This window comes from Sprattus sprattus (assembly GCF_963457725.1).
Source record: "Sprattus sprattus genome assembly, chromosome: 2".
In the NCBI taxonomy this organism is placed as follows: Eukaryota; Metazoa; Chordata; class Actinopteri; order Clupeiformes; family Clupeidae; genus Sprattus; species Sprattus sprattus.
In genome coordinates, this window is record NC_137921.1 from 37,831,397 (window position 1) to 37,968,153 (window position 136,757).

General features: G+C 44.4%; 6 protein-coding genes across 7 annotated transcripts; 3 read left to right on the top strand and 3 right to left on the bottom strand.

The window, feature by feature from the left end:
• Nucleotides 1-23,235: 23,235 nt before the first annotated feature.
• On the bottom strand, nt 23,236-29,216 carry npl (N-acetylneuraminate pyruvate lyase (dihydrodipicolinate synthase); the record flags this gene model as incomplete). The annotated part of the gene is made up of 12 exons (XM_080832743.1): nt 29,095-29,216; nt 28,889-28,966; nt 28,716-28,789; nt 28,543-28,630; nt 28,386-28,443; nt 28,216-28,291; nt 27,877-27,969; nt 27,496-27,641; nt 27,128-27,174; nt 23,866-23,950; nt 23,621-23,660; nt 23,236-23,381 (listed from the first exon to the last, which is right to left on the bottom strand). Exons 2-12 carry the CDS (start codon nt 28,954-28,956, stop codon nt 23,236-23,238), a joined length of 921 nt encoding a protein of 306 aa, XP_080688869.1. The 5' UTR covers nt 28,957-28,966; nt 29,095-29,216.
• Nucleotides 29,217-29,650: 434 nt separating this feature from the next.
• Nucleotides 29,651-40,644, top strand: edem3 (ER degradation enhancer, mannosidase alpha-like 3). Of its 2 annotated transcripts, XM_080860579.1 has the most exons (21): nt 29,651-30,988; nt 31,117-31,162; nt 31,760-31,860; nt 32,082-32,121; nt 32,327-32,439; nt 32,744-32,897; nt 33,373-33,507; nt 33,724-33,829; nt 33,948-34,045; nt 34,208-34,333; nt 34,477-34,560; nt 34,795-34,878; nt 35,140-35,264; nt 35,624-35,798; nt 35,918-36,063; nt 36,626-36,770; nt 37,106-37,297; nt 37,739-37,904; nt 38,329-38,514; nt 38,930-38,977; nt 39,417-40,644. In XM_080860579.1, exons 1-21 carry the CDS (start codon nt 30,864-30,866, stop codon nt 39,779-39,781), a joined length of 2,760 nt encoding a protein of 919 aa, XP_080716705.1. In that variant the 5' UTR covers nt 29,651-30,863; the 3' UTR covers nt 39,782-40,644. The 2 variants fall into 2 exon arrangements, with proteins under 2 accessions (XP_080716705.1, XP_080716706.1); XM_080860580.1 differs by lacking the exon at nt 38,930-38,977.
• Nucleotides 40,645-41,575: 931 nt separating this feature from the next.
• ipo13b (importin 13b) lies at nt 41,576-86,606 on the bottom strand. The gene is made up of 21 exons (XM_080831769.1): nt 86,093-86,606; nt 73,332-73,457; nt 71,671-72,281; nt 62,817-62,957; nt 61,633-61,774; nt 56,901-57,067; nt 56,270-56,390; nt 55,885-56,032; nt 55,105-55,286; nt 54,702-54,728; nt 54,150-54,284; nt 51,115-51,264; nt 50,641-50,721; nt 49,759-49,896; nt 49,243-49,339; nt 47,863-47,915; nt 45,931-45,997; nt 45,705-45,763; nt 45,393-45,482; nt 44,927-45,108; nt 41,576-43,547 (listed from the first exon to the last, which is right to left on the bottom strand). Exons 1-21 carry the CDS (start codon nt 86,159-86,161, stop codon nt 43,451-43,453), a joined length of 2,883 nt encoding a protein of 960 aa, XP_080687895.1. The 5' UTR covers nt 86,162-86,606; the 3' UTR covers nt 41,576-43,450.
• Nucleotides 86,607-88,021: 1,415 nt separating this feature from the next.
• On the top strand, nt 88,022-109,611 carry LOC308361154 (uncharacterized protein). The gene is made up of 5 exons (XM_080833417.1): nt 88,022-88,446; nt 99,917-100,258; nt 105,045-105,524; nt 106,586-106,731; nt 107,365-109,611. The coding sequence occupies exons 1-5, from the start codon at nt 88,380-88,382 to the stop codon at nt 107,407-107,409; spliced, it is 1,080 nt and encodes a 359-aa protein (XP_080689543.1). The 5' UTR covers nt 88,022-88,379; the 3' UTR covers nt 107,410-109,611.
• Nucleotides 109,612-118,970: 9,359 nt separating this feature from the next.
• mmachc (metabolism of cobalamin associated C) lies at nt 118,971-120,924 on the top strand (the record flags this gene model as incomplete). Its single annotated transcript, XM_080860841.1, has 4 exons — nt 118,971-119,060; nt 119,670-119,867; nt 120,080-120,232; nt 120,435-120,924. The coding sequence occupies 4 exons, from the start codon at nt 118,971-118,973 to the stop codon at nt 120,777-120,779; spliced, it is 786 nt and encodes a 261-aa protein (XP_080716967.1). The 3' UTR covers nt 120,780-120,924.
• Nucleotides 120,925-127,354: 6,430 nt separating this feature from the next.
• Nucleotides 127,355-129,971, bottom strand: mgst3a (microsomal glutathione S-transferase 3a). The gene is made up of 6 exons (XM_080832089.1): nt 129,955-129,971; nt 128,902-129,036; nt 128,596-128,669; nt 128,445-128,502; nt 128,270-128,342; nt 127,355-127,859 (listed from the first exon to the last, which is right to left on the bottom strand). The coding sequence occupies exons 2-6, from the start codon at nt 129,016-129,018 to the stop codon at nt 127,753-127,755; spliced, it is 429 nt and encodes a 142-aa protein (XP_080688215.1). The 5' UTR covers nt 129,019-129,036; nt 129,955-129,971; the 3' UTR covers nt 127,355-127,752.
• Between the last annotated feature and the right edge of the window lie 6,786 nt (nt 129,972-136,757).

A 136,757-nucleotide genomic window follows, 5' to 3' on the forward strand; every position in this document is an offset into this window, starting at 1 on the left:
ATGTAATAACCACTGGACACTGGCATTTTGATTCCAATTCATATTTGTTAAAATTAAAATTATTGAATCTAAATGAATTGGTCAAACACTTATTTTGTATTATTGGTACTTTTCACTAATTCAGCATGAATTCCACTTGAAGACGATTAGCATTACTCCCAATGTGTCCAGTTTACAAGGTCAGCATGTAGGATCACACCCACTTGCTTACACAATCGCAAAAAAAACCCCACAATACAGCAACATTCACTAACAGTAAGTTAGTAAGTACGTAAGACTTTATTTATATAGCACATTTCGTACAAGAATTGCAGTTCAAAGTGCTTTACATAAATCAATAAAAGCAAGCAGTAAGAGCAATACATAAGAGTTAAATAATGATCAACATCGTATCAAAACCTGATGTTGAGATAGGCTTCTTGGATTACTAAAATCATGATAAAAGGTTTAAAAGTAATAAAACCCTTCTAAAATAGTAAAAATAGTGAAAGTTACACTTAGAATCAACCCCACAGAAAATTAATAAAATGCTTTGGTAAAAAGAGAAGTATTAGCATTGTATTTTTCTAAAAGTTTGCTCAACCCTTATGCAAATCAAATGTTCGGTTGCAGTCACTGGTGCTACAGTGTACTTCTGCCAATTACATTTTCCAAAAACAACTGGTGTTAAAACAATACAGAAATCAATGCATAAAAAACAAGTACAATTTTACAATTTAAAAAAGACATTTTTGGACCGGCCCAGACTCTGTAGAGCATGGCTACATTAGTAACAAAATCAGTTGCCATCATAGTCCACTTTATGATATGTAAAAGGTCTTGATTGACATCACTGACCAGAGAAAATGGTTAAATTCCACCCAACTTATCGAAACAACCTAAAATCACTAGTCACCCATAAAATCACTTGCAAAATGTCAAAGAGCCACTCTTCACCACAAGACAGAAAGGTTGTTGTTCTCAAACATGAGACCCTCAGCTGTTCAACTTCTTTGATGTTGAAAAAAAAGAAAGCTAGTATTGAGCTCTACCACCACAACGCAGAATACATAATGAGAGTACATTTTATTTCTGGGTGCATGATCTATTTAGTATGAAACCATTTCATCTAACTTTTATTATTGTCATTGAGGAGACACTTCTGTCAATGGGTCTCCATTACCACATTCATCACATTCATCTGTGCAGCAAACACATCTGTTCCAGGTTGTGACGGAGCTAATTATGCGCCGTCACATTAAATAGCGAGAGACGTTGGGGATATTGTCGGGGCGAAATGAATGGGCAGTGGGTTGAAGGTAAATGCGTGATTAACTGTAAGACCAACATGAACTCAATTTGCGGGTGAACCGGCATGGCGCCGTGCTGGGTGAGCCTGTGAGGAGGATCACACATGGACTATGAAAGGAAAGGACATTTAAATCGCGGAGCTCACCTGCAGCATATCCGGTGGAGAACCGAAGCAGAGCGCATCTGAAATGACATCTATATTCACGCACTCGCGCCAAACAATGGACTGGTCCAACTAAGACGGGTGATTTCTCCCGTCTGGAAATAGAGCCTACTAACATTTTATCTGGCTGCCAAAAGTCTATTTAGTATAGTTGTGCATGGGAAGATGACAACTATTAAATATTGTCTGCATAATACATGTTTAAAACCGAAATAATGTGTCTGTTTAGATAATTGTTTAAAATATAATGGTTAACTCCTGGGAGGAGGAGTAAGGGTGCATATAACCTGGATCCAAATAATGGCAGGCAGTCTAGCTTTGGCCTCTGAGGTGAGAGGATGCCTGTACTCAACTACTAAGCTGTTTATTGCGAGTCAGTAGAATTGCTATTTGTTTTGTTTGTTTAACTGTTTGTCCTGGAAAATCAGTTCTGTTAAGTGTTACATGTGTGTCCAGTCTGTCACCTGCCGGCAGCTAATAAATCTGCACCTTTTGGATCATTAAACTACCATCTCTGGGTTACTGCCTCTGCCGCTCAACACACTATTTCACATTTGGTGGCAGCGGAAAACTACCAGTGGCTAGGGGGCAGTACACCGTGGATTGTGATTTAAGATGTCTTCAAAGAGGGGCAAACCACAGACGAGGGCGGAAAGGAGAACGCCTCCAGTGGTGACAGAGAGGCCGCCATCTACTGGTGAAGACGGATATGACGGCGAAGCAATTACAGAGCTAAGGAGTATGTTCAAGGATTTTATGGGACATCAGAAATGGCAGGATGAGCGTCATGAGCAGGAACGGGCTCGACAGGAACAAAAATGGAAAAACCTGCAACATCAATTTGCACTGTTGCAGGGGGAGGTGACTCGGGATCGGCAGGAAAGAGCCATGGCAGGTAGAGGGTTGTCTGCATCGGCTCCAGTTTCTGCTGTGGCCAGTCCGTCGGCAGGACGTGCAGGCCAGGATCAGGTGACTGGCCTGAGCATTCCCCAGGACCAGATAACCGGGCAGAGGGCACAGCTTGCAGCAGGAGGTGCGGCAGCAGCACACACAGATCCAGCTCCAGGACAGGCCACAGCCACCCATGGAAAGGCTCCAGTAAGGGGGACTGCAGCAGCAGCAGAGACCAACACAGCACCAATGGGCCTAGGAGGGTCTCAAGGGTTGCCTGCAACTGCCAGTACACCAGGAAGGAGCCTGGGAGGTGGAATAGCTATTCCAGTGACTCAGTGGGGGGCAGGTATGCATATGTCGGGTTCTTTTCAGCATGACAGGGCGAGCCTTGTGGAAGAGGGTTACCCGCAACTTCCTTTTGTTGCCGGTTGGAGGGGTCCAAGAATGCAAAGATATGTAGAAGGGGAAGACATCGAACATTTTTTGATTGGCTTTGAGCGTATAGCCAGTGCAAGTGGTTGCCCTAGAGCAGAGTGGGCAATGCACTTAGTCCCGTTGCTTACGGGGAAGGCTAAAGCCGCTTATATAGCCATGGACTTTGAGGAGACAATGGACTATGAGAAAGTAAAAATAGCAATATTGGATACATTTGAAATTAATCCAGAAACATATAGGCAGCGCTTTCGTTCATGGGATATACAGCCAGATGAAACACCCAAAGAACTATATGTCAGGCTCAAGGAGCTTTATGAAAAGTGGGTGTGCCCAAGAGCTCATTCCAAAGAGGAGATTGGGGAGCTGCTTATTCTTGAGCAGTTTTTACAAATGGTGAACCATGAAGTGCGTCTGTGGATAAGAAAGCACAACCCCAGAACTGCCAAAGAAGCGGTCAGTCTGGCAGACGCCTTCATGTTAGCCCAGAGAGGCTCAAGACCATACACGTTGGGCCCAAGCCGTCCATATAATGCACCAACGCCAGGACCAAGCCGTCCATACAGTGCACCAACGCCAAGCAGGCCAGAGGCTAGACAGACGGGGCGGGAGCAGAGGGGGCGTGAGCAGAAGTGGGAGCGGCCCATAAAGACCAACCAGGAGGAGCTGGTGTGTTATCACTGTGGTCAGGCAGGCCACTTCAAGCCCAATTGCCCCCTACGAAAGCCTAAGGATGGCCAGGTATGTTGCAGGCCAGACGATGGCGTCACTGACTGTCTTGGGGAACAGTGGGACTCGGTGGTGGGGGTGACCATTCAGGGGGAGCAGCTTAAAGCTCTAGTTGACACGGGTAGCAGCCAAACCTTAGTGGGGGCTAAGTGGGTCCAAAAAGAGGCTATCCATAAAGAGCACCCTGTAAAGATACGCTGTGTGCATGGAGATGTTGTGTCTTACCCTACAGCTGACATTTATATGAAAATTGGAGAGCAGGAGTATCTGGTGTCGGTGGGGGTGGTCGAGCACTTACCATATCCAGTGGTGTTGGGGAGAGACCTCCCAGGGCTGTTGGAGCTGGTGGAGCCAGTGAAGTCCTGTAATGTGGCTGTGACGAGGTCCAAAGCCAAGGAGATGGAGATAGATGGGGTATGGGATGCATTGCCATTTTGTGAACCTCCATCTAAGGTGCCAAAGACCAGGAGCCAGCGGAGACAGGACCGGTTCAGAGGGACGAAAGTCGATGAGACGCTCCCAGCGTCAGACCCAGGTGAGCAGAACGCCTTTACCATGCCATCTAACGTCAGAGAGCTACAGAAGTCAGATGAGACACTCAAGGCCTGCTATAAAGACTTAAGGGCAGACTCGGAGGAAAATGGAGAATCAGCCAAGTTCCGACTGAAGCAAGGGATCTTGTATCGCCATGCAGATGGAGGAGAGCAGCTGGTTGTACCGAAATCACTCCGGACCACCGTGTTAGGGCTGGGACACTCTGTGCCGTGGTCAGGTCACCTTGGGCAAAACAAGACATGGGAGAGGGTGGCCAGAAGATTTTATTGGCCCAATATGTATAAGGACCTCATTGAGTTTTGCAAGACCTGTCCAGAGTGCCAACTGGTAGCGCCAGGACGCAAAGGTAACAGAGTGCCACTAATCCCTATGCCTGTTATTGAAGTTCCTTTTAGTAGGATTGCTATGGATATCGTGGGTCCCCTGGAGCGCAGCAGGAGAGGCAACCGCTACATCCTGGTCATTGTGGATTACGCCACAAAGTACCCAGAAGCGTTCCCCCTCCGACACATCAAATCAAGGCAGGTAGCCAATGCATTGCTGCAACTGGTCACCAGGGTGGGGATTCCACAGGAGGTACTGACGGACCAGGGCACCAACTTTACATCTAAGTTGCTCAAGCAGGTCTATCAGTACCTGGGCATCAAAGCAATCAAAACCACACCATATCATCCTCAAACTGATGGGCTGGTAGAAAGATTCAACCAGACATTGAAGAATATGTTGCGCAAGTTTGTAGCAGAGTCAGGTGCTGACTGGGATGAATGGCTGCCATACCTTCTGTTTGCCTATCGTGAAGTCCCACAGGCATCAACAGGCTTCTCCCCATTTGAGCTGTTGTATGGCCGGCAGGTGAGAGGTCCACTGGACATCCTCAAGGAGGCGTGGGAAGGCCAGCAACCCCAGCAAGGTATGAACATCCTGTCTTATGTGGTGAAAATGCGCAATAAGATGGAATCTCTTGCAGAACAGGTTCAAGAGAACATGAGGACGGCCCAGGCAGTGCAGAAGCACTGGTATGACAAGACGTCAAGGGAACGCACGTTCAAGCCGGGACAACAAGTGTTGCTGTTGCTACCAACCACGGAGAGCAGTCTCCTGGCGAAGTGGCAGGGACCCTTCACAGTGGAGCGGAAGGTAGGCACGGTGACATATGAAATCCTGATGCCAGGAAGAAAGAAGGGGAAGCAAATTTTCCATATCAACATGCTGAAGGAGTGGCGTCCTAGGGAGGCAGAAGTGGCTCATCATCTCTTGGCCCGGAGAGTGGCCGAGGGGGAGGAGCAGGACGAGCAGTTCTTCCCGGTGGAGCAAGGACAGGAGGTGAGCTTAGATCTGTCCCATCTTTCCCCAGTGTGCCAACAGGAAATGGAGGCGTGTATCCCAGAGGGGCTTTTCACGGAGACTCCAGGGCGGACCCCGCTGGTTGAACACCACGTCCGGCTCAAGGCACCAGGACCAGTGAGGTTACCAGGATACCGCATCCCTGCTCAGCTACTCCCCAAAATCAGGCAAGAAGTGGAGACTATGTTGGAGATGGGCATCATTGAGCCATCCCACAGTGAATGGTCATGTCCAGTGGTGCTTGTTCCCAAGAAAGATGGAAGCATGAGATTTTGTATGGATTTTAGGAAATTAAATTCAATTTCTGCTTTTGACCCCTACCCTATGCCCAGGGTCGATGAGCTGATCGATCGGCTGGGTAGTGCCAAGTACTTAACTACCTTGGATCTCAGCAAAGGATATTGGCAGGTACCTCTGGCTGCAGATACTAAAGAACTGACGGCGTTCAGAACTCCCTTTGGGTTCTATCAGTACACCATGATGCCTTTTGGCCTGCAGGGGGCGCCAGCCACATTTCAGCGCCTGATGGACAAGGTGCTGGAAGGGGCTCGGTAGTACTCGTCAGCGTATCTGGACGATGTGGTGGTCTTCAGTCACACCTGGGAGGACCTCTGACCCATGTCCAGGAGGTGCTGAGGAGGATCCAGGCCGCAGGACTGACTGTGAACCCCAAGAAATGTGCACTGGCTCAAGCAGAGGTGCAGTACCTGGGGTATGTCATCGGTGGAGGAGCCATAAAGCCTCAGCTCAGTAAGGTTAGTGCCATTCTGGATACCCCCAGACCACACACGAAGAAGCAAGTGCGTTCTTTTCTGGGTGTGGTGGGCTGGTACAGAAGATTTGTGCAGAACTTTGCCAATAGGGCAGCCCCTTTAATTGAATTGACCCGCAAGTCCAGTCCGAATCAAGTCTTGTGGGCGGAAGACTGTGACAAAGCTTTTAATGATTTGAGAAGTTGTCTGTGCAGTGACCCTATTTTGCAGAACCCTGACTTCAGACAGCCATTCACAGTGCAGACGGACGCCTCTGGAGTGGGCCTTGGTGCTGTGCTGCTGCAGGGGGAGGCAGGAGAACAGAAGCCGGTGGTGTACCTCAGCAGAAAGCTCTTCCCAAGGGAGCTGCGGTATTCCACGGTGGAGAAGGAGTGCTTGGCGCTCAAGTGGGCCGTGGACTCCCTGAAATACTACTTGATGGGAAAAGACTTCATCCTGGAGACGGACCACCGGGCTCTGAAATGGCTACACCAGATGAAGGATGCCAACTCCAGGGTTACTAGGTGGTACCTAGCACTGCAGCCCTTCAACTTTGAGGTCCGGTACAGAGCTGGACCGGAGAATGTCACAGCGGATTACCTTTCCCGGGTTTTCGAGGACGAAAATCCTTGAGGAGGGGGTAATGTGACGGAGCTAATTATGCGCCGTCACTTTAAATAGCGAGAGACGTTGGGGATATTGTCGGGGCGAAATGAATGGGCAGTGGGTTGAAGGTAAATGCGTGATTAACTGTAAGACCAACATGAACTCAATTTGCGGGTGAACCGGCATGGCGCCGTGCTGGGTGAGCCTGTGAGGAGGATCACACATGGACTACGAAAGGAAAGGACATTTAAATCGCGGAGCTCACCTGCAGCATATCCGGTGGAGAACCGAAGCAGAGCGCATCTGAAATGACATCTATATTCACGCACTTGCGCCAAACAATGGACTGGTCCAACTAAGACGGGTGATTTCTCCCGTCTGGAAATACTAACATTTTATCTGGCTGCCAAAAGTCTATTTAGTATAGTTGTGCATGGGAAGATGACAACTATTAAATATTGTCTGCATAATACATGTTTAAAACCGAAATAATGTGTCTGTTTAGATAATTGTTTAAAATATAATGGTTAACTCCTGGGAGGAGGAGTTAGGGTGCATATAACCTGGATCCAAATAATGGCAGGCAGTCTAGCTTTGGCCTCTGAGGTGAGAGGATGCCTGTACTCAACTACTAAGCTGTTTATTGCGAGTCAGTAGAATTGCTATTTGTTTTGTTTGTTTAACTGTTTGTCCTGGAAAATCAGTTCTGTTAAGTGTTACATGTGTGTCCAGTTTGTCACCTGCCGGCAGCTAATAAATCTGCACCTTTTGGATCATTAAACTACCATCTCCGGGTTACTGCCTCTGCCGCTCAACACACTATTTCACACAGGTACACCTGGATCTAGTCAAAGGTCAACTTTCAGATATTTTTTCTATTTGATCTAACAGTGGAGACATAGCTGCTAGGAATCACAGCAAGTCAGCTGAAGCTTCTGGGATAAACATTGGTGTACAAAATTCTGAGAAAAAAAACTTTCAAATATTCTCTGAGATTAAAAAGTCATCAATTTGCGAGAGAAAAAACTCAGAAAAAGTGTTCACATCACACCACAACAGGAAATGCAACACGTATAAGGTCAGACCGTACATTGTAAGGCAAGAGAAACAAACTCAAACTTAAGGCGAAAAAAGAAAATGTAGAAACATCCCCTATTTTATATTCTGACATATATGTCAAACAATTACATAATGCATTAAATAATCTGCACTTGAGGCTGTGAAGTGATTTTCATACTGACCACGCAGGTCATTAAAACACTACAAGCTCTGGTTATAGAATGTTGATAATGAGTATACTTGACCTTGTGAATGGAGCCAGTTCTCATTGGCCTGGACTTTCTATCCCAGGGTCACGAGGGGGCTGCATCGGTGACACACACATACAGAAGCTCTGCTCTCCTGTCCTTTACACACACCCATCAGGTCTTGATACAGGAATCTGCTGCTAGCTAAGAATTAAGGACTCCTGACCATTTTGAGCTAGTGAATAAATACAAAGAAACATAGATGGTTAGTCACCAAGTGTAACAGGTTAGAAAAGCAGTTTTAATAATAATCTGATATTCTGTTATGTGTATTTCAGTTTCTTTTTGATCTTTTATTTTGAAATCATAAGCACACTGGTATTGGGGGTCTTTGGTAGCCCCCCCTGTCTCCCCCTGTTTTGCTCCTCTCTCCCCGCTTCCTCTTTCCTGATTGATATATGCTGGGATTGAGGTAGGTGGTTGAATTTCAGTGGGATAAACAATCTAATAAATATTGCATTTAGTCATCTACTGTATGCTATTATCTATCCTCTTACAACTTATTATTATGTGTATAATATATCTGAACTATTTTTGTGAGACATCCCATTCCTTTAGCTACATGTGGGGGAAAGCATTAAGAGTGGAGCTAGGAAACAGGAGACTTACCAAACTGTGTTTCTTTCCGTTGGTGTATTTTTACAAGCCCCCAAGAAAGAAAGGAAGCCAAGCAGGGACAATATCTGAGGACAGACTCAAGCACAGTTAGTGAATCTGCTCTTCTCCCTGCCACTCATCAGAACCTCAACACAAAAGAATGTCAGCCAGTGTCATCTGAATGTAAACCTACCGCCGCTAATCATCCAAGGAACGTCATAACCTGAATTGAAAGAGAGGAACACACACAGGTTAATTATGCAAGTGAAGGACCCCCCCCCCCCCCCCCCAAAACAGAACCAATGATATCTTCACACCTCAGCATAGACAGACAAGCTGATGTTTCTGACCTTCACACGTGGGAGGTTTGGACGACCACCACTTTCCATCAGATCCACATTTCTACTGAGGACTGCCAACCAGTGGGTGCCAAAACCAATAATAACATTCGTACTTAATGATAGCAGCAGGCACATAGGGACCATATTCCCTCTCATAGATGGTGGTATTGGTGGTACCTGGCTGTGGTAATCCCACCACTACAGGAAGAGTGTGCTCGCAGACCAGACACGTTACAATTGCAGTCCCTGATGCAGGCGCATACCCTACTGAGCTTTTCAGAAGACACAACTGAGCTTTTCAGAAGAACCTTCTTCAAACGTGGTGCGGCGCCAACCAATACAAAGTTATCACTGAGGACTGGCTTTGAGCATTGTTCTGTTGCAAGAGGAGAGAAGTGAAAACAGAATGTTGAATATTTTTTTTTTTTACATATTTTCATTACACCTCAAATTTCTGTTAAAACAGCAAACAGTCCGGCTGTCATTAATAGATATTCAAATAGATCAATGAATAAAATACAATTAACATTTTAGAAGACTCAGACCCTGTAGAGCATGGCTACATAGTCCACTTTATGACATTAATAGATAGTTGTTAAAGCACAAACTACAAGTGGGAAAAGATTTCATAGAAAGTTCAGACCACTGTGGTCTTTCAAAGCTGCTAGATCAGTAATGTAAGCCTTAATTGTCACTATAGACAGTCAGGGATCATTTGCTGCGTAGGGATTTTAGTGTTTTTAGTGTAAAAGATGGCTAGTAAAATTTGACACATTATCAACCTGTAGCCTACATTCAGTCATATACTGTATGTAAGCTGGGTTTCTTGAGTTAAAATAAAAGGTTTACATTTGTATAGTTTTTGAGGGTTAAGTGCGAGTCATTTCAACATACAGTAGCGTTACGATCTTTAGAAGTCCAAGAGAAACTACTAAATAGGCTAATACAAAAATATAAATGTTATTCCAACACCGATCATAAAGATAATACTACATCTTACATCCATTACAGAACTTCTACATGTTTTTCACAAGTCACATTCAACAATAGCGTCCTACACAATGAACGTCAAGAGCATCTTACCGTGTATTTCTGGGGACAAAAGGCACAAAATCCACACAACCCAAGATCTTGGGCAGCAGCTTTATACTGATGTCCTGACTTCTCCAAAGATGCCTGTCAAAATTAAAAACTGGTCATGTGCAGTTCTTTCACAAATGGACGGTCCACAGCCTGTCCTGTGCTCTCTTGGGTCTGAAGAGACATGTGATGTTCAGCACCTTTAGTTTTCGTAAGTGACGTTTTCTAGAGAGGCGTGAGTAACAAAACATAGTCTGATCAAGATGGCGAGGACTTAAGGTTTCATGTAGCATGAAAAAGTTGACAAGATTAAAAAATGTCTGGGCGACCATCATTAGTGACCTACATTAACACGGATTGTTGTTTAATTTAACTAAATCAGAGCAAATAGACCACTTTAGATGTTAGTTTAAGTACTCAAGCTTTTGAGCTACATTTCAGACACCACACCTAGTACACTGATGAAAACATACATTAATAAAATTGAATGATGTAATTAGTTAGTATATCTGTACATACGATTTATACACTGTTTCATTGACAATGTCACAGACTGTGAAAAGAAAGATACATCAATCATTCCATGCTGCAGCTTCAGTGTTTCTTACCTGAGCCAACTGGAACCAGATCATTGGCCAGTTCTTGTATCCTCCATGACTGGAAAAAGCCGATGCCTCTGGTGCCCTTGGGTCGAGCCCTCCATCGGCTGTGATTAGACAGCTGGACTGGCACTGAGCATTTTTCAGTTGATCTGCGCCAACTTATACCCAAGATCCCTCTGTGCTTCGGGCATATCGCCATCTCACTGACGTCAGGAGGAGCAAATATTCCAGCTCTGGCCAAAATTAGCTGGTGTTCAGTCTCAGTTGTACTCGGAACACTTAGGGTTCTCAGATGATTTGAAATATCTTTTTTGCATTGAATAATGGGTATGATCTTTTCCCCCTCCCCTTGAGCTTTTGGATTTGCTCCGCACCTTCCGTCAACAAATTCAGCAAAGGTACACAACATGATTCAGAAGGCCTAGAAGACGAAAATGATGATTAATCTCACTATCTATATCAATGTTGTACAAGGCGTAAACCTCAACTAAGCTTTAATCTGATTCAGCCTACCAGTTAGCTTGCAAACATAACCTACACACAATATCCAAGGTGAAATGATGAAATGAAGATGATGAAATAAATACAAACATGAATAATTATACAAGAAAGATGAAACAGTATATACAAATGATGACATTAATATATACATATGATGACTATATGGCTCTGCCATGAATGAGACTCTGCCCCTTTAAGCCGTGCTGCGTTACCGTGAACATTCCATTCCCTCTGTTACAATGGTAAGACTTTGATATGAACTGAGTGACAAAACAGGGATATAGGAATGCTACAGTTGATGATGACTGATAATATAATCTAACAGATATTAGCTAAACTGGAATTGACAATACTAAACACCACAAACTGTATTATGGAAACAGTACAGTATATATATACAGTACATGACAACGACAGTGAATGATGACACAGAGATTACATGATTAACATCTACGATCTACTATTAACATAAAATAGAGTCGATATATTACTCATATAACAATGACACACTCACCTTGTAAGTGACGCACGGGATGAATGATGATAGCGAATCTCTCTGGCTGATAATGAATACTCCAACACACAAAATGACGATGATAATAGTGCTTTCCTCCAGCTTCTCTGTTGACCCACAACTGGCCAGAGGTGGGTCAGGCTTATATAGGAGGAGAGGGGGGATGAAGGGAGCCACAAAAACCGGGCCAATGGCTGTCAGGGCATGAGCTGTGCATGTGCACCCCACGGAACCCTGGGATCAACCGATTGGCTGACCTCTCTATGGTCCCTAGGTCCTGTAAGTGGCCTGCTCCATGGGGGGGGCACAGCCAGAATGTCACACCTAGGTGTGAACTACTTTCCTAAGCCTTAAACAGCCCAAAATGTAATTTCTACCAAAATGTCCAAAATGTGGCCTACTTTTAGGGACAAGTACACAGCAACGAAACAAGACACCAACCTTTACAAACATTAATTTGATAGACAATACATTGGGCTGCCTCTGACATAAAATTGAATCAGATCACTGTTCTACTTTTGCCATATATTGAACCTTAAACATGGCTCAAAATCATATTTTTCGTCAAACGTAAAAACTGACCTACTTCGAAGGACAATCATGTGACAACCAAAGAAGAAGCCAAAGTTTGCAAACATGCATTTGATAGCACTTATAATCATACATGTGTGGTCCAAATTTGAAGGGAAAAAAATCACCATCTTCGTACTTACAGTGCTTCAAAGTTGGGCAAAAAATGTGTTTTTTGACAAGCCTAAAACACTCTGTTGTTTTGAGGTTGTCCTAGCACTTAAAAATTATTTTTTGAAAATATCAAAGGTATCCTTGAAAAGCAGACAAGTTGGTATTTTTAGCCCAGTGTTAGATATAGGCATTTTCATAACTTCACATAATATGATTACATCTCAACAACCCCGTGCAATATAGTTTGCATTACATTAGGCCACAGCTATCAAGAAGGCACCTGGCCTTTTGTCTATGTTGGTGGGCCATCAGACCTGGTCCCTAGCTTTTGTGTGTCTCCGAGCCAGAGACATTAGTTGGTTTTTGTCTTCAGCCACGACAAGATTAGCTGAAGCAAAAACATTAGCATCCATATGGCCCTACCTGTAGCTGTAAGCTAGACATCCCCTTTTGACCTCAAGACACACCCATTCCCTCCCCTAAACCCATACATTAATTCTACAGTATAAATGTTTGTACAATGTTTGTAATGTTTGAGAAGAACAAGAAGCAAGGAGACCGACTCCTCAGCATGCAGACGTGCCTTGTGCATGCTTGTGTTGTATGGAGCTGACCGTGGCATGTGATTGAATAAACACATTCTTTCGCTAAGCCGTCTTCTACAAGTCTGTTATTCTGAACAAGCTAACTTGAACCAAGCGTGGGCATCCGACGAGTTTGCCGGAGGACAGCACAATCTTTCACCAGTTTTCCATTTTCCATAATGTTCAAGCATTTGTTCGTAATCTTGTCCTAAAAAATGCAGATTTTCATGTTTTTGACACAGGAAAATGGCCCCTAAACTTGTTTGGCCTGTTAACAGGACAACGAACGTGGTTGAGCCGAAAGAAAGTTATTTTGAGGGGTTGTGGGTCAAGTACTATCACTGTGTTAAATATGAGCCAAATCTATTTTTGACCCCTGCCAACATTGCTTGATCCTTACAGACACTTGCTCTTAATTTTTAACTAGGTGGCGCTATACATGTAATGACTGGTTATGGTATGGGTTGACATGGCCCCTTGACACAAACATACAAGAACAATTTGGCCCTCCAAGGCCCTACGGTTCTCGGGATATTCGAAGAAAACTGTGTCGCGCCACCTACAGGCCAGTTGGTGTACAATCATATAAATCAATTTATTGCATGCCCCCCCCCCCCCCCCCCCCCCCCCCGAACGGAATTCCACGAAACTTAACGTGCAGTCAGAAGGTGTCATAATGATCCCACTTCATTTTCATTTGTAACTAGGTGGACCTATACATGAAATAAGTGGTAGTGGAATGGTTGACGTGGCCTCTTAAGACCAACATACAAAAAAAATTTGGTCCTCCTAGGCCCTACGGTTTTCGACGTTTTTTTTTCCTTTTGTACTCAACTGGTTGCTGCTGTTCTAAACTTAACTAGGCTGCATGGTAGGGGGGCCAGGTTATAACGGATTTTGAACATTAAACAGCAGTTCTTAAATGTGATCAGGTTGTCCCAACTTAAAAGTCTGTACTTATGGAGGTCTGATCAGTGATGGTGTGATTTAGGTTTTTTGTCAAGAATTTTGAGCATTTACAGCACACTGAAGTGCAAAATTGAAAACACAATCATACAAATGGAACACACCATATGAATGACAATGACTCTTGAGAATGAGCCATCTCTCCTTTTGTAAAATGCCTCAGTGTATGCCTACTTTTTTCATAGTCAAACATGCTCAAGCTGAAAAGAACTCCTCAATGGGATTCATGAAAGGAGAATAAGGTGGAACGTATAGATCGGAAAAATGTGGGTGGTCCGACCGTCCTATAACCACTCACGCAGCCTGGTGGAAGCTCAGCTCACATTGTCCCAGATTACGACGTGATCAATCCGCTGTGGGTCATCTTTCTGGCATGCTGGTTCATAGCAGCACACATAGTGATATTCTAACCACGCTGGACCGGAGACCTTAACAATGACTCGCTGGCCAATGACATTTCTGCCCCGGCGCCTCCTCTTCACCAGGTTGAATCCAACTTCATCAATGAAGATGGACTCATACAACTCATTAGCTGGGTCATGCTCCTGGATCCGCTGACACAGACAGCATGATAATGCGAGTTACAGTACGGACACAAAGAGGTCAACACAGTGGGCTCAAGGCACGGGGTTATCACGCTCCAAAAACAAAACAAAATAAAAATACTACTAATAAAATCAAAAACCTCAAACCCCCTAAGGGTTTGTTATTTGGTAGATGCCACTATTGAGTGTGGTACATTTACTGTAGTAACATTCGTGGGTTCTTTTTCTGTCATTGACAGACCATGACTTACCTATACAGCAATAATAGTTGAAAAATATCTGTAAAGGTAACAAGGTATCAAACAAAAAACTGAATATGTTTTTGTCTTATTTTAAGTGTATTTTTTATTCAAAATACAGCATATTTATATTTACAGTGATAACATAAGTTAACTATTTAAAAAAAGAGTATCTAAATGTCTGGAACATTTGCCGTTGTTGTTTTTTTTGGTTGTGCTGGTGGGGAACATTGACTGAGAAAGATACTCATGAATTTCAGAGGAATTGGTTATTGAATACATTTGGTATCAAGGCAATGCAAAAGTATACACATTTAAGTTCAGATAGGCTACTGATATGGTGAATGTGTTAAGTGTTGTGAAAAAGTGAACTCTGATCTGATGCAACTGTTTAACTGATTGCACATTCTTTTTGTGCACCAGGAAAAAGCTCACAACCTTTGTGTATCAGTTAGTGTTCATAAAAATGATTGTTTATTCATAGTTGTACATTATTTACAAGTGAAAACTATTTTGTTCTTAAAATCTTCAAAACAGAGAAAACATTTCATGAGGGTCAAAATCACATGGGACAGATAAAAAAAAAAGTAAAATGCATCTAATAAATACCTTGTAGCATAAAGTGTAGCATCATCATTACATGTATTATCATTAACTTTCCCTCAATGGCATTTTAAATGTTTTAATGGGCTATTTAACTTAGCATAGAGCAAAATACACATGTTAATTTCTGAAATCAATCTTTTCTTGCTAGGAGTCATAACCAACCTAATGCAAGCTCCTCATGAGTCGTGTGGTTCTTCTTCAGAACCTGCGCATAAATATATGTCACAGCAAGAACCGGGAAGCCCATTTGCCTGGATAGTGTGCTCAATTTGCTGACCATGGGGGCAAGGGGGAAAGGTTGATGTGCATTTCTCAAAGTGGCAAGTGCACATAGAGGGCACAAGGGGGCAGCAGCTGCCAGGCAGAGTGAAGGGCTCTGTTAATATAGAATCTTCCGGGCAGGAGGGAACTGGAACTTCAGGGCAAGTGACATTGCTGCAGTTAGTTTGCACTGAGGAGGAAATGGAAGATGCAAAACAAGTTAAGATATGAAGGAACGTTATCAGTTTCATGTTAATCAATTACCACCAATTACCAAACCATATCAATAGGTTGTGGCCAATTTGATCATGTTAAAGCAGATATAGCTAACAACACTGGGCCTCATTCTCGATAATTTTCTGTAATTCTTCAGAAATGTTTCTTACACGACTTCGTAAAAACAACGTAAGGGAAACGCTTCCGCTGCACTCCCGCACGCTTGAAAATGCGTTCATAAGCAACCGAAGTCTTCTCAGCTGTGTTGCTTCCGATTCGTTTCTTAAATTGATGCGCGTTCTCGTGAAAGTAGATTTAAGTCCATTAACTTTGTAGAACTGCACAGCTCGGAGGCCGTTATCCCGCTTATCTCCCGTTTACAACATCCAAAAATGTTTTTATTATTATTTAGAATTTCCTTTATCTTTAGGAAACTTAATATGCATAATAACCTGATGAATTCTTAATTTGAAGCCTAGGGCTCCCGTTAGAGAAAGTAGTGCGTGGAACTGGTCTTATCATATGACCTTTAGTTTCCCCGGGCATTGCTGCAAAGTGATACTCATGAGCTCACCTCTGTAAACGGACACACGGACACAGGTATTGTTCATAAGGTTTTACTATTTACAGTTGAACTCCACGTTTCCGTTGATGGTGAAGTTGGACAGAGCAACAGGGAGGTCAAGTTTAGTAATTTTGGTTGAAGGCTCACAATCGAGCCGGCTAGTTAGCCGTGTGAGCTACCATCTGTTTCAATGTTTTTTTTTTCTAAGCGCTAACAGCCGCCTACAAATAATATTCGAGACTTTCAGTTAAGACTTACAATACTCTGCAACATTCGTGTGGCACATAAACAACTAACCGAGTCAATTTAGACATATAAAAAGTTGTGTAGATAGCTTAATTCACATAAAACATTTCCCACTAACTTGTCCCAACACGCCGCCATCTTTGTTCGAATTATCCTAGCTGTCAAAAAAAACCCGTTACGTTGGTTGTCAATGGTAATCATTCAAGAGCATTGATATGGAACGGCGATTTAACGTTTCTACTGGGACTACGTCCAAGGTGTCCGGTTATACGAACTTAATGTACACCCCATTAGCCAATCAGAAAACAGTATTTCGTTCCAGAGGGAGATAAGCATACATAAACGCCACGCCAGCTGGAATGTCGGAAATTCCGACAGCAGCCACCTTAACGGTGGGTGTCCACGATAGATATGTCTTGCGTTTAGTCGCCATGCGACTAGTTGCCTGGGGGGCGTGGTCAGAAAATTCAGTTTGGCTGTAGCAAATGTTCTAGTTTAAGAAACTTATTAGCAACTCGCTAGCTAGCCACAATTTGCTCCAATGGGTTTTCGGTTAAAGTTTTCACGACAAGCTAACAGTAATAGTTCAGAGTTCAGTTAAGATGTTGCGCTGATTACTTTAATTTGTAATTTGTGAATGTATTCTATCCAAACCATATATATCAGCCAGTTCAATCACGAAAACATGGTATTGTAACATATTTAGCAGCTAGCTAGCTTCAATGGCTTTTCAATGGGTTTTTTAGCGGCAAGCTAACTAATAGTTGAGAGCTTAATCAGAGCTTAATTTAAGACCTACAATATTCTGTTTGACCTCACAGCATTCGTGTAGCATATAAACAACAAACCGAGTCAATTAGACAATAAAAAGTTGTGTAGATAACCTTTATTCACATAAAATATGTCCCGGTAACTGAGTGCCGTGAGTCCGCCATCTTTGTTCGATATTTTTGGTTACTCCCGCCCCTATGAGCTACGCTGACTTCCAAATCACCCACACGCCGAACTGATTGGCTCTCAGCAGGCAGCAAGTCGCCTTCTTTTGCATAGAGTTAAAAAATCCCCAACTTTCAGCAGCCAGGAGAGCCGACTTTTTCCTCAGCCGTTGTCGGCAGGCAACAAGACGCTTCCATTCTATCCCAATGAGAGCGACACGATGTGTCGTCCCATGGACACCCACCGTAACGGTGGGTGTCCACGATAGATATGTCTTGCGTTTAGTCGCCATGCGACTAGTTGCCTGGGGGGCGTGGTCAGAAAATTCAGTTTGGCTGTAGCAAATGTTCAAGTATATGAAACTTATTAGCAACTCGCTAGCTAGCCACTATTTGCTCCAATGGGTTTTCGGTTAAAGTTTTCGCGACAAGCTAACAGTAATAGTTCAGAGTTCAGTTAAGATGTTGCGCTGATTACTTTAATTTGTAATTTGTGAATGTATTCTATCCAAACCATATATATCAGCCAGTTCAATCACGAAAACATGGTATTGTAACATATTTAGCAGCTAGCTAGCTTCAATGGCTTTTCAATGGGTTTTTAGCGGCAAGCTAACTAATAGTTGAGAGCTTAATTAGAGCTTAATTTAAGACCTACAATATTCTGTTTGACCTCACAGAATTTGTGTAGCATATAAACAACAAATCGAGTCAATTAGACAATACAAAGTCGTGTAGATAACCTTTATTCACATCAAATATGTCCCGGTAACTGAGTGCCGTGAGTCCGCCATCTTTGTTCGATATTTTTGGTTACTCCCGCCCCTATGAGCGACGCTGACTTCCAAATCACCCACACGCCGAACTGATTGGCTCTCAGCAGGCAGCAAGTCGCCTTCATTTGCATAGAGTTAAAAAATCCCCAACTTTCAGCAGCCAGGAGAGCCGACTTTTTCCTCAGCCGTTGTCGGCAGGCAACAAGACGCTTCCGTTCTATCCCAATGAGAGCGACACGATGTGTCGTCCCGTGGACACCCACCGTAAGGCAAGTCATGCGGAAAGCGAGCAATTACGCAGTGCAGACATGGAGGTAGCCTACTGCAGGATATATATGTGTCCATTCTATTTCACTATGGCTATTTAAACGCGATTGGGTGTAGTGTTCATTTATTTATGCACTTACATTTGCAGTGTTCGTGTACATTTACATTCACATTCAGTCATTTAGCAGACGCCTTTGTCCAAAGTGACGTATAAGGGAGAGAACAGTCAAGCTACGAGCAATAGAGACCTAGTGTAACAATAAATACTACCTCGTAGAGTCATGACTATAAATGTGAACGTAATTGTTAATGATACAAATGTTCTCGTATTTATTATTATTATAATTATTTCAATCCGAGGATGTCTGTAGAGTTGACGTGAACGCAATCACCAACGGGTTCTCACAAATTCAACCGTTAACCCTTTTAACACGGACAGTATTTTCAAATATCATTCCTCAATGCGATTCCTCAAATAACCACAAGACGGCCGACGGGGCCATCATGTAGTTATTTGAGGAATCGCATTTGAGAAGATTCCGGTAGAGTTCCAACTGCTATTTCGCGTTCTGAAAGTCTTCTGAAATTCAGAAGAAATCCCAGATGAGAAAACTATGGAGAATGGCAAATGTTTTCCTAAATCCACCGAAGTGGAGTTCAGAAGAAAGTCTTTCTGAAAGTCTTCTCAACTGCTGTCGAGAATGAGGCCCACTGTCTCTATCCTACATTTCAATATAGCGCATATTTTGTTCATTTTACAAATGTATTGCTGATAAACAACTTGTCAATAATAAAACTTTCAATATGGCTTTTTAAAATTTGAAGTCGTTTTACTAAATGCCTTAGCTGCGATGGGTGAAAAGTAAACCAAATCCTACACACCCAGAAGATCCTGACATGTATCTTCAGAGAGCGGATGACTTTGAGGATCACAGCTCCTCTCTCCACAAACACACAGGCCCTCCTGTACCTCACAGCTCCATTCCGTACAGTCTTCATCCTCCTCCTCATCATCATCATCTTCATCTTCATCCTCCATCTCCTCACCCTCCTCTTCATCCACATCACTCCAGTAGTACTCATCTCCTTTAGATAAATAGAAATGTATGGTTATTTTTCATCTTTAGATTGAACCAATCATCATCTTTGAATCAAATAAATTGACTTTTGTTATGCAGATTTATTGCAGCAAATCTTAATTCAAATACGCTGACGTATCTAAATCTCTGAGGTCCAAGACTTTGGAATGAGCCTTAAACGATCTTCAAATCAGGATGAACTTGTGGCTTATAGTCATTTTAGAGCACCTTGATATAGAAATCAGGTCTGTGACGATAATCTTTCTACAGATAAACTGGTTTTACCTCAAAATCCATGCAATTTTCTGGCAAATTACAAACACATTAAAATTTCAAGCACTTACTTGTGTGATATAGGTCTATAGCATTTGCCAACTGAAACTGCCATTTCCCTTTACAAGCGGGATTCTAATCCCATACACTTTGTCAAATTCAGCAAATACCCTCTCTTACAGTCCTCTAGCAATCCGTTTAGTGTTTGCTCTAAAAAAAAAAACTCCAATTTTCATACACAGTCCTGGCTCTGAAAATCAGAAAACAAACATGGTGGTTTGGACCATGAGCTCAAATATCAACAATCTTTCACGAAAAAAAACCGATACTGAATTATGGATTCTCCCTTTAGCACAGAGGTGTCCATCGAATGTAGGTATATACTGAGCATGCCAGACTAATTTCCCTGAATAAAGAGCAGCCATTTTAGTACTTAGGCTTCATTGGATGACATCAGATGTTACCTTCCATGACCTTGAGGCAGTCCTCCAGGCTTTGATAGGAAAAAGCCAAGTGGCAGGTCTGGATGGAGTAGCAGTCACAGGCCCCGGCCCTCACATTGCAGCCTGTCACCCACTGGCACAACGGGTCCGCAAGGTAGTCAGTCTGATACCCTGGAAGCACTGGGTCATGGCAGAGGAGACATGTTTAATTTCAACTTTGCATTTTCTACCACAGATAGACATTTCTGTAAATGTGCAGATTGTGTCTTGCATTATCAAAAGTAACTTTACAGTTTGAAGTGAATATACTCATGTTAATGCAGTTGGACCCTGAATACACATTGTATTGACAGGCACCTATGTCTCATGTACATTGTGATCATTTGTTAATTAATCATTTAAATAGTACATAGTACTAGTGCTTGTAGTACATAGTTTTGTGGAACATACATAGTACCAAAGTACATGATACCAAAACTAGTAAAGTGTAAGGTATAAGCTCTGTTAAGTCTGTGTGGGGGAGGACTAGACCCAGATGGAGAAGGATAAAACCATGAGAAGTCATGACGAGCAGGTTTACTTACACTTTAAACTAGCTCTGTACAGTATATTTTAAAGCAGCTATTACTATGGCAGCACATTGTCAAAGTAAGTACTGTATTACAAATTATGCGAATTGCAAGTGTTATAAATACACACTGCCTGTGAGAGAATTCATCCGATTCTCACAGGCTGCTTGCTGTACACTCTGTGTGTTTCTGATCCTTCTGCAGAAGACTAATAAGCTTCTTACATACAGTATATCTAATTATAAGACTGATCTCGCATTAGACTGGTTATTATCAGATTTCCACCGCAGTACCATTGGTGCTTTTGTGCTCTACTGTTGAGGACCTTAGCTGACCTCGTACCTTTGCAGACTCCAGTCTGTGGGGGTGTGGTAGGCAGGAAGCCAGCGAGCTGGGAGCAGGTGAGGTCTCGGTCGCAGTAGCCTCTGCTCCAGTGTGGGCCGCCACACAACTGTCCCTGCTGGCGGGCACACTGTGGGCAGCAGCCACACGGCTCTGTCACATGCCCACCGGGGCAGACACGTGTGGTGGGAGGACACTCCACATTAGCACAGGGGACACAGTCCGTGTCCAGTGGCACTATGAGAAGATGGCATCAATGTGAAGCTATACATACAGAATGGACAAAATTACCAGAACAAATTAGTCCTGGATGTGATTTTAATCCAGTCCGCCATTAATCCTCTCATTGCACCCATTTGACATTGTAAACTATAAATAAAAATTACATTTGCAATAAATATATTGTAAACACACCCGTATGAAAATGGCAAAATACATAACAAATCTGATGTGTCAGACAGTTCATATATCTATGTAACAGTTCAAGCCACAAGATTATAAAGGAAGACTTACTTCTACATACTCCAATGTCAGAAGCGTGTTCCTCATCAGAGGGCTTCAGAGCCACACATGTGAGATTAGCTCCACACACTCCCTCTATGTCCCCTCCACATGGCTGGCCTTGACCCAGCATAACCAGACCCGTTTCTTCTGTTAGACAAGAGCCCCTAAGCCAGGCCCACCACAACCACACTGACAGGCAGATCATGCTTCTGCAGTTGCCCCAAGAGCAGCCGTGTAGACGAACTTGTGAGAGCCCAAAGCTTCAGCTTTTCTCTCAGCTCTCTTCATTCCAGTGTTCCTCCATCCCCCCCAACCCCAACCCTGTACGTTTGCAGCCAAATTCTTGAGCGACGGCTGCCAAAACCACAAACCCTTTCCTCTCTCTTTCATGTGTGCTTGGTTCTTCTAAATCACCTCCTGGACACACATCCGGCTATCTTAGCACCCTGCCGATAGGCATAATGCAGCCGCCTACTTTTCTGTTGTTTACGTTGCTCTGAAGCATTAGTTGTGCCGTGGTCTCCACCTGTCAATCAATAATCAGGATAGCGGTGTCAACCTGCATAGAGGATTTCAAGTGCGCCTGACTATGTAGCCGACTGGGAATGCGGGCTCTGAGATTTGTGGGGTGGGTTAGCCAAAGAAAACTGGACGAGACTGCCCAATTTGCTACTGCACAAAGCGGCTCTGTGTAACTCAAAGACACACACATACACACACACTCACACAGAAGCAAACACCAATGCGATGGCAAGACTGGATGAGGTCATTTGAATCTCAGGTCAATGTGAATCCAGATCACATGAGCATACTCTTTATTCCTCTGACTCCAAACACATCAAAACATTAGCTTTACGATTCTACAGTTAAGGTGATGACAGAAAAGGGACAAATATAACAGGTAAGTAAGAGCACACTTAAAATAAAAAATAAAAAACTCTAATGAAAAACAAACAATATGATTTTTGAGAAGGCACCGTATGCTATTTTTGGAATGTTTATTTTATGAAGTAAAAACTTTTTATAAGTGACTACAAATGTTTAAAAGTGTTTCAGGTAGAAAACTTTCAGATATTGTCAAAATATCAAGATCAAAACGTATTATTAACTTTAATGCTCTATCTCCCAAATACTGAGTTAAAAAAAATACATTAGATGTTTCACATGACCCATATTTTCCCTTGTAAAATTTCTTGTGCAATGTCAGCAGTGGATCCCTTTCATAAACAGCTATTGACTTTACCGTTACCATTACCACTAGCTTCTTTTTTGACAATAACAAAACATAATAATCTGTAAGATCTGCGCGTAAAGTAGTACAGTAAAGTACAAAACAAAGTACAAAACAAAACAGTACAAACACAAATTCTACTTTCAATCAACAAAACAGATCAAGCGAGTTGACTGGCCTTCTGGATCATCAAGCAGTTATTGTTCTCCCAGGACGGAGCGTAGTTTCTGGGCAACAGCGCAGGCTTTTGACACATCACAGGGGAGGAGAGGGAGACGTGGGGGCCCCAGAGGTATTCCAGAGAGCTCACACATTATCTGCTTGTTCATTGCTAGATTGAACCCTGCAGTCATAAGCAACATACTGTACATATTATATAGATCAATACAAATACACACCCCAAGCTGTGAGACCGTATATGCCACAATGGACACAAGAAAAACGAGCATATAGATATATGCAGATGACCTGCATATACATTAAATCACATTTAAACGCGCTGTATATATAGAACATACAGTATATTGTTTTTTTTTTGTGATGCATGAAGATATTCAATACAACATCTGCAACACTACTCACCTTCCTTTATTGCAAACAGAATTATCCCCTGCATCTGAAACTTAAGCAAAGAAATTACTCTGGATTAAAATACAAATACAAATGTCATTCAATGTATATTTCATATTTTCAGAGACCCATCAGTAATGCCATGCCAATAATATGAGTATATCATACACAGTGTAGTACACATACACACATTGCACATATGCTGTGTAAATAAAAATCAAACTGAGTTTGAAGGGTAAACTGGACAGCAGATTTACCTGTAAATCCCTGGCCTGTTTCAGGTCTCCTTTGTCAAAGGCAGAAAGAAGTCTGTTGGCAGTACTTCCCATATAGTTGTATGTGCTGATTGATGAGATAAGACAAGTGCTGTTAGGCCATTTTGTAAAAGGATATACTGTATGATGCACATCATCTTCAACAGGTATTGGGACAAAAGAAAAACACTGAGTATATACTTTCAAATGCCTCATTTAATGTGAATATATTAGCTCAGCTCTTCCTATTTTCATGTTTGAAGTAACTACACCTTGAACTTAAACTTACTAAACCTCTTGGCTTTTATACAGTGGGGAAAATAAGTATTTGAACCCCTACCGATTTCGCAAGTTTGGCCACTTGCAAAGAAATGTGTGATCTAGAATTGTATTGGTAGGTGTATTTTAGCAGTGAGAAACAGAATATCAACAAAAAAAATTCAGAAAACTGCATTTTATAACATTTATGACTTTGCATTTGATGCAAAAAATATGTATTTGAACCCCCAAACAAACAGCAAGAATTCTGGCTCACAATGACCAGTTATGTGCCCAAGAAGCACACAGATTAGTCCTCATTAGGTCTAACAAGGTACACCTGATCTCAACTGGTGACGTTTATAAAAGAAACCTGTCCAAAGAATCATACTTCACACCTTCAACCTCACCACCATGGGCAAGACCAAAGAGTTGTCCAAGGATGTCATAGATAAGATTGTAGACCTGCACAAGGCTGGAATGGGCTACAAAACCATTGGCAAGCAGCTTGGAGAGAAGCAGACAACTATTGGTGCGATTATTCGTAAATAGAAGCAACACCAAACAAATGTTAATCGCTCTTGGTCTGGGGCTCCATGCAAGATATCCCCTTGTGCGGTAGGGGTGCAACGGATCAAAAAACTCACGGTTCGGATCGTTCCTCGGATCAGAGTCACGGATCGGATCATTTTTCGGATCAGCAAAAAATAAATAAATAAATAGACAAGACAAATAAACATGTGGAGGAAGGGGCTGCTTAAATGCCGCAGTGATGAGCGGTTGTTGAGCCGCTTTCGGTTTCACTCCTGTCAGTGAAACACCGGGGTGATGTCGCTGTAAATGCGTGGCCATGCTCGATGTGTTTCCACTGTTGTATGGCTTTCTTGTGCCACAGTCAGTGGCGGTTCTAGACCATTTTTACTAGGGGGGCCAAGGAGGGGCCAGGGTTTAACCAGGGGGGCACATAAAAAACCAGCAACAAATTATATGACATGACATGTATAACTTAACATTATAAGAATAAGTGCAAGAGAGGTAGGGCAAGAGAGGTAGGGCCATACAAAATGAACAACAAGTCTTTTACAGTCATTTAACCCACCATGGGCAATGCTGAAATCACTGTTACAGATAGTACAGTGTGCAAGACTGTAATTGTGGTTTACTTTTATAAGACAGGGGTACGTACACCTTTGTATAGTCTGTTGTAAAATGTCTTAAATTTTCTTTTTGGGGGGCACTCTCCCTGTGCCCTGTTCCTAGATACACTGAACTGATTAATTTCATTATTGATTAATTCGGTCGGGAGAAGAGATAAAAGCCCGCCCACACTGAAAATTAATTTGTTGACTTACCGAAACAGGTAAATCAGGATGCTCCTGAGGCACACACGCACACTGCCTCACACATGCACAGTCTCTAGGTCCCTCTCCCTCTCTGTCGTGAGCGCGCTACACAGATGCTAACGCAGTTTGGATCACGTCTGTCTCGTGTGCGCGGTCTGGCTCGCTCGCTCTAGATTCCGGGAGATTTTAAGTAATTTGCGGGCATCAAGGAGTCGTTATCAATATGCGGGAGACTCCCGGAACTTCAGGGAGACTTGAGATGTCTGTGTTTTCACATAACATCTGGGAAAGTCAACAGGCATAGGATATTTCCATCTTTTGGTTCTTGAAAAAAATCTTCTCTGCCTTCATGTGGCAGAAAAATCACCAGCTCAGCCGGTAGACAGTTGTATATCATCACTATGGTTACCACTACAGGCACAGGCAGACTACCAGCTTAAGTTTAAAACCCAGCGATCTATTAATGATAGGGAGCGAGCTAAACATTTAAATCGTAGCTCCTCTCTCCAACAAGCACCACACAGTATGGCAAACTACAGTGCTGTTTTAATTTACCCGTGTGGAACGTTGCGTCGCATTAGTACCGCTTTTAGCGCTTGGTGTAAAATCATATTAAATTCATATTTTGTTTTATTTGGTCAGCATGGTCATTTATTTTTTTCATAAATCAATCCGCGGATCATGCGTGTGCCGAACCGAAATAGATGATCCGAACGGATCACGGATCAATGATGATCCGTTGCACCCCTATTGTGCGGTATCAGTGATCATTCGAAAGGTGCAGAATAACCCCAGAACTACACAGGGGGAGCTTGTGAATGATCTCAAGGCAGCTGAGACCACAGTCACCAAGAAAACCATTGGCAACACACCACGCCGTAATTTTTTGAAGTACTGCAGCACTCGCAAGGTCCCCCTGCTCAAGCAAGCGCATGTACAGGGCCATATGAAGTTTGCCATTGCACACTTGAATGATTCTAAGGAGGATTGGGAGACAGAATGTGGTCAGATGATACCAAAATCAAGCTCTTTGGCATCAACTCGACTTGCCGTGTTTGACAGGGGGGGGGGGGGGGGGGGGGGGGGGGGATGCTGAATATGACCCCAAGAGTACATCATACCCACCATCAAGCATGGAAGTGGAAACATTATGCTTTGGGGCTGTTTCTCTGCCAAGGGTACAGGACGACTCCACCACATCAAGGGGACTATGGATGGGGCCATGTAACGTGGAATATTGGGCTTGAACCTCTTTCCCTCATTCCCTCCCATTGAAAACGCAACCTTAAAGATTTGGACAGAATCTGCAAAGAGGAGTGGACCAAAATCCCTCCTGAGATGTGTGTAAACCTGGTGACCAACTACAAGAAACGTCTGACGTCTGTGCTTGCCAACAAGGGTTATTCCACCAAGTACTAAGTCATTTTTGTCAGTCAGTTTTGCTAGGGGTTCAAATACTTATTTTTTGCATCAAATGCAAATAAAGTCATAAATGTTATAAAATGCATTTTTCTGGATTTTTTTGTTGATATTCTGTTTCTCACTGTTAAAATACACCTACCAATACAATTATAGATCACACATTTCTTTGCAAGTTGCCAAACTTGTGAAATCGCCAGGGGTTCAAATACTTATTTTCCCCACAGTCAGAGCTATTGCCTTACCTGCCTACTGCACCATCCGCTCCCATGGCAAGAGCTGCTAGCAGTTGCTACAATGGAAAGATGTAAGCAAGCCAAGATTACGCATAGAACTGGTCATAGAACTGTATGTTTTAATGTCAACAGAAGCAGAGTAGAAGGTTATAGCATGGGCCTTTAATACCAGAGGCATTATGCTCATTGTGTACCATTTAAAATCACAGACTACACCTTATACGGTATAGAGCTAGACTCAATTCAGCTGTTATTTATCACAAATTGACTTAACTAAAGTCAAGGCAAACAGGAGAAATGATCATGACAAGTTAAGAGAGGAAAGCAACTCAGGAAGCAGTGGACTGAAGACATTCAGCTGCTCTTCGGGAACATACCTCATCCACTCCATACAAGTGTGTCCAATGACCAGGATTGCAACTAACACATTGGCCAAAGTCTAAGAGGTCATTGCCACTGAATTTCAGACCTCTGAATGATGGGATCATTTCCTCAATTCCCTCCACCACATCTGATGCAAGCACTGAGATGGGAAAACAGAAAAAGACAGGTTAGCTCTACTTACCTACTCATAACTTCACATTCTCTTTGAACACTATAGCTCACCTCTGACAGAAAAGTGGTGGATTAGGTAAGTAATTTGTTTTGGATAAGGTAAGGAATTTAACGGCAATTACTAAATGTACAGTGCTACATAAAACAAAGAAGTTTTGCTATGGATTGGTATCGTGTACAGGTCAGGAGGGTAGCGTTCTCACAGTGAACCCCTGTCAAGTTGGGGATGTGATAGTAGTAGAATGGGAGGGCAGGGGCAGCAGCAGCCACTTCCTGAAGAAACATCCTCAGAGCAGCTAGGGGAAAAGGAGGACATAAAAATGTGTCGACCACACAAAAAACACTGAGTATGTACCTGCAAATGCCTCATTTAATGTGAATATATTAGCTCAGCTCTTCTTATTTTCATGTTTGAAGTAACTACACCTTGATCTTGAAAGACCTCTTGGCTTTTATAGCTTTATATCCCCACATTCAGAGCCTTACCAAAGAAGACAATAACAAATATGTCAGTGAGAAAATTAAGGTAGGGAGGCTCATACCAGCGTTGGGTGGTTTTAAGAAGGACGGAGAGATGACTGCAATTCCATCAGCCCCTGCTTCAACAGCATGGCTTGCCTGCGTGAAAAAGTTAGTTTAGACTAGGATATTAATCCTTGACATTTGTCAACAGTTTTCCAAACAGCTGACTAAAGGCACAGTCTGTTCTCACCAATTCCTGACAGTCCTTGAGACTTGAACAGCCGACGTGTACAATCACCTCATCGAGTCTGTAAAAACACCATGGACGGTGATGGACAGCTCACATTCAGTGCATTGGTAACTGGTATAAGAGAAGCATGCTATGAATTTGATCTCATTTGACTTACTTTCCCCTGCCTCTCTGACACCACTCATCAGTCAGCAGTTTCCTCTCTTTTACTGAGAAGGACATACTCTCACCTGTGGTTCCATTCACTAATAAAGAGATAAAAAATGCTGCATGTGGCTTTACATCACTTTTTCACACATAATAATATCAATCAGAGATGGGTATATTTACCAAAGATTTTTCGCACCCCCTGCCGTTCCACTAGGTAGTCAATGTATTGCCCAATCACTGAAAGATTAACCTCACTTGACAATTGAGAGAGGAAAAGAGAAGGATGAGATATTCTTTAAGACTTTCAAAATACCTGCTTATTCAGTACAATCATTCAATATGAGGCAACTTACCCATGGGGTGTGAGGGGTGTGAATGTTGCAGCTACAAGCCCTGTAAGCTTTTTGCCAACAGGAGCCATTTTAAAGGAACTAGGAAAAAAGGAAAATCTTTTTAGGGTACGGCTATGCATCCAGTTAGAAGCGCAGTCCTAAACGGATTCCCATAAAACGGGTAGACTGCTAGGTCTGCCCACTTCAAATAAAGCACAAATACCTACTTTGTGCAAATTCCGATCTCACTTGTCCTGTTCAGTGCAGGATATCCCTCAGACTGCAAGAGACAAACTCTGAATTCCAACGTTGCTCATTCTGATCCTTTCTTCTTACTCCTATGTTGACATCACAGCATGTGCAGGTCATAAGACCAGTCATGTGAGCAGACTTCCTTGGTTGGAAGTGTAGAATAACTCATCACGTTTATGATTATTGACGTCGGTCTGTCTGGTACAGCAAGTTATTAGCTAGATAATAAGCAACACTATTATCTTAAATCAGTGATTTAGATATTGCTGTTGTTTAGATACCTTTTTATAACAGTACATGTGGTGTACTAATTCGCATCTAATTGGCTAACCAGTGACTCGTGTAGTTGAGTATAAGGAAGTGCCGGTTTCTTCGTCAGAAGACTGAAATGATTGGTCTCCCACGTCGATGAATGATAGGAGTTGCCCGGATGCGGATGTTGACGCTACACTATGTCGGACACATTCGTTATTGTGTCGGCTGTTTGAGTAGGCTGCTGGGCTAATGTAATGTGCTTGTGGTTAAATTGGCTGCCCAGCAGCTAAGGATGCCGAATGAAACCCAAACCTTTCATCTGGAAGCTATATGATGATTTGTAGACTAGCTTTGAACCATATTTCGCTTTGGGAGTTCGTATCGAAAGGGAGATAAACGGTTCTCTGCTTCTTCGAACAGCTGGTTGCCTGGAAGCTGTCAGCGAATGGAGGAAATAACACGATAAACTGGCAGTAAACATACATCGGTGAAACTAAACGGTCGTCTGGAATATATACCTGACAACATTGAAAATTCGCCTTCCAGCGGATAGGACCGAAACCCATCTCTTTCATTGGTTTTGGATACAAATATTGCCAGTCTACGCTGCTAGCTGGGTTAATGGCCAAGCAGAGATAGCTTGGAGCTAGCTGGCTATTTACTTTCTTATACCTTATAACGTGTGGTGTCTCAGTGGCTAACTGGCTAGGAAAATTATAATTAGCTAATGCTCTGGTCTGTTGTGGGGAACCCTTTGCTGTTAACCTAATTAGATAACTAGATTATAAGCATTTGTTTCGCCATCCTGTTCATGTCATTGTCATTTCGCGTGGTATTGAGGCACACGACAGGTAACATGCTCTGTTGAGCTGGAAGCAAGTCAGAAAGAACAATAGCGGCAATTAACGCTGCTAAATTAGCTAGCTAGTTATTTGTTATAGCAGTGTTTTCATTCTCATGCTAATGCAATTTTCATTACATTAACAGATATAGTGCTTTTGGTAGCGTGTAGCGTTAGTCTGCCGACGTGTCATGTTTACAAAAGGTATACCGCTGCATCTGGCAAACTGTCAGTGACTGGGTGTGACAAGTGAAACCTGTGAGGTAATTTAGTTCCTTACGAACGTCAGCGCACCTGGACAAACAAAGCCCTTGCCTATTGTGATTACCTCCAAGCTGATTCAGTCAGTCAGTTTATAGATTGATAGAGAGACGAAAGCTGGCTGCCACACTTTGACAAACACGTTTAGACATTCAGTACACCCAGTATGCCCAAGCTATTGCTCAGAGGTTAGTTCTGCTGCTGGATCTGGGAGTTTTTATTCTTTATGATGGACCACATGAGGAGAATAGTGATGCAGTGGAGGAATAATTGCTGAAATACGTCCGAGTGGACTTGGCTTGGTTTTGCTTCAGTAAGAGTTGGCGCATTCACTAGGACGATGGAAGGTTGCAGTCTCCCCAGATAAGTTTTGTGGTCACTGTAACCATGCGGACATTGGAGCAATCATGCACTTCAGTCATGCAGACATCATGGCTGCTGCTGCTGCTGCTACTGGCTGCCTTTCTCAGGCCAGTCCACTGCATGTCTCGGGAGGAGAGACATAAGCTAAGGTGAGACAGGGTTCATGTTGAAGTGTGGGTGTTGAAGTGTAATGAATGTCATAGTCTACTGTTGATCTGACATTTTCTCCTCTCTCCCTCTCCCTCTCTCTCTCTCGCTCTCTCTCTCTCTTTCTCAGGGATCAGGTGGTTGAAATGTTTGACCACGCTTATAGTAATTACATGGTATGTACAAATTTTGCCCTTTCCAATTTGAATCAGATAATCTCTTCCAGGAATGAGATTTGGCTCCTTGATGTGCTGAAATAGTGGCACTGTTGTTATTAGTGTGATTTAGTATAGTGGATCATGTGCAGGTTATGTGCTTGCTTACCCCACTTTGGGTCCTTTCCAAATTCGAATTGGTGTACCAAGTTGTTTTTTCAATAGTCTGTTTGCTTTGCAGTTAACAGGTGCTTAGTTTCCCGTACATAGGACTAGCAGAATGTAGTTTCCATAGATAGAGCTTAAATATTGACATATTGAAATACCTGAATACCATTTAAATTTAAATTATCACCACCACCCTTTGTAAAGTACAAGAACGGTTTGATATATATAACACAGGGTTGTTTAAGGGTGTTTTTTTTTGCATGTGGATTTTGGTGTAATGTGTGTGTGTGTGTGTGTGTGTGTGTGTGTGTGTGTGTGTGTGTGTGTGTGTGTGTGTGTGTGTGTGTGTGTGTGTGTGTGTGTGTGTGTGTGTGTGTGTGTGTGTGTGTGTGTGTGTGTGTGTGTGTGTGTGTGTGTGTGTGTGTGTGTGTGTGTGTGTGCATTCTCCAGGACCATGCGTACCCAGCCGATGAGCTGATGCCGCTGACATGCAGGGGGAGGGTGCGTGGGCTGGAGCCCAGCAGAGGAGATGTGGACGATGCGCTGGGGAAGTAAGTGGCCTCAGGCTGTGGAATCTTACACAGGATGAGAGAGAGGAGTTCCAAACAGTGGGAGAGCGATGACTCCGATGTTGTTAAAGATGCAAGAGTGTAGTGTGTACATTGTGAATGGTTGGCCACATCAATACAAATTAACATTAAAAACATATGAATACAAATACAAAATGGAGATGGAATCGGTCAACCTTATATGGTTTCTTGTTCTGCTCTAGGTTCTCCCTCACGCTCATTGATGCGCTGGATACTCTTGTGGTAAGTGTTAGGCCCTTTGGTTGCCCCGCCAGCTGATTCTCTTCAATTAAACTTTAACAGCCTTGCCCTAGATTAGATATTCCAAACACAGTGCACTGTAGGCCCAATAGTTGAGTTTTTTTCAGGGTGGGCCCTTCTGTTTGTGTTTGAGCACAGCAAGGCCTGAATGCAGCATCTGGTCAATTTCTCTCATACCTCTTGACAGCTTTTGAACAAAACTGAGGAATTTGAAGCAGCTGTGAGAAGAGTCTTGTCTGACGTGAGGCTGGACAATGACATTGTGGTGTCTGTCTTTGAGACCAACATCCGAGTGCTGGGGTGAGTTGTGGTATTATGATAGTCTCTGAAGTACTCTGCAACCACACATTTTCCCAGCCTTTCCTGTAAGGTTTCTCATAGACATTCAGTAATATGTGAATTCATAGGAACATATCTATAACATTAACCCAGTCTTGACTAAGGAATATAATTCCTCTAAAAGTAATTTAGCCTCATGGTGTCTACTGAAAGCAGAGATGAAAGAGTATATAGGCCCACTGCTCTTTTGATCCCACGACTCCAGTTGGATCTGTGTTGTTAACATGTGCAAGTAACTGGTGTTGTGGTCCATGTGCACCTCCAGGGGGCTGTTAGGGGGCCACTCCATGGCTGTGATGCTGAGAGATGGGGGTCGTCACATGATGTGGTACCAGGACGAGCTCCTCCACATGGCCAAGGACCTGGGGCTCAGGCTCCTGCCTGCTTTCAACACGAGCAGTGGGCTTCCTTACCCCAGGGTAAATACAGTCGCATGCACACATGCACACACACACACACATCCACACACATCCACACAGACACATCCACACACACACATTGGAATTTGTGACTCTGAGGCCTTCCCTGAAATGCTGTTAGAAATAAGCTTTTCTCCTCCAGTCTTTTTTTTGCCTTTCTCTCTTTCTGTCTGTCTCTCTGTCTACCCCTTTATGAGGTTGTACTGTTAGCAACTGGTTCAGTGAGTTTGGGGAAGGAAGGCCAACCACTGAATTCCCTAAGGTTGCATAATGGCACCACCTGCTGCAGTGTTTCCTCATTGCTTTCATAGCAGGATCAGCATGTATTTAGCTCTGACATCCAATCATACTGACAATGAGATGCTTATTTATTTGTTTCATAGATGCTGTTGTTGTAATAAATAGATATTGGACGTAACAACCCTAAAAAGAAAGGCAAAAATGCACAGGTGTCCATGTCAAACCCATCCCATAGGTGAACCTGCGGCATGGTGTAAGAGGTCCGGCGACTCGCACCGGGACTGAAACGGACACCTGCACCGCATGTGCTGGTACCATCATCCTGGAATTTGCCGCCCTTAGTCGTTTCACCGGTGACCCCATATTTGAGGTAAATGGAGGAAAAATCTAAAAAAACAAATATCGGTTCCCCTCAGACAGAGAGAAATGAGAACTTGTGGGTCCTAGCTCCTCTGGGGATTTTAACTGCTTTTGACGTTTCAGTTCATGTGCTACTGTTGAAAGACATGTGAACTTTAAGACAGCTGTTGAGTGCAAGATGCTGAAGTTGCCCTCAGTGAAAAGGGTGGCTGTTGCTTGTGTACAGGATCACGCCAGAAGGGCCCTGGACTTCCTGTGGGAGAAGAGGCAGAGGAACAGCAACCTGGTGGGCACCACCATCAACATCCACTCAGGGGAGTGGGTGCGCCGAGGTACGGAGAAACAGGCCGGGGGGGGGACCAGGCTGACTGGAGCTGATCATAAACTGTGATGTACACTTCTTAGTGAGGCTTATGTCATTTTAATGTGTGTATGTGTTTTATTGAATAGATAGTGGCGTAGGGGCAGGGATTGACTCATACTATGAGTACCTTCTGAAAGCCTACATCCTTCTGGGAGATGACCTCTTTCTGCAGCGCTTCAACATAGTGAGTCCATCTCCCGTTTATGCATCATACTGCTCTTCCCTGTTAAACTGAATAGCTGCAATCTTAAGCATCATCACGACAAAGCCTATACAGCACCACCACCCCCCCCCCCCCCCCCCCCCCCCCTCTCACTCCCACTGATGCCATTGTGTTTCCCTTCAGCACTACGCCTCCATTATGAAGTACATCAGCCAGCCGCCACTCCTTCTGGACGTGCACATACACAAGCCCCTGCTCCCAGCACGCACCTGGATGGACTCCTTGCTGGCTTTTTTCCCAGGGCTGCAGGTAAGACAGGAAAAACGGAGAAGGGTGCACCCCCGGTGGATCTGTTGAAACGGTGGCATGTCTGAACAGCTTCAAAGCAGGTGTTGTGGAGGAGTTAAAGTTTCATTTCTCTGCCCCCACCACTACCACCCTTCATTTTTCAGGTGTTGAAGGGAGATATCCGGCCTGCCATCGAGACGCACGAGATGCTTTATCAAGTTACAAGGAAACACAATTTTCTGCCAGAGGCAAGTCTGTTCCTTGTTCTCTCCACTCTTCCATGTTATTCGAGCATATCTCTTCCTCAGAAGTATGTTCTATTAGTAGATAGATAGATAGATAGATAGATGAATGGATACTTTATACATTTTGAGGGAATTTTAGAAAAGTGTGACCGTGTGTATTTGGTGTGAGCTACTAATGACATGTTGTGCACACGCTCTAATGTTTGACTCCTCTGTGTCTGTCCTCTGTGTCTGCAGGCCTTCACCACGGACTTCAGGGTGCACTGGGCCCAGCATCCCTTGCGGCCTGAGTTTGCAGAGAGCACCTACTTCCTCTATAAGGTTAGCATTGCAGATCAGCAAGATGTGACTGCTGCCATCATACACTTTGGAGCATTTTCATAAACATAAACCGTACCATAAACTACTTTCTGCTTTCCATGTGGGTCACATTTACATCTGCACTCCTTATTTCATAGTTTCACAACTGATTGGGTCTTAAGAGTGTAATATTTCAAATAACACACTTACAACATTTGGCAGAGTGGGGTAATAATGATTTAGTCACAGGATATAATTCTACCCCTAACCTATTGTCACCAGGCAACCGGAGACCCATACTATCTGGAGGTTGGGCGCACAGTTCTGGAGAACCTGAACCGTTTCGCCCGTGTGCCCTGCGGCTTCGCTGCCATGAAGGACGTCCGCACTGGCAGCCATGAGGACCGGTGAGACACACACACACACACACACACACACACACACACACACACACACACACACACTCTCTACTCAACCTCTGAAGTCTGTTCAGCCCACAGCCTGTGTAGGCATGCAATGTCCCCAGTGTATTGGGAGGGCTCGGAGTTGTCCCCTTATTTTTTTTCAGCCTTTCTTTATCACAGTCTTATCTGCCATCACAGTGGAGGCTGGAATTCCAGTGTGTAAACTGAAATAAAGTTGGAATAAAGTTGTTTAGTGTCTCACCCTCAGTCACTTTATTTATCGTTTAGACGTTTTTGTGTGATAAATTCCTTGAGGCTGGCGCTGAGTGCTTGATGATGCCCTCTTCCCTCCCTCCCCTCAGCATGGACTCCTTCTTCCTTGCCGAAATGTTCAAATACCTCTTCCTGCTTTTTGCCGACGCGGACGACATGCCCTTTGACGTGGAGGACTACATCTTCACCACCGAGGCTCACCTCCTGCCGCTCTCGCTGTCTACTGCGCAACGGACCCGGTCGCCAACTGCTGCCAACTCCACGGTACTGCACCCTCCTGATCGCCTCCTGCTTCTCCGCTGTACCTCCCCTCACTCTCATTATCATCAGAGAGAAAGAGAAACTGTTTCATGCCCTCACTACCCTCCTTGTATGTCTTTCAGGCTGTTAAGGAGTTAGATGACTCTAATTTTGACTGGACGTGCCCCAACACCCGCCTCCTCTTCCCCGACCCTGCCTTTCCAGGGAATCTCAGGGCCCCAATCAAGATCGCAGTGGACAAGAGTTGCCCACGCCCATTGCCCCCCCGGTGAGAAGAACGAGTGAGAGAGGGCGCGAGCGAGATAAAGGCTTTAAAAAAAGCTATAGTAGTATTTGGTCTTGGCCACAATTGCTCAAGCGCGTAAAGCAAATCAACAGACCCCCCTCTGAACTGTTCTCAGGAGTTCACTGGGCATTGAGCGTTGGGTGTTTTAGAGAGCATGAGGTATATGTGAGGTTGTGTTTTTGCTTGATGGCCGTATGAAACATATTTGTACCAGCATAGAGACAAGTGCTGTCAGTGCTGTCAGTGCTGTCCATGTGATTCTCATTGTACCAGCATAGACCAGTGCTGCCACTGCTGTCTGTGCTGTTAGTGCTGCCCATGGCATTCTCATTTGTGGCTGCGCCTCATCCTCATCTCCCTGCAGAGTAGATGCATAGCAGCTGAGCGTTGGGTGTCTTAGAGCAGTGTTTTTGCACAGACATCCTATTTGAGTATATTTGCACCATTCTAAAAGCTGTGTGTCTCTGCTCTGCTCTGCTCTGCCTCTCCCCTCTCTCCTCTCCCCTCTCCCCTCCTGGGTCGGTCTCCTGCTCTGGTCCCGTAGAGAGCCTGGTATGGGCCGCCTGCCCCTGAGGGCTCAGGACTTCATGGCCAACAACCCCGAGCACCTGGAGCTCCTGCGGCGCATGGGCGTCAGCCTCATCCACCTGAAGGACGGACGTGTGCAGCTGGTGCAGCACGCTTCACAGGTCTGGCACACACACACACACACACACACACACACTCATTCATTCCCTCACACACAATCTCACTCAAGCAAACTCTCTTCCTTGCATATGTACATACAAACAAGCACGTGCATAAGTTACGTAAACCACAACATGTGTGAACTACATTATGTTGGCAAAGGAGGCCATTGTGTCAACAGAAAGTAAAGCGGGGTTTGTTGGAGTCTTAACCTAATCCTGCATAACTCTGAGGGTCTGTTGTAGTATGCATCAGGTTCTTAGTGTAAAATGCCATGCTTTGACCTTAACTGTAATGTGCTGTATGTTGTGGTATTTCCCTTATTGTCCACCTGCAGGCGGTGAGTGCGATAGCAGCGGAAGACGGGATGCGCTTCATGCAGGAGATGATGGAGCTCTCTAGCCAGCAGCAGAGGGAGCAGCTTCCTCCTCGTGCCGTGCAGATAGTCTCACACCCCTTCTTTGGCAGGGTGGTACTAACCGCTGGCCCTGCACAGTTTGGCACGGACCTTTCCAAGAGCATCACAGGGGTGAGTTTGGACTAGTCCTGTTGTACAGGTGTCTGTGTTGCTTTATTACGTCCCTCCATTTGAACTCTCTCACCCGCTCTTGATGACTTTCTCTCTTAGCATTAATTATAGTCTGTTCATTCTCTGTCATTCATCCACTGTCAATTATGGCCACTGCCTTACCTTCTCACTTAAGTTCTGTCTGTTCCTCATTCTCCTTTGCACTTGTTCTCTGCTTCCTTCTCTGTTTATCTCATGTTTTCAAATCTACATCAGTCCAATTTTCAATTTAGTGAGCTTTGTGGCTTGACGACATTTTTGTATTGCCAAAACAAAACATTGCTACACAAGGTTTAAATACAGAATAGAAACCTAACATCTCTCTTCACCTCTCTCCCTCTCTCTCTCTCTCTCTCTCTCTCTTACCCTCTCACTCTCCTCTCCCTCTCTCCCTCTGTGCAGGTGCGAGGCTTCGTGATGGCCGCCGAGCCCTATAGTGGCTGCGCTGAGCTGACTAACCCAGAGTCTGTTGCGGGGCGTATCGCCCTGCTGCAGCGCGGGCAGTGCATGTTTGCAGAGAAGGCCCGCCACATCCAGAAGGCCGGAGCCATCGGGGGCATCGTCATTGGTGAGGAGCCAAGAGCCATTGGCTGACCTACTGCAGTCTCCCTAAACACTGGATGGAGGAAAATACATAGAAGCTATTCAAAGACTTCAAATAACTGCCATAATAGAAATATGGGGAACAACATTGCTCAACTGACTGGCTAAAGTACCGCAGTCTTGAGTACAGCAGACAGAATATGATTAAATGTAAAATTGAGTTGGCCCATAATCATTCACCAAATGTTTGTCTCCTGGGATGACCTGAATCTTGTGTGTTGTGTGTGTGTGTGTGTGTGTGTGTGTGTGTGTGTGTGTGTGTGTGTGTGTGTGTGTGTGTGTGTGTGTGTGTGTGTGTGGTGTGTGGTGTGTGGTGTGTGGTGTGTGGTGTGTGGTGTGTGGTGTGTGGTGTGTGGTGTGTGGTGTGTGTGTGTCTCGTCCCCCCCCAGATGACAACGAGGGCAGTAGCAGTGACACGGCACCCCTCTTCCAGATGGCAGGGGACGGGCGCAGCACGGATGATGTAACGCTGCCCCTCCTCTTCCTGTTCCACAAGGAGGGCAACATCCTGCTGGAGGCCCAGAAGGAGTACCGCGAGGTGGAGGTGCTGCTTAGCGACAAGGCCCGCGATCGAGGTGAGTCTGCCCAGAGACGGGACAAGCCTGAGTAGAGCTCGGCCCGGGAGAGAGAACTGACACTAAGCACCGGTGTGGAAACTGCCTGAAGTATTACACGTGCGCAGTGTCTAACGCATGAGGAAGTTTAGAGCAATTTCTAAAGAATGAAGTCTTTGTTTCCAAATGCTACTCTGAGGGGATAAATATTGTTGGAATCCATGATTAATTCATCTAGTTGCGTTTACTGATTAAGCCAGCTAACATTTTGGTCTAAACCTTTTCAAAGGTGTCAGGATTTAAACTGCACCTTTTCTGGTCTCCTCTCTCTCTCTCTCTTTCCTTCTCCATCCTACTTTCTCTCTCCCCCTTTTCCCTCGTGATGTAACTGTGCTCCTATCCTCTGGTTCTTTTCTGCCCCCCTGTGGACCTGCAGCCTCTCTTTTTAAAGGGAAAGCTCTCCCGGGCGCCGTGTTGGACGGCAGTAAGTACCTTCCTCTTCCTCTTCCTACTCCTCCTCTTCTTCTTCCGCCTCTTCTCTCATGTCTCCCTCTCTCTGCTGAGTCAGTAGGAGCTTTAGGCTAACATTTGTGTTTAGCTTGGACGATTCGCTCTGCATGTCACGTAGTAGGCAGATGTGGATGTGAAGTGGAGTTTTGGAAAGCAGAGGTGTGCTAGAATTTTACCCCCAACTGTAGTAACATGCTAGCTGCATAGCTGTTCAGTGTGGAGGTAGCTTGTGAAATGTGGTAGTGCTTCTATGTTCTAGACCATTTTTTCCACCTCTGCTTTCGTAAAAGCCTGTGTGTGTGTACACGTGTGTGTGTGTGTTGAGTGTGGGTGTGATGTACATTCAGTGCTGTTTGTTATACAGGTGTGGTTACAAACTGAGCTAACACACGCCCTGATCTATTTCTCCACAGGTGGCGCTGCGGAGGAAGAAGACTGCGCCACTGAGGACAAGGACAATGGAGAACCGGAAGCCTCCTCCCCCTCCGTCTCCCTTTCCCTCTCCCCCTCCTCCTCCCTCTCTTCCTCAACACCTCCAGACCAGCCCAGCACGCAGGAGCTTGACCAATCAGAAGCCGAGGAGGAAGAAGAGGAGGAGGTAGATGAGGAGGAGGTGGTCCCTCCAAAAGAGGGCAGTGAACCGGACGCACAGAAAGAGCCTAAGGAGGAGGCGGCATCTGATAAGGACCCCAACAAGTTACTGGACGCCCTGATGGCCGACTGGCAGGAGGACCTGGAGGCCTTTCGTCAGATGGAGATGGAGAAGGACGAGCTCTGACCTCTCTCTCCTTCCTCTTCAGACATGGGCAGCACTGTACATGACAGCCATAGAGCGAGACAGGAGAGTCTTCAGTCGACTGCGCCCCCGTACACCATGGAAGGACACATTTAAAACGGGCAGAGGGCGTACGACTTCCAGACTCCAGTGGTAACCCACAGCGACTGCTTCCCCTTTCCCCCTCCCCCTGTAACTCCTATCCCTACCTGTCTCCAGTACCTCAGGTACCCCTGCATTCGTTCACCTCCTCGAACTCCGACTGCAGTGAACGGAATAGGACAGTGACTGCACCCCCGGGCGGAGCTGTCTGCGCAGCTCGCTTCTCAGACGCCTTGTTGTCTTAACGTCTTCCCTAAAAATGGATCTCTCGGGTGAAGCGGTCACAGTGTAAATCAGCAGACTGATTACATTTTTAAATTCAACTGTGACTTTTTTTTTGTTTTCTCCCCTTTGTCTTTTTGTAATGCCATTTGTACTAATTTAATTTGTGTAGGCTCATTTACTGGGGGCATTAGTGAGCTACTATACTGTGAGTGGAGCAGTGACCATGAAGTCAGAAAATTAAATTAAAGACTGAAATTAGGAAACCTAATTATCACCTCTCCGATCCTCATATGGAATGATGAAGTGTACAACCATGTATATGGTACCATATATATGGGAACTTGTGACCATATATGTATATATATATATGGCATATATGTATTAAAATGTACATTGCTATTTTCTGAATGCTTCTTATTGCAGCCCTTGCACCCAGTAGCTTCTCATCATGTGAAATGCACCGGAGTCTCTGTAAAGAAGGATATCCAGGTGGCATCCAGTGTTGTGGGTGTCTCTCATGGGGCATGTTTAGGATGAAACAGATGGAAGTAGCAACATAAGAGGGCACAGCTGTGTGTAGTGCTTCCCCCGGTGCCGTCCTGAACATGCCCCAGGCTCTCTCTCTCTCACACGCACACAAACAATTTTCTCAGTGAATAACAAAAAAAAAGAAAAACAAGAATCTGAGATGGTGAGAGATGCCTTGTCCTGAAGTTTGATCAAACCCTTCAAGCTGTCGGGTTGGGTCTGTTCTCAGGTTTAACTGAGACTTAAACATGAGCATAGGTGTTGTGACTTGAATTGCAGAGACACTTTCCACATGATCTGGTGTGGAAGGTTAATGGGAACTGAAGAAGCCAATCTTACAGAACTCAACAGATTCCCCAGTTGAGGCCAGCGCCGTTTCATATAAAGACTGTTGGGAGCTGGCAGTTAAATGGGACATTCAGCTGCGAGGAAAGAAAGCTGCAGATAACAAAAATAAAGTGGAATAAAACCAATGATGAAAATCAACCATTTTGTCTCGGGTTTTGTTGCATTAAACCAAGATGGCCATTTCATCTTTAAATTACTTATCACTTTATCGCTCACATCATGTTCTACACACTGCAGAAAGTGTGATGGGTTACATGAATCTTTTTGGTTGGGATAACTGAAAAGGGAATGATTTTGCAGGTAGGACCGGTAGACAACAGCCAGTGTGATAGTGGAACCAAAGAAATTGAGTGTTAAAGTAAAAAAAGTTTAAAACAAGGTATTACCACATGAAGTGTATTAAGTGTATTAAATGGCTAAACACTTCTGGTATTCCCCTTAATTTGAGGTCTAGATCTTCATTTGAGCCCCATCTCCAAATTAACACCAGGAAAGAATACATTCATTCAGAAAGAGACAAACACTAACATTGGTTATGGTCTTCTTTGATATATTTAATAAATTAAAACAAGGTACAAAAAAATGAATGTACAGATCAACCAATCGCCGCCCCCCATCTCTTAATTGTCTTTCCATTTGTCACTGATTGATGCAAGTGGCTTAACCTTACCGTCCGCATCAAAAAGTACCAGAACTTCCTCATCGTACTGAAGCATTGCACTACCTCCCGTGTGCCACCCCCTACCCCAACTACCACCAGAAAAAAACACACATGCTACATGTCTGCAGGCACCGGCTGGGCATGGACTGGCATAGACAGTGGTCAACACTCTGGGCATGCTGTGTAAATGTGTGTGCGTGTGTGGAGAAGGAAGAGGGCAGGTTAGGACTTAGCCAACATGGAGGTACAAGGAGGTGCCATTAGGATTGCTGTTAGATTCTTGCGTTTTTTTGCCATAAAAGGAAAACCATCTGTAGTTTCCAAAACAATAAGTGCACTGAAGAGTCAAACTACAAGTGAAACGTGTATTTTTCACGCACGCCACATGACACACGTATGTCAACTAGCATGGCTAAACACGATCGTCAAGGCTGCGTGCTCTACGGTGCTGTATAGCGGGGGGTTCACTTTGAGAGTCGTTTCAAGTAGGCCCACTGTTGGTCATCGAAACCTGATCGAAACATCCACTGACCAATAGGTAACCAGGGCCTGCTCTCTGGTGTCCAATCACATTAGTCCAGGAGGTCCAGAGAGGAGGCGAAACAGAGTCCCCTCTCATCACCGGACCCATTGCCGTATTCTAGGGAGTCCAACTCATCCCTTCAGCTGGAAGGGCATTCAAGTACGTCCACATTCGCTGTGTGGACCAGCGGTAGGCAGACATTCTTCTCCTGTCTCGTCAGTTTCTCTCAATTATCATTGGGCCTACCAGCCCCCATATATGCTAAAGATATATATATATGTATAAAAAAAATTGTAACAATAAAAAAATCCTAAATCACATGACCAAAGTTCACAACAATTTGGCAGAATAAGGGCATAAGAGGGTGACAGCTTGGAACTGTTAGATATTTATATGTATATAGATAATAGGTTTCAATGAATAAAGCCACAGGAGTTTTCAGTCTTCATTGGTCCCTCTGTCTGTTAGCAGCAGTGGCAGCAGGACTATCGCACCCTGTATTAATAATATAGATTTATATGATATATATGTTGGTGTATGTGTACATACATAATATAGCTCTTTTCATTTATCTATAAAAAAAGAAGTCAATCTAACACTATTTCTTTGTTCGTACGGATGCAAAAGTCACAAGGAAACAGCCTAGGAGCCACGGAAGATCGAAACACAAGTAAAAAGAAGGGATGAAACTTTACAGAGTGCATGCTGCAGGAGAGGCGGAGGTAAGGATAGAAAGAAGGGAAATAGACAGACAGATGGAGAGGTGAAATGAATATAGAGGTAGAGATAAATGAAAAATGGTGTTGGATGCCACCTGGAGACATGACAGCCTTAGAAAGTGATTGCGAAAGCGAGAGAGGACATCTGAATGAGAGACAGAAAGAGAAACACAGAGGGGGAGAAAGATGTGGAAAGCATGACCTCTTCCTGGTCAGACTGACTGCACAGTCTCAGTTAGTATTTGCCTCGTCTAAGGCTACACTGGGGTGGAGGACTACATCATGTCTGCGCTTTAGAGCTGTGGTGTGTGTCTGTGTGAACGTGTGCGTGTATGTGTGTGTGTGTGTGTGTGTGGGGGGGGGGGTGGGGGGGGGGGGTGGGGTCCACAGGGCCTGGGGTGGTTCCAGTGCTTGGCCTCCTGGTGCAGGAGGGGCCTGGCTTGGTTGCTTTGGGACTGAAGAAGGAGCAGGTGCAGGTGCAGGAGCAGGAGCAGGAGCAGGAGCAGGAGCAGGAGCAGGAGCAGGAGCAGGAGCAGGAGCAGGAGCAGGAGCTGGTTGATGGTCAGTCAGTAGTCGGCAGCGTACTCTGTGCCATGGAGGCCTCGACACACAAGGGTAAACTCCTTCACAATGTCCTTCACTCTTCTCTTGTTTACACGCTCCCTAAAATGAAAAGAAAGAAACATTTGCATAAATAACAGTAATTTCTTTATTAAACATAGAGTTTGACACTGATTCAAAATCTTTCAAATATACAGTGATTGTAACCAGCTTTATATTATGGAACAGCAAAGGTATTTGGTTAGGATTCTAATTAAGGTCGTTAGGAACGGACTGTCATGTCATGTTTTTTTCTTCTGCTTGTACTGTGTGTGTATGTGTGTGTGTGTGTGTGTGTGTGTGTGTGTGTGTGTGTGTGTGTGTGTGTGTGTGTGTGTGTGTGTGTGTGTGTGTGTGTGTATATCTTCACACAGTTCAAGATGCACAAGTCGCATTACAGCACATGGATGTCATTGGGAAGGTAAAGATTGGAAGGGCCGGGTTTGGGTAAGTTGACGGTTGGAGAGCATGGGGTAAGGCTACATTGGTGGAGAGGAGGCAGATGGTAACTAGCTTTGTTTGCGAGCAAGAAGAGGAAACTAGATTAACAGCAAAGGCTTCTCAAACAAAGGAAGGACAATGGATGAACCCGTATGGCGTTGAGTTGAGAAAGATCAGCTGGAGAAAACTTTGCGCTGTGGACGCTCACCGCATTACATTTATTGTTGGAGCCACATATGATGTCACCCCCAACGCCACGGAACCCCAGTCGGTGGGCAGGCAAAGTCAAAAGTTGCAAGTTGTGTTTGGCTCAATAAAACATATTTAGTTTGGATGTAAAACTAAACTAAAACGTTCTGGTTAATGACAGGAACAGTAGGATCTCTTTTGTTTAGAGGGGCAGAAAAGTGGACACCGGGCACGTACAAACAAGACAGAGGCAAAGTGCAGGATTGGAGATTTCTGGCTGATGTTGGTAGACAACTTCAAGTATTTCTGTGACTGCTATGAGACCAGACATGGTGTTGAGCGTATTGCTTGCTTTATTGAGTTAACAATTCCCTTTGAAGATGCGACTGAGGAAGCATTCGAAAGGAAGAAGCGAGGCAATAAGGTTGGCATGCTCACACAAGAAAACCCCAGTAAAATGCTCAAGAAGGCAGCTTTGTTGTTGTTGTATCCTGTTGCTCAGGTTCTATGGTTGGGTAGTCATGTGGCTTTGTTTGCGACTGTGGCTGCCCATTTTGTACTGTGAAGAAGGGCCTTAACGGAACCCGGGTACAACCAGGAGCAGCCCTTTATGCGGCTGTCACCAGCAGCTGCTGTTGTAACCTGCTGCTCAGGATCTAAGGTTGGCCACTTCTTATATTGGTTTCGGTAAGTTTGTTGCATAAGAGTACTTGCATGTAACAGTGAGAGGATTGGCCGCTGTGGGAGGTCCCTAACCATAGCACAAAGAATTTAACATCTTTCCCTGTGTATAATTAAAATGACCATCCTACCTAAGGACCTGCGAGCTGAAGGTGTTCTTCTGCTCGACGGAGACACGTGAGGATGGGTAGCCGGGCGACTGCAGCGCCTCCTTCAGCCACACGGTGAGCAGGCCGAAGCAGTTCTTGTTGAGAGAGAACAGCACCTCCGCAAACTGGTCCATCAGACTCCGCGACGACTGTCCACCAATGGCCTACAGCAGAAAGGGGATGTATTAGGGGATTATGTGGAGGTTGAAACACAGTATGGATGAGCTGAATCAGTAGGTGGCCAAGTTAAGAGTTCCAACTAAGGAATTTTGTGCATGGTTATTTGATGGGATTAGGCATTTGGTTAATTTTTTTGTTTTGTCAGTTGATTGTCTTATGTGTGTTTTTTTTGTTGTATCTGCTTGTTGTGTATGAAGATTCTATTTCCTGTCTTGTGCCTCTTGGCATGGTGAGTGAGAGGTGAAAGGGTAAAAGGTGAGCTGCTGACCTCCAGCACGGCCTGTAGGAGGAGTTTCCCATCCTGCTGGACCACCTGACCCACAGGAGGGATGTCTGCACAGTGAGGCAGCAGCTCCGTCTGCCGACAGACAACACAATGAATTCACTACACGTCAATACATCAGACATATCAGATGGTTATAATGACAGAAAAACGAAACATTAAAACATGTCCTAACCTGAGCAACAAACTGGTACATGTATTCAGAGTAATAAGACACCTTTAGCCAATATATTATAAATGACCTTGATCTTAGCTACATAGGTATAGGTAGCCAAAGCCACAAATCGCTTCACTTACAAAGAACAGACAAGTGGACTTGACCGTTGGAGCCTCGGGGAATTTAAGTGACAGCACTCCTGTAAACAAGAAGAGACATGTCATACTAGCTTCACAGTTCAATCCTGCCTTATACCACCCAAATAAATCCAGCTTCACTCTCTCTGATGCACACACGCCAACACATGGACACACACACATTCAAACGCAATTGTCTCCGCTGGAACTGTAAGAAGCCGCTACTCACCACAGTGGAAGACCGCTTTCACGTCAAGATTCTCAGACAAGTACAAATCGGGTTTCCGTTTGAGAGCCTATGAAGCAGACAGAACCATTGAACAGGAAGGACACCCTCCAATCCCCTGCCCTCGGAACCTTCTCCCCCACCCCACCCCACCATGTCCTGTTAAACTTCTTCCTCTCTCTACCCTGTCACCCCCCCCTCCCTTTCTTTCTTTCTTTCCTCGCACTAACCTTTTCACCAAAACCAACACAAACACATACACAAACTCATCCAATGCAACAAACTCATCAGATACTGTATGTAAGAAACTGCAAGGAGAGAAATCAAACTTTGAAATATAACTGAGGTCAAACTAAAGGCATGATGGTTTTGGTCTTTTTTTTATTTTTTATTTATTTAACACCTTCCCCCCCCCCCCCCCCGCTCCCGTTTCATCTTTAAACTCCCAGTCACTTATGTCTTTTGCTCAGTTGAAATATGCAACAGAAATCTGTAACATGTACGGATAAAGACAACTAATGCAGTAAGGAACTGATAGAGAGGATGAGAGGAGAGAGAGGAAAGGGGCGAAGAAGAACAGAGCTTTCCAAAGGCATAAATCAAAGAAAGAGGTAATGGAAACCCAGGACGTTGAACTTAAAAGTCAAACAGAGGGCTCCAATTTGTTAAGAATTAATTAATTAATCAAGTTATTAATTAATTTTGGGTTTGGAGGGCTGGAATGACATGTAGAAGTGGGGGCGGCTCAGGGATTCTAACGGAGCAGTCATCACTGCTTCACTTCACAACCCGTTCTCACTCTTACCCTTACCGTCTATTCCTTGTAGACAGCACCGTCAGCAATCACTTAATAATGTAATTTCTGTGACTGATTTCTCTGGCTGATCTGTGAATTGATGTTGCGCTCTCTCCTTCATGGGGACACAAAGAACAAACGTATATAACAATCTTCCTCCCCAATCTTTGGGGACCAAAGGAAGAGGTTTAAACTTCTGCTCAGAATCTCATCAGTCGGGGACTCATCAGCCACCTCATCAGCCGGTAAATTCTGATTTGAAATGCCATAGCCATTACCACAATCCACTGTATCCTGTTTGGCAACCTGGATCCTAACTTGTTAAGGCACGTTTCTGAATGACTGGAAAGTCACAAATATTGCCCCAATTTGCAAACCGCAGTGCGTGATTTTAATAATGTTACACTCTACGACCTTTGGAGAACCACTAGGGTGGAGCTCCCATGTTCCTACTTCACCGGTTCTTTGTACGTCTGGAACACCGCCTACTATTAACCAAGCGCTTAAATGGGACCAAAAAAGGGACTAAAAAAGGGACCAAAAGTTCACTAGTTTATGCAACAGCCCAGGCATGCTTTTATACATCTATTAATGTAAACATTTTAGTTGTACTTGACACTAAGAACACAGAGCTGCCCACACACCATGCCCAGTGTTTACTCCACCGCTACTCTGAATATCTATCCGGTACACTGTCTGGTTGGCAAAGCCAGACCAGCTACTTGGCCCCAATCCTGGTGCTCACAGATTGCCTGGCTCTGCCTACCCTCCTGCATGTGGTTCTGGGCATCGGAGGGTGCCAGCACGTGCCACTTGCAAATGCCACGTGAGGTAGGTTTGGCAGTGCGGAGCCGGTGGTGGAGCCGCCGGTTAGAACCCTGAGTATTGGAGGAGAGGAGATATACTCCCATCTGTCCTTCAATATCACCCCCCCCCTTCTGTCTATTCCATTGTCCAGTTACGATGGGGGGTCTCCAGGACCCGTCAAACAGGACGGAAAAAGGGAGACAGTGTGAACGAGTGAAAGAAAGAGAAAGAGAGCGAGAGACAGAGACAGAGAGAGGGAGAAAGAGTGAGATAGAAAGGAGGCAGAGAGGAGAGAAACCGAAAGTGAATGAAATAAGAAACCAAAAACACACCTGAGCTTGGAGTTGCATAAATGAATCAACAATATCAGGATGATCCCTGGGCCCTAAAATATAATAAAGATGAAACTTAAGAAATAATAATAATAAGAATAATAATAAGAAGAATTTACACAAACAGCAACAGAACAGATCCAACAGTCATGTGAAAAAAAAAGTCAACCGAAACAATATCACTGAAATAATTGCCACACGTGAGAAAAGGATTCTGGGAAAAAAACAGTAGGTGGGGTGGGGGTGGGAGGGCATGAGAAGCATTTTGGAAGCAGTCTTGGAAGAAACTCAAACAGAAAGAGACAAAAAGACATGAGTCAGTTTGGAGGAAGAAGAACGTAAAAAGAAGTAACCAGAGAAAAGAAAGAAACCTAAATAAAAAACCAAAGTGGGTTTGGAGTGGGAACCCAGGAGGCACCTGTTACTGTGACGTTAAATTTGCAGTTTTTTCCACATTGTTCTTTTTACTTATTTTAGTTTACTCTTTTGCACTTCAAATTTTTTATTTTCATCCACATATTCGAATCAAACCTTGGCCCCACAACTCCCAGTCCATCCCGCCTCAGCCAACCCCAGACTAGCAAGTGCTCGGTTCCCACGGCAACCCCTCAGAAGCAGGCTGCTGATTGGCCCCCGGTTTTGACCCCACCCCTAGCTGCTCCCACACTCCAAATGGGACCCTGTTCACCCCTCGTCTGAGAGCTGCTGATCATTGATAGTCACAAAAAAACGAACAAACAAAAAAAGCACAAACAGTAACGCAAAGTCATAACAGCAGCTTGTACTTTCTTCTGCAAATGCATTGTGCTGGCGGAGAGACCTGCTCGGAGAAGAGAGGGTTACATAGCCAAGAGTGATGAGTCATGCCACCATCAAACAAGTCTCTTTTACAATTTGGAGAGGCAACGTAAAAAAGCGCAGCAGGAAGAGGAGGACAGGGAGGAAGAAGCGAAAAAAGCACACAAAAAAGCAGCGTGTGATGGCTTGGTAGAGCGTCACAACAGATCAACGTGCAAAGGTGTATGTGGGTATATACGCAAGTGTAAGTGTGTGTGTGGTGTGTTTATACGCAAGTGTGTGGTGTGTGTGTGTGTGTGTGTGTGTGTGTGTGTGTGTGTGTATATATACATACACACTAGTGTGTGTGTGTGTGAGTTTGCATAGTTTCTGAGGAAATCCCAGGTGCCCTGTAATTGGTGTCTGTGTCTAAAACTGAGTGTGCAGGTTGAGCTGAGAATGGAGCGTGCATACACACACACACACAAACACACACACATAAACAAACACCGACACTGAAGAGTGTGAGTGTTTGGGTGTGCGTGAGGAGGAAGGACTGACGTGTCACATTCCACCGATTCCCCCAGGCCCGGACAGGCATACCTTGCTGGAAGATGGACAGGGTGACTGAGGTGACCAGCTCGAACAGCGCTTTGATTGGGGGGAAGTGGGCTGTCTCGCTGGCAAATATGTGCACCATCTAGTGGGAACAGACATTCAATTACTCCAAGTCACTGAACTTACACAACACTGGGACATATTGCCCACGTCTTCATGGAAGAGAGCAGACAGCTAATTGGAACTATTATCCCATTGCAGTTTTAGATTTAAATTGGAGTTCTCTCACGTCAACAGTGATTCAGTTTCATATGACAGGTTGTAGTTGTGTATGAATCTTTAACGTGGTAATGCAGAGCGTAGTGTATTTGAGTGTGTGTGTGTGTATTTGAGTGTGTGTGTGTGTTTATTTGAGTGTGTTTGTATTTGAGTGTGTGTGTGTTTGTATTTGAGTGTGTGTGTAAGTATTTGAGTGTGTGTGTGTGTGTGTGTGTATTTGAGATCGGTGTGTGTGTGTGTGTGTGTGTGTGTGTGTGTGTGTGTGTGTGTGTGTGTGTGTACCTGTCGGGTCAAGTCGAGTGCGGAGGCTTGGGGAATGGTGCTGTACATCTGTCCCAGCATCTCACTCAGCTGAGACACCATGGGAGCAAAGTCATGCAGGAGAGTTTTCACAGACTTCTCAAAGATGGCACACACCGCCTGACCAGAGAGGGAGGAAGAGAGGGGTTCACCTCACCGTTGTCGTATTTTCTCACACAGTAACATCATTATAACACAACACAAAAGAGAGAGGGAGAGAGAGAGAGAGAGAGAAATAAGGAGTGAGGGGGTAAAGAGGGAGAAAGAGAAACAGGTGTAGAAACAGAGAAAAAGACATGCAAAAGGAGAGAAAGACAAAGCGAGTGAGAGAAAGATATAGGGTGAGAGAAAGAGAGAGATGGAGAGAAGGGCAAAGAGAGTGAGAGAAAGGCAGAGAGTGAGATAAAGGCTGAGAGAAAGACAAAGAGAGTGAGAGTAAAGCAGAGAGTGGAGAGAAAGACAGAAAGATGGAGAGAAAGACAGAGAGAATGAGAGAAAGGCAAAGAGTGAGAGAAAGACAAAGAGAATGAGAGAAAGGCAGATAAAGTGAGAGAAAGGCAGATAAAGTGAGAGAAAGGCAGATAAAGTGAGAGAAAGGCAGATAAAGTGAGAGAAAGGCAGATAAAGTGAGAGAAAGGCAGATAAAGTGAGAGAAAGGCAGATAAAGTGAGAGAAAGGCAGATAAAGTGAGAGAAAGGCAGATAAAGTGAGAGAAAGGCAGATAAAGTGAGAGAAAGGCAGATAAAGTGAGAGAAAGGCAGATAAAGTGAGAGAAAGGCAGATAAAGTGAGAGAAAGGCAGTGTGAGAGAGAGTGAGTGAGTGTCCGGTGTGCTTCTGAGAGCTCTGTTAGATGTGGGCCTCACCTCCACCACCTGGGAGTCGTTGAGCCACTTGCTGAGGACGGTCTGAATCAGAGCGAACACCTGCTGGAGCACCACCACCACCTACAGAACACAGATCTACACATCAGCTGGAGCACCACCACCACCTACAGAACACAGATCTACACATCAGCTGGAGCACCACCACCACCTACAGAACACAGATCTACACATCAGCTGGAGCACCACCACCACCTACAGAACACAGATCTACACATCAGCTGGATGGGTGGGGTGGGAGATATGAACTAGACTGTGACAACATTTGCAGACGACACAGGGGCCGTAGATGCGCTCATCTCTCTTACCTGCTGCCTGTTCCATTTGTAATTCTGGGTTCCCCGATGTCCCAGATTATACGGCTATTTATCACATTAGATATTTACCACTCCGTATAATCACAGCTAAGCGTTAGCGTCAGGCGGTATGTTAACGTTAGACTCTAAAGCCACTCACAGGGTTGGGGCCTGGCGGCGGCGGTGTTGATTTGATGGGCGGCTGTCTGTCTCCTGACTCGTCGTCCTGCTTGGTGATGTCCAGCGTGGTGAAGAGGTTGGAGAGCAGGCCCAGGATATGGATGATGGCCAGCTTGTTGGAGGGGTTCGGCTACGGGGCAGAAACAAAGAGAAGGGGATTTAGATGCTAGCTGATTATGTTGTCTTGTAAAAACTATATAATTTTACTTACCAACACGTTTATGATAACTGATATTCAAAGAACACAAGGGAGGAGTAATCACAGATTGAATGATACATATGAAAGAAAGGTGGTGAAAACCGACTCTTGAAGAGAGTGTAACAAGAGAGCTGAAGAGAGGAGAGAGAGGGTGAAGTGTGTTTGGGGCAGAGTTGTGTGTGTGTGTGTGTGTGTGTGTGTGTGTGTGTGTGTGTGTGTGTGTGTGTGTGTGTGTTGGGGCGGAGTGTGAGTGTGTGTGTGTGTGTGTGTGTGTTTGGGGCGGAGTGTGAGTGTGTGTGTGTGTGTGTGTTTGGGGAGGAGTGTGAGTGTGTGTGTGTGTGTGTGTGTGTGTGTGTGTGTGTGTGTGTTGCAGAGTTTGAGTGTGTGTGTGTGTGTGTGTGTGTGTGTGTGTGTGTGTGTGTGTGTGTGTGTGTGTGTGTGTGTGTGTGTGTGTGTGTTTCGGGAGGAGTGTGAAGGCGAGGGAAAGAGAGGGCGGAGTGTGAGGGCGAGGGAAAGGGGCTGGCTGTGCATTAGCACTCTCCTCCCTGGGGGGTTGGCGGTAATTAGGTGCTCATTAACGTGCAGCGCGGCTAATTACTCGTCTCCCTGACGACGGCACAGCGGCGCTCTTCCCTCGACCTAATGAAGCCCTCCGCTGTGGCTCTGTCCCTGTGCCCACGCCCATACACACTCACCATACACACCTTACATAGAGGGACCACACCCATACATGCTCACCATACACACCTTACATAGTGTGACCACGCCCAAACACAATCACCATACACACCTTACATAGTGGGACCGCGCCCATACACGATCACCATACACACCTTACATAGTGTAACCGCGTGCACACACCCTCCCTCTCTCGCTCTCCTCTCTCTCATATATAAATATAAAATTAGATATCTATATCCATCCATATACTGTATATTTTTATACACACACGTACAAACATACTTACCAACACACTCAACTACATGAATTATGATATCTTTCTGGATGCCTCAATTCATGGTTTTCATGACAGCAAATAACCGTGACAAATGATGCCCAGTACCAACAGTAGCAATAACAACGCAAGTCTTAATGGCTAGAAACACTCTCTCAAAGTCAAACAGCTGGGAAAAACAGAACACCGCTCAGAGACAGAGACAGAGACAGAGACAGAGAGATGGAGACGGAGAGAGAGAAGAAAATCAACAGATGTAGTAACAGAGAAGGGTGGGAACCAGAAATGTTGCGTCAGTGCTAGCGGCCTCCACTAGGTGTCACTGTTTCCATTGGTACAAAAGAGGAGAGCGTGGCAGGCTGCTTAGTGAGTCTGATGTCATGATGCTTTTGTCTGAGGGCCAGACAGGAGCGATGTGGATGAGAAAACAAACACACCAGCGCAGACTCCTTTTACTGCTAGTGAATCATACACCACCCACTATCAAAAATGCAAAAAGAAAGGGAAAAAAGACATTTGTGATGAATAAAAGACTTGCATAAAAATGAATAAAAAAAGTGGGATGATATTATTGGGGATGATATTAATAGGGGATGTTATTAATAGCAGCCGTCACTTGTGGCCCATCTTGAGTCAGATGGTCTCTGGCATTAGTCAGGCTTTCAGAGTGGACGGAAGGTCTGCTTTATGAGGCTGTGTGTTCTGCAGCCTGTGGCACAGGCTTTCCGGTGCCCAGTGCAATGCCAATCTGGCCCTGCTGAGAAATGTTCAACGGCAGCGCTGCCCTGTGGATCTGAGGGTCTGTTGGCCTGGAGGAGGGCCAAGAAGGAGGCAGGGAGGTGGAGCTGCGCTCCTGTTAGCTTCAGACCATGAGGCGAAAGGACCAGGCAACACATACACTAATGACATACACACGTAACGTACACTTTAAACAAGCAGTATACAGCTATTGCCACTATTTGAGCTATGCATTTTGCCACCATTTGAGCTATGCTTTTATAGACAACTAGTCTTGCTGACATTTGCAATCAAATTCACTTTCATGGTGTTTCGCCATGTGAAGGACATGCTATCACACCAGTTGTTCTCAATAGCCATCCAGGCTATCCAGTATGTAGTTCTGTGGTCTGGGACGGAGCACCCAGAGAAAGGTAAGAGAAGCCTTCGAAGCATAACACTGCCAAATCTCACTACATCGTCAAAAGAAACCAGTTCATATTAGCAAGGCTTCTGCATGGCTTTTAGGTAGTTAGCTCGCTAGTTTTAGACCAAAACTCCTTACAGCTTCTGTAAGCCTCTGGCTGATAAATGTACAGAAGTATTGTAGAAACTGAAACCTCCAGGAGATGGATGATCTCTGTGAATTAGACATGTCTCAGTTGGCGATTGAAATAACTTCAGCTGCAGTGTTTTGATGCCGGGTCAGTTCGTCATCTAAATGTAAACGAAGCTGTCAAGGATGCCGAGTAATTCAAGGCTCCTGACTTGGAGGAGTTTTTAATAATAAGTGTGACGAACATGATATGCTGAGGAAAATTAGATTGTGTGTGTGTGTAGGTTCGTGTGTGTGTGTGTGTGTGTGTGTGTGTGTGTGTCGAAAGGCCCTGCCCCCTCATCCATACAGCCATGGGAAATAACCAGCAGGAACAGATGCTTGATTTTCCAGCTACTATTCATAGCCCTGTGATATCAGCTTCCGTGGTGACAGCTAGCCAGGCACGAGCCCTTCTTGGCCAGACGAGTGGGACGAGGCGGGTGGTTGGGGCGGAGACAGAGAGAGGCAGGCATGGGTTGGGGGGGTGGTGGTGGTGGTTAGGGGGCGAGAGTGACAGCATCAGGGTGGGTTGGTTGCGGGCCTTACCGTCTCGTCGGCCAGCTTTTCCAGCTGCTGGATGTAGGGCGTGATGAGGGAGTGCAGGTTGCTCAGGATCTCCCCCACCGGGAGCGCAGACAGCAGGAAGCCAAGAGCCTGCATCAGCCACATACACTGACTCGTCTGCAGAGAGAGAGAGAGAGAGAGAGAGAGAGAGAGAGAGAGAGAGAAAAAAGAGAGAGTGGGGTAGATGAGAGAGCAAGAGAGAGAGATGGAGAGAGAGAGAGAGAGAGAGAGAAAAAAAAAGAGAGTGGGGTAGAAGAAAGAGCAAGAGAGAACGAGAGAGAGAGAGAGAGAGAGAGAGACAGAGACAGAGACAGAGACAGAGACAGAGAGACAGAGAGACAGAGAGACAGAGAGACAGAGAGACAGAGAGACAGAGAGACAGAGAGACAGAGAGACAAAGAGACAGAGAGACAGAGAGGATGGTTAAGAATGGTTAAGAAATTACCCTTTGGAAGATTTGGATGAAAATCGATCGCCATCATTCCATAGATATTAAATAAACTTGCCCAAGGCTAGTGTGGACTGTGAACTAACCTTGTGGATCTGTTTAATAAGCACTTCCTGTAGGCAGGGCATTCAGGACATGGAGAGAGAGAGAGAAAGAGAGAGAAAGAAAGAGAGAGAAAGGGAGAGAGAGAGAGGGGGAGAGCAACATTTAGGACGAATTCAAGCTCTTCAGCATTGACACATTAATAACAAAAAGGAGTCTAATTTGTATCCGTCACCCAAAGGTTTATAGTGTCTCAATGTCGTTCATGTTATTTGCCTTTTAAATGTCGAGCTTTACACCCCGAAGCGTGTTGCCAGCAGTCCAGCGTTCTTACACTACTGTGACTCACACACACATCCCCAACTCCAACAGTGTTGGGCTTCAATAAGACATAAAATGACAAGAAGCTGTGATTGGTCAGCCTGGGTGGGTGGGGTGGGAGCGTACTTGTGAGACTGCCACGATGTTGGTGGCGTAGGGGGGGAGGTCGTATTTGCACTCGCGGCAGATCTTCTTGAGCGTGGACACACTGGACACGGACAGGTCAGGGTTGCCCAGGGCCTGCAGCACCAGGGGGAGCACGCTGCTCAGCATCACAGGGTGATCAGCCAGCCACTCCGCCAGGGCACCTGCAGCAGGAGGACAGGAGAGACAGAGAGAGAGAGATGGAGAGAGACAGAGAGACAGAAGGAGAGAGAGATAGGGAGAGAGAGAGAGAGACAGACAGAGAGACAGAGACAGAAACAGAGAGCAAGAGGGAGAGAGGGACATGGAAAAAGAGAGAAAAGAGAGAGAGAGAGACATAGAGCGAGAGAGAGAGAAAGAGAGAGAGAGAAAGAGCGAGAAAGAGATAGACAAAGGGAGGGAGCGGAAAAGGTTGTTCACAAAAGACAGGAGAGAGAGGGGAAAAAAAGAGTAGAAAGGAGGAATGAAGTGGGTGATCAGAAGGAGAGAACAACAAACGAAGGTGCAAGTAATGAACTGTCAAAATGTGCAGCCAACAATGTGTCAGCCCCGTCTCCCAAACGAAGATGACTTAGCTTAATGGCGGTACACAGATGTGAAACGAAAAACAAACATCTGGGATGGTGCTCAGTCACAGTGAGGCATGGAGCTTCAAACAGGTGGCTCGTACAGCACACCGCACACACAGAGAGAGAGGACACTAAGTGTGCAGCCGATTCAGCTCGTACCTATAGTGAAAATGACTGCCGATTCAGCTCGTACCTATAGTGAACATGACCGTGTCCGCCAGCTGGACGTTGTTGATGCTGATGCGGGGGATGAGGCCAATGAGGCCTGGAATGACGTCAGAGTAATTCACGTCTATCGTCTCTGCAATAGACTGGAACCCATACAGTAGAGCCTCGGTGTGCTGCAGGATAAAAAAACAACAAAGTTCTTAATCCGTTATATTACTACAGAAATGCTATTACTACAAAATGATTACGAGTCATATTACCAGTCGTATTAATACAAAATAAAACAAATATCTATCAGTCAGTATGAGTACGTTTGACATTTCTATTAAGCTTTATTACTCATATCATTATTGCTGCACAAACACATCAGTAGTAAATGTGTCATGAAAACGGTGTCATTGCCGACTGACCTGCCAGGATGTTGGCTGTTCTGGATTAGTCAGCAGCCTGCCCAGCTTATCATAAAGGTTACTGAGCAACTCCGCTCCCAGCATCTCGTACACGTACATCAGGGTGTCAGAGATATCCACCCTATCAGTCAGCCAGAGAGAGGGGGACAGCTTAGCACACGCCCGGGAGAAATACAGAAATAGACAGGACAAAGAGTTCAGATGCACAGGGACAGGCCCAATGTCTCCTGGGGGAGTTTGCGCTTTGTCACGACAGCATTTCTGTCCTTTCCTCTGCTGACAGCTAACATTGCCACGCAAAAAAAAAAAAGTTTGCTGACTACCTAACCTGTCAGTGCATTCACATAGTACTGCATTACATTCAGCACATTTAGAATCAAACATACAACAGATGGACAGACACACACAGACACACAGACATATACAATACACACAATAGTTTAAGGATGGGCATATAAGATACACAGACACACAAACATACACCAACCCATTCCTGTAGAACTGGAACTGCTTTTTCTTGGATCTCCTTAGAGAACCAGAAGTTAAAACACATATACACCCTTAACAACAGACGCATACTCAGTAGTTCACACACACACACACACACACACACACACACACACACACACACCTGTAGATCCTGAACTGCTCCTTCTCATCTGAGGACCAGGAGGCGTACTCCTCGTCTGTGGGGAACTGGGCCTTGTGGAGCAGAACGTCCACCAGCTGGAAGTACACAGGCCTGTACACCTGCAGATACACCGCCTGCTTCTCTGCCTCGAACGACATGATATCATCCTAAGACACACACACACACACACACACACACACACACACACACACACACACACACACACACACACTCTTTTACAATGAGCAGAACAGTGTTCATTTGGCTTCAGTGATGGTGTTTGATGTTTTCTAGCCCTGAGGGGACTCTTTGGCAGTGCCAAAGATGAGATGCCGTTTGGCTTCAGGTCCATGCCTGTGCTACTCCCATCGGTGATACCGCACCATTCCCAGCATGCATTTCAACTGTGAGATCAGGGTGGGAAATTTACATATTTTTTAGGGGGCAATTTTTGCCCCCACTTACTGAAATCCAGGGGCATTTCACAAAAAATTGGGGGCACTTTTAGAAACTTGTGAAAAACGTTTAACCTTTGTTCAAAATAATAAACACACTTATTTAGGCTTAAAGCAGCTATACGGAATTCTGTTCCAAAACTAGTACGCTAACAACCTAAAAGGCATGCAAAAACCTTGCAAACACCACCAACAGCCCAGCTGACACTAATAGAAGCTTGCCAACACACTAACTGGTGTCTTTTTGCAGTATACCTGGCGTCATGCATGTGCAAGCTTTTTTTCCATTTTTGCAGGGTGTTCCAGCCCGTTACACAGAATAGGGCATATCTTGGATGGCTAGTGGGAAAGACACAGGTCTTGATCTGTCCTTCACATGACCATATGCGATCAAAATTAATTAGAGAATGGTACCAAAACCAGTTGCCTATAGAACCATACCTCAAAAGGTGTCAAATTGTTGCATAGTGTTACTTTAAAGTATATGAACAATTGTCATCAAATGGCAATAATAAGACTATTAGGCTTTAGTCTACAAATTCAAAGTGTTTTCTTTTTTTGAACAAAAACCAAACTGACAACCTAAATTAGACAATCATATTCACGTTTATTCTTATTTCTTTGTGGTTATGAGTTGTTATTACTACATTTCATTATTCAACTATTAACAATCGTTTTTTTCTTTTATTATATTTATGGATTTTTGTGTTACCTTTAATCATGTTGTACCTACCATAGTAGGCCTACAGGAAATACAGTTAAGACTAGTAAGCTAGCTTGCAAGCAAGCCTTTGTAGTTAACGCTGAAACGCACTATCAAAGATAGCTAACGTTAGCTAACTAACATTAAACTAGCTTAACCGAACTAAATCATTTCTAAAAGTATTATTACCAGTTATCATTCACCATAGGCGATGGCGTGATGCTTGGCGCCTGGTGACGAAAGGCCATGTATTTCTGTATGTTTTCGCTCCATTTGATGAAGTCAGCAGAAGAGTTTGCCTGTGCTGGATTTACAACGACTTGGGCAACTCGTTGTCTACAAGTCCGACATGCCTTGGGGGAAAAAAATCAGGTGTTTTTCTCGTCGTCATCCTCCACCCCAGGCCAATCTAACTTTATTTTTTGACAGTTACTGGGAGTGTGACTCTTTTAAAAATCGAGATGGTGACAGAGACTATGCTGATCCTCGTTTCTCCTCACTCTCGCAGTCACAGGTCTGATTAGGAAGCGCTCCAAATATGTTTTGTTAGAACGTTCGGTTCTTCACGCAACAATGAGTCAAGGCGAAAATCAAAACATTTAATGGCAACTGACCGGCTACAATGTTTGACACGTTCATCAAATTATTATTACACAAAATTATGGGGGCATTTTTTGCCCCTCTCCTAGTAATTTTAGGTGCAAAACTATATTTTTTAGGGGCAGTTTTGCCCTTTGCCCTCGTTAATTTCCGACGCTGTGTGAGATATGTCCCCTTGTATCCATCTGTGTGAATGAGCACTGAAGGCGTCTATGAAACATTGATGGTACAGTGAGTGATCGAGAGAGAGAGAGAAAGAGAAATATGAGAGAGATGAACTGATAGAGAGAGGGCATGCAGAAGAAAAGAGTGAGAGCCGAAAGGGACATGCAGTTATGAATAAGCATAAGATGTGTGTGTGAGAGAGAGAGAGTGTGTGTGTTTGTGTGTGTGAGAGAGAGAGGGTGTGAGGGAGTGTGTGTGTGTGTGTGTGTGTCTGTGAGAGAGAGAGGGTGTGAGGGAGTGTGTGTGTGTGTGTGTGTGTGTGTGTGTGTGTGTGTGTGTGTGTGTGTGTGTGTGTTTGTGTCTGTGAGAGAGAGTATGTGTGTGTCTTCCAATGAGTAAATGTGCTGCAGGGGGTTGCTATGGGTTAAGACTAGAATCAGAAGAAAAAGATAAAAAGATAAATATCTGATTTACCCTCATAATCTCACAAAAGCACTCATAACAGACAGATGGGAAAGGACAAAGGAACAGACTCAGATGGAGAGAGCCGGAGAGAGGGAGAAAGAAAGAAAGAGAGAGGGAAAGAGCAAGAAAGAAATATGGCGGATGTTGTCTCTTTATTGTAACTGAACTGAAAGTTAGGCCCAGCATACATAGAATGGATTGACGGCATGCAAAAGCGTGTGCAGGCATAATCAAGGACACACACACACACACACACACACACACACACACTCCTAACATGAAAAGATATACGTGGGCACAAGGGCACAGAGTCCTGGTGATGAGATGCAGGATGACAGTTGACACACCCATATCCTGATTCTCCCCATACCCCCTCCTCTCGCTTGAACCATCACACACACACACACACACACACACACACACACACACACACACACGGACACACACACCCTCACAAACCAACGAACACATACACACTACACTGGACTAGAGAGTCAGCCTCCTCACTGTTATCTACGCCGCTTCTTTAGCCAAGCACAAACATTAGTGTTGGACTTTAATAAAAAAAAAAACATACATCAATTCCATCCATTTGCCATGTCACTTCCTTGTGACACCGTACCAGGGCGGGACAATCTGTCCCTTTTGATTTTTGTACCTTGTCCACAGTGCTTTTGCTGCTTAGTCTAAATGACACTCTTACACGCATAAGGGATGCATAATTAATTAATTAAAGGCATAATATGCAGGATTCCCTTGGAGCTCCCCCTAAAGGTTTTTACTAGTATTAACGTTTACTCCAGTGTCGTAAAAACACATTCACTTGTATACCGGTGAGTGGAGTCAGTGAAGACGTGATCAGAAAACAGCGAATATGTCAACCGAGGTAAGAATATTCAAAGATTTTACAGAAATATGACTGCAGAGTTTTATTCATTGTGATATCGGAGATGAATGCTAATTCAACCAAAAGAATGACAACATTTAGTTTAGAAGAAAATACCGATCGTGTTTTGAGCCTACAATGTTTTCTAAGTGTTTGAATGTGGAGTCGCCTACGTGCGATCTAATACAATATTGTAACACCAAAAATCTACAAATTCAGAATTTACATTAGAAAGTGTAATGACATTGGAACGTGTAATTTATTATTAGCTAGCCAGAAAGCAGGTCGAACTACTTCCGCCCGAGCGGCGGGCATCGCCAAGAAAGTTACATAGCGTAGTAATTTGAGTACAGACCCCCGATGGCAGTGAAGGAGGCGGAAATCGCCCTATTTAAAGTCATTGTAGCGACACAATTTTTATCAAGCTGTTATTTTAAGGTACAATTGTTACATACGGTACCTTTAAGAGTGTACTAGTACTGTATGTGTACAATGTCGAAGGACCTCAAACCAGAGAGGTCTTTTTCATTTATCTGAAAGTTTGTGACTTGCCTCTGTATCTGTGATGCACCCGAATCGGAGTTAAAGCAGTTAATGTGTAAATACTAATGGGATATCCAAATACCAAGCGGGATGATCGAATTGCCACAACAATATTAACATTTCATGTCCTGAAAAACAACACTGGCATTACAATGCTGAATGAAGCACTTCATTTTAAATGTCGTATCTACTCTCAGAGTTAATTTTCACTTGAAAAGCTCTGCCATTTTCACATCGCAAGTAAACAACATGAATATATATTTAAAAAAAATTAAAAACATCAATATACAGTGCATTCAGAACCTATTCAGACAGACCCTTCTTTTACATTTTGTGATGTTGCAGTCTTTTGTTAAAAGTGTTTCCCCTCATCAATATACACTCAATACCCCACAATGATAAAGCAAAAACAGTATTTTTGCAAATGTATTCCAAGGGAAAAACTGAAATATCATATTGACCTAAGTATTTAGACCATTTACTCTTTAGAGAATTGAGATTGGTCCAGCCCATTTGTTTACTTTGTTGGCAGTAGCATGCTAACATTAGATAGCTGGCTCACTCACCTCGCAAATCCCCTCAGAAGTATTTTTCAGTTACAATAGCGGGGTCTTTGCATTGCTCAGTGTCCATTTCTCTGTAACTTTTAAAAAATCTAAGCAAACAAAAATCAAACAAACAGCTTTTCTTCGCTGTTTACCGTAGCTCTTTGGTATGAAGCTTTACCAATCAACTAATCTAAAAGATGACCGAGAGAAATGGAAAGCACCTGAGCTAAATTTCAAGTATCATAGCAAAGGGTCTGAAAACTTAAGTCAATGTGATATTGCAGTTTTTCCATTTTAATACATTTGGAAAAAAAAAAATCGAAAATCATGTTTTCCCTAAGTTGAAGGAGAATGGCAGTTGGCCCACCTGTAGTGTGTACCAGAAGGTGAGGGTGAGGGAGCTGGTGGTCTCGTTGACTGGGTAGTGCCCAGGGATGCCAGTGCAGAACATGATCATGTTCACCAGTGCCAGGAACCCCTGCCAATGCTCCACCTGCTCCAACAGAGCCCTGAAGGACAGGGACACACACACACACACACACACACACACACACACACACACACACACACACACACACACACACACACACAGAATGAGTCAACAACAACAACAACAACAACAACAACAACAGGACAGTCAGTGAGCATATAGTTCACACACATTGGTATGCATAGTGAGAAGAGTGATAATATAAAATGTATTCATTCTCATAAAAATGAAAATAGCTAATTATGCCAATTCTAGCTTGAATATGTTTTATGCCTGAATCAGACAATCAAGAGAGGAAAAACTAAGAGGCAAGAGTTACAGTAACTTCATCCTCCATCCCCAGGCATTGACAACATTATGAAAAATATAATGCATCAGCAGAATGTGTGCGAAGAGCTGTGTGTGTGTGTGTGTGTGTGTGTATGTGTGTGTGTGTGTATGTGTGTGTGTGTGTGTGTGTCAGCTCCCTTAACATAATCAATAACTCAGAAGAGGCAACATCAGCAGAACTGCTAGGGAAGGAAGGATGACAGCTGTATGGATGGCAGAGTTTAAAAATCTCCTCACCCACAAACACACACATACACTCGACAAACCCCCCTCCCCCTCAAACTTACCCCCCAAAACATGCTCTCACACACACATTTGTATGCACAGACCCTTCACTGGCATTAGCACTCACCCCGGGCCAAATTATGCAGATCGATAGTCCAATTATGCAAAGCTGTTTTCTTGGTACTGTTGGTGCATGGCAATAACACCCAGGCATGATCCTGCCAGCCTGAGACAGAGCAGGCAGCAGGCCATGGACGATACTTATGGAAAACAAGTGTTTCAGGGCTGTTCCATCCCAGTACGTGTGTGTGTGTGTGTGTGTGTGGGGGGGTGTATGTATGCTACATGTTTATAGTTCATGAACGTTTCTTAATTTACAACTATTATGACTTCCTGTTATTGAGTCAAATGAAAACAACACTTTCTTGTGAGGTGAATTTTCTGTCCCAAATACTTTCTGACTTCTGATAAAATGGTGTGGTATGTATATGAAAATACAGGCATACCTGGAGTGGTTTTCACCAAGGGCAACAGCAATGCGGCAGATCCCATGAGACGTTTCCATGTCTCCATTTTGTACTGCTTCCCTTAACTGCTCCTGCAGCTGCAAGACCTGTGGCACCAGCTTCAGCAACGTATTCACATACCTTCAACACACACACACACACACACACGTGTCCATGTACACACACAAACACACACACACACACACACACACAATTACAGAACGTAGTAACAATAGCATACTCTCAAAGACACTGTTCTAGGATAAAAAAACAATTACACATAAAGTACATGATTATCCTCTGTCTTTGTGGTTGGAGTGCCCCAGAGCTCAGCTGAAGGCCCAACACAAATGCCTTTCTAAAGCCTTTTTACAGCAGTGCTCTTATAATAGAGTGCCATTCTTCCTCCCTCCAAGCAATGCTGCCATGTTTGCCTGATGCATTTGTAACCCACAATTTCACACACATACACATACAAAGGAATCTCCAGTGAGCCTGTGTGTTGTGTGGCTGCAGGTATCCACACACAAAAGCTAACAGTCATGTGATTTATGTCAATAAAGCAGGCACACATACTGCGTTCTAACAGCTATAAATATATCAAACACAGGCAAATGCACAACTCCCATATGTGTGGGTAGTACACAGTTTCTTTTATCATTTCTTTCATTCCACCCCACGTTTTACAAGATTTCCTTGTGATCCCTGTCATTTATTCCTGCCTATGACATTCCTTGCAGCTATTCAACTCATTTTTAACCACACATACCCTCCCCTTAAACAGTCTGAGATTTCACACTGTTATGACATTACAGAATATTTTTCTGATCCATGGTGCAGCTCTTTGTGTTTTCTCAGCTTTTCTATTGTGCTTCTGCAATCTTTACTGAGATCCTGTGTCAACATCCCTTTCCACAATCGCTCTCCGAGTTACACACCCTTTTCTCAGCTCTCTAGGAGAGTGGCTGTAGAGTAGGGATGTTACTGTCTAAGAATACCCATTCTTCTATTCTCTTCTCTTCCAGTGAGTAATTCAAAAAGGGAAGGAGTCTCTCTCCTGGCTCTCTCATGATGGTAACATAGCAGTCACCTGAGCACCCCTAGCATTCAGCTACATCAGTGAAACAACACTGCTAAATTATACATGTGCAGTAGGGGAAGGGACACAGGGTTGAGTATGCTTTTTTCCCTTATGGTTTTGACACGTTCTCCACTGTTGTGTTAGTATGTGGAGCCCTTGGGTGGCAATGGCTGTGCTTTTGGCTGTGAGGCGGAGACGGAGACGGAGATGAGCTGATGAATTATTTATGTGGGGAGAGGGGTGGAGAACATTTCCCAGCACTCTAAAAGGATGAGCCAATCCTGCTTTTTGACTTTCCTCTCCATCCCTCTCTCCCTCTCTCTCCGCACTTGTGGCTTGGCGCTTGACTATCCTCCCTTCTCTGTGTTTGCTGATTAAAATGCGGATTTAAATCCATTATCCTTGGTTTCAGCAGATACAAAAATATACCAATCAATCAATAGGTCATCTGATCAATTGACAGGGAGGGGACTTCACTGAGACTGAGAAAAAGCAATCTCAGTGGAGCACACTACATATCAAGCATGCCTCTTCTTCCAGCATTCCACATGGCATAACATTTTACGCTTTACAAACAACTGCAGGTTTATGACAAAGATTCAGTTACCCTGGCCAATTTAAAAACTACTGATCCCTGTGATCATATCATAAAATAGCGTCATGATCTTTACCCCTCCCAAACGAGCTCTCCAACTGGTCGAGAGGCTGGGTGCTCTCCCGCTGATGGATGTGCAGTGTGCCTAATGGGGTGTGGGGGTCATTGATGAACCCTGAGGGCCAGCGGCGCTCAGCTAGGCTCATCTCACATACCTGCAGGGGCTCGTCCATCAGCACAGCACGAACACTCAGTGAGGGGCCGAGCAGCTCTTGATGAACGGCCGGCGGTTATGCTACCTGCAGTGCCGAGCGTGTTTACCCAAAGAGGGGTGGCACCTGTTACTGAATCCTCACAGGTGAAGCCTTTCATATCTAAGCCTAGACAGTGTGTACACGACACAAACAGGTGGCAGCTCTGGTTACAGTGAAAACATTAAAATAAAATATTAATAAAAGTTTTGCATTTGCATGCATGCTGTGCGCGTGTGTATGTGTAATCTGCCTGGAGTTGAAGATACTGGAGTTAAAGATACACGCAGCCCAGTCACTGTTGTGCTGTGTGTTTGTGCTGTGCTGTGTGTTTGTGCTGTGCTGATTGTGAGAAACAGCTCAATCCTGTGTGCTGTGTGTTTGTGTGCTGTGCGTTTGTGCCGTGTGTTTGTGCCGTGTGTTTGTTCTGTGTGTTTGTGCCGTGTGTTTGTGCCGTGTGTTTGTGCCGTGCGTTTGTGCCGTGTGTTTGTGCTGTGCTGAGTGTGAGAAGCAGCTCAATCCTGTGTGCTGTGTGTTTGTGCTGTGTGTTTGTGCTGTGCTGAGTGTGAGAAGCAGCTCTGTGCTGTGTGTTTGTGCCGTGTGTTTGTGCCGTGTGTTTGTGCCGTGTGTTTGTGCCGTGTGTTTGGGCCGTGTGTTTGGGCCGTGTGTTTGGGCCGTGTGTTTGTGCTGTGCTGAGTGTGAGAAGCAGCTCTGTGATGTGTTTGTGATGTGTGTTTGTGATGTGTTTGTGATGTGTTTGTGATGTGTGTTTGTGCCGTGTGTTTGTGCCGTGTGTTTGTGCCGTGTGTTTGTGCTGTGCTGAGTGTGAGAAGCAGCTCCATCCTGTGTGCTGTCGCAGAGCCCGACCTGACCTGCATCCTCCGGGCAGCTCATTAAAATAAATGAGCCGGGTGAGTGTTGCCGTTCCTCAGCACTGTCTGGTCAAGCTGACAGCAGGATGTGTGTTTGTGTGTGTGTGTGTGTGTGTGTGTGTGTGTGTGTGTGTGTGTGTGTACTGCATCAGGTTATAAGGCATCTGCTGAATATTCTTTTCGAGGAGCAGTCATTGTGGAACAGTTGTGAGCCTGTGCAACACTAGCGGCACTATTAATGTGCATGAGTGTTTTGTCAGCAGCATTAAAGCTTCTGAAAGAAATGTACGTGTATATGCATGTATGTTTGAGTTTTTGTGCATGTGTGTGTGTGTGTGTGTCTGTGCGTGTCTGTCTGTCTGTCTGTGTGTGTCTGCGCGTGTGTTTCTGTCTGTGTCTGTGTCTGTGTCTGTGTCTGTGTCTGTGTCTGTGTCTGTGTCTGTGTCTGTGTCTGTGTCTGTGTCTGTGTCTGTGTCTGTGTCTGTGTCTGTGTCTGTGTCTGTGTGTTTCTGTCTGTGTGGCTGTGTGTGTGTGTCTCTGTGTGTTTGTGTGTCTGTGTGTGCGTGTGTGTGTGTGGGTGTATGTGTATGTGTGTGTGCGTGTGTCTGCGTGTGTGTGCGTGTGTTTGTGTGTGTGTGTTTGCGTGTGTGTTTGCATGTGTGTTTGCATGTGTGTGTGCGTCTGCCTGTCGAGCACAGTATGTTGCCTGGCCCCATTTAGTGGCAGACAGCTGGAGTCACCCCAGAGGGGGCAGAGCACACACACACCAGGCAGCACCAACGGGGCGGTGGGGCGGAGCTGGGGTTAGACACAGCCAGAGAGGAAGACTACAGCCCTGATCCTCCAGGGATAGGTGGGTTCCCAGTTCCCGCCTCCTCCCTCTCTCTCTTTCTCTCTCTCTCACTGTCTCTCTTTCCCTTTTTCTCTTCGTAGCCTCCATCTTACACAGCCATCCTCTCTTTACCTTTCCTGTAACAGTTTCTCGCCTAGTTGTTTTATTCTCTGTCTTTCTCTCTCTCCTTCCTTCTCCCTCGTTCACACCCCCTTCTTTTATCTCTCTCTCTCTCTCTCTCTCTCGTGAGTTGCTGATTTCTCTCCCTCCTCTCATCTCTGCTCATCCCATCCTTTTCTCTGTTCCCTGAGCACCCAAAATGAGAGCAGACTGGCAGAAACTACCTCGCCTGCACTTACATCAAAATGCCATATCCTGCATGAAGTCTCTTCCTCACACAAGAAAGCAAGCATGCCCTCTCACACACATACATACAGAGACACACACACAAATCCCCCTCCCCTTCCTCCCGGCTCCGAGCAATTACACTCAGACGTTCTGAGACAGAGAAAATTAGTTGCCTGGCAACAGGATGCAATTGGTCCAATAGTATAGTCCCTGATGACTTGACTGTAATGTGTTTAAACAGTGCTGGGCAGCGCTGTGGGAATAGAGGGGTGGGGGCTGAAGTAGACATAATGTGTGAAAGAGGGTGAGAGAGAGAGATAGCAAAGAAGACAATATAAAAGTAGAAACCCAGCATGGGTGATTGGAGTGAGGAAAAATAAAGAGCAGGAAGAGAAAAGATACCAAAAGCCATGGGGAAAGAAGTAGATAGATAGGTGATGGCAGAAGACAGAAGAAAAGCAAAGGTAAAAGACGAGGGGGTTGGTGTGGCTCTTGCTTTCTATTCGGTGAAGGAAAACAGCACATTCAGGGCACTGAAAAATTGATGGCCCACCAGCAGTAAATACAGTAAATCCTGTTCTACTACTCTGCACTGAGAGGGATAAAACTTACACAGATGTGACCGATTTATGGCTTCAAACAGCGCCCCCTAGCAAGGGACAGGTCAGGCCATCTTTTTTTTTTCAGCCATCCGTTTGGCACGGCTGACAAAGAGCTGGGTGGGACGCCCTGTATGCTTTTCTACCCTATTCTTTTCCTCTGTTGACCTTTCTTCTTCTCTCCCTTCTCTTCTTTCATTGAAGCTGAAAGCACACATACTCCAACACAAGATTGCAGGGTAGCTCTAAAGAAAGCATTCAGGAATGGATGGTTTCAACTGGGCCAGCTCTCTCACACAAACATGCGCACACACACACACTAGTGCTGTAGCGATGCGTCGATGATGTCGACGCGTCGATTTCAAAATTACGTCGACGCCATATTTTTACGTCGACGCTTCGCCACATACACGTGGTTGACCCAAACAGAAACAAACATTGCGCAAGGACTGAGAGAGCAGAAACCCAGGGAATTGCTTGGCGCCATTAGTTGATATTGGCGATCTAACGTAGTGAATCATGATACTATAAGCTGACCAACACCATGACTTAGCTCTCTGTGCCGTTTGTTCATGCTTAGTTGCCGTGTTCTGCAGCCGTAAGTTAACGTTAACTAAACTGACACACTAGTAGCTAGCTAACGTTAACTACTAGCAACCAAGCACGAACAAACTGCACGGAGAGCTAAGAAGATAGTTTGCTAGCACCACCGAAGTGCGCAGAGCTCAAGCTACACAACACACTGAACAAACGTTAAATTAATGTAACCAACGTTACTTATTGTCCCCTTCACGAGAGACAATGGGGTGTGTTTCTATCTCCATTCTCAAACGCACCCTATTGTCTCTCGTATTTAACGTTTGTTCAGTGTGTTGTGTAGCTTGAGCTCTGCGCACTTCGGTATCTTCTTAGCTCTCCGTGCAGTTTGTTCGTGCTTGGTTGCTAGTAGTTACGTTAGCTAGCTACTATAGCGGCAACGGCTAGACAGCTGTGTCAGTTTAGTAAACGTTAACTTACGGCTGCAGAACACGCCAACCAAGCACCAACAAACGGCACAGAGAGCTAACTCATGCTGTGGTCATTTACGAGTCAAACACATAACATTAGACTAACGTTGGCCAGCTTATAGTATGTATCATGATTCACTACCACGTTAGATCGCCAATGTCAACTAATGCAGCCAAGCAATGTCCAGGACAGTGCTGCACATAAGGTGGTGCGCAGTGCTCATCAATGAATGAATGTTTTTATAAGCACTGAAAACATTTAAATGAATGAGCACCACATCCAAATGTGATAGGGCTCATTTGAGTACCAAACATTTTTACTGTGAACTCTAGATAAACATGAAATGCATTGTTGGACTTTTGCTGTGCAAAACGGTGCTCATTAAAGTATATTATTAAGATTTTTTGGGGTATTTATTTGAGATACATTATGGTTTTAATCGAGCAACAGAAAAATAATCGTTAGACTAATCGTCCAATTAGTCGTTAGATTAGTCGACTATTCGATAAAATAATCGCCAGATTAATCGTTTTGAAAATAATCGTTTACCCCCAGCCCTAACACACGCACACGCACACGCACACGCACACACGCACGCACACACGCACGCACACGTTTACACTCTGTCCACTCCATTTTGCTCAAACACTCAACCACCCAGTGTGTTGTGTCTGCGCAGCTCTGCGGTACAGAGGACAGGAGGGTGCAGTGAGAAGGAGGAGGAGGGAGGAGGAGGAGGAGGGGAGGGAGGGATGGATGCTGGATAACCTTGCCCTGTCATTGGCAGACATATCATCACGCTTGGCCATCCACCTCAGAGAGCTTTCGCATCCAGTTTCTCCTCTCCCTGTCCGCCTGGCTCTGCTCACACTCCCATGCATACAGAGTACAGACAAATACATAATGACACCAATGTCTGCAACAGATCATTACTGCAAACTCCTGCCTTCTCAAACAGGACCCGTGACCGTCACAGGTCTTTGTGGGTGCCTGTGTTAACAGTTAACCTGCTGTGTCTGAGTGCTCTTCATTGCCCTCTCTCTAGATGGTGACCACAGAGCCGCCATTTGCGTAACCTTCCTCCCTCCACTGGCCATTCAGAGGAAGGGGAGGTGAGGGTGAGGAGAGGGAGGGGCTCTGGCAGTGCAGCACAGCCTAAGAGGCAGACATTAACCTTCTGCCACCGCCTCCATTACAAACACCACCACCAGCCACTGGGGACTGGCCGAGGCACTACCACACAGGCAGGATGAGCGTGTGACTTCAAAGCACAAAATGATCCACTTAAATGCCAAAAGAAGAGGTACCTGCCACGGTTTGGGCTTTAATCCTGTGCCATGCCTGCCGTTCTTACAGATCTGCAGACAACACGCAGTCAGAGTCGTTAGGGTCTGTCTTAATTAATTAAATTAAGACATGAATTTTTTTTGTCTGCTGGTTTCTACCTGTTCCCCACCCTGCCATCTGTTTAGTCGGAGGGAAACTGTTTGACTGCATTAACACGCTGGCACATAATGGACGCCATTAGCAGTCAATTATTTATTCATTGTTTGTTAGAGCCAGTCATGTATGTAATGTGGCTGTTTTGTGTGGTATGAATAATGTGCTCCATTGTAGTCATACATGCTGGAAGAGAGGGCCACTCTTGTCAATAGGATGACTGCTGGCCGTGACTGGTGCTGTGCTTCTTTGAAGTGGCAGTGGCATCAACTCCAAAGACAATATCATTCTGGATGAGTGTGTAATGTGTGTGTGTGTGTGTGTGTTGGGGGGGAGCATCCTCTGAACACACACCAGACCTTAAAACACTCAACTCTGTGTTCAGGATGCTCCCCCAACACACACACACACACACACACACACACACACACACAGTACTCAGAGAAGAAGGGGGAGGGGGATATAAACTCTACGCGTCTGTACCAACCAGAGCGTAAGACATCGCTCCCTAACACCGTCTCCATGGAAACGCCAATGATCCTTGAAATGCAGCCCCCCACTCTCACTCTCTCTCTCTCTCTCTCTCTCTCTCTCTCTCTCTCTCTCTCTCTCTCTCTCTCTCTCTCTCTCTCTCTCTCTCTCTCTCTCTCTCTCTCTCTCTCTCTCTCTCTCTCTCTCTCTCTCTCTCTCTCTCTCTCTCTCTCTCTCTCTCTCTCTCTCTCTCTCTCTCCTCTCCTCTCCTCTCCTCTCCTTTCTCTCCTTTCTCTCCTCCTCCTCCTCCTCCTCCTCCTTCTCCTCCTCCTCCTCCTCCTCCTCCTCCTCCTCCTCCCCTTTTTCTTCATGTATGTTTCGCCTTCCATTTTGCTCTTCCGCCTCTCCGTGGTTGCATTGGTGCCTCCAGCTCTTTTTCCATCACATCCCTTCATCCCCTCTCTCTCCATCCGTCCATCCGTCCATCCCTCGCTCTCCTCCTCTGGCTGCCTGCCTCTCTTGCCATCCCTTCTCTTCACTCATTCAACTCAACCAGCCACTAGGACTTGTGCCATCTCACGTGTGAGTGGGTGTTTAGTAATGTGCTCCCCATGCCTTGTGTGTGTATGTGTGTGTTCGTGTGAGAGAAGAGTGTGTGAGAGAGTGTTGAGAGAGTGTTGAAGAGCACTCCCTCTGTTATGGTGTCATTGTTGCTCTGTGTTAACATCTGCCTTTTTCACCTCGAGATGGCGAAGGCTCATCTAGGTGAATAATGTGCTACGTGTAGACTGCACTGTGTGTTTGTGTGTATGTGTGTGCGTGCGTGCGTGCGTGCGTGCGTGCGTGCGTGCGTGCGTGCGTGCGTGCGTGCCCGCGCGTGTGTGTGTATGTGCGTGTTAGCTATATCTATCTAATAAACCTCATCATCCTCCTCCTCATCATCTGCCCTGCCCTGCCCAATCAAAGACCCTAACAAACACATATTTCTGGAATCATTGTACAGTAATAGTAATGCCTCCTTAAAGTTGATTTAGAATATACTATTTTAAGCTCCTTTTGACAGTTTAAACTTAGGCACACCTCAAAGCTGGAGGTATCAGACAAAGGTGCATTCAAAATAGAAATCTGATGTCTTCGTTTTCCTCATCTCTAAATAATTTATTTAAACAACCTCCCATTCCCAACAAATGCCTTCTTTAGATATCCCTTTAAGATCCTATTGATAGCAGTTCACATCTAAAGAACTCATTTCAGCCTTGAACTCTCACTCTTAGGCTCAGATGGAGAAACCTGAACTACAACAACATTCCGTATGCCACGTTCGGCTTAATTCCCAGATGCTGTGAACCCCACTGACCTCTGGGAGTCGGGCTGCGAGACGGCGTTGACGATGGCCTCAACGGCGGCGTCGAACAGCTCGGGGTCGGCCAGCGCGGAGAAGGAGTCCTCCACCAGGGCCTCGCTCTCGCACAGCGGCACGTCCAGCAGCACCCAGCTGGACAGGCACTTGAGCACGCGCGCCCGCACCAGGCCCGGCGAGTCGGACTGGCGCAGGAGCTGCTGCAGCAGGGGCTGCACGGCCGCCCACTCCCTGCCCAGCGCGTTGCGCACCTGGCCCTTGCGGTACTGCGGCAGCCGGCTTGTCTGGAACTCCTCAGGCAGCACGGTGAGCAGCTCCAGCAGCGCCAGGCAGCGGGCGCGCCCGTCCAGGCCGGCACCCTCCTCCTGGAAGGCACGCATCATCTCCGAGACGGCGCCGGGCCAGATCTCGGGCATCATGTTGAGCGCCAGCGAGGCCAGCGCCACGCACAGGCGCGTCAGCACGATCTTGGCGCCCGTGGCGAAGCGGGCGATGTGGGCAAACAGCTGCGTCTTGAGCTCGTCGTATTGCTCGGCCGGGATGTCCGCCCAATAGCGCGAGATCTTGGTGTGCAGGGCAGACGCGCCAAAGTACTGGATCTCTGGCACCTGAACAAAGACAGTTTCAGGTGTCAATAAAATCTTCACCTTCAGTTCCACACATTTAGCTTAATTTACCTTCATGACATCCTCCCCAATTACTGAATACAAACAATAGACAAATACTGGGAGAAGACAGCAGTTTGAGATCTTTCCACTTCAACCTCTACAATTCCATGCATAACTCACAAATATATACAATGATACAAACTTATACATTTCTCTAGTGCTTCATGGCAAATGAATCTTGCTCTTCATATCATAAGTGCTAGAAGCCAGGGCAGAACAAGACACCTGTGTAAAAGAGATTGACTCGGTACACTCAAGAGATTATTTTTCCCCTCATTAAAAAAAGGGAAATAGTTTTCCACTCCAAAAAAACAAAAACAACCTCCAACCAATTAAAAAAGTGAAAGCAGTGGAACGGTTCCCTGAGCCAGGCGTGACTTTGGGTTATGGGAAACTCTGAACTAGCGTGGGAGCTTTAAAAGCCAGCTCTGCTCCGGGTGTAATGCATTCATAATGAATAAACAGAGTGCTCCCATCCATCCCTGCTAGTCGGGGGAGCGATCGGACAACAACAGAAAAACAGCTGCAGAGTGGAGACTGGAGATGGCTGCTGGAGTTTTACTGCTAGTTTACAGCTTCTGGGCGTACTTAGAATTACCGAAAAAAATGGACACGTTAACAGAATAGTTCACAGTCCTACTCCAATCAAATGAGTCAAATTAAGCTAATTGCTCATCACAGCCCTCTAGCCTTCAGTTCTTTATGTGTGTGCTCAAAAACTGGCATTCGTTAAGTCTTGGATCTGTAAACAGGAAACAAACATAGGGGCTAGGACTGAGCCATTAAACAAAAACAATCAACACATTGCTTCAGGAGCACGGAAGGGGGTGGTGTGATTTGATTGGCCGTTGAGGTCAAATATCAACAGCCTTTCGGCAGAATTGCGGACTCCAGCTTCAATGTGCAATTACACAGGGGGATAGGACAAGGCTGCGGTGTTGGGGCGGAAGTGAGAGTGGTGAATTGGAGGGTTGGTTCTTAGGTCCGTACCTTGTCTGGGCTGAGCAGGGCCCAGCAGAACTGCCATGCCTGGGGCGACACCTGGGCCTGCATGAGCCACTTCTGCGCCAGGTTCTTGTTCTCGATGTTGGGGTCATAGTAGAGCTGGTGCAAGGCCTACAGAGGAGAGGAGAGGAGAGGAAGAGAGGTGGAGAGGTGAAGGAGGGAGAGAGAAGGAGAGCAGAAGGTGAGTGAGACAAGAAGAGGGGAAAGAGGGGGAGTGAGAAAAACAGAGAGAGATGGGGGAGGGAAGAAAGATAATAAAATAAATGGTAAGCAATACACCATGTCAGGGAATACATATATCATTGCATTTTAGCTGTAGCATCCCATGTGAACTAGGTTGCAAAGACACACATCAGCTGGGAGGAGGACCACCACCAACAACGTTAATGAGGACGGCACCGTCAGTCTCTGTGCAGTCAGAACAGAGGCTAATGGTTCCTTCACTCGTCAGGGGTGCACTGAAGGCTTGTCACGGTCTGCCATGTTCCTAAAGCAGAGGTGGGAGAAATAATCTTTTTCTGCTTTTTTCTACCATTTAACTCTCTGTATACCACCAATTTCCATCAATTAAAAACATTTGCAAAAAAAGGAAAGTGAGAGATTCCACAGCGTTGCAGGAAAATGAAATGATCGATTGTTTAAAAATGTAATTCAGTACTATGCATGCCAGCATACTGAATTTTAGAACTCCTTAAAATGCATTTCACTGCAACGTGTAGAGATGAATGAAGCATGACTGTACCGAAAACACTGCCTGTAGGTGCAATATTAATGGCCGTTTTACAATTTACAAATGAGTTTGGTTATTCTAAGTTGTGGTATGATGTTGATATATAGATCATATGTTGTTAGATAGGCGGTAACTGAATTTTTCTGTGCCTAGAAGTGCAGAATTAATTTTAATCGGAAAAATGCGAATGTCAAAAAATTACAAAATACGTAGTAAGTGTTTAGTCACAGGCCTACTGCTTGGTAATCTTCTTTCAACAAGTGCTTGTATTTATTTGTAAGTGTTTGTACATGTAAATCTTGATGCATTTATAATCGTTTCATAATGAAATTGTTAACCTTTGAATCGTAATCGAATCTAATTGTGGTCAGGGATTCACACCCCTATCCTACAGTGTGGCGAAAAATTAGCTCTGAGAGGAGAGGAGGCGAGTGGAGCACTGATGGGAGTTCACTTAGAGGTCAGACAGCTATACACTGGGAAATCAGAATAGGATTGTGTGAGTGTGTGTGTGATAGAGAGAGAGAGAGAGAAAGACAAAAGAGTTGTGAGACAGAAGGAGAGGCGTTGAGTGTGAATGAGGGAGATGTGTGCGAGATAGAGATAGAGAATGTGTGTGTTTATTTGAGGGAGAGAGGGGGGAGAGAAAGAGAGAGAGAGTGAGTAAGTCAGTGTGTGTGTGTGTGTGTGTGTGTGTGTGCGTGTGCATGTGCGTGTGAAAACGAGCACGACGGAGAGATGATGCCTGGTGAAAGCATTCATTACTGATTCTCCAGCCTTGGGACCCGGACCAGCCTCACATAACCATTGCTTCATTTAGCTCAATTCATCTGACTGCATGAGTGAACGTCTGCCGGAGAATGAGCCTCATCTGACAGTATTGTGTTTGTGTTTCAGAGAGAGAGAGAGAGAGAGAGAGACTGTGTATGTGTGCGCGTGGGTGTGTGTGCATGTTTGTCTACTGATGTGTGAGATTGAGGGAGAGGGACCAAATCTCTTGAGGAAAGACAAACAGAGTGGACGCATACAGAGAGAGAGAGAGGAGAAAACAGAATGCCAGAGAGGTGAAGTGAAGTGAAGCGATGGAGAGCAGGAAAAAGGAAGAGAGAGAATAGATAATGAAAAACAAGTGCTAGGCTAGACAGAGGGAGACTGTGAGGGACAGATGGAGAGAATGAGACAGAGATAGAGAGAATGAGACAGAGAGCAAGAGAGAGAGAGAGAGAGAGAGAGAGAGAGAGAGAGACAGAGATAGAGAGTATGAGACAGAGAGACAGAGACAGAGACAGAGATGAAGAAGGAGCCCTAGGGAACATTAGCTGAATGAATAACGGAGCCCCGTAATCCTGTTAGTGAGGGATGAGGAATGAACCAGTGGAACAGCAGCACCAGACTCATCACTCCTCAAAAACACTGGCAACACACCTGAGAGTGGGTTGGAGAGGGCGTGTGTGTGTGTGTGCCTCAGGAAATTTGGTGTGTGTGTCCTTGTTCATATATGGGTATGTGTGTGCCAAGGTACATCCTGAATATGTATGTGTGTTAGCAACTGTGAAGTGTGTGTGTGTGTGTGTGTGTGTGTGTGCGCGCAAGTGCGACAGTTTGTCAGTAAGGTGAGAGTGTGAGCTTCGTGTACATGCCCAAGCTCTTCTCAGGCGACCAGCGAGAGACAGTTTGCCACTGGCCACTTTATTCCGGCAATTTCCCCCCCGCCTGTCTCTTCCATCTGAACAGAGATTACTTCATTTCAGCAGAGGCTCCCAGGCCCCCAATTACACACATAGTGGACGAGCACAGACACACACTCATCTGCTGCCACCCACACCCACACTCTCACACTCTCACACTCTCACACGCACACAGAGAAACAGGGACAGGCTGAGACAGACATACAGTGATGGACATAGCCCATAGACGGATGGAGAGAGACAGTCAACTGGACAGAGACACATGAGAAACCGCTGCTTTGTCCAACATGCTTCACGGTGAACTTCAGGCAACACATCCACATTCCGACACCCTGTTCCAGCTGTGAGCCAGGGCTCTCTAAAGCAAGGGGTCCTGGCTCTGCACGGATCTGCCCTGCGGCACAGCTGCCATGCGGGTATGCTGCTGCCCACCATCGCTTTCATTACGTGCCAGCCGCCGCTGGCGTGTGTGTGAGTGTGCACGTGCGTGTGTCACTCTCACATCTCTCTCTCCCAAGAGGTCTGATTATGTGTGTGCCGCATCACTGATTAGGGCTGGGGGAATCGATTACGAGAACAAGGGTGTGTGTGCACGCCTGTGTCTGTTTGGGCATCAATACAGGTGGGTGGCAGGGGTCGAAAGGACCTTGGAGTAATCACAGGATGGCCATCTGCTCTAGCCTGTGAGGTGACCCATAGCGAGTCCTGCTGATCGAGCGCCCACACTGGAGATAACATGGGAGACAGACTAATAGAGTGAGAGAGCTACAGATTTACAGACCCTTACAAATAGCACCACAGACAGACAGAAGGACGGAGAGAGAGAGAGAGAGAGAGAGAGAGAGAGACAGACAGTATGACCACTCAGAAAGACAGAATGAGAGTGTCTGTGTGCAGTGTTACACGACATGTATGATCTGAGAAAGCAAGACAATGGGCATGACAAGACAGGCCACTATTCTGCAGTGTTGAGTTTTTACCCAGCAAACACACAGCCTGAGGTTTGGCTGGGTGGGTCAGGGACCTGCTGGTCTCCTGAGGGTAGTGCCTGTCTTGTGCCTCAGGCTCCAGAGGGGGCCAGTCTGCCCCTCCCCCTCTTCTTGGACTAGGACACACACACAAACACACACACACACATCACAGACGAGATGAGCAGAGCTTCTGCATGACACACTCCGCCTTCACTGCCTGCTGCACTCATCCTGCCATTAATGCTACTTTCACTTCTGCTCCATCTTGTTCTTTCACTCGCTCCTCTCTCTCCTTCATCACCCCTACCTCTTACTCCCCCACTCCTCTCTCTCCCCCAACCCTTTTTCCCTCCCTTGCTCCCTCCCTCTCTCCACCACTCCACTTCCATTACTTTAATAGCAGCTGTTTTGCAGATGTTGGTTTTATTTTAGTCCTCCTGTTGTTGGGGCCGGGGGTCAGTGCAGTGCCTGGCAGGGTGATTATGAGGCTGTCTCACAGGGACGCCTGTCTCCTGGTCTGGTGGACGCCTGTCTGTCTCACTGGGACCCCGTCTGTCTGGGACGACCGTCTGTCTCACAGGGACGCCGGCCTGTCTCACAGGGACGCCCGTCTGTCTCACAGGGACGCCCGTCTGCTGGTCTGATGGGGAGGCTGTGCTTTTCAAGAGCGTGTTGGAGGCATGGGCTCTCACATACACACACACACCCCAGTTTTCACACTGTTCTTGAGATTCTTTAACAGGTTCTCATTTGAACTTGGTTTTAACCGAAGGAGAAACTGAGCGGAGCTTTAAACTACTTGCCTTTCATGACATTACTCATCGAATCTAGCTCCACACAAATGGGCTAGATGGGCAGACCAGTTTATGAGAAGAACGTCCGTAAGCTAGGCATGTTATCCCGATAACCCAGCGTGTTTTGGAACTGCTGTTTAGTTTTTATTCCAGACAATTTCATCTCATCCCTCCAGTTGCTGCCTTGGCAGCTGTACCAGAGGGTGGCTTAACGCTTCTTTGAGAAACTGTGCGAGGAATGCCAAGAAAGTGGCTTTAAAATAATGGCTTAGTATGGAGACATCCATTTATGTTGCACATTGACAACTACAGCTAAACAATGGCTGATCTAGAATGAACTGGTTACAAAGCACATATGAATGCACAGATTGCTGAAAGAGCCCCAATGTTTCACAGTGATGTTTCACAGTGATGGACATGTTCAGTTGTTGTCAATGGTGGATGTTACCACACTCGGGCTGTCAATCACTTTTCAATCAACGGAGAGCTCTCTACTGCTTGCTTGTCCCTGTCCTCTCCTCTCCAGCCGATATTCGTTTGTCCTTTCTTGCCTTCATTCTCCCGCTTCGATTGTCCAATCTCCTAGTTTCAATTCTCTTCTCTCCCGGTCTCGGTCTCTGAGTTGCCCCCCCCCTCCCTCAGTCTCTGTCTCTGCAACAGGATAGCAATGACATCATTCTTGAGAGAAATCTTGGCTGGGTTTTTTCCCATATGCTGCATGAGCCATCTGCTCAAACAGGACCAACACGAGGGCCCTTTGAACACGGGGACGGGAGCAGAGACTGATGGCAGTGTACCATGACAGGTCTCGCCTTTTTCTTCACCAGTATGACTAATCCACATATGCTTTCTGATCCGCCATTTTAAAGTGAAGGTGCTGACATGCTTAAGGCTGATACCTCATTCACTGTACTTGTAAGTGTTTGATGACAGTATGAATATCGGCAGTGACACCATCGAGGGTTAACTACATTTTGCTTCTTGGAAGCCTGTACATTTGCATGGTGTGCTTGTGTGTGTGTTTTGTGAGTGGATCTATGCACACATGGGCGTGGGTAGCACTTGTTGACTGTGTCTGCAGTCTGCTTGGAGAAAAACAAATTCCAGGTTGCCATAGGCGACCGATTCTGGAGGATATAATTAGCGGAGTTCCAAGCCCAAGATGCTGCAGAGAAGAAAAAAAAACACACAGGTGCTACCACACACACACACACACACACACACACACACACACACACACACACACACACACACACACACACACACACACACACACACACACACACACACACACACACACACACACACACACACACACACACACACACACACACACACACACACACACACACACAGTGAGGGTTAACAATGGTTGACTTCTATCGAAGTCTGTGATGCCTTTGGGGATGAACATTAGGTCACGGCTGCCTTTATCCTGAATCAATAATAAAACCTGACAACTCTCACTAAAAAAAAAATCACTAAGTGACGACTGTACCACTAAACACCTTATTGACCATTCGACTTCCACTTCGAACTTTTCAAGTTATTTATTTATTTATTTCCCCCTGTTGGGATCAGATGCAAAAGGGGAGCCCACTGCCTGAAGGCTAATGGCAATGAAATCGAATCATGTGATTTAAGCCGTCAGTGGCTCTGATTGATCAGATGATGGAGAGAGAGGAGAGCAGAGCAGTTCAGAGCAGCACAGCCAGGAAGTGGGCCTCTGTAACCAAGGACACCCGATACCTTAGGTCACCCTGTGCCAGGCTCCAAAAAAAGACAGCATGACAAAGAAGAGGTGGGGGGGGGGAAGAAGAAAAAGAAAAATCAATCAGTGGGAAGGGGAAGAGGCCGGAGGAAGGAAGAGACTAATAATCTGACAGCGTCCCAAACGGACATGGCTCTCCATCTCTGATCGTCTGTAAACCTGCAGTCAGAGCTAAAAATATAGAGGATGGGGGTGAGGGGGGGGGGCCGCATAAGGTACCAGAGCTGTCCTGTGATCTTATTTACTCTCCATTTCACAGGCTCCTCTCCTCATTCCTGGCACTGAGGTCACTGGCACTAAAAGCTCACTGCCATGGGTCCATTCTTAGAATCGCTGTCATTGGTGGGGCAGTGTGTCTATTTCTCGCATCTACACTCATCACAAACAGATAATTTTTTTTCACCAAATAAACTTGAGTAACGGCGTCAACACTATATGCCTTCACAATGAGTCATGGCCTTATTCAAGACTTCAAAACTTTAAGAGCACTGACCACTACCAAGGCCAATGGTGCAATCTCGTCAAAATGTTTTTCCTTGATCCAGATCCGCTCCAAAATGTAGCAAGTTATTCCTTATTCCATGCTAGACCCCTCCACAAAGTTTTATGAAAATCAGCCTTGTAGTTTTTGCGTAATCCTGCTTAGCTGGCAACGAAAACATAAACTCCTTGGCGGAGGATACAAAAGCCTTTTTAAACCGTGTTTTTTCATACATCTAAAGCATTAGAACAACACGATTTCTGTTTTTTTTTGTGTGTGTTTTCTAATACAAACACACCCACGGGCACCTATACAAATCCACTGTTCCAGCGTGGTTAGATCGAAAGCTCATTCATCATGAGATTTTACACATAGCTTCCTAGGTGTTCCAACTGTGTGGCTTCATTTCATCAGTTTTGCAAGCCCATGCCTCTTTAGACATTAATGACTGCTCTGGGACCAGTTTGTGGGGGTTGGGAGCAGCAGACCGCTACTGGTGTCAGTATTGTCAGGGCCGGAGATTTATGTGTGACCACTGCTACTGCGGCTGCTGTACTGTCCCCTCATGCAGAACTAGCTCTGAGCCGTACTGGCACAGCCAGGCCACTGCATCTATCCACCCCCACACCGAACAATCCACAATACTACCCTGTGCTGCTGACAGAGCGGGAGAGAAAGAGAAAGAGAAAGAGAGAGAGAGAGGGAGAGGAAGACAGAGAGAGAGAGAGAGTCACATGCAGGCACACACATAGACAAGGCTAAATACAAAGGGCATTGTGCGTCTGGAGCGGAAGACAAGAGACATGGACCACCCACCACTCACTGAAGGAGAGAAGAGAACAGGGAGAGCTAGATGTAGGATGGCACAGAAAGAGTGGGAGTGGGTGAGAAAGAAAGAATGAAACACAAGAGAAAGACAGACAGACAGAGTGAGATAAAGAAAGAGAGAGAGAGAGAGAGAGTTGCAGGGTGTGGAGAGAAAGAGAGAGAGAGACAGAACACTGACTGGCACAGTCATGCAGGGATGATTTCAGCTTGCACCTGATCTCCTGTCCTTAAATAACACCATGGCAAAACCAACACTGTGCCTCCACCAAGCTGTCCCTGGCATTGTCTTCTCCAACCCTCTGACTAACTCACAGTCACCAGAACACCGGCCATCACAGCATCTTTACTGGACACTGGAGGATGACTGACAAGGGAGGGGAGCTTGGCAGGAGAGTCTTCTAAAAAACAACGCAGGATTGGATCATCATCTTCTCCTCCCTCCCTCCCTCCCTCCCAGGGCCCAGTGAGAACATTCTAGAAGAGAGAGAAGCGTGCTCAGCTGACCCCGCTGAAAGACAGGAAGAGGTGGAAGAAGAGGAGGCAGAGAAGGGAAGAGGAAGATGAAGAAAAGGGAGAGCAGTGACCTAGAGAACAGGCTGACCCGAGGAACGATCTGGGTCAGAGAATGAACAGAACATACCGCACTTAGAGAAGAGGGGAAAAAAGCACGCAACTCCTTACTCGATTGAGATTGTGAGAACCGTGGTGTTTCGGTTGCACCGTTACGGCACGTTTGAAACATGATGAAATGGTGTGTGACAGCCATGCACACATTATGCTGACAGCCAGGGCTTGGTGAACGTAATACCCCCCACACATGATGTCTGCCAAGCACACTGACTAGGGTTCCTTTAATTGGCTTCTTTTTGTTCTTTTTCAGGTTTTTTCCACCCAAAGATCCTGCTCTCGATCCTGCTGATGTTCCCTTTCGCACTCCCTCACTCCCCTTTCAATACAGCCTTTTCAAGGGGGTCACAGTTGTCCCGCCTTTAAGCTGGCAGCGGAGGTAGTCACTTAGTGGGATCGACGTTTGTGGAAAAGGAAGCAAGACTATCATGTTTTCAGAACACAAAGATCAAGCATGATAAACATGTTGTACATGATGCCCCGCGATGATGCTTAAGTCTGAAAATAGCTATAAACGTGCACAGCTCAACACCAAGTTCTCCTTTAAGTTTTGGAAAGTAACAGGCTAGTTTACTTCCGGCACAGGTTGGTATGGTGCATTCAACACAACTTGGAATTTGAAACGTCAACATGTTACGCATTTCCCCTCTGGACATCAATAATTGTCTACAACTCATTCTTGACACACTGACTCTTAATGCACCCTCTCAAGCATTTGAAAGGGTTTTTAACCTTTGGTATAGTCAAATAAACAAAACTCTCCCCAGGGTGGGGGTTTCAGAAATATACTGTATATGTGTGGCAACTTATTCAAAATCTGATTTATCTATCTGGACAAAAACATCACATTCCCTTTATTTGAAGGGGTGCAAATTTGCTTACATAGTTCTGTAATTAGCAAGGAAGCTCGAGCAAACCTGCGTTACGGGTTAATGCAATTAATCTATCTCGGAAATCCTCAAAATGAACACATTTCCTGGCAGGCTTAAAATGAATGAAAAGTTTGTTTAAAGGGTTAAAGCCCTTGAAAGACTCAAGTGTCGGGGAACAGGTGGTCTAATTGATAGGTTGTCCAACTTGAATGGAATGCTCAGTCAGCAGTGAACGAATGTCATCCATGATGTGAATTACACAATGAGATTTCATGCTATTTCTATTCACACATTGTAGTCTTATTAAGGAAGAAGAAATGGATCGCCACACTGGCTCTCTTTCCTTGGCCGCAATGGAACACATAGAGAGACCACTTTTAGGTGTTGAAATGAACAACATAAATATAGCTCGTAACTTCCCATGTCTCATAAACCCCCTATTCATGAAGGCTACTGGTCACTGCTGCTCTTGCGTTTTATGCATCAGTTTCTTTACTCGTCTTGGAGATATCCTGTATCTTCAGTGTATCTATATCTTTACTGTATAGTCACCAGTAGTCTCAGGTTACCAAATGAAAACCTCTATAGCCTCTCTCTATACTCTCTCCCGTTGATCCGGTGCTCAGCTAAACAGGCTTTCACTCACTTGTTCGGTAATGCTGGGGTTCTGGATGCATTGACTGCACCAAATAGCTTACAGTGTGTAATAAAAAGCCACAAAAAGGATTTAAATCGAATTCATGTTAAATACTTGTTCATGAGACAAATCTAATAGGCTGTTACAGTAAAAGCTTAATATCATTGTTTTGCATCACCACACAATACGTAGGCTATGCTATTGGGAAGAGGAATGAAAGTAGCCTGCTAAGACAAGAGTTGACATCCAAAAATGTTCTTGCCAGAATGATTGTAATGACAACATGCCAGCTAGGCGTATACATTTATTCCATTCAGTGCCTAGCTCTGAAGTTGCAAATGTATTCCATTGGTCGGATTTGTTTGCTTATTAAATTAAATATTAGATTTTCACTCCTTCAATACATTTTTCAGAATGGGTTTGAAATGGGCTTTACGCCTACTGATCTTGACAAAAGTCATGTTCTCATGGAATGGAAGTGAGCATAACACTTTTTTACAGGCTCAAAATCCCATACCCCAATTAAAAATATAACAGTCAGTTCAAAGGGATGTGGCCACGGCATTTTAAAAACACATCTGACAAGCTACAATTAGGCATTTTAATTTAATTGTTTTGAACAAGAGAAGATTTATTCTTGGCAAACACTGTCCAGAACTGTCCTTTTTACTGACGCATTCAGTTTAAAGGGATTGCTCGACAAGTGTATTGGTTGGCTTTAACCAAGCCTAGCACTAATTAACCTCGCCTGACTCGACCCATTTAACGTCTTTAACGCCCGCTCCTTTTTGTGTGCGGTTTCCACCAGCCGTTTTCAAAATAAGGCCCGCTATGTTGAATGTCACACCTCTGGCTCCCCTCCGGCATGCTGCCTAAAAGCACACACTGGGGCAGCATCGGGCCGCCTGTTTGGTTCAGTCTAAACAAACGAAGGCAACATAACAAGGTGTCTTCATAATGGCAGTATAGCGGGATCTCGGTTTAAAAGGGACTTCTCTCTCTCCCTCTCTCCCTCTCTCCCTTTGATCTGTGCCTCCCACCTTACACTGGCTTCCTCTCCTCATGCCTGTCGTCTCTGTTCCTTCAAGAAAAGCCATTTCCTCCCTGTCTCTCTCCCTCACTCTTTTCCAATTTTCTTTCTTCCTTGTTGCTTCTCTCTCGCTCTGTCTCTCTCGGTCTGTCTCTACTTCTCTTGGCTCCATGAAATCATCATGACTATCACATCATATAGTCACATACATACATACCCTTCACCCTACCCACCCAGCCCCCACCACACACACGTGCACAGCCACTGTCAGAAGCAATCACTCAATTGCTTTACCTCATTCACCATTGCAGAACCCTTTCTTCCCTCTCTCCCCTGCCTTCTCCTCTATCTCTTTCTCACTCTCTCTTATCTTCCTCCCTCCCTGCTGCCTTCATCCCTCCATTGGTAATGCACTCTCTCCTTAATCTCTTCCCACCATCACATCCCCCCCCCCCTACACACACACACACACAAACACACACTCCCTCCTCACCCCACCCTAGCCCTGCTACTGTTCTCAGATAGCTCCTGGTAACAGTCAGACCCAATCTCAATGGAGCAGCAACAGGACACATACACACACACACCAACAAGACACAGACGCACACATAAACCCGTACGGATCCTTTGTTTCTGACACAAACAAGACAGGCAGAACAACAACAACGCATACAAATACACACACACAACAAACAAGTACGAAATGCACTGACACTCATTCTCATTTGCCATACTGATGAGCAACCTAAACGACAACTGTGAGAATAAATAGCAGGCAGTGCTACAAGCTGCAGTTCAACAGACACTGTGCTGAAATGGCTGACTATTAATTGGCGGTTCTTCATTTATTTTCCTTGTAAACAAAAAGCTCAGGATGTTATCTATATCATACCAACGTTGCCGGTATTCTAGTCAAGATCAAAACCTCAGTAAACTACAGAGTACTTGCAGATGCAACAGGGCAAAGTCATCCACACAGAGAGAAAGAGAGAGATGGAAGTACAGATAGAGTAAGATAGACAGACAGAAAGAGACACAGAGGAAGAACGAACCAGAGATCATATCAAAGGTAGGGAGGCAGCGGGTGCTTACTAACAGCAGAGACAGAGGTGGTGGAAGAAATGGAAATGTGTAGAAACACGGGCAGTAACGCACTAGTTGTCTTTGTCTGTGTAGGTCTGACACATTCTTACACTCATCTCCATCAGACTAGGGGCTCCGAGAGAGCATGAGCTAATGAACTCACCTCGGGTCTGCCACTGCAGGGACCAGACCTGCCTAATAGCAGATATCTCTCCCTCGATCTCTCTCTCCCCCCTTCTCTCTCTCTTTCTCCCTCTGTCTCTCTCTTTCTCTGTCCGCGCGCCCCCCCCCCCCCCCCCCCCGTCTCTCTCTCTCTCCATCAGCAACCACAAAATCAAGAAATGACCAGGGAACAAACACAATGGATAGATCCCACCAACATCCCAAATTTAGGTTTGCATGTATCCCTTTTAAACACCAGCAGAGCCATGTGGCATGACCACCCTGCTCTCATTCACAAATGATGCAACAACAACCTGCCTTTCATTCAAAATGTTTCAAGACAAACTGCACACAACACTATTGACAAAGCTAGGCCATAATTTATACTGTATCTGGCAGTAGATGTCTTGTGTAGAGATGATTGTTTCTTCTGGGGGAGAATCATGCCTTGATATGTGAAGTAGTTGACGAAAGTAGTTTGTGAATTATTGAAAACATTCAACTGAGTTGACATATGATTTGATAGCACTTGATAGCATTAACACAACTGAGTTGAGAATCAATTCAAATCACCAGACTGAGTGAGACATATCACATCACAGCATTTGTGAAATAGGTTATCATGGTACGAACGAAATGACTAACTATTTACACTGTATGACAGGGTATGGAAAATGAAATCATACTAAAGAGACGCGACATATTTTACTTAGAAACATATCTACAACTATTAGGCTACAGCACGGACAAAACAGGGAATTTCAGAGATGTGAGTCAGATCGCTCTGGCCAAAATCTGGATACAAAATCCAAGCAACTCTCTCTCTACAACTCCCACAGCCAGACAAGCTCATTGATGTAATAGTATGGGACTGAAATAATGATTAATTATACGGAAACAATGATGATTGATGGTAACTGATATTTACAATAAAGCAATCAAATCTGGAGATCCTTCAGCAATAAAGCAGATATGCGCAACAGCTCAATTGGCACCTCTCAAGGATTGTATGACGAAGGTAGTTTTGTATTACTTCTGAGTGGGATCTTTTATCTTTTGTGTAGACTCTTACCTTTTCCACGTTCTCCACGGTGAAGTCCAAAGCACCCGGTATCTGTGCTATCCTACCCGGTGTCTCCATGGTCTTGTGTTGTTAAGAGTTACTGTCAATGACGGAAAACGACGACGTTGAAATCGTAATTTGCTAGAACTGTTCGGCACGTCGTCCCACTGACTAAAATAACTATGAATAACCCAGTAGCAATTATATTCGAAATTTGCTAGTTTAAGCTACTAATGAAAATCTTTTCTTAGGTGTGTGAACCGTTTTACTAGCTAGCCAGCTAAAGAGAGGAAACGACGTGTTTTTGCTAGCTAGCAGGCTAGCATATTTCTCTATACCTCATTACTGACAACACATTTTGCGAGCTCTACTTATCTACGTATTGATGCTAACCTAAATGATCTACCGACGAAGAGCGACATTTGTTTTCGTTACCATGTGCTGCTATAAAGGCTGGATATACATAATCTTGCGCTGTTTCAATTGTTGTTAAGATTGCTGTTGCACTGCCCGGCTAGAACCCTTTGCCTCCCATCTGTCACTGCATTCATAACCTGCTTGAGGCGCGACTACACCGCTAGTTTGGTGTCCAATCGATGCCTGACTCGGGGGAAAAATGTCCAGCAGTGATGAGCGTTATCTATTTAAGTAATTTCTGTTAATTTCCAGTGTTTGAGCAGTTTTGAAGCGAGCTTTGTAGGTCATGAGACGAGCGTTTGGTTCGGTGTTCTAGCTGTGAAAAGTGTGCGAATTTCGTACGGCTCAGATGCTTATATGACTTGGAAAAAAATGGTTCGGGATATTCATGCCTTGGAATTGCCATGAACATATAGTGATAGTATAGTTTAATTATCTGGTTACATTTTTATTCAGAATTAATAATATTTTAAGATTTTACCTGGCAGAATATATAACAACTTTTCAATTAATGACATATAAAAATGTATCAACTTAGATTTTAAGGCAGGCAAATTTACGAAGTGCCATGTATGATCTGTGGACCTTGCATTGTGGGATATGGAGTTCTTGCTTATAATAACAATAACCACAGTGTGTCCCCGCCACCTTGTGGTTCTTTTAGAAAATTGCTTGTGAGCGGGGTACCTTGACAGCCTACAACACATAAGCCCCAGTTTATTTTTAACCTCGTTGTTGTTAAAATGTTAGAATGACCACGCCTAATTCATATTGAGTGATGAGGGTCCCTCGATATTTTCTGTGGGATTTTTTTTTGTTACGAGTAGCCTATAGGCCTGCGCACAAGACAATTACAAAATAAATAATACTTTAATTTTGGAACTATAAATCCATCTACCAGATCAGATAGCAAAAGACCAGTGGACCACTGTCAACCCACTGGGGACAGAGCTGGAGGTTAATGTAGTTATTGTTCTTTATCCATCCTTCAGTGCATAACATAAGTCTTTAATTCACCAAGTCATGTTTCACATTGAGAGCCTTCTAGTAGGCTACCATGCACTTCTGTTTAGCGGGTAAGATTTTATATGCTAAGGATATGACGAGATATTCTGGGAATTGCTTACATTTAAAGTTATTTTCTCCACGTCCAGTAAAACTACAAATTATGTTGTTCCGACAGCGGACCACGATTAGCACTCCATTACTAGGCTGGACCGTTATATGTTTGTTATCTGGGCTGTTGCACATTGTTAACCGTTTTCTCGTGTATTTTTTTTTTTTTACCCAGAGTGGCTCTTTATGTGGCTTTGTGAAATCTAAAACGGTGCAAATGCTGTATTTTAATTAACCTGGTCTGAACCTAAAAGGGAAGTGTGTGTCATTTTATTGGATATATGAAAGAGTGGCAAATGTTACAGTGCTTCTGCAGGGAGTTTGAAGGCGTGTCTGCCAGTGTGCCCCGTCCCTCTCTTCCCCTGCCCAGAACATATTACGCACGGAGGTGACAGCAGTCAGTAGGTGCGGTAATGGCAAGTAACTTCCGTCGTCTCCCGCAAGTGGGTAGTATACGAATAGTTATTTCTTAAAACATTTGAATATCTAACAAAGCTACAAGAACGACAACCAATCACAGGCTGTTGTTATACATGGTACAGTTGCAAGCACCGGGTGAAACACGTGGCATTTTGTATTCGCTAGGAAACCAACGCAGTTCGCTTCCAACAGAACATCGTCGAGCTAGCTCTCGTCTCTTCTCCTGGGACACTAAACCCATTTATTTATAGTGCCAACGACCGCCTACCAACACCTACAACATCAACTCTCCGGGGACCAAGGAGGACTTGAAACAGGAATATTCCATAGCTTAATTCTTAAGATGAAGTCAACGGCGACAATTGCGCTCTGCGCACTGCTGGTGCTTGTCTACTGTTCGCGCTCGAGAGGTAAGGAGAGCTTTTTAGTGTTGATGAGTTAGAACGGTTTGTTCACTGTATTTTGAGGTACAGTTATTGGTGTTTTTCAAACTGTCTTCACAAGCTTTTATAAAAAATAATTGTCTAGGGTTAAATTCAGTGAAACATGCAATAGCGTGGGTGTAGAATCATAACGCAAAGCAATAGCTTCGCAGCGAGGGAACTTTTTTCTGTATGAAACGTAATTATACAGACAGTAACCTCTCTCTCACAATATGGATTGCTTGGAAAATTTGTTGTAAACTGACATATCGTTTTAATAATCGTTTATTATTATAAGATTATATATTTTCTTCTAAAATTCCTCGACAACAGGAGAACGGTTCAACAACAACTTCTCTGTCACTTCCTGAACAATAAGCTCTTGTTTCTCACTTTATTTTTTTAATCACAGTGAGGGCTTTGACATTCTATAAACAACAACGTTCTTCTGTCTGTCCACTTAATTTGGCACCCCTGGAGTTAAATGCGCTTCCTTGTGGCGTTGCAGACACAAGAGTGGCTCATGAAAAATAGCTGTGCCATTGAGTTTACGTATGAGAGGGCCTGTGGTTATCTCCACATTATAGACATAAATATGAGGAACCCTTGCCATAGCTGGACCTGGCCTCCGCATCTGGAAGGGAAAGTGTACGAGATTACTAGATTGTTCAATTAAGTTGTCAACCATTGAAATGAGTCTTGGCCTAGGTTATGAGTCTAATTAAGGCCCAACGCACAAACCACACGTCGGCAACTAACAAAAAAGATTTAATCAAGTGAAGAGCTTTAAGACTAATATTGACCTTTCAAGAATGCAAACATATAACCAAGACGCCATGGCAGATTAGTGCTACAAGCCCTGTTCTGATGATTGCTTGGCAACGTAACAGAACGTATTTGCCATGGACCAGGATTCTGTTTTTGGGTCTGTAGAAGCAGTGGCATAGAAACCAAGAACACTACCATCAAAGAACAGAAGACACGTGACCTGATATCCAGTCTCAACTGTGGGCAACTGGGTTGTGCTGTGATGTCCTGGCCAATCACAAGCAGTTGTGAGCCAAACAAACCTCCACCAGTCTGACCCCAGGATAAGTGCAACTCATTGATTTAACCACAACACACATCCATCTTCATGATTTCTTTTGTAAGCCTCGTTTTTTTTCCAGCCCTGGAGAACACTTTTTAAATATTTCATTCAGTGGGTCAGCTGTCCTGTTTCAACTGGCCTGTCAGTGGTCAATAATGACCCGTGTGGGGGTGCTGGGAGTAGCAGCAGCAGTGGTGGTGAACCGTAAAGGCCCTTATACAGTACTCAAAACGGTCGTGTCGGATAGTTGGACAGTGGGTGGGCGGCCGGATAGTACGTACTAGTTAGCATTTGTGTCCCTTTATAGTACTCCAACGGCTGTGGGTGCTGAAAACAATTATATTCCAGAACAGTAGGGGGAGTAACGGTTTAAGTGCCGAAAGACAAGCTATCCCATGACATTTTCGTGCGATGGGAATCGTTAGATGGCTTTCCCTCTCCTCCTCAACTTTTACTTACTTCCCTCTCACCAGCTGTCGCTACTGAAATGCAACAGGTGTCAGCAGACATAAACCTTTCTTGCTTTGTCTAATGTTATATATACACCTGAAAGGGCAAACTTATCTCTTTCATGGTAGGTATTTTTTGTGGGAGAAATAGTTGCAATCTACAACAAAAATTATATGCTTATCTTACACTATAGAAACGGTTAAAAAACGATTAAATTAAATGAATACGTTCTTATTTTCCTTGGTATTTTCGTCATATTCAGATTTGCAATGATTTCTGGGTACATTTTGTAATCTCTATTTGATCATGTGACGAGACGATACGATATAGGCACAACATCTGAACGACTGACAGTGTTGTACAAGTCCACACCTTTCATGAAATAGTTAAAAGTTCATACAAGTAAACATGAACTATAGTAATTATTTCCCCCAACGGCAGCGTGTCTCGAAGTGTGGTGGAAGCCCAACTTGTGGGTCGCAGAGACGTGACAGGTGGAGCACAATGAGAAGAGATTCAGGAGATTTTCCCGTTGCAATGCCTTCCTTTATATACAGTAGCCTAACTAGAATATCGCACTAAACAACCACACTCAAACAAAAGGAATATTGTAGGCATATTGTTAGAACAATAGCAGGGCAGAGCACACGGATAATCCATATTCATCATCTTGGCAAATTGAGATACTGTGGCTGGCGCGAAAAGCATTGAACATTCCTTATTTGAAATATCTTTATAAGTAGGCTAGTGAAGTCAACCTGTTGATAGTATTCCCAACTCAATTGTCCTTCATTCTATCACCGTGTTTGAAAGGTATTGGTTAGGTAATAGCCGAGTGACAGCTGTTTTCTTTCTGATTTGACAGTAGCCTATAGGATATACTTGTGTGTTTTAAGCAAATTAAATGTGTAGCACTGTTTACGAAGGGGCAACTGCTATCGTGAATTATACAGTAAATACGTTGTGAAATGAAAGGAAAACACATCTCAGCGAGTGCAGTGCATCACAGCGAGTGTGAGCGAGTGAATGTAGTAGGCTATATGTTGATGCCGGAGTTAAATAAAGGCAGGCTATTCATAAAATACGTCAATGTGTCAGTAGTATGAACAGTTGAGACATTGACTCCGTGGGCCTCAGGTCGTTTGGACAAATATTTTAATTGCTGTCGCTCGTGCTGGTTCTCTGGCAATAGGCTACTTGGCCGGCTCATGTATTGTGATATACAGGGAATAGTTTTCAAGGAAATTTGATCTGCACCTTTGACAGTGGCTGTTGTTCATATATATTAGGGATGGGAATCTTCACCATCAAGGCGATACGATACACATCTCGATACACTACCAACGATTCGATACATTCACGATTCATGGAATTACCAGTGATAAGATACGATACGATTCTCCTACCTCCTGCGATCCGGTGCGATACAGTACGATCTAATTTTAAAACAATGCGATCCAGTGCGATACGATACAATACGATGCGATGCAATGCAGAAGAAAAGTACACCATGGAATACATAGTTCAAGTTATGGCACTTGAAGCATTAAAGCTGGCTGTGCCTTTTATTTTGAAACAAAGGAAGAACAACTTAGAGAGTAATTAATTGTAGGTCTCTGGAACTTTAGGATACAAGTGTAACCTTTAACAAAAATTCAGATTTCTCTTTAGTGCATGTTGTAGAACAATTTAAGCCCTACACAAAGGCATGTTTTCCAGTGCTTTACGTTTATACATGAGGTAAACCAAATAAAATGGGCTAATACAAAAAGGTGCAGGCCAGGAGATTCCATCCACTATAAAAACTATTAGGAAAGCATTAACAGGAACATATTGCATTTTCCCCAAAACATACAATGCACACCATTGATGAGTACACCCCATTTGAAAAGTAACATTTTGAACAACATTTTAATAAGCACAAGTTATTTCCAAAATGTGCATAGGTAAATGTTATGCCCAAAATGTGCATACAATACCTGATGAGCAAAGTAAGGTTAATAATGAAACTTAGGTGACATTTTTTCCATTTACTCAGTGCACATTTTGGAAATAGCATGTGTACTTATTGAAATATAGTTCATAATGTTACTTTTCAAAGAGGGTATACTCATTATCTCCATGCACTGTAATATTATTCATCATTATGAACAAATGGCCATAACAAGGGAGTAGCAGTTCCCCATCTGGAAATTAAGACAAGTGAATCCAAACACTTAACCCAGATGGGTCTTTTTCATGTTCTTTTTAAGAAAGATCTCGTTTGTAGAAGCCAAAATCTTTCCATACAGTAGACTTAAAGCCCACAACCGAATGTATTACCTCCGTTTCGTTTTCCTCCATGCTAACGCGCTATCTGACTGGCTGGCCGCATCTTTTCGAAAGCACGTTTGTTTTGACCCGCCTATTCGCGCGAGCCTTGAGCCGAGATTTGAGCAGAGACTAGAGGGGTCGGGATAGAAACACAACTGAAACTCAGAGACACGTTTCTAAAAAGTTATAATAGATAATAGTCGGTTTGTATCGATGCAGATCATTTTGATACGATGCATCTCGAGTTTTTGTGCGGTTTTTACCGATGCAGACGTTTGCAGATCGATGCAACTGCATCTTACATGTCGTATCGATTTTCCGATGCGCATCGGTGAATCTTCCCATGCCTAATATATATATATGGATATAAAGGTAATGAAACAGGAAACGCTAGTTTCCGGAGTTGATGTCGTATGGAAATGATGTCGTAGTGGGTCAATCACGGCCAAGGAGTATCCGTCGCCATGAGCGGACCGACAGAAATTTTTGCGGGGACACAGAGAGCTGTCCGACGGCTCTGGCGAGCACGGAGAGGGCGTTTCAGCTACCTGAGAAGGCGTTCCAGCTACCTGAAGGCGTTCCTATGTGCCCAAAAACGTGTCGTATGGAGTAGCATAAAAAAGCCTTAAGGGCCTAAGCACTACTACTACTGCATCCTCCAGTGCGTAGGCTCCTTGGTGGACGGTAGTTGAAGCCGGTTGATGGTAATTGGGCAGAACCTTTTGCTTCGGCCAGGAGGCAGAGGGCCAGTATTGAGTGGTGTCTCAGCTGACTTGCTGTGACTCAGAGCTCTCTTTCTCGATCCTGTCTCATTTTCTAGCCTTCCCACACACAAACACACGCGCGCACACAAACACACACACACACACACACACACACACACACACACGTATGCACACAGACACACATACAGATGGCCACACACGCACACACACATATATATGCGCACACACACACACACTCTCCCATGCATGCAGACGGGCACACACACGCGCACACACACACACACACACACACACACAAATTCACCAAGAGCCTGTATCAGAGCAAATTGGTATCTCTGTCACACCACGCACATTGGGAGTGCTAAGGGCGTGTTCATACTGCATCCCTTGGCTTGTCTGAGACTTACATCTTTTCATGTCAGTTTTTTTTACATAATTTATCATGCAGGCATGCGTCTGAACATTAGTCGCATTCTCTTCAATCAAGTTGGATTCAGCTTTAATTTGGATCCCAAGTTTTTAACATCATGCATGTGGGAGAGCGTGACTCTGCTTGGGAACAAAGGCGTTTATTTTTAGCACATAACCGTCTATTGTCACACACCAACTCTTTGCTGGCTGCTCTGCTCATCTCTGTCCCTCCAGTCTTTTGCAGGCAGCGTCTTGTGACACTGTCACCTCAACCTTCTAGCCTGAGAATCCTCTGGAAACTTTTGGTCCCAAAGTTTTTTTTTTTTTTTTTGTTCTTTTGATTTTGGCAAAAATAATTTCAACTGTTAAATTTGAAAACAGGCAACCCTTCATTCTGCAGCAACAAATACAAAATATGGGCAGCCGTTGTATTATAAATACATCTTACTTGACTCTACGAATCCCTCCACAGAGCATTAAGCTAACCTTGCTCCTGAAAGCAGGGATCTTAAATGTCATGGCTGACAGCTACTGGAGTCCATGAAGGCAGGGACACTCTGCAGTCTGCAGGCAGCTTAATTGGCGCTGTGACCAGAGCTGTACTGTTCAGCAGGAGGACTTGTTTATAAGGAGTTGAGCAGGAGACAGTGACTGCCTTCATTTCCAAGATCATATTTCCTCGGTGGGACCAGAGTTGCTAAGCAGATTATTATCTGGAAGACCTAATTATATCATATTTTTTTTTCGTGCTGCACTGTTCATCACACTGGGTCTGGTGCTGTGTTCATGAAAACCAGACAGTGTTAGATTTGCCTATACCTGAGGATGACTTCATCTCCCTTCAGTTTTTGTGAACACACCCAGTTAATACTGAGTGGGGGAGAAAGGCACAAGTACACACAAGCCAGAGCCAGAACGGGTTAATTAACAGAGAAGGATGTGCTTACTGAGTGTGGTGTCAGAAACCATGGCTGCACCTTATCTTGAGCAGGCCTCCGAAGGACGAGATATGATGTTAAGGCCTGTAATGAGAGTCAGTTGCTCTTGAAGAGATAAATCAGAGTGTTCTCCAAGCCCTAAATGGTTTTGCAATGTTTTATATTCTGGAAACGAGGCCTTGTTGATTTCACTGTAGCTGATATTTTTAGGTAAAACATCACATTTGAGATAAGAGGATATGCAGTTTTGTAACAGACAGACACACCCTCAAAGCAACCCAACACGTTAGCACAAGGACAGTCTGGCACTTGTGGCCCATGGGGTATCCGCCATGTTGCCATTGCAATGCCTACTTTCAGATATGGGTGTAAATAATTTAATGCTTCTCTCTCTCTCGCTCTCTGTGTGTTAGACTGGAAGTTATTGTGAGTGTGTTGCCTCTTTTCCTGGACTTGATTGATGTGATGTGCGTGGGAGCAATATTAATCTAGAACCTTCAATGCCCTCATACAACAGTGCTGGTTTCCACCCAGGCCTGAGCCTGATGCCTGAGACTTGCAAAAACAGCAAAAGCCCCGTTTGGACCTAAACATACAGCGCGGCTGTGTTACGCCCTTAAGCTTGGTTTATGCTCAGAGGCGTAAGTGTAAGCGCAAGCGCAAGAGGCCGCGCAAGCCCCTTGCGCGACTTTTCACGTCTTGCGTGCGTCGGCCCCTTTTTCTAGACTTGCGCCATTTTACGCAAGCCTATTGTTCTGGCGGTGAATTGCTTGGCAACACCCCCAACGCAACGCGTAAGCACCTAGCAATTCATGCTCAACGCAGAACCAAGCAAGGGCCTTTAGACTATCTGCAGTTGATTTATACCACTGTTACGCCCTTAGTCTAACTGCAGTTGATCTATACCACTGTGTTACGCCCTTAGTCTATCTGCAGTCGATCTATAGCAGGGTTTCCCAACCCATGGGCCGCGGAGCACTATCCATTGGGCCGCGAAAATGTTTTTCCCATTGGTGGGCCGCGGAGCGAGTAACTGATTTTAAATTGAGAACAATATTAAAGGCACCCAGTGCAACTTTCGAGGCAAAAATAAACATTCAATTTCTAGTCTTTTTTACACGTAGTAAGTTTCAATAACTCCATACCATTACATATCGACAAATCTAAAGTTGTATGTAACATTTGTCAAGCTGAATTTAGCGGTCACAGAAGCAACTCGTCTTTAAGTTATCACCTTAATGCAAAGCACCCGACAGAAAGCAACCCCAGGTTAGATGGTTGCCAACCCACACTCCACAACGTTTCTAGGAAAATAACTAGACCAGTCCGTGAATAGGTTACCAATGCTGTATCAGTTTGGGTTGGTGATGACTGTCGGCTCTTCAACATAGTTGAAGACGGTGGGCTGACTGAGGTGTTCCAAATTGCTTCAGGGGATAATTGTTACGATTTACCTTTGAGTGGCAGCATTGTGTTTCGCATATATGCCTTGCTTGACGGCGAGAGAGCACGAAGAAAATACCATTAAACAACAGTGTCTAAAATACACGCTGTCTGAAGTGATAACTCGTAAATGTATAGGATTCAACGGACGTCAGTAAAGTTGCATTCGTGCTGTTTGTGCGTTATCATTAGAGTGGACATGCTTTTCTGTGGACAGCTACCAACTGAAATGGCTGCCCAGGAATGATTGATAATAGATTGCAGCCACAGATTTAATTCATTATTTAAATTATTCTAAACATTATATTGACCTATTTGAACTATTTGTTTGCATGTCTGAAGCATCACCTATTTTAATTAGCCCTAGCTGAGTGGTCTTGTTTGCATGTTCCATCACTTGTTTTGAGTACATGCTATCTTTTGGGTCTTTTCTGGTTTGATTTCTTTGCTTGTTTGCTGTGCACAAATAGGCCTGGGCCAACTGCAATTCAATTATCTGTGTGTATTTATGTTGTTTTCTGGTGCACAATACAATTTTGATGCAATATCTAGAGTAAGATTTTCTTTTATTTATTTCTAGGCTTCCACCTGTGGCAGGTGCTGATGTTGCTTTTTCTCACAAATAGCAATTGCTTATTAATTAGAATTAATGGATTATAGATTAAATTAGCCTTATGGAATATAGATTCATTAATATAAGCGGGGTGTCTGTTGGGCCCCGACCTGTTACAAATACGAAAAGTTGGGCCTCGGAGTCGAAAAAAGGTTGGGAACCCCTGATCTATACCACTATGTTACGCCCTTAGTCTATCTGCAGTCGATCTATACCCCTTCTGATCAGCCACCATGAATGGTAGGGACAGCTCTTGTTTCCTACATAAATTAAATTTAATATTAACATTTAGGTGACTTCAATGTCGCACCTAAAAGGATAGAGAATCTTAAGGAATAGATATAAATAGCGTGTCTGTCGGGCAAAACACATATTGCAACATTGTCCATGTTCCATTTACGGCGCATCAGCTACTAATGTTAATCAAAATTAACTTTTGTGTGATTCTGCGACCCATGGAAAACCTTTATTATTGGGCTTTGGATTGAATGTTATATTTGGCCGTTATGAATAAACTTTCAATAATCCCTGCAGAATTGACAGTACCGATCTGAATTTGTAAAAAATATTCTCACAGCTGCATCATCAATGTTGTCCACTAACAAGATTGGTGGTTGACAAAAATAGTTTCGTGTCCTTTGCGGAGTTGTTCGATTTGTCGGAAGGTGAACTAAAATTGTAAGATCACCAGGTATCGTTCAAACCTTGTGATAAACTTCCATAACAGTTATGTGCATTGGGGGTTTTATCGCTTTTTTGCTTTACTAAACAGTCAAGTCTTTTGGAAGGGGTCCCGAATGCCCTGTGAGAGCTGAGCGTGGAGGTAACACACAGCCTTCTGTGTAGAGAGCATCTCACAGAGCAGCTATGCAATCTCTCCGTTTGAAAACAGGTAAGGGGCGGCGTGAGCGTGTCAGTTAGAGCAGTAATAAGCTGATTCAGGTCTTTAAGTGCCTGCTCAACAGTAATCCTCTCCAGAGATTGCCTCCAGGTGTGTCTGTTGCCAGGTGTGGGCCAGCAGAATCTAGCCTGTGATCTGTCATTGGATTGGTCGGTTTGCCTTAGCCATTGTTCTTTGTCATTAGTCTTGGGAACGGCAGCCGCTTTTACTGTGGTGGCCTTTCTGATGTGATCCAGCAAGCAGCAGCAGCAGCACCAGCCCACCACAACCTTGCCCTCCCCCTTCTCTGCCTTTCCCTTTTCACATTCACCTGTCTTTTTTTTTCTTTCACACACACACCCCTCCCCCTTTACTTTCTCTTAATATCTATCCATTTATCACTTCTCTCAATGTACCCTTTTGCCAACTCATGATTGTTACCTTCTTTTGACTTTTTCCTCAGAATATCTGTCTCCAACATCCCTCCTTTTTCCACTTGAGTCATCTCACTTGTATATTCACTGCTAGAGATTTCTCACCCCCCTCCCCCTCTTTTACCTTTCTCTTTCTCTCACTCTCCTAAGCCTGAAGCCTTCTTAGGGGAAATGGTGGGGGGTTGGAGAGACTCTCTTCAAAGGAAATATGCCCCACAGCAGCTGTTACATAAACTCTTGAGAAGACTCGCTGTCCTGTGTTCACTAGTCACAAGTCACAAGTCACAAGTGAAAAGGACAAACCACCAGTTAAGTTGCTGGCAAAAGGCTTTGTCAAATTCGTTTTTCACCCAATACTGATGCAATGACTGGAGTGTTCTGTTTACCAATGCGTTTCATTTAGTAGGGAGCTTCCATATGCAGTTGGGAAGTTTTGAATTGACTTTTCTTGTAAATTATGTTGACGATCTTGTATATTCCCCTGTGCGGTTTTTGATCACGTGACATTGCACACAAGCACAAACACACACATACACACACACACACACACACACACATATATACACACAAACAAGCAAACACACACACACACACACACACACAGACATACACTAGTATGTGAAATTTGAAGGTCAAGAATGTGAGAGATATGACCGATAAATGTCTTCTGTGACGCCACGAGTGGAGCGGTAGGAGAAGGAGAGATCAAGAAAAAGGGCAGGAGAGGAAATGTGAGCAGCCTGAGCATGGAAAGGGCACGGAGGGGAGGGAGAGGAGAGGAGAGGGGAGCAGAGTGGCAGTCTTTACCTTTTCACTTCTCATCAGGTGATCGACAGCATCTGAGCCACCCTCAGGCAAGCACACACCAGCAGTTTCAGAGGGAAATATGAGGAAATGACACGAGAACACTAGAGGGGAAAAAAGAACTGTCTGTACTAACCTTTACTGACCCATGGTCTTCTGTTTCAGGTACCTCTAAAGTATTTGACAGACACACTCACACACACACACACACACACACACACATGGCCAGACACAAATAGTTTAATCGAAGATTCTATTGTTGACCTTTCCTGTGCAGTGCTTTGTTGTGTCCCATGATCCATATTGCACAAAGTGAATAGAAACTGTCCATATTTGAGTAGACACGGTGTTGTGGAGGGTTTGTGTGAACAGTACTCCCTTTAACACGCAGCTCCAGTCTGGAGTCTTCTCACCTGAGACGGCCCCTATAGCACTCTGTTGCAGGCCGAGGGAACAGGGCCATTATTGTGCAGCCAATGTCAAAGGTGTGGTGCAGAGGCCACAATCCTTGCAGAATGCACTGACATAGATGGGTTTGTGGGTGTGGGGGTGTGTGTTTTGAAGAGATATGCAAGTAGGTTGTTATGTGAGTGCAAGATAGAAGAGGTACAACACGTGGTATTAATGTGAGTGTGAGTGTGTGGTATAATGGCACAATGGTGACAGCCCTCTGTGTGTCTGGCCTGTAATAATGTTAACATGGGGCTCTGGTTTACATCCGGCTTGGCAAGGGTGGGAGAGTTGGTAAGGGAGGAAGTGTCAGGGAGAGAAAATATTTGTGTGAGCAGAAGAGAGGACGTTTTGTGTGAGTGTGTGAGAGGCAGAGAACAAGACGGTGTGAGTGTGTGAGAGACAGACAGACAGAAAGAGAGACAGAGTGCGAGGAGAAAATAATATGAGTGACTTTCACCAGAGGGTGGAAGGAAGGCAGGCGGAGGGAATGTGACACATGGCGTAATTTTCCAAGTATGCAATTACCGTCAATCCTGCCGGATCAATTAGAGATGGAACAAGCAGTGTCCTCCCTGTGTCGGTGGATATCCCTCGCTTTCCGTCTCTTCCCTCTCATCTTGCCAAGCTAGGTGTCTACAGCAGGTCCAGATTTGAGAATTCTCTCCAAAAGATGTATGTGATGGTTTCTTGAAACAGTCATTTTGTATTCCTTTCATTATAAGTGCACTCTTCCAATAGCATATCTTTTGATATGGGAATTAAAGTACATTTCCTCAGAGATTGAATCTAATTCAGCGTGTACACGTGCATCAGTGGATCTTTAGTGTTCATAAAGATGGAGGATACTAACAGGCTGATACAGTGTTGCACCCAAATTTGAGGTCTTAAATTCTGTCTTGCACAGGTGATCCCAAAGCTGCAGCTCCTGGTACATCACCCAACTCCACCGCCACCACGGCCGCCGCCACGGCCGCCGCCACCCCCCAGAGAGGAGATGTAGACTCCATCCCAGTATCCACCACTGCTGTCGTCCAGAAGCCCTCACTAAACCTCAGCACCTCTGTGGCTCCTGTTCTCAAGTCCTCGCCAACCAATGCCAGTGAGACAGATGAGCGTGTTGTCAATGCCAGCGCTGATGCCAGCAGCAACAGCACCAATGTCACCCACCCAGCTCTCGCCCCTCCACTGGCTACCAACCAGACTGGCACCACCCTGGCACCTGTTCCCATGGTGACAGATGGCCCAGGTACCTACTCAGAAAATATCTATCTTATGATGCACTATTCTACTATACAAGTCTATGTTATTGTACACTACGAATTGTATTAATGCTCCTTATTATGTTTCATTAATGCTACATATTTCCATAGCACTATAGTGCTTCACTACTACACTAAGTGTATATTATTGTACGCTTTGAATTTGCAGTCTCAATAGTGCTGTATTGTATGTGTTTGTTTTTCTTTCGTATTCTGTGGCTGTGAAACCGGGTTAAAATGCTTTCTCACTTCCTGTTATTTTGATGAAGTAGAACAAGTTGACAACCTCAGGCTCAGTATTGTTTATGGCTGCATACTTTCTTTGGTGGAACCTGTCTGAGGTTTTGGTGAGCGTGCGGGTGACAGTGCAGTCAGCCAAATATTTGTGAGGTAGAGAGTGAGTGAGTGGTAGAGAGTGAGTGAGTGAGTGGTAGAGAGTGAGTGAGTGAGTGAGTGGTAGAGAGTGAGTGAGTGAGTGAGTTAGGTAGTGAGTGGGTGGTAGAGACTGAGTGAGTGAGTGACTGAGTGAGTGAGTGGTAGAGAGTGAGTGAGTGACTGAGTTAGGTAGTGAGTGGGTGGTAGAGACTGAGTGAGTGACTGAGTGAGTGAGTGAGTGGTAGAGAGTGAGTGAGTGAGTGAGTTAGGTGGTGAGTGGGTGAGAGAATTGTTGCAAAAGGTGCAATTACATCACTTGCATGAGCTGTTACAACAGGAGGAAGTGCAGTTCAACAGGGCGCATCTTCATCTAAATAAAACGTGTTTAGGTCGTCGCACAAGTATTAAGAGATACTAGAGCGAAAGAGAGAGAGAAGAGGAAGAGAGAAGAATCAAAATGAGTCTGTGAGTGAGTCTGGGCTCTGTGTCTTAGTGTTGGGTCCATCTGACTGCTCTGATGGATGAGTCATCCTCTCATGTTTTGTGTGTGTGTGTGTGTGTGTGTCTCTGTGTGTGTGTCTCTCTGTGTGTGTGTGTGTGTGTGTGTGTGTAGTACGTAAGTGGACAGCTCTTGTTGAGCGGAGCTGTGCACTCGTGAGTCCTCTGACCTACCCACAAACAGATTCACTGGAGGGGCTGGCGATGGCAGGCCCGGTGCAAATCTCTCTGTCTCTCTCTCTCTTTCTCTCTGTGACTTTTTACACACACATACATGCTTGGACACGCACACACTTAATTGCCACTGAGACAACGATACAACACAATCACGATATTTGGGCCACGATTTGCTATTATCACGGTTCTTTACATTGCAAATTATTACGATTTATTTCTCCCACAAATTATGTTTCATATATTGGGATTCTTTGCAGCCATCTTCCTTTCCAATTTCTGCTGTGACGCAAGAGAAGGACGAGATCTAGTGCCATCATGTCACAGTAGATGTATGTACCAAAAGAACAGAAAAATTTAAAGATTTTAAAGAATTAAAAAAAGTTAAAGAAAAATCATAATAAATAAATAAATAAATATTGTGATATTTGGCAACGCTGTATGGTGGTAATATTGGCCCGACCTCGAACACACACGTACGGCGCTGTATGGTGGTAATATTGGCCCGACCTCGAACACACACGTACGGCGCTGTATGGTGGTAATATTGGCACGACTTCGAACACACACGTTCCACACTGTATGGTGATAATATTGGCCCGACCTCGAACACACGCGTACGGCGCTGTTGCTTCCTTGGTCAGAGGTCAGCGTTATTTTTAAAATCAACCACTTTAGTCTGTGCCTTGGTGATCTGTGTGTGTGTGTGTGTGCCTTGGTGATCTGCCACTGCTGTGCAGAGAGGAATGGCACAGCGAGTACAATGGAAAAATCTAGAGTGGTAGCTGGTGTTTGTGTGTGCGTGTGCATGTGTGCGCGTCTGTGTGTGTGTGTCCTTTTGTGCGCGTCTGTGTTTGTGTGTGCGTGTCGGTGTGTGCGTCTGTGTGTGTGTGTGCGTGCAGGGCTTTGACAGGTTCTTCCCACTAGCTCTTAATAAGGAGTCTTCCGGCTTGAAAGTGATGGTCCTGAGAGACTCTGAGGCAGCAGGTTATGGCAGGCCTCACTGCTCCAGGTCTTGCTGACTCACTGCTCCTTCAACGTATTCCACTCCAGATGACTCATTCTCTCAATGGTAAATTAGGGATCAGGACAACACACTTCCTAAGGTAGATGGAACAAAGGAGGTCTTCCAAGTACCTCTTTGAGAGCACATCCTTTTGTACTGAAGCACTGCATTGATACAAAGACAGTTCATTGAATCTGCATATTCGAGTGCCGTCTACCGCAGGTTACTTTGATGTTAATGATGATGCTCAGTTTTGATCAATTTAAGGGCTAAGAGAGAGAATGAGTTCCGTTTTTGAAGTAACAAGGATTTACAGGAATTACTTTTATGTGATTAGGATATTAAAATATAGGATATTGAGAGGTATGTGCTATCAAAGAACAACTTGTCACTGTTTCAGTCTGTCTCTTTCTGCGTTGTCCCTGTTAGGGTGTCTGCTGTGCTGTTTGCAGCTGGAGAGGCACTTTTGCGAGAGGCTGTTAACTGGAGAACGGGTAATGGAACATTACTCAACTCCTGTGTGCGTAGTGCCATCAGATAAGAGGAGCTGGGAAGGACTCAAAGAGAGCGCAGCAGGGGGGAGAGACGGGGGCAAGAGAACTAGAGGGAGGGAGGGAGATGGGGAAAGAGAGTCAGCCAGGCTCATAAGACATGTTCCGTTAAAGCTCCATTCCGGGAGAATTTGTATTTTATGGTACTGAGCCCCAGCTGAAGTTGTGGAGTGTGGCTCACTTTAACACCACTGTCGAAATACAAATCACACTTCCAGACCCCCTAAAGGACAGTGTACACATGTATTGGTTGACAAGAGGAAGGATATGGAACCGGCAAAGACAACGGCAGAAGCCAAAGAAGCATGTAAACTGACATGGTAGAGTAATATCACAAGATTTAACACAAATATGACTGCATAGTTTTGTATGAGATGAACGTGAATATAACTAAAGAATAACATGACACATTTTTCAACCCATTTACTACATTTGAATGTGGAGTATGTGTAATCCAATAAAATGTTGTTATATCACAAGCTAGCTGAGTTTTCAAGGTTGCAAACTTTCAAGGCTTATAGACAAAAACTGAACTTGAGGTACTTTTTTATGGATGCTAGCCTGAGACAGGACAGGTTGATGACTTTGGGCATCATAAAACACTACAAATCTCTGTGAGACAGGGATGACGCCAATAAGATTGCACCCTTTGTCAAATTCTTTCATCAATAACATTGGTAGGGATGTCTATGATGAAAACTACGGGAGTCCACAACTGTTCTAACACAGCCAAACATCAAGCAAGTGCAACATAACTTATTAGCTGTCTTGCTATGTCTTATTACTGACTAGTCCAACAGAAAGAAAGCCAGCCTGGCATCGTACTTGCTTGGTTACTTGTTTGGCCCCTTGCTCGGTTACTCTCTCTTTTGGTCTTCCTATCCTCTGACAATGCCCTTCCTTGGTTTCTCCATCACCTCTGCCATGATGTCCATACAGAGAATACTGGCTAGCTTCCTCTTATAGCTGGTACATGGGACTAGTTGTTGCGTGAGGTGGTGCCATAAAGCGTTACGTACTTTTCGGTATGGGTTTCGTGCCCTGTACTCCAAAGTTACATAGTGCAATTCCAGGCGCACCAGGAATATTGTGGCAGTTGTACCGATGCCATTCTCCATGTTTCAAGTCAGTGTACCACAAAAATGATTTTGAAGCTGTTATTTTGAGGTGAAATTGTTGCATAATATTTAACACAGAGACAGAAAAGTGACGTATGTGGAGTGGAGAGAGAAAAGGAGAGAAGAAAGAGGGAGACACAGTAATGAAATGCAGAGTGTGTATGTGTGTGTGTGTGTGTGTGTTTGACAGAGAGGTGAGAGTTTGGAGGCTGAAAGGTCGAGGCACTCTGGGGTTCTGTTGCTGCTCCATGGCAAAAAAACACCTCCTTACTCCTGTTCACACTTCCCCACCACCTCAGTGTGCCTTCACACATTTGTGCACACTTTCTTAAATAAACGTACACATTCTCTCTCACACACACATACAGTACACGAACATAGCATAGCATAGCATGGCATGGCAGACTTTGACTTTCACAAACATGACACAGGAAACCCACACAATTAGGCACAAACCTACCCACACTCTAACACACTTTTCTCCTACAGAGAAGTAGGACGCACCACACATACTTAAACTCACAAAAACACACACGCACGCACACACACACACAACAAAATATGGAACACAAGAATCACTCGATGTTCACACGTGTGAAATACCCTGAAATAGCAAGTTGGAAGATGATTGAAAGATCACTGTCTGTGTGTGTGTGTGTTGGTTTTGTGTGCCATCCATCTCTGGTAATATTGTATGTTCATGTCACATCGGCATGGCCGCTCCATTCCCTGGCCTTGGACACATGGAGATAAACAGACTGATTGAAGACTGGACAGGTGTGAAGGCTACCCACGGCTTAGAGCTTTAAACAGTGCAGGGACATGAACCGAGTTGTTACCAATTAGGATGAGACTGGTGGAGGAAAGAAAGTATTTTTAGTTCCTCTCACTGTTTGACATGGACAGTTGGTTTGAGATGCACACTTTGTCTTTGCTCTAAAATGAGTAGCATTTGGAAACAGGAAATTAAAGGAGCAGCTGAGAATTAAGCTGAGTGTTTTTCATAGGAGCCGAATAAGCAGGTCTCTCCTCTGTGGACTGTCTCTTACAGCTGTCACCACAGCCAGTGTCGGGACCGCTGCACCGTCCCGAACAGGAAGTGCTGCTGTCGCCCTGGGAAATCAAACACAGCCATCCAAGGGAACCGACTTGTTATCTGAGGACAACCGTACCCTCTCGACCGCTTCACCCACCAAGGCAGCCCCTGCCACCGCAGGCGCACCAACCACCACCCAGCTCCCCAGAGCAGAGACTCCACTCTCCAACACAACCACAACCCCACCCACTCCTGCTGCTCCCATCGTCCCCCAGAGCAGCCCAGCTCCTGGGCATAAGAAGCCCACGAGTAGCACCACCAGCAGCAGTACAACCATTATCACCACTAAGGCTTCTTCTACTACCCCAACCACCACCTCCACCATAGCTACATCAACAACCACAACCACAACCAGCCCAGCAACAGCACCAGGCCATATAACCACCAGCATCCTCGCCCGGGCAGCCATTTCAGAGCTCAACGTAGGAGATGATGGTGAGTGGCTTTATTCTATCATGGAATCGTTCTTGTCATATTTGTGTGCCATCCATTAGTGTCTGTGTATTTTTGTGTGTGTGTGATCATGGGGTTATAGGGCAAACTATTGTTGTGTGTTTTTATTGCCTCTATTGACAGTTTTTAACACTCAGTAGCTGCCGCCATTTAAAACACATCTGTCGTGCATTGTACTACAGAAAAGGGAGCCGTCCAAACATATCCATAACAGCCTTAAATAAAAAAAACAATGAATACACCCGGCCCTGCCCTGAATCCAGAGATTGTTCGCACTGGGGGAACAAGAGTGTGATTATACCTTTTGGAGCAGCCCTGGCCATGAGCATACCCCGGGGCAGGGACTTGTTTGTGCAGAGAGCACAAAGAACAGAATGGGCTTTGTTGCCGTGCCAGTGCGTTGCGCCAGAACCACGCTGTTCGCTCGCCGTCCCCGGGCATTTTGCCACACCACTATCTGGCCACCCGCCTGGCATCTTCCCATCGCTTGCCCTGGGATGGCACTAAAAGTGTGGCGATACACCCTATCGCCTGCACACTCACTCACTCACTCTCTGTCTCGCCTAGCCACTCTCTCACTCTTGCGCTCTCTCTCTCTCACCCTCTCACTCTCGCTCCCTCTCTCTCACCCGTTCACCCACTCACTCACTCTCTCTCTCTCTCTCTCTCACCTGCTCAATCGCCCACTCAATCAGTCACTTGCTTGCTTACTCTCGCACGCACACACACACACACTCACTCTTGGCCTTTTTTTTGGACAGGCTCCCAGTTTAGTTAGTGTTTCCGTGAATGTGTGTTTTTTTCTGTGTTTGTGTTGGTCTTCAGCATAGTCTTAGAGTGGGTGGTGGCTATAAATGCACAGAATTAAAAGTAGGAGGAAGATGTTTGTCTACGTGCAGAACTCCTGTAACAGCATTGTTGTACATATTCTTGTGAAAACAAATAGTTGTGACGCATAGAAATATGGTTTTCTCTCTTTTCATTTGAATGATGCCTCTTTTTCCTCCCCTCTTCCCTTCTTCATTATTTGTTGGACTAACTAGACAACAAAGGAGTCCCTGATCCATTGCTCGCTGGCCTGGTGTCTGTTTTTGTTGTCGCTGCGGCCATTGTCTCCCTCCTGGTGTTCCTGAAGTTCCGTCACCGGAATGAGCGCCCAGAGTTCCGCAGGCTCCAGGATCTTCCCATGGTAACTTGTGTAGTCTTGATGCCATTTATCCTGTAGTATTCCTTGTAGTACCCAGACTTAATTTTAACAAAAGGTGCCTTTGAACAGCTGTTGCCTTAATACGTATATTAAAAACACATAAAGCCCATACTTGACATATTTAAAAGGTTATTGCCTAGAGTACTTGATTGTCTATTTTTACTAATGTCTTAATTCATTATGGAGAAGCCAAAAATATGAATGGCCTCAAAGTATTAACTCAGTGCACAAAACTGGTAGCTAATGAGCAAGCTATAACTACATATAACTTCTGCTTTAAATGTAATTCAGCAGAATTCACTGATATCTGTAGAATCTATGTGAAATCTACATGTGACACGATACCGGTATGTGGTGGTGTGTGTGTATTTCCGTAGACATATAATTCCCTATAGAAACAGCATAAAATGAGCAAACATTTTCACATTAATCATTCTTGCAGTACATTGCGAACTTGTTACAGTATTTAAAATGTTTGGGTAGAGTAACAACACCAAAATATCACCTATCTCCTGAATACAGCTGAAAAAAAAAGTTAAGATGGGCTTTGGAAACATCATTGTTTCAGTTCGGGTCTAACTTCAGTTCTGTTTTTCTGTTTTCTGTGCTCTCTAGGATGACATGATGGAGGATACGCCTCTCTCCATGTACAGCTACTGACAGAGCCCCACCTCTCACCTAGTCAAGACTCTCATGCAGGCTTCAGCCGAGCCGTTCCCTTTTACCCAACGTTCCCTGCTTTAGAAAACAAAAATACCACCCTCCCAAAAATCAGCTTTTAGATGTTTTACTATGTTCAGCCAGCAGGGACACTAGTGAGCAGCGCTGCAAGGCGGCACCTCCGCCTCCCTCTCTGCCCCGTCTACGTAGCCCAGCCGCATGCCCTCCTAAAGAAGCGTGCTGTTCACGCTACAGGCCGGAACGGGGACCGGCTTGAAACGTGGCCAGACTTTGTGCAGCCGAATCCTGACCTTCAATCAGTGTTCTAGCGCCCCCTGCAGTTGGGAGGCTGGCTGTTTTCCCCCAGCGCTCTAAATTCCCTGGCAGCCCTTTCTCTATAATTGACTGCTACTGGAGCAGTGACTTGCTGGCTTAAGGGACTTTTCTTTCTGGAAGTTATGTTTCTTCCAGATATTTTGATGATGAAGATGAAGAGAAAAATGTCTGTTACACCAAAAACTCGTCATCGCAGGACAGTGTTTTTGTGGAATACCCGGAGACCAAAGTCTGCGTGCAGGATGGCAGATGGCAGCCGGCTCAGATTCTGTCCAGCTACCTACAGTGTTGCCAAACAGTGTGTGTTTAAACTACACAACTCACAATTCCTCAGTGTGATCTAAAAACACAGGAAGTAATTCTTGGTTGTTTTGAGCCAGGTTGGTCATCAGTAGAAAGAGTCCAACCAGTACATGTGCAAAACTTGGATATAGCAAAACCTCTTGAATCAAGAAAAATTATTTCAGAATATTGCCATAAGTCATTAGTGAAATCAACCAAAGGAGATTTGTGCCTTTCACACTGGTTCTTTGAGACAGATAAGTAATGAACCTGTAGCTACAAAAAAAAGATGTTTTGCATTGTTGCTGCTGGCATGGTAGTTTGAGCAGAGTGCACAGTGTTGGTCATATGCCAAATACCCAGTCAATGGTTTTGTCTATGACAAAGATTTTCCAGAGGAAGTATCTCATTGACCAGGTCTGACGGTAGGTTTTACTCAAGGAGAATCAGATGGTAGCTGGGTATTTTCTGGTTGTAATGGAAAGACACTGGGTTGTGTGTGACAACTCATGTTGGAAGCAGTTCCTCTTTCTTGGTTCAGTTATTTGACAGGTTAGCGTTTTGTTTGTCATTTTAATTTACCAGCATTCAGTGCTTATTTAAAAAAAAAAAAAAAAAAATCTTAACCTAGGATGCAGCAAACCTTTCCCAACTTACAAGTCTGAAACCGTAATCTTTTTAATTTTACAGATAAGTAATACCAAGGCCATATATCATTAAAATCACGTCCCTTGCAGTTGGAAGGTTCATCCAGCTCAGATGTATCTGGGGTGTGTTGTTACATGCCCTCCCAGGCTGCCAGAGGAATCCACAGTATTAGGCATTACTTCTGCTGTCTGTCATTTGGTCAGAGGTAGAACATGTAGCCACAGACTAGCAACCTCCAAATCCCTACTGTACATTTTGTTCCCACATGTGAAGTTGAACACTTCACTGGACAGTCATTTGGTCTCACATAGGCCAGCGGTCAGAAAAAAATGGATCCATGAATCGATGATGGTGTACAGTTGTTCCCGAAAAATTAAGTGTGGTTCAAGTGATGAGGCCATGGAGAAAAAACAGTCAGCCTTACAAAACAGTTTATTAATCCAGACTGTAATCTAACAGTCAAACAGGTTAACCTGGCACAATGTACAGTGTCGCTGACAAACTAACTAGCCGTTAAATGTTGAGCCTGTGTCAATGCACATCGGAGCAACTCTCCCTCTCTAGCCTTCTTAGCTGTTTATTTTTAAGTTCTTCTCCTGGCTCTCTAAATTTAACTGTAAAGCCATGTTCTTACTGTTTTGGTTTGCCATCAAGTCCAAGAATTCAACAACAAAGATATTTAAATAGCAAAATCTCTTGAGCACTGCCTCTTTTTGTTCATTGATGGTTCAATAATGACTGGTAAATAATTTAGAAGGCTGCATATGATTTTACGTTGATGTTGGTAATTGGATCCTAAAATGTGTAAAGCCAGTTGTGTTATCTTTGTAGATTGCAGCTCCAGATAAAAAAAGTGCCAAATTGTGTTCTGTATTTTGAGGTTTTGCTGTAGAATACAGGAATGTCTGTTATTTGTGACCTTTTTTTATTATTAAAAAAAAGACAAAAAAATACACTGTGGATTACTTGTAAGCAGCTTCTGATGGTGATGTGACTGTGGCTCAAAACAACAATTAATACACGCTGCACTTACAGCACTGCCCCACTGTTCATTAGTAACAAGCAGTTGGTTAAAGTCAAACCATTTTAAAGTGGTGCCTTTGTGCTGTGGCTCCTTTGCCACCCGTGAGCGAGCACATCTGTGTTGCAGATCCACCCCTCCACTCAGCCTCCTGCTGAGGGAGAAGCCGTGGCGGCGGGGTCTGCTCGGGCTCTTCCCTCCATGGGGGTTGTCTGGCTGCTGGACACAGCCCAGGTCCCCGCTGCATTAATTAGGCAGGATGCATGGAGAGAGAGCAGCCAGACCGGGCCTGAAATATTAAACAGCCTTTGGGAACGTCACCGATGTAAGCGAACATGCAGCCCTGATCTTAATGCATGTAGATGGGACAGGGTGGGGAAGGACAGGGGATTTAGGGATGGGATGAGGGGGGTTAATGAAGTCTTTGTCAGGATGGCACGGCTCCATTTTGGGCACTTTCTGCCCCCCTTACAAGGGTGTCTGCACAAGCCTTTTCATTTTATGTCCGAGGACAATAGTTTGACTTTGCGTTCAACACTAGGTCAGCGCACAAATGGGGCTAACCTTCAGCCAGCAATTTGGAAAATAATCATTCTCTTTCCTGCAATCTCTTACTCTGCTTAATACTGTCACTCTAGCAGTGAATGGAAAAGTCATTTAAATGTGCAGTGGACTAAACCCTGCCCAGTTGAAAGCAAGGACATCTTCAAACAGCTCAGTGAATTGTATTCTCCTCCTATCCCGGAAATGTAATAGCACCACATAGTTAAGTGTTTTGACGGGGGAAAAATATGATGGCAATTTCATCCCTCGCCACTTCAAACAACATCTTGATACCGATATCCCAAGATAATGGATTTGAAAAAGAAGATGGTTAATTAGGCTAAAATGCCTGGTGTAACCTTATTAACGACCACACATTTTCAGCGTGCTGCTGTTATGCCACACTAAAAGACGATAAGCCTTGTGGTTTTTACCATGGACCATTCACAATGTAATATAACAGATGAATAAATGAACTATAATACTCTAATACTCTTCAAAAGTGCCTGAAGCCAGCAGAGTTCTAGAATTATAACTTCACCTGTCTGTACTACACCTCTGGAAATGTTCCCTTCATAGTACATGAGTCTGTGGATGTTGTCCACCATAGTTCTATTATAAAGTTGAGTAACTTCCTGCTTTGAGGTCAAAGGTCGCTGAGACTGAGTTCAGGTGGACTGTCTGACAGTCGTCCAAGCACACCACCGTCATCGTCACCATCACAATCATCAAGTCCACTTCCAATGTCACTGATGTCACTTCCAGGTAACCGGATGGCTGGATTTCCCCGACGCTTATTTCTCCTGCGAACTGTAGATTTTAAGATAAACATATTAACAACATGACCCAACAAACACACACACACACACACACAAACACACACACTAACTACAGTATTAGTCACTAGGTACTTCAACTCTGCAAGAGGTCTTTGAAAATTCCTGGGTAACATTATAATAATTGGCTCTAAACAATTCCTATCGCTGACAGTAAATCCAGATTCCACTGCCCCCCTCACATCTGCAAGTGTGTCCTCTACAGGCCACCGTAGCTCAGGCTTACGGTAAACGCTTACCAACGTATGCAGGCCTCCAAAAATAGGAACAGCAAAGATTAGTGGGCAGGAAATTGGACTCTCTTTTTCGATTTAAATGTCCCCAGGCATGCCATGACAGAAATCCAAATTATAACTCTAGGAAATTGATGCAAACTGTACACCGTTTGTTCTCACTGTTATGTACTAGGCAGCATCTATGAATGACAGTGAGTGAGAGAGGAGAAAAGGGAAAGGTCTTCCATCTCTCAGCTGCTCAATGTTTCTTGGCTGCGCTGGCTAAAAACATTAGGAAAGCCAGCTCAACATACCCTTTGATTTGGATTTGAAAAGCAAAGTGTTGCACAACAATCTGACTTTATGCCCAACGCAGTCACATTTCTGAAAGATATCTGATATTTGTGTTTCTTCACAAAATGAAACACTATACACAAGCAGTCTTTGATGACAAATCCTTGCCGATAATGTTAGCGGGAAAACTATTAGCTGCCACTGCTTATCACGAAACACTTAGTACGCAGTTAGAATCTGGCAAGTGGGGATGGAATGAACAGAATATGATTCACAGGGTTCCGTTGAAGAGGCACAGAGCCATTTTCAGGTCTGAAGCCTGCTATTTTCAAGCCTGTGGCTACAGTGGGCAGTGGCCAGGGAAGAGAGAGTGATGGGGGGGGGGGGGGGCCTACATAGAGGTTTCTCGTCGTTTTGCATCTGTTTCCCATCCGTGATAAAGAATAAAGAAACCTTAGTCAATAGGCCTATTCTGGGGGGAAAAAAGGGAATTTCTTAATCAATCATTTAAATAGAGAGCAATACGGAGAAAAAGAGGACACCATATAGTTTTGAGTTTGAGCCTTCCTCTAGTCACGGATGTATACACACACTAGTACGGTGACATGCGGTTGGTGGTCACTAAGCCCCCTCTGCTGTGCTAATCAGTGCTTTCCTCTCAGTCTTTCCGTCCGCTTCACTCGCTCGCTTCTTTTCTGCCTCTTTTCTCTCTCCCACCATCTCTGAATCTTTAGGCCGAGAAGCCACACCAAAGCCTGACTCACTCGTGAGCACATCTGTGTTCTGTCTGTCTATAGGGGGAGAAAAAGAGCAGACTGAATACTAAGCAAAGAGAACCACAAGGGCTTGTCTCTCTGAAACTTGTGTGTGTGTGGTGATCGTTGGGTGTGTGTGTGTGTGTGTGTGTGTGTGTGTGTGTGTGTGTGTGTGTGTGTGTGTGTGTGTGTGTGTGTGTGTGGTGATCATTGGGGGTGTGTGTGAGGGGGTGGTGGTAGCGTAGGGGCAGTTGTGGTTAGACATCCACCAGTGTAATTATTTGTGTTTTTTTTTCAGAGGGGAAGTGGAGAAAAACCTTGCTTGAATAAAACCCCCAAGACGTTTCAAGAGAAATACAAGTAATACAAGAGGAAAGTCAAGTAAAGGACCGATGATATGCTCATAGCACAGGAAAGTTTCAGCCTCTAGATCAGGGGTCGGGAACCTTTTTTGCCTGGAGAGCCACTTTTACCATTTTATTTTTTTTTATCTCAGAAGAGCCACAAAAAGACAGTTACAAGAAGGGGTTTGGCTATTTAACTAACAGTTACTTTTATTCAACAGAGTTTTTTAAATACATTTTCTACTAGTTTTAAAAGTTATTGTACTAGTAACTTGAGATGTTATGGCTTTGGGAAATGACAGAAGTTAACAACGTTACAGCGTAACAACGACATGAAGTTAACAACGTTGACAACACAACACTCGAAATTGAACATTAGGCCTACCAGAGATTAATGCGACTTCTGGTGCTGCATAGACTTGCTGATGGCCTTGTAGTCTGGCACATATTCAGTGAGGTGAAGCTTCATGCAAGCATTGAGGCTTTCGTTGTTTAAACGCGAGCGCAGGTTCGTCTTTATATTTTTCATATGTGAGAAAGATTTCTCGCATGCTAAGTGGAACCGAACATGGGTAACACGGCAATACTAACATATTGCAATGTGCGTTATGTAATGGGCAGTTCATTCCAAGTTATTAGAAGCAGTTCGTCTTGAGATGGAAGCTTTCCCATGTCAGTCCACTTGTGTTTGCTCGCAAGCTGTGCTCGCTGACGTGCGATTCCTTCCAGCTGATCGTTCACTGATTTGAACTTGCCCACCCAGATGCCAGACGAGGTCAAGTCGGCAACTTCTATTTCGAAATCGCCGATAGAAACACCAGGGATGCACAATATGTTTTTTTCCTTTTCAATATTTTTCTCTAGCCTATCAACTTTAACAATGGAAGTTTTCTCGTTGACGGAAATGTAGGGAAATCTGTGATTTTGCTAGATATTGGCATGGCAACCAGCCGTGAATGTAACAATATTTTGCAGGCTATGGTTACGGAGTCAAGTGAGGTGGAAAGTTAAATTAAATAACTCAGATAGACCTACGTATTTGCCACGAAGCCTTGTCATTTTAATATAACTAGTATTGACTGTTATTTAAGCCTTCTACTAGGCCTAGGCTGATCCCTTGATTACACGTTTTTTTTCTCCAACCCATTTCGTCCAAGAGCCCCGGCCGTCAGCAAAAGAGCCAGTGGTGGCTCGCGAGCCATAGGTTCCCGACCCATGCTCTAGATGGTCATCATTGTCAAGGAAGTGAGGTGACTCACCACAATGGTTGAATGCTATTATGGCTTGTGAGTGAGTCCTGAGTGAGTGCATGAGTGAGTGCATCCTTGGATACAGACACATGCATGCCATGTACACTCAGAAGGTCAGGGAGGGTAGCCTGTGTCTTTAAAACTATCTCTGCACTACTGTTTTTTTTTATTGTTTTTGTTGTTGTTGGGATTCAGGAAGGCCTTGAATGAGAAGAGTTTGGAAAGCCACATTTTCTTTTTTCCACAATCAACAAGTGGGTTGGTTTAAGCAAAGTGAGGGCTGTGTGTGTGTGTGTGTGTGTATTCTGCTTACCAGGCTCTGGCTCAGAGGGCCAGGACAGGTCCAGATCATCTGAGCTCACCTCCCCCAGGCTGGGGGTGGGACTGAAGTCGTTGTCAGAGTCTGAGGCTGCCACCACAGCAGACGGCACCGCGGCCTGCCTCTGGGGGATGGTTTCCACGGCTACCGCTGAGGCAAACGCTGCGCACATGCACGCACAGGGACAGATAATGATGTCATTAATCTCCCTTGTATGACTGTTCCATCACCACCTGCCAACATGCATATCACACTGCCCCACAAACTCAGCATCACATACATTTCAATGAGCTCATATGGCAGTCTGTGTAATGATGTACTCTGTAACGTTATCTGAAGATTACTGTATGCATGTGTGTGAGTGTCAGAGACAGAGAGTAACAGAGCTAAAGAAAGAGAGAGAGACAGAAAGATAGACAAAAAAAGATGCAGAAAGAGAGAGGGAGAGACAAAAAGAGAGGGAGAGTAAGTGTATGAGAGAGAGAGAGAGAGAGAGAGAGAGAGAGGGAAAGAGAGAGAGAGAGAGAGAGAGAGAGAGAGGGAGAGGGGACTTACCTGGTCTCGGAGGAGCTGCTGTAGGTGTTGGGAGCCTGTCACGTAGAATCAGTCCTCTCACTTCATCCTTCAGCTCAGATACGGTCGCCCTACAGTGACAAAAGTCAAGGTGCAGCATGTGGGACTAAGGGTGAGATTAAGTGGATAAATCAACAAGGCAAGAAGTGTCTAGGCTATTACCTGAACTGGTACTCTTTGGATCACGAATCCACGTCTTGCATGTGGTAATAAATTGGTGGCATATGAGTATATGTACGTAGACGTACACGCGTGTTTGCGCATTGTGTTTCTTTGCTCCTAACCTGATTGTCCGTACTTCCTGTTGTGTGTTCTGGTACTGGGATATGGTCCTGGCCAGGTCGAAGCTGTGTGTGCGGTAGCTGTCCGTCAGACCCTCCAACATCTGCAGAGATGTTACAGCACAATGACATAGGACTATGAGCCAAGCATAGATAGGACTTTCAACAAGTATCAAGGTGCCAAATGTGTATTGTTTGCTTAAATAACACCAATCACTCAACCCTTTATCTATCTGTGCGAGACAATGTGTGGATGACTGTAAAGGTCTGCTTTTCAGCAGGTGTTTCTTGGTGTTTGTATGAGTGTGTGTGTGTGTGTGTGTGTGTGTGTGTTTGTGACCTTGCAGCTGCGTTCATATTGTCTCCGTGTTTCTCTAGCCTCAGACTGTTGCTGGAACACATCCTCCTCCTGTCTCACTGTTCAACAAAACACACACAGGAAGAAAAAGAAAAAAACACAAGAAACACACATTTGCATGAATATTTCTATCTCTCAGACAGACAGAGTCCGCCCTCAAGCTCAGACTTGTGAAGTGTAGCTAGGCCCCGGCCACTGTGTGTGCCTGCATGTGAACAAGGGTTACCAAGAGAGAACAGTGTGACGTTTTTAAAGCATAGCTTGGCAGAGGTGTATTTTTGTTGGCAAAGGCTTTGGCACCAACTCATGCAAATGTGGTGAGCCTGGAGAACTTTCCAGAGCCTACAAGAGTATACTATATATTTATCACCCCCCTACACACATATCTACACACACATATATGCATGTTATAACAGTCAACTGTAGGCTACCTTTATGGTACAAACTGCTGTCATAATGAGCAGAATAGTCATAAAATAAAATATGAGACACAACCAAACAAGCTACCACTACCATGCCAGCCTGTCCACTCCAAAACAGCACTCATTTTGAAAATTGTGTGTGTGTGTGTGTGTGTGTGTGTGTGTGTGTGTGTGTGTGTGTGTGTGTGTGTGTGATCAGAACTCACTCAGTTTGCTCTTGAACTGGTCAACCTCTCTCCTCAGCTGGTCAACCTCCTCTCTGCGTAGTTTGGAGCTGAAACTATGAGGGTCAATGAACAAAGACGGAGTGTGATATCAAAATAAGCTCACCAGTTCCTGTGACAGACTTGACTGTAGTTATGCTTCTGGTAGAAACCTGGTACTTTTATGAAAGATGTCTAGCTAAGGTAACAGGCTATTGACAGGCTCCATTCAGCAGTTAGGAATTTGTGCTGCATAAAATGCCAGATGAGACATGCGTATCAAACTCCACTGGGAGGTCTGCCACCATTAGCTATGGAAAATGAAGGTGATTCCATTCTTGGCCACACCTCTCCTCCAGGTTGCCTAGCGATGTATTTCTGTTGACGTGACCCCGCAGGCTGCTCAGTTCGCGGGTTACCTCCCTCTTCCACTCCTCCATCCTTCTCTCCACACCCGGGCTCGTGCTCCTCTTCTCCCCCTCCCTCCCTCTCTCTTCGGTCCTTTCCCGCAGGTGACGCACCTCCTCTGAAAAAGGGAATGAGTTTTCAGATGATCGAACCGTTCGAACGTATACCTTATAAATTGGAGACATTACAAAGGTCACAATAATGCTGTATAAACATTCTGCAAACACCAAAACTGACTGATTTCAGCTCAAGATAATATATTGAATCATTGATTAATTTGTGGTTCACAGAAATGTGAACATCTTGTAGCCTCTTGTGCCAAAATTACCTTGCAATATCTGCATTTGCCGCTGCTGCGCAAGTCTGTCTCTTTCCATGGATCGCAAGTTTTGTGAAAGTGCCTCGATCATCTTAATAAGAAGTGTGAAATAAGAATGAAACACTTAAGATTTATTTTTAGAATTAGATTCCTATTTTAGTTGTAGATAGAAAAATTCCAAGAGAGGCAGTCTTACTGACAACATTCAAAAGCTTTTTTAGCAGACAGCACATATCATAATGTATGCATATATCCATGCACAGAAACACATACCCATCAGATAGTATTCCATTGAACAGCACATTTTACACCATGTATAAAGAATGAACACTTAAAACACACACACACAGAAGACAAGAGAAAACACACACACACATAAACACACATATACACACACACATGCCTACCTGACTTTGGCCCTGGAGCTGCGCCTGGAGGCCTGCTAAGTCGTTCCACTGAATGGCAGGGCTGAGAGCGGCGGAGGGCTGGGACAGGGCAAGAGGGGGAAGAGGGGGAAGAGGGGGAAGGGGAGATGGATCAAAATCTGCCCCACGCGTCAGCTCCCTCACTGGGTAGATATCTGAGTAGGAAAGTGCAAGGGGATTATGAGGAATCTGGCTCAAAAGAACTCAGTCAAGATAATTCAAGCCACTGCGTAACTAGCTCAAATCTTCCTGTTGCTAACTTAAGCACTTGACACTGAACTGGAATTGAAGTGAGCATTAAAACTTATTTTAATTGGAGTTGAAAACGCAATGCATTTTAAGCTATGATGTTTTTAAAGAAATGCAAACCCTTATAAATCAACACAGTACAGTGACTTACCTTCCCTCCCTTTGGAGTACTTCGCATGTGTGGTAAGACGCTCCTGAAAATGGAAGTATCTTTGAATTTCATGTAAGTATTTATGTAAACAAGTTGTACCAGAAGTAGAGATACAATTCTAGAACTTCATATGAGTATTAAATGTATGTCTTGTAACTTGTTACTGTGGAAAGAAAACAACTCAACCAATCAGGGACTTAAGACGACTGGTCTATTATTCATTAAATCAAATAATCTGGGCTGGGTGACAAATTTCATAGCTTTTCTTACCCGCATTTTTGAAACACTGCCATCTGCTGCAGAAAGTATAGAACTGAGTTGATTGTCCCAGCTCATTCTGAGGGATTCTGGAAAGACCTGTATATGTATTTGTGCAATGAGATGGAGTCAACAGTGCATAAATATGTTTATATAAAGTTATAAGTACAATAACATTGTACTGGGTGTGCAAAGGTGCACCCTATTTCAGAATTGTATCTCTGGGTTTGTGTAAGTGCTATTTTGCTCAGAGGAATGAACACTACTGTAATGGATGGATCTGTGCCCCTCGCCCTTCATGACAGATTCAGTTACAATAAAGGTGTGTCTCTGCAACAGAGCAGCAAAATGGTCACCTAGCTAACAGGCAATAGTTTAAGTCACCGAGAGCACATATCGAATTCGTTTAGTTTCTATAAGAATATATTAACTAAATAAAAACAACGCCTCACACGTTCAGAGATGCATAACAACCTCTCTATGATAAAATACCTTTTAGTTTCTTGTTCGTTGATGACCGATGACCAAACTGTGTTTACTGTCTGAGGACGTTGGAGGACTAGCACTATCTAGCTAAGTAGCTATGCACATAAGTGGTTAGCCTAGTCAGCTAGTAAACGAGTTGAAGCTGAAACCAACATTTGAGAAACAGTTAAAAGCGTCTGAGAGGTGATGGTTTGTAAAATAGATATCCGAGGTCGCCTTCTGTTATACAGAACCGGATACAAAACCGGATACAAAACAGAAGAATATATCACTTCTGACAGCCAGCCTGATATAAAATACCGCACCATTTTTTAAATCCAGCAACCCATATCTATACGTCATTGCGTAGAAGGACGTCAGTGCGGGAACTGTGGGTATTTGAGTATGGGGTATAAAATGTAATTTATATGAAATTCATAGGATTTGATATTATATGTCAACTAAATCGAACTTTCCGGTAGTTTTTTTAACACGTCTATAAAATATATCTTCACTCTGAAAACCATATATTTCGGATTCATCACCTATCTTACAACTTGACTTGGAATACACTTCCCAGACATCATTGTCTGAAATTATTTCAACATGGCGACTTCTTCGGTTCATGTGGAGGATGTCGTTCGTACCCTTGGAGATTCTCTATTGCCTCTTGGCTTTGAAGTTTATCCTCTTAAGGTTAGACCGATGATTGTTACCTCTTCCAAAGAGGAGGGTTTTCGTCTCGGTTTGTTTGTTATTTTGTCTGTCAGCAGAATTACGCAAAAACTACCATTAAAGTTTGAAGCTGTGCAGATCTACGAATTATTTTTAACTTTCGTTAACATTGCAAAATAGGGCACTAGTTTGGACTTGTAGTGTTGAGTAGACGAGCAAGTGGACAAGCAAGTTCAGGAGTTAAGTTAATTAGCCCTGTCAGTAGCTATAATCATTGTACACACACACACACACACACACACACACACACACACACACACACACACACACACACACACACACACAGTCAATTGGGTGTAGCATGGGCAAGGAAGAACCCATCACATTTTGTAGGCCAATCCGTATCAGGGGGCGGATTAGTTTTTTTCACCTTTCTGAGATAGGGCATTTGGACTTGGCAGAGGTCTCCAAGGGCCTTTCAGGTTACAAGAAGCTTTCATCCTGTCACTCAGGCATGTGATGGGACTGAAACTTACCGTTATTCGTTTGTTACTAGGTGTTAACAACTAACTTGATGATTTGTTAAAAGACTTGTTAACCTGACATAGCTGACTTTGATTCTGAGGGCAGGTTGGATGGTACAATGCTGTCCTGTCCCCATCGTTTCACCTCCCATACCCAGAGGACAAGCTGGCAGTTGTTGTCTTGAGCGCACCTGCCATGTTTGAGAAGGCATTCATACCCTTTCTACAGAACCATTCTTCTGGGAATCTACAGGACTACATAGACCAGTCTACTGCACACTGTATCAAATCCAGTGTCACCAAGGTAAGATACCCGAAAATCCATGTTTTTCTTGTTGGTCAATGTCTTGTAAGCTGTAGAATCAATCATGGTATACATTCTTTCCTTTCTCCACATGTCTTTGCTCATTCGGTTCCATGCACAGTATTTTGATTGTTTTGTTGTCTGGGGGCCTTTGTATTTACTATGTTATCACAGACGACACGTCATATCTTACCTGTCTCTTTCTCTACTAGTGCTTCCCTGGCCAGCAGGTAGACATCAATTATGACTATGAGATGCATCCTAACAGGAAGCCAAAGTTTCTGGCCCAGACTGCCTCCCATGTAGCAGGAGCAGCCTACTACTACCAGCAGTCAGACATCCCTGAACAGCCATGGGGCACAAAGGTAGAAATAGGTTAATAACAATAGCACCAATTCAAAATGGCTGTGTATTGTTGGTTAGGTATCTCAGTGGCATGCCATTTTTATCATTCATCTTTTTGTATAATGCTAAGCAGTCTCCAGACTTTTGTATTTGTATTTTTCTATTTCATTATCTTACACTGACATTTTTGCTCATACACCTTTCTTCTTGGTATTACCACAGAAGATGTTTGGTGTTTGCATCCACCCCAGGCTGGGGGGCTGGTTCGCCATCCGCGCTCTGGTAGTCTTCAGGGAAGTGCAAGCTGGGCCTGAGCTGCGGCAGACGGTTCCTGTGGACTGTGTTAGATCCCGGGAGGAGCGTATTGAACTGCTGGAGAGGTTTAACCTTCGGTGGCAGGACGGCACTTACAGAGACATCATCCCCGCTGAGGAGCGCTACTCCCAGCAGCAGAGGGATTACTTCTGGACTGCACCAGGAGAGCGCATCGCCCTGCTCCGGCAGTGGGGCTACTTAACTTCTGAGAATGAGTCAGACACTCAGAGCCCTGAGCTCAGTCAAGGATAAAGAACTGAGAGGCTTGTCGGTGTTTGTGTGCTCACATTTCCTGGAAGTATGATTGTTGCCCAATAGCTCTCTCTTGTATGTTATCTGATCATGGGTTTAAAAGTGAATTGAATGGAAAGTCAAGATACTAAAATGTGTATCATTATGCATATTGTTCTTATTTCTTATGTACTTTAATTCAAAGTGATTTGTGTGGAAGGGATATTTCTTTATTCAATGGAATTCAAGGTGGGACTTAACGGTCTTGCTTAAAGGGATAGTTCGGTTTTTAAGACATGAATATGTATGGCTTCCCCGTCACCAGTGTCATGCAATCATGCATCACTTACCCCCGACAGCATCCTGCGAGCAGAGTTCTCGTCCAGTTTTGGTCAAACCGAAAGTAGTCCGGCAGGTTTGCTAGACCCAGCAAAATAAAAAGTTTCTCTTCCCGAAGTAGAGTCTACTAGAGTCTACCGAGTTTTGATTCGCGAAAGTTTGATTTGCCAAAGTTGCCTGAGAGAAACGTCCATCACAGGAAAACGATGAAAACTGAGACAACATTTGATAAAATTGACATAAAGCATCGTTTTTCTGTGATAGACGTTTCTCTCAGGCAACTTTGGTGAATCAAACTTTCGCGAATCAAAACTCGGTAGACTCTAGTAGTATCTGCCGTAGACTCTGCAGTATCGAGCGTATTGAAAATAGGGCCAAGTGATAACGAGGTGTGACTTTTTCCACTACAATGTTTTTGGGATGCAAATATATCACTCTTTTGAACACATAATGTTTTGGGAAGAGAAATGTTAGCAGAAACACTACTTACACACAGCAGGAGTCCAACAGTGCAACAACAGAAAAGTAGACGAGACGAGTTTTACTCTTCAGCCTCAAGGCGTATTTATTTTATAGTGGATAACTAAACTGCTCTTCCAGCCTTCATGTTGGGAGCGGGCCAAGAGAATGATCAAGTCCAAAACATTCATATTTATAGGGGGCATGACATCACAATCATATGATATCACATCTCTAATCAAACTGATAACACCCCCTTGTGGTGTGGAACAGATATTATACAGTACAGAATACATCACAGTCAATCATACATACTTATGTCAACAAGAAACTTTTTATTTTGCTGGGTCTAGCAAACCTGCCGGACTACTTTCGGTTTGACCAAAACTGGACGAGAACTCTGCTCACAGGACGCTGTCGGGGGTAAGTGATTCATGATTGCATGACACTGGTGACGGGGAAGCTATTCAGATTCATGTCTTAAAAACCGAACTATCCCTTTAAGGATGTTTTTATAGCTTCAAGTAATCGAAGAATGCTGTACATGTCAGTAGAAGCCTCGGTTGCCTGCCCTTTCCTCAGGGTCAATAGTTAGAAAGGGTGTTGGATGTTTCTGCCTCTCAGTGGCTAGATAGGGAATAGCAATCAGAGCTGTGACTTGATAAACTGACTCCTTAATGGAATGCACTTATGCTACCCTGTCATCAGAGTGCTGTTATGTTTTATTCGTTATCAGGTTCCATTTTGTAATTAGAGCGGTTTTAGTGTTCAGTATACCAATTACACTACACCTGAATAATCTAAAAATGTTGTACATTAGTTGTTATAGTTTTATTTAAATAAACAAAGCTTTATTTACATTAATGTGTTTTATCACCCACCTGAAACCGTGTCTGTCTTGAGGGCTCTTGCAAATTGTCATCATATATCTCATACCAGATATTGTGAATGACGACAGCCGTCACCCTATCTGGCTTTGAATTTGTTTCTCCAGGGCAATTACCCATGTTAATAAGTCACACATGGTATCAGACGTGGGTAGCCTGGCTGTGAGGCCATTGAGAGTGTGCCCAGTATGTACCCGAAGCCTATTCCCAGTTACACTATATAAGGGACCCCTTGGAGAAGTGAACCCTTGTGGGAGGGGCCCCCCTGATGGGTGGAGTACTAATGGGAACTCGTATATGGAGAAGAAGGGTGTGGGTGGTGTGTGAGGAATGCTGGTGAGTGCATGAAGGTAAGCTTCCGGAGGAGGAGGATAGTGTGAAAGAGTTGTGACTATAGTCAAGTCTAATTGCCATAGCAGTAGGCCTGGCTCTTTGGTTTTGTGATCAGGGTACAGGGTAATTCCCTGGAGACCTGGGTTCAAAGCTAAGTAGAGTGACTGCTCTAATTTATATTTCAGTTATTTCACTGGTAGGTGATTTGTATCATTATTGTGTTGGATTACAGTACAAGGATTCTGGTAATAATTTGGATTTCATTATCTTACACCGATGTTTTGCCTCACACTCTCTCCTTGTTGGTATTACTACAGAAGTTATTCAGGGCCTCCATCCACCTCAGCCTGAGGAGCGGTTTGAACTGCATTGGGAGGACAGCCTATACAGACATGTCAGTCCCACTACTGACTCCCGGCTCAGTTGACAGGGCTATTTCACAACAGACAATGGGCCAGTGACTCAGAGCAAAGAACAGAGAGACTTTAACATGCCTGTGTTTGCCCCAACATATTTATTCTATGATGTGAAACACTGTCACAGAGAGTCAAAACTCAAGTGGCAGAATAGGCCCTAGTCCTTGATTCTGATCTATCTTGGCTGAAATGATTGCATAGGAAGGGGATGTTTAATTAATTAATGAAAAATCCACACAGAAGGACTATCAACTAAATAATCCTGCCTAAGGATGTTTTTACAGTTGTTGTGTTTTTAATTGTGTTGTGTGATCTAAAGTCCCCTCCAATGGCAGACGATGAATAGCATTCAGAAGTCTGACTATTTACTGCTAGGTGGTTATTCCAAGCCACCATCATGCTATGGTGTCAACCATTGTGAAAACTGTGCACTGTCTGTCTTACTCTTAGACTGTCTTGTCTTAGACCTAACCCTTCAAGGATGGAGTAGCTTACATTTGAGACTGATGTGTTTGGATTGTCCCAACCCAAAAGAGCTATTTCAAAATCTTAGGAAGGTTAACATGAGTCGGCCCTCTACTCCACCTAACCTGTCATGTTAAGTACTGGACTCAAGGTTAGTTACACCACATTCATAATTTCATGAAAAATAACTTTAAACCTTTGCTCTAATAACACCTTGCTGTTTAAAGGTGAAATTCCCCAGGCGTTGGAGCATGACCATTCAAGAGCCGAACAACAGTGGCCCCACCCTCTACACTGGGTTTGTGGCATTCTGAAGAAAACTGGGTTAGAAAACTGGGCTGGGACAGAGTAAACATGATTCTCAAACACAACACTTACACTTTGTTTACACTTTGTTTTAAACCGAATACAAGACAAATGCATTTTTCTTATTAAATGTATTGGTTCAAGTAAAACGCTGACAATGAAAAATAATAATAAATGAACCAACGCATAACATAAGTACTGCAACAATCTCACAATTTCTTTTTTTACGCTTGTGTGATAAAACGTCGCGGAAAGCAGGGTCTTCTCCAGCCTAGTATAACCTTCCCAGTGTCCAGTGAGCAGAGGAACATCCCAAAGAGGGCCACATCCCCAAGCTTCCCCCTGTGCTGCTTAGCAGGGTCTATTAGTAACAGGAGAGAGAATGCAAAGCAAAATTGATACCTCACATTGTCTTATCTGAGTGTCCATTTGTTAATATTTTACTCTAGTTTAATCTCTTCCACCAAAGTGACTGGCAAACATAGCAGCAATTAGATGGTTGAATTGGCCTGTATTAAATGTTATACCTACAGTGAGGATATAGACACTTAAAAGGTATTTTTATGTCTAATTACAATGTTATAATGGTCATACGGCAGACCTGAGACCTTACGATGAACAGCATGGAACTTTCTGATCATAAGGCACATTGGTAAAATCACCGGATATCGCATAGGTTAAACTTACCTTCACTACAACATGCATGTGCAGAGACCACCCTGCTAACAATCCAAAACATTCCCAAAGCACTGGCCAGGCGCTGAAACACACACACACACACACACATACATACATACATACATACATACATACATAAAACTGAATTTATTTGATAACATTTGATTGATTGATTGATTGATTGGTTTGGTTAAATAATGAACTTGGAATCTACATTGAGTCTTATTGTCAGCTTACTGGATGTTGAAGACCTCCGATGGACAAATTAAAGAGAAACGGAGCAAGGTTTTCATTACTGGGAGTCGGAAGAAAAGAGAACATAGTTTACAACTCGACACACTATACGCAATGAACAGTTTTATTTTGCACTTCCGTATTTTAAAATGATTACATCCTAGGATTACGCTTCTTCAGTTAAATGTATGACATTGCAGGTTTGCTGCACCCTAACACTTTTCCACACACCATTCTTAAGCCCACGTTTCTAAATAAATGGCTGTAAAAGACACATTATTATTTTCTTAATGTTAGCACCACTATTCCGTTTTTTTCTGAGTAATACACACGTGTTTTGTTGATTCTTGACAATACGGTTGAAGATTTCACCAGTCTCTGCGTCCTCGGAATACACTTGATGATACTGTGTAGTAAAGCAGATGGGAAAAAACAAAAAGGTAAAGAGACCAATGACAAAAGCAATTTACTATCGTTTTTTAGTCGTGTTTAAGGGTTCGAATAAACGCTTACCTCTACATTGTACTGATCACGAGCCTTACACACCTTGTGGGACAGGTATTTTATGAGTACGAGGGAAGCACAGCCTGTGAGCACAACGTACCCATACTCTTTCGAAAGTGTCACCATTGTGTGTCTTGCTTGATCGTGGCGGTCTAAGAATTAAAACGTTAGATATCTCAGCAAAAGACTAAATTAATTAAAACTAACGTTAAGAGGATTAGCCTACAGCAGTAAAACGACCGGCGTACGTGTCTTCCCTCGTTACACAGTAAAAACAACAATGCGTATGTGCGCTTATGTTCATTAAAAAGGCGTGGTGTCCAGAGGAAGGCCTCTCGAAGTACCATTTCAGAGGCTGGTCTTTAGTATGGTTTTTCCTGTACTGGGGCGTCCATTGTGTAGCAAATGACTAATAGGGGCAACCTTTGCACCATCAATAATGCAATATTGAGTACAAATACTAAATGTGATTCACAAAGAATTTTACAACCTTCTGCCTAAGATAATTATTTTGCAAGCCTGTTTTTGTCCACCACATGACTCATCATGAGTAGGCTATTTTCTCTTAACTTGTTATATATTTCCACATACAAATAGCAATTGCTATTTATACTTCTTCAGATTTTCAAGAGGGTAGAGTGGGGTGAGATGAGTCAGTAGGTAAATTCATCCACCATCTGGACCACCATACACACATTTTGTCATGTGACACTAAAATGTGTTTGCATTCTACATTTTCACCTGGCTGTGGAAGGAGGAGGCATGTGGATGAAATGGTAAGTATATATATATATATATTTAAAAAAAAAACCTTTGCCTGTCAATTATTAATCAGGTATAATCACTCACATCAAAAGGAATTTATTTTTCATTGACAGTGTGTAAGCATGTGAGTAAATTAGCAAAAGTGTTGTTCCGGGTTGCTAGACTAAGCACTTTTCCCACAGTGGTGACTACATGAGCCAGAGCATTGGGGGTAAGATAACCCACCAGGTGAACTTACCCCCAATGCTCTGGCTCATTTAGTCACCACTGTTCATGTTCACATGAAGTAAAATATGTGCTGTTTGAATGAGTGGTGCCTCCTAACACTGAAGAACTGTTATTATATTTCACATTTTAGATGTAGCATAACAGCTATCATGTCATGTTATTACAGAAGAAAAACAGATCGGAGTCCATAGTCATGTGCTTGTGGCCCCTAGTTTTCCCTCATTGTTGGTTGATGTAAAAGCATCACTCATTTGCCATTTTAAATAACATTTTCCATACATTAGATGACATGTTGATGGTTATGTTTATATGCTCAAAGGTTTGCTATTATGCCAAACAAACAGTTGAGAGTCCACACTGAAAGTGATAAACAATGAATCTGTGGATGTTCCTGAAAAGAATAAATGTTTTATTCAATTTAAGACTTCCATGTCTATTTCTTGATCCTAGAGACTTGGCACACCATGTTCAGGTTCAACTGTAGACAGATTAGTTGTAAAACCACCAAGAAAATCAACTTAATCATAATTTAATTCTTATTAATCATATTTAGAATTATACTGAATTAAACTCAACTTGCCCTGTGACCTAGATCAGCTTATTCCTATCATGGAGCAAGTTAAGGAACAAGGCCACCTTTTTGGGGGACCCTATAATTTGTTGTCTTTTTGAGTGTGGCACACTGCTGAAGTTTCAATTGATATAAGGACAGTGGTATACCATGCATCCTGAACTTGCGTTGTATGCATTGGTTGTGTGTGTATACATTAGTTTTATTCCTGTCTCATATTCATTTAGCTATAGGTCAACCAAAATAAATAATAGCTCATCTTACACCACTCTCCCCTATGTGAAAATAGTTTTTAATGAAAGAAAACATCACTTTATGAACTGATTCAGGTTGATACTCAGAAAGATCATTCCCGAAAATCACTTATTTTATTAACCACAAAAGCTTTTATTATTTACATTAAGTTGGATACATCATCCATACACCCCTAAATATCTCAAAATTATATGACATTGAACAAAAAGTACACTTTTGTCAAGTCTTTAGACTTTTCTTCAAAGTCTACATTGTGTAATGATGTTGATGAATGGAAGTAGTTGTGGAACTATTCAACAGTTCAGAAAAGTAATACAGCATATGATTTCTTCAAACATTGAATCAGTGGAACATGTTTGGAATGCCAGCTGGGAGCAGCATCCACTTATGTCCATCACTGGACTTAAATCCAGAAAAGGTATATAAATTCAAAAAAACGTAGCGAGAGGGAACATGTCACTGTTGATAAGGACTTAGTCAGTCAAAAGATTTGGCATTCGGCTTGATTGGTCAGGTCACTGCATGTACATTCATATCTCCTGGATGCTGGTTAATCATTCCCAGACCCAGCCCAGCATAAGTCTCCCACAATTCACTGCAGTCAGGAAGAGTCCAGTGAGTGCGATGTCTCCGAACGCCCCACGTCTCCTCTTAGCAGGGTCTGCCAGGGAGATGATTCATTACAGTACTGTGTATCAGCAGCACTACCTACACAGCCTAAAGTGACGTGGTTAATCCATGCAGGTTTAAAATGCATCAGTGCTGGTGGAGGGTGGTTTTAGGATTACAGTGGAGTTAGATATGGTTAATATAAGGATTACCCCAAGGTCAGCTGTGGCACTGGTGGCAAACATGGCAAAATAGGTTCCTGTGTTATCTGTATAAATAATACATACTGGCAAACATTCATCTTATTTATGGACTAAAACACTGCACAACCTAAAATGTACCATTACTATATTATACCGAATGAAACTTCAAATTAGTGAACTATTAAAAGCCACTCTCTACTGTACATCAGTCTAAGAATAAGTTTGCTGTCTTTACGTATGTACAGTACATGATCCTTACCTCCAGTATAATATCCTTTGGCAAATATCACCCTGCTGATAATCCAGACCATTCCTAAAGCACTGGCAACACGCTGAAACACACACACACACAATCAGTTTCTCAAACACTTGTCAATGCCTTATAAGCAAGACGATTGGGACTGAAGTTAACGGTGTTGTTCTTGTTTACTTACTGGATGCTGAACGCCCCCCACAGCCAGGAAGAACAAGAAAGGAGTCAGGGCCTCATTTCTGAACAGAGCAGAAGAATATACTGAAATGAAGTGGTTTTATTTACGTATGTCGGACATTATATTTCAGCCCATGTCTTTTCATTTCACATACGTATTCTGATGTGCCCTCTGGATGCAGTTGAAGATTGTGCCAGTCTCAGGATCATCACTGTATAGGTTAGGGTACTGGTATGCCATGAAAAATGCAATTAGAGGAATGAATAAAATTGTGAACAAAATGAAAAATAGACCAAATCTTGATAATTTCAGTCATGATGTACTGTTTTGTTACAAATTGTTTTTAATTGCCAATTGAAAGTTTACAATTGTCACTAACACTAACTGTAACCCACCAAACCAGAAATGCTGAAACTAAAAATCAGTTTACATTCTATGTGATTAGCAAAATCTTGCTCACCTGCACGTTGTACTTGATGCGAGCTTTTACCACATTATGTGAGAGGTATGACATGAGGAAAAACGAGGAACAGCCAGTGAGAATCACATATCCATACTCCTTACTAACTGGTACCATGGTGACTGGGAAAAAAAGCTGAGGAGGAAGAGGGGGAAACAGGAAATGACATATGAGGCCCTGACATGACACACAACACAGATGTGTGAACATGGAACACATCTGGCCCTCAGCTAGTATGGACCAGGAGGATTGTGTAAACAACAGCTAAGAGTGTTTACTAGATGAAGGCACAAATGGATGTTTGGCTATTAGGTGGTCAGGCTTGCAGGGTGAGGCTGTGTAGAAGACATCTGTTGGGGCCCACTCTTAAATGTGTTATAAAAGAATGCTGCAACTTCAGGCTATGCAAGCCAGAAAAGGGTTAATCAGCTGTTTCTATGTTTGACAGCCACAACTGAACTGTTTATATTTTGGCAAGTGTTGCCAAGATCAACTTTACTTGCTTGACACTGGTGAATCAAAATGCTTCTGGCTGGTGTGATCTTGTAAAGTAATGAACTTGATTTCATTTGCAAGACAGAATTCCATCTTCTACGCCCAGTAAAAGATCATCTTGAGCAATGCACCGGTTGAAGGACTCTTGTTGTGAAATAGCCAACACCATCACCCAAGTGTTTACAAGCAGCCTTTTGCCTATTCCAAATGCAACATCATCACCTTAACCGTACACTGACAAAGAATATCGTCATTCATTCAGAAAGTTTGTCAGTTTCATTCGCAGAACGTCAAACCATACGCTACATAACAGAACACCCAGAATCACGCGTTTCCAATTTGTAAATAATGTCAGGCTGCTAACCTGCTTCATCTGCTTATCGACTGCAGCTCTGAAAACGAAAGACTAAGTTTTTCTTTCAGCCCCCACTTACTATGCGGACAGCAAATAGAACCGAATATGCATGGCGACAAATGCTGCAAGTTTGGTAAAACGTGCATATTGTTAGAAATGAATGAGTTCGTATTATTCTGGGTAGAAACAGTAAACAGACCTACCGACGTGTGTACACAGTCTTCCGTGATGTCAGTGTGGTTCCGGTCTGCGCACGTACGCAATGAACTTGACTTAGACTTAGACTTGACTGCAGTTATATAACTGGACATGGATAGATAATAAGGAGGCGTGGTATATTTAGGCTTCAAATCTGCTCTATACAAAAATGTCTATTAAGAGAGGACTACTGCAGGGCTACGAAGAGGAGGCTTATTGTTATAATCTACTGTTAGTAATCATGATAATATTTGCGAGAGGTTTAAAATATTTTATTGTATTTTGTTGTTTTTTATTTGGAGGGGATAGCAATTTCATCATTACTTCTTAGAGTAGCCAACCCACTGTTATGAACCTTTACTATGAACTGGGGGATTCCCTTCACAGCTATGTGGCAACACAGGGGCAGTGAAATATCTGTGGTAAATGCCCTTATGCCCTACATAGTCGGATAAGGTTTCAAGCTTAGTCATGCTGCCATCAGGAACTTTACATTTTGGAATTTCCATTTCCATTTTCATCACGTGTCAGCATTGTATATGTGTGTGTGTGTGTGTGTGTGTGTGTGTGTGTGTGTGTGTGTGTGTGTGTGTGTGTGTGTGAGAGAGAGAGAGAGAGAGAGAGAGAAAGAGAGAAAGAGAGAGTTAGAGAGAGAGAGATATTGTATTCATCTGTGTTCTGTTCAAACCTGTGTGGGAGTTTAAACATCAGAGATGCTTAAATCAGGGATCAGTGAAATGTGGTTGGAATATCTCATGACAAAAGCATTATCCTATTAATTTTATTTTCATACAAAGCGAAACAGCAAGCAAATATATCTCTATGGCAATTACCCTTATCTCATACCAACACATTAATACTGCATTGGGGTACAAAGGTGTTATTTGCAAAGAACAGGGAGTGGCTTTCAGACAGGGTGACTGGACTTCATGGCACTTCATGGCACTTCTTGGCACTTGATGGTTGGCATGGTATTGTAACAGCCACTAGGTGGTGGTATTCTCTTTCTAACAGTGCACTAAAATGCACCGTAGTCCAGATCACACACACACAGACACACACACACACAGTCGGTACATGGTTTTCCTAATTGTAACTATACATTACAGGCCTATTTTGTTAGTTTTACATACAGATGAGCTGACATTGTGTCTATCAATTTTATCAATTAAATGAATACACAGATGGTACCCCATCAGACATAAAGTCATTGTACGGAGAAGATGGATAAATACAAAAAATAGCTAATGTTGTACAGCCAATCCCTTGGTTTGTCTTCAACTATTTATCCTGTTGGTTTACACGTTTGTCCATTTCCTGCTTCATTCAGGGCTCTCTAATTTCTCTCCCTTCTTATCTCCCAGTCTCAATTTTCCCCTCAGTTACCCACCTTTTTCGTTTTGTGTTCTCTCTCTCTTACTCCCTCTCCCTCTCTCTTTCAATTTCTCCCCCTCCCCACTGAATCAGCATTTCTTCTTATTCGGTGCAGGTCTGCAGAGAGAGATGGCCACTGGAGTTAATTAAACTCCCACATCCACATCCAGCACCCTGCATGTTTGACCTGATGTGTGTCTCTCTCTCTCCCTCTCCCTCTCCCTCTCTCTCTCTCTCTCGCTCCATCTCTCTCTCTCTCTCTCTTTCTCTCTCTTTTCCATTCCATTCCTCCCAGCACCCTGTCTGCCCTCCTTCACCTCCTGTCCTTTATAGTCCATTTCATTCCCTTCCTCCTCATTCCCTCCTTCCAATTTTCTCTCTTTCCTTCACTTCACATCTTTATCTCTGTTCACACTCCCCGCACACACCCCACTTTAATTACATTCATCTCTTTTTGCTTCCCTCGACTCCCTATCTCTCCCTCTCTCGTTACCATCTACCTCGATCCCTTCTCTGCCCTCTATCTGTTTTCAAATGCCCTCTATCTGTTTTCAAATGCCCTTTTTCTGTTAACTTGGTCACACTCAGTGCACTCACCTGCAGATTTTTCCATCTCTCTGTCTGCTACCTCCATGCAATGTCAAAGGGGGTCTACAAGGTCCCACCGTCGGAGGAACGCACAGGCAGGTCATACAGACTTGGCTGTGTGCCACCCACATTTGGAAGTGTCATCTGTCATCATGTCTCCTCCATTAGGCCTGTGAATGAAAAGTCTGCTTATCTGGATGAGGAAAATCGATAGGCAATCTGGCCGTTCCACTGGTATGCTATGCAGGGCTATGACAGCTCAGAGATTCCCTGCACCAGAGGCGTCACAGACAATGCCTGCATTGAGGGACATGTGTCTGTCTCTCTGTTTGTCAGGCTGTCTCTTTCTCCGTCTGTCTGTTTGACTGTCTATCTGTCTGTCTGCTGTCTGTGATTTTTGATACCCTTCACCATGTCCAACCCTCTCAAGTGTCCGGTTCACCCAAAGACAATACTCTTGCTTTGAGGTAAGGTTTTCCATGCCACTGCCTTCACCCCTGTAATCCTGAGCCTGCATTATTTAAAACATCTTTAGAGGTTATGCAACAACAAATCAACCAGGTGGCTCTCCTGGCATTACTAAAACTGTGCCTCAAGAGGGAGAAAGTTGCAATTCAAATTCAAGGACAACAAATATGATCTCAATGTGTGTCAGAGTTATCTTCAGTTAAAGATAATGTTACACCTTCATTTGTATTTCCATATCTCCAGTCTGCAGTATGCAGCCTCTGCCAGTGAATCAGATAACTGGCTGTGAAATGGTTATAGAGTGTGAAATATTATATTGTGCATTGTGTTTACACAAATGTACTCTCCCAGTGTCTGAATTGCTGAGGAGAGGGTCTTCCCCTTGTGTGTTGATGAAACCCATTGTGCGTGAGTAAGAGGGGAAAAACTCCTGAATGTCATCAATGGGGTAAGACTAAGCCTTGGGTGTGGTGGAATGGTGTGTCTGTTTTGGGGTATTGAGGTCAACTGAGGAATGTCGCATACTCCTGGTTGTTATCAGTGCCCTGTTACTGCTCACACAAAGAGACGGCCGCACAACCGAGCAGACGGCTTTTAACTTACAGTCCTCCCAGCATTTTAGGACATGGCCAGGTTGAATTATGGCAACATGTGACGGAAAGATCAAGATCTCGTGACTGTGTCCTTAAAAGGCACTTCTGACAGGGGACCCTAGGGTGGACAATGGCCACTCACACGTGGACAGTGCACGGGCTTGGACATATTATAGTCTTGGCATTCAACGGATCAAGAAAGCCACATGAGGACTGACACTGACTCCGACAGGCTAGGACTACAGCCAACTGGTCACCCCAGAGATCCCGCCTGGGTGACAGGGGAGAGCCACAAGACGTCAAAGCTGACAGCGAAGAGGGGTAGAGACACGGTGAGATGGTCAGATTGATACAGAGAGCAGGCGCTGACCAGAGAACCTGAACTGAGACACTCATATAAACACACACACACACACACACACACACACACACACACACACACACACACACACACACGCACGCACGCACGCACACTCACACTCACACTCACACTCACACTCACACTCACACTCACACTCACACTCACACTCACACTTACACACACACACACACTCACACTCTCACACACACACACACACACACACACACACTCACTCTTTCACACAGTTATACTCCTACAGGCAACCACAAACGCAGACGAGACAGGCTGACTTGATAAATGTTTAATTTGCAATTACTGTTTGACAGACTCATTTAGAAACTATTTGTGTGGTGGTAAGAGGAGCCCTTAGGGTTCCCATATTCATTAGAATATCATACCAATGTGTGTCACTGAGAGAGCAGACCATGCATAGCTCATTGTGTCTCACTCGTACTGTATGCCGAGCGCAGATTTATGGTTGATGGCGACAGAGAGACTGACCCCCCTGCCCGTAAAACTGACCTAAGCCCTGGTGGCATTAGGAGATGATGACAGCACTGGTCTGACATCATAATGCCAGAGGACAGACAGAGAAGGAAAGAGCGACGGCGAGGGAAAGGAGGAGCGAGAGGAGGCGGCCACGGAAGAAAGGAGAGCGGAGAGAGAGGAGCAGGTGGGAGGGGGTCAGAGGTGGAGGGCTGCCTGGTGTGCTTCAGCGAGTTCGACTCTGGGTCTCACCTTCCCTCCATTCTTCCATGCGGTCACTCGTTCTGCTGCTCCTGCCTCCGCCACCCCAGCCTCTCCCTGTCGGGTCTTCTCCGCTGCCCCCTCTGCCGCTCCCTCTCCTGGGGGAGGGACACGCTGCGCAGGGAGACCTCCAGCCCAGTAGGGGGGGTGCTGTGGACCAACAGCACAGCTGACACCAACATAGAAACTCCCCAAGGGCCAGCTGTACCAGAGAGACGTCATACGTCTCGAACACCACAGCTGAGACAAGACAACCAGCCTTTTCCTGCCATCTTCGAAACAACACCCACCCTACAGGCCCAGACTCTGCTGTCACTCAGACAACATGGGGCTGGCGATCTGGATGAGGCCTGGTTCCTGAACCGCTGCGCTCTGTGCTGCAGGCGTCACTCCGCTGATTCCTACCCCTTAGACTGCCAACACTCCCTGTGCCCACACTGTCTGGAAGTCCTGCTCGCCCTGGCCGTGTCAGGCTGGGTGGCTTTCCTCTACTGCCCCCGATGCAACGGACAGACTGCGGTCTTCAGCCGGCCGTCTGCCACCCATCTGCCCACCCCCCGTGCCATCCCCGAGCAGAGACCTGCAGCGGGGCCAGGGACCCTGGAGCAGAGACCAGGCTTCAGCCAGTGCCACTGTTGCTGTGGCATCCTGCTGCCCTGCACTCTGTTATAGAGCACCACATAGACGTCTCTGTCATGGGAAGCCTGGGGCTGGAGTAGTAATACGGGGCCAAAGAGAGTGCACAACCAATGGGATGAGTCATTCACTGTGGCCCCCCTCATCCCCCACTGCCTCTGTTTAGCCTAAGGGTCTGAGTGTGACCTAACTGGCTCATTCTGAGGTCCACATTAAGTCTCATACACACATACATACACACACACACACACGCACACACACACACACACACACACACACACACACACACACACAAACACACACACACACACACACACACACACACACACACACACACACACACACACACACACACACACACACACACACACACACATAAACAAATAAGCCTGACACAGGCACACTCACATTGGGTGCCAGTTGAGTACCACCTACAGAGGAAAATGACACAAGAACACCCACTTACATACACACACACACACCCACACACACATTCTATTCCCTTGCCCATCCAGCCTAACACATGGACCTAAGCTTAGCATGGCGTGACAGCACGCTCAGCCCATGAGACATAAGAGGGCTCCCCCTGTTCACTAAAAATAGCAAGTGTCTTGAGGTGGAGTCAGTCATTATTCATCTGATTAATGTACTGGCTTGCTCTGCTGTGCCCACAAACAAAACTATACTGGTGTCCAAAGCTCCTGTGTGCTTTTCTGTGTCTAAGAAAGAGAAAGCTTAAAGGAATGTTGATATTTGTGTGTTTGTGAATGTGTGCATGTGTGTATGTGAGTGTGTGTTTGTTTGCTTGCTTTGATCTGTAGAGAATAGGGTAGCAGAAGGGTACCAGAAGCTTGTAATTGTGTGTAGTGTAATGTATGTACAGTGCCTTCCACAAATATTGGCACATAGTGAATATGAGCTAAACAGGCTATAAAAAAAACATGTCTTTGCTGTTTATCCTCTCAGTCTTTCACTCGAAATATTCACAAAAATCTTTTATTAATAAAATATTTATAAAAATTATTAAAAGACATTAAATACATATTTTTTCCCAAAACATGTGTGCCACAATTATTGGCACCCCTTAATGCAATGTTTTGTGCAGCCTCCATTTGCCAAGATAATAGCTCTGAGTCTTCTCCTTTAATGCGTGATGAGGTTAGTGAACACATGGCACGGGATCTGAGACCATTCCTACATGCAGTATCTCTTCAGATCCTTCAGAATCTGAGGTCAACGTTTGTAGACTTGGCTGCAGCTCATCCCACATATTTGCTATGGGGTTCAGGTCAGGGGACTGTGATGGCCATGGCAAAACCTTGCCTAGGATCATTGTCCTGCTGGAAGGTCCAACCATGGCCCATTTTAAGGCTTACGGGAGGGGGCTGTTAGGTTTTCATTTAATATCTGCTGGTATTTGATGGAGTCCATGATACCATGTATCCTAACAAGATGTCCAGGGCCTTTGGAAGAAAAACAGCCCCACAACATCAAAGATCCGCCACCATACTTCACATTGCCAAAAAGCTTTATTTTGGTCTCATCTGACCATATAACTCGGTCCCATTGAAAGTCTGACTTACATTTGGAAAACTGTAGGCGCTTAAGTTTGTTGTTGATTGACAACAGAGGCTTTTTTCTGGCAACCCTCCAAAACAACTTGTGGTGATGTAGGTGGCGACTGATGGTAGTTTTGGAGACTTTCTGACCCCAAGACTCAACTAACCTGTACAATACTCCATCTGTGATCCTTGGAGATTATTTTGCCAGTAGAACCATCCCCCTCACGGTGCGTGGGGTCAATGTACAGACACGTCCTCTTTCAGGTTGATTCTTAACATCTCCTGTCGCTTTAAACTTCTTAATTATTTGCATGATAGTGGAAATGGGTATTTTCAACTGTTTAGAGATTTTCTTGTGTCCATTTCTTGATTTGTGCAGCTCAACAACTTTTCGACGCACATCGTCACTGTGTTATTGGGTCTTTCCCATAGTGATGAAGGACTAATGAAATTTGGCCTGTGTCACCTCATATTTGTAC

Bases quoted from the DNA above. Each gene is read 5' to 3' on its own strand.
- edem3 (XM_080860579.1), top strand. From the start codon at position 30,864: ATGCGGACATTGGAGCAATCATGCACTTCAGTCATGCAGACATCATGG. The intron at 31,861-32,081 runs GTAAGTGGCCTC...GTTCTGCTCTAG, and splicing joins GTGGACGATGCGCTGGGGAA to GTTCTCCCTCACGCTCATTG. The intron at 37,905-38,328 runs GTGAGGAGCCAA...GTCCCCCCCCAG, and splicing joins CATCGGGGGCATCGTCATTG to ATGACAACGAGGGCAGTAGC.
- ipo13b (XM_080831769.1), bottom strand. From the start codon at position 86,161: ATGGAGACACCGGGTAGGATAGCACAGATACCGGGTGCTTTGGACTTC. The intron at 49,340-49,758 runs GTACACACACAC...TGTTCCCACTAG, and splicing joins CACTCGACTTGACCCGACAG to ATGGTGCACATATTTGCCAG. The intron at 45,483-45,704 runs GTAAGTGAAGCG...GTCTGTCGGCAG, and splicing joins AGTCCACTTGTCTGTTCTTT to ACGGAGCTGCTGCCTCACTG.
- LOC308361154 (XM_080833417.1), top strand. From the start codon at position 88,380: ATGAAGTCAACGGCGACAATTGCGCTCTGCGCACTGCTGGTGCTTGTC. The intron at 105,525-106,585 runs GTGAGTGGCTTT...TGGACTAACTAG, and splicing joins GCTCAACGTAGGAGATGATG to ACAACAAAGGAGTCCCTGAT. The intron at 106,732-107,364 runs GTAACTTGTGTA...TGTGCTCTCTAG, and splicing joins GGCTCCAGGATCTTCCCATG to GATGACATGATGGAGGATAC.
- mgst3a (XM_080832089.1), bottom strand. From the start codon at position 129,018: ATGGTACCAGTTAGTAAGGAGTATGGATATGTGATTCTCACTGGCTGT. The intron at 128,343-128,444 runs GTAAGTAAACAA...TGTGTGTTTCAG, and splicing joins TGGGGGGCGTTCAGCATCCA to CGTGTTGCCAGTGCTTTAGG. The intron at 127,860-128,269 runs GTAAGGATCATG...TCTCCCTGGCAG, and splicing joins CAAAGGATATTATACTGGAG to ACCCTGCTAAGAGGAGACGT.